Source organism: Chelonoidis abingdonii, chromosome 24, assembly GCF_003597395.2.
Source record: "Chelonoidis abingdonii isolate Lonesome George chromosome 24, CheloAbing_2.0, whole genome shotgun sequence".
NCBI classification, from domain to species: Eukaryota; Metazoa; Chordata; order Testudines; family Testudinidae; genus Chelonoidis; species Chelonoidis abingdonii.
Window position 1 is genome coordinate 20,583,541 of NC_133792.1, and position 120,454 is coordinate 20,703,994.

The window sequence follows — 120,454 nt, forward strand, 5'->3', positions numbered from 1 at the left end:
CAGCTTTGTGGAATGTTTTATAGCCAATGAAGCCATGGGCTCCAGAGAGGCCAAGCATGGAGAGGGCGATTGCAAGCAGGAAAAGATAAACTTCTGGAGCAGCATTCATGTGGCTCCAGAAACCCAAAACCTTCCCATAAGGGGCACAAAGAGGCCATAGCTACTAACTACTGCCCAAAGCGTAGAATATCAGCCACAGAACTTGCAGGGAGGGAGAGTGAGCAGATGAGAGGGAGAAAATATCGGGATACATGGGGAGGGGAGGTCCACCGACGGAGCAAAAAACAAAAACAAAAAATTGCATCCCAACCAAAGATCGGTCGGGATGCGGGACAGATACCTAAATATTGGAACAGTCCCTATTTTATCGGGACATCTGGTCATCCTGCTTGGGGGAGTGGAGGTTCCCGAAGCAAAGCCAGATTACTTAGGTTTAGTGCAAGGATGAGTGGATTTTATCCTTAATAATAAATGAAACTACAAAAACAGCCTTGCATGCATGACTGTTTGATTCATTGTCTTCCACCCACTTCGCAAAATGGTAAACGAGTACACCAGCTGCAAGACCTAGAGAATGTGGCTGAGAGATTGTAAAGGGCTTTGAAAGCTACTGTGTTAAGTGCAGGTCATGGATTTTTTTTTTTTTTTTTGAGCCTCTCTTATTTCAAGAGGAAGTAGGATCTCATTTGCCCCTACTCCCAAAACCAACTCAAGCACCCCACTATCATTGGCTACAAGAACATAGGTTCGGAGAAACTGAATGAGAATGATGGAAGCAAAATGGTGTACTGGTATCAGAGTGGTGCGTGTGAGCGTGACTCATTCCAAGTCATGTAGTGTGCAGGATGACTAAGCAAAATTAATGAGTGTGCTCTCTGAAACTAAGCATTTCACTTCTCAATTGGTACATTTTAAGAATCAGGCTGCTTTAATCGGCGATAATGTGCTATTTGTGTAAGAAAGCAAACTCAGGCCAGATTCTGGTTGAGTTAAACCAGTGGAAATCCACAGTAACTCCACTGAAGGCACTGGAAATATACCAATGGAAGTAAAATTAGTATATGAGCCCTTTGTTAAGTGCATTAGTTGGTGAAAAGCTAATTTCATTGTGCCCCATGTTCTTAGACAAGTCATAACAACTTGTATTTATACAGTATCTACCATCCTAAAGCATTTGACAAAGTTAACTAGTTGATATTCAAACTGTACATGGGGAACCACATCCTCAGCTGGTGTAAATTGGTGTAGCTCAAATGAAATAAGTGCAGCTAAACCAATTTCACCAGTGGAGGATCTAGCCCTGGGATTACTTCAGTCATCTCCTTGCTGTATCCAGCTGCTACATTGTATTAGAAGACAGCTAAAAATACATCAACTATTTTCCTAATGTTATTCATCTATGCAAGCAAGTGCTGTAGTTGCCATAGCTTAGTTACATGATGACAGATGAAAGAGCGAATGTCGTGCCCAGTCATTAATGGCTGGGGATGTGCCAGAGTGGCTTCTATTGAGACATGGTCCACACTGTGAAAAAGTTCTCTGAAGCACCAGGTGTTGGCCGCTTCTGGAGGCAGGACACTGGAGTTGGCAGATCTTGTGTCTGATCTGGTACAGTAAATCCTTTCGTTTCTATTTAGTAGATAGGGCAAGATGTAGTGTGGTGCAAGCCATACAATGGGATAGAGAAAAGGAGGCATTTGATCAACTAATGAGTTTGGAGCCCTGTGGGCGTGCTACATTTAAAAGACTACTTGTGCTTGAAAGCATGTTATCCGTGGCCTTGTGACTCCCAAAGCACTTGAGAGATGCAACCGTCTTAATAACAACCCACTCCTTGTCATGTGGGATTGCTTACGAAAGCCGTGTATATGCTAAGGAAATTCAAACCATTGCAACCATGTTGATGTTAAGTTTACATGTTGCAAGATCAAGCAGCACTTGTGCAAGCCATGCCTTGCAATAGTGTCTATATTACGGATTTGCACTGGGGTAATTACATCAATGTATGAATTTCCTTTTTGTAGACACAGCCCGAGAGCCAGATTTATCTTGTAGGTCAGGGGCTGCATGGACCCATGCCAGTCGAGCAGAAACACTAGGAGATATTGCCACAACTGCTTCTGGAGCTCTTCAGCGTGTGTGTGGGAGGTGGGGTAGTTCCAGGGAAGGAGTCTCCAGTCAGTCCCTGGGGGGAGGGAGGTGTTTCTACTGCACATTCCCTTAGAAAGGTGCAGTGTGGATGGTGCCCTTGGGAGTGCTAACAGGGAACAGTCCCTGTGCTTAGAAGAGCTGTGTTTGGGGCTGACCGCTGTGCCAGGAAATGCAAGGGGAATAAGGTTCCTTGTGCTCTCTCCTACTTGTTCATCCCAAGCAGGGACAGTTTGGCCTGTAGCTCACCTCTGAGCTATCATTCCCAATGCAGTTAACCCGCAGGGAGCAGCAAGGTTTTGGGGTGTTTTTTTCTGGAAGCTGTTAAAAGTAACAAGGTGTGTTTACTCCCAGGAAAGCTTTTAGGGAGGCTCTTGCATACTGAGGCAGCAGTTAGAGTGAAGACACTGCTGGGAAAAATGAAGCCTGGTAATCTTTTAACATCTTTGTTTAGCCAAACAAAGTTTCCATAACTCCTGGACAGCTATGTTGCCATGGGGGAAAAAAAACCCTCTCATCTCATTTCTTCGCCAGCCAACTCACCGTGTTAATTTTCTCTTCCTGCTTCAAAGCAGTCGTCATGCCCAGAAAATGTCAGTTCAAAGCAAAGTTTTTGTCCAGTAATAAGCCAATGAAAATTGCTAAGTACAAGATATTTTTATTCAGCTACTAAAAACTGTGCTTAAGAGAGATCACGGGTTGGGGTTATCAGGGTTTGCTCTGAATTTTTGCTGCTTTGGTGACTCTAAGGCCTGGTCTACACTTGGGGCAGGGAGGGGTATCAATCTAAAGGACGCAACTTCAGCTATGAAAATAGCTTTGCTGAAGTCGACGTATCTTAGACTGACTTACTTTGTGTCCTCACGGCACGGGATTGACAGCCGCCGCTCCCCTGTTGACTCTGCTTCCGCGCCTTGCCCTGGTGGAGTTCCAGAGTGGACGGGGAGCACATTTGGGGATCGATGTATTGCGTCTAGATGAGACATGATACATCGATCCCCGATAGATCAATCACTACCCGCCAATCCAGCGGGTAATGTAGACATACCCTAAATCAAAGTTTAATCCCCAATGCACACTAATTTGGGGCCTATCTCCATGCAAAATTGTACCAATTTAACTATTGGTGTGGTTTTAAAGTAATTTAGATAAACTGGTCCAAACCCCTGTGCGGACTCTTAAATCAGTATAAATCTGATGTGTCAATTTATCTTAAATTGATTAGGAATCAATTTAAAATAAGCCACTTTTAAACCAAAATAAAAACATCCATCCAGGGGTTTGTCAACTAAATTGATTTTAAAAAAAGTTTTAACTTAAACTAGTGCAGCTTTCTTGAGTAGAGAAGGCACAAGTCAAACCAATGCAACTTCTGCATGTAAACAAGGCCTTATCTCAGAGTTTACCTACTGTCTTATACAGTAGGGGTGGCCTCTCAATGGTTTAACTTGTAACCTTCCTTCCATTATAAACAGTCATGGTGCTACTACTCTTAAATCCTTTCAGACAAGACCTTTGTTGGTGAAGGGAACAGGGGAGAAGTGGGGGTGATTCAGAGCCGAGTAAATAGTTGAACTGAACTAGCTTCAATAGATACCACATAAACCACTGGAGACAAATACTGAAGTCTTTGCCCAGTTCTTACTTGGGCAAATCTGCCATTGGCTCCAGTGAGAGTTTTTCCTGAGGAAAGATGTCAAGGTTGTGCATGTTAATGAAATGAACCACTCTGCCCTTCAGATTTCCTGCTCTTTTGGGGAATGTTCCTACTGAGTAAATTGCTCTCAAGGAATGAAGACATTTTTATGAAAATTTTCCAAAAATAAAAAAATTGAAGAAAATCACACTGTGTTTGTGGCCATCTAAAAAAGAGGTGGCAATTATGAAATAAATGATTTGTTACAAATTATTTGCTCAGCAAGAGGGAGAATTTGCAGTTGGGTGGGCAGGGGCCTCCTTGTTATTTGCCAAAAGCAAAAGAACAGAATCAGTGCAAAATGGAATTTCATTTTCAAGCTTCTAAAACTATTTTAAAAAAGCTTAACGCTGCCCCTCAAATATGGGATCACAATCATTTCTTCCAATATCAAAGATACGAGAAACCTCATAGGAGGAGACAGTAGTCACATACTCGGGCCCTTAAAGGATCCATCATTACTTCTATCCTAAGCCTATATTTTGCCCCATTGTACCTCACTATTGCAGTATATATACACCTTCAATCCTGCACCCATTGAAGTTTATGGCAAAACTCCTGCTGATATCAATATAAGCGAGATCAGGTCTATGCTAGTCTTGGACCCGTGCTGTAGGAAAGCACACAGGTACCAACCAATAGCAGAGGTGGAAAATGAGACTTGTAGAGCTTATGGATGAAATCCTAGTTCTGTTGAAGTCAATGGCAAAACTCTCTCTGACTTCAGTGAACCCAGGATTGCATCCTATGTTTCTCTCCAACAAAACTGCTTGTTCTCTGGAAAATGACTAACGCATTTGTAAACTGCTCACAAGGTCAGATTACAGCATGCATATATTCATAGCCATCTCTTTTTGTTGGTATATAGCATAAAAAAGAAATATTGGGCCAAATCTTGGAATTCTTACTCCATTTTTACCCAGGTCAAACTCCCACTGACTTCACCACTGTTATTACTTGCACATTATTTCAGTGCACCCTGGTGATTCTTCATGTGTTTGGGGCAGAAAAGCCTGTGGTGTTGTCCTTTATACACTCTCACAAATGGATGCTGGAAGAGCTGGACAAAAAGATTAGAAAGACTCTTTAATCTGAGATGAAAACTTTATTGGGAGACATCTAGGGGACTGGATAATCTGCTGCACATACACTGGGCCTTCAGTGGGGAAATGGTTTTGCTATTCAAAGTGAAAAATGAACCCACAGGGTTGAATTCAACTCTGATGTACACAAATGCAATTCCACTGTGGAGACCAAAGTCAAGATATAATAAAAGGCAGGAGTGACCCAAACCTTCAAGAAGCAGCCCCAGTGCCCCACCATGGAGAAGTGAAAAGTAAAAGTCCCATATTCCCCCTCCCCCTTTATTATATGGCACAATATAAGGAAGTTACTGAGGAGAGAGAGAGATGGGGAAATTGTAGGGCTTATTCACAATTTGATATTGATGCACTGTGACCTTAAGCATCTTTTGTGTCCCATGTAGCACATGTTCCAGGAAAGTAAGTAGGGGATGGTTCAGTATTCAAATGTTTATCCAGCATTTGCCGCAGAGAGGAAACTTGCTTCAATCTTCAGAGATGCCAATTGATTTTTTTATATATATATTTTGTTTTGGAAGGAAGCCAAATACTGGATGTTATGAAGGCTTTGGTGGCTGCTGCCTGCTTGTTCCATACCAAGCATAACTTTGTATATATTTTTATCATCAAACTCGGTCCCATGCATCTAAATGTGCAAACAAGGGCTCTGGCGACAGTGCTACTCTTCCAAGGGGGAACTTGTTCATTTTCCTTGGCCATTTTGTTTTACAGATTTTCACAAGCTAAGATGTCCTTGCAGTGAGAATGAGACAGCAAGGCATGCAGGCAGCTCATAACAAGAATAACAAGTTGATTTGATGGGAACAGCGAAGTGGAACAAATTCAGGATCCTTTAGTCCCTAATAATGGATCTTAACATAACAGTATTTGCGTATCTTAAAAGGTTAAGATGAATATGGGTTATTAAATTAGTTTTTCTTCTTTTGTAGCCATGGGACACATTGAATATTTGTCAGTGAAAGGGTTAACGCACTTCCTAGCACAATAGAAAACCATTGGGCATGAATGTCTATCACGAGTGTAACTCCATTGACTTTGATGGGTTTGCTCCTGATTTAAGCCCTGCTACAGAAAACTCTATTCAAGAAAGCACTTCAGTGCATGCTGCACTTCCGTTGAAGTCAACTGGAGTTAACCATGTGTTTAAATGATTTCCTGAATAGGGATGCACTTGACTCAGTGCTGTAGTGCTTGTCTGAATTGAGGCCTTATGCTAGTGCAAGTGAGAAGAGAATCAGGCCCATTATCTCTGTTTAACTGCTCCCCTCACAAAGCCAAGGATCAGTGCTAAAGAAAAGGAGGATATCTTAGGAATATCTGACAAATATCTGTAGATTTGGGGACTGCAAGCCTTGAATTCCTAATACAGTGCAATGTCTTGAACATGACAGCGCTCTGTGGAGGATAGAATAGATTAAATACCCTCGCTGAGTCAGGAGATAGGACAAGGATTGAGTGGATGGCAAAGGCCAAACTAGCCTTCCAGGTCAGGAAAGCAGCCCATTGGTGGAGCTATTTGCATGTGTGGGTAGGAGAAACGTGTTCTGCAGCTGTGAGTTCAGTACATTCAAATAGCAATCAATGGACTTTGAAAATGAAAAGAAAAAAAATATAGGCTGAGATTTTCAATGCAAGCTCCTGTCAATTTCATTAGGGGTTGTGTGGCTAAATTCCTTTGCCAGCATTACAAATTTGAACCACAGGATTTAGCTTCATTTAGGTTCAGCCAAACGCATGATATACAGTGGTGGTAATAATTAATAATTCGAAATAGGTATTGTTAGCCTCTTTTTACAGGTGGGGAAGAGAGGCACAAGGAAGAAGGATGATTGTTTGGTTAAGGCTTAGGCCTGGGGCATAAGACACCTGGATGTAATTCCTGATTCTGCCGCAGACAACTTGGATGGATAAGACTATTTCCTGTGCTCCACCCTTAGTCTGCCTTGTCTATTTACATTGTTAGCTCTTCAGAGCAGGGGCTGTCTCTTGCTATGTGGTTGTACAATGCTGAGCACAATGGGCTCCAAATATCAGGTAGGGTCTCTAGGTGCTACTATAACAAAAATAAATAACTAAATGACTTGGCTAAGGTCACACAGGAAGTCCTTGGAAGAGCTGGGATTAAAATTCAGACGTCCTAGTTCCCCAGCCCTGTGCCTTAACCACAAGAGATTCTACTTGTGTAGTGACCGGGAAGGCAAGATCGCCAGTCATTGTGCATGTAGGAGCAGCAAATTCCTGTCTTCTTCAGTTCCAAATTTTGCTCTCTTTCTGCATCCCAGTTTCTTCTTTTCTTTGTTTCTAATAAAAGCATCAAAAGTGATTATGGATGTCTTTTTAAATGTTTATGGTCATGTTATCCATCAGATACATATTTACAATCATTCATTAAATTAGGATGTATGTTTCATTCCTCTTAGAATATTAATGCCTACTCATGGCTGAAATACCATATGAATATTCATTAACAAATCAGTCAATTCCTCTGCCAGGAATGATGTCATCTGAGCAATAACTGGAGCAGTAATTGAGCGCCCTATGAAAAAGCAATGAATGCCATCAGATCTAATGTTTATTGAACTGCTTGTGGGTAAATCACAGTAGGGTTTTTGTCTGCTTTTCTGTGCTTTAACTGGTACTCTAATTCCTAACTATCCACAGCTATGGCATGCACGTTCCATTCTTACTAGGAGCGTGTAACATTGTGGAGCTGCCAGGTGTTAAGGATTTGCTCAGCTGCAATGAACTGATCTGCAATGATTCCAAGGACTACTTGGCTAAAAATCTACCCTACAACAACATGGGCACTAAAGGAGAACTTGTATTGCTATCAAAGCTGTTATATAGTAGGAAAGGGGTAGCATTTTCTTGAAAATAAATGGGCCTACGTGTCCTTACACTGGCATAACTCCATGCATTTCTTTGGACTTGCTTGTGGTTTATAATAAAAAGAGAATCAGGCCCAGCGCCGCCTTAATGTTCTCTTCCCTCTTCTTGAGAGTAAAACTGTTGTGTCAAATACAGAATGTATACAACAAAGTAATGTGCTTTGACTGAACATCATTATTCAAAATTTTATTGTAACAGAGTCATAATCAGGACGCTAGTGTAGATACTCGTAATACCTTTGGCTACAGCCTACAGTGGAGTTATGCCACTAATTGGCTGAGGATATGGCCCTAAATAATTTAAAGCATGCCCCTGCTCATGTTGAAATCAGTGGGAGTTTTTCCTTGACTTTGAAGGCAGCAGGGTTGGAAACTACAATTGTGTGTGTCGGGGATCCCTTTAGAAACCTTTTCTTTTAAGGGTTTTTGAATCAACTTTTAAAAAGAAATGTTATCCTTAATGTCTTCCTCTTGACCAGTGCATTTAAAATCCCTCAGTCCCATAAAACCAAACAGAAAGAGTGAGTCTGATTTTAGCTAAATGTTTTTTTTCTGAAATGACTTTGATATGAAAGTTTTTCATTGAAAAGGGCTATTTTTTTCCTGGACAAAGTACAAAATCACAAGGGGGAAATCAAAATGAATCTTTAGTATTTTGGCTTTTTATTAGTATTATTATTTTTAAGATTTCCTTTTTTATTTTCCTCTTGTTTTCTGCTTATTGAAAGAAACAAATAACCTGACTATAAAAATGAACAAAACTTTGGCTGGTATTACGTGTGCCACATACATCTGGCATTATTGGTTTTCCTGTATTGAGAAAAACGCTTTTAGCCTGTCTGAGAAAGTAGTAATTTTAAAAGACTGCTGTACATTCTGCTCATTCTTTTCTGGGGTGCTCAGATACTGTAGCAATGGGGATTGGGAACAATATATGCATCTAGATTAGCTTCTTTGGAGTTGTATTTGGGTGCTTCTAATTTGCAGACACATTAGCTTGAACCAAGTCTCTACTGCTACCAATACTAAATCTTAGCCTTGTATATCTTTAGAGCACTGTACAAATGTTAACAAATTCTCACAATACTCCTTCTCTAAGAAACTAGGAAAATTGAGGCAGAAAGGCAAATCACTTTCCCAAAACTACATGAAATTTAACAGCCAGAGACCAGATAGGAGTTAGGAATTTCCTGGCTCGCAGACCCAGGTTCATTCCTTTAGAGATCATGCTGTCCTTCTATGTTCAATGCACCTCTAGTGTTGTTTCAATGTGCTTGGTACACCAAAACCTTCCCTTATGATTTCAATGGGACACTGAAACAGGAAGTTAGGCGGAAGGGACATTGTCTCAGCCTAATAGGTGGTCTTGAAGTACAACAGCTGGATAAAAACGCCAGCAATGAAATGACTGGCAGCACTTGTTATTTTCTGAACATTAGAGGGTCTGTGTCAGATCCAAATGTTAATTAAATGTGGCTTTTTGCAAAATACATTGTTTATCAGAGTACAGACAGAACAGGAATGTGAATTGATTGTACTGTTTGTTTTTCTAAACTGAACAATGTAACCTTGTCAGTTCCCTCAGATATCTCCATGCATAAATGCCTCCTTAATGAATATGATTGTCTTTGTTAATGCTTCTGAGCACAGCCGCAAAGAGTTGCAGAAGCGAGAGGCGGCACCTGCGGAAAGCCATCTACCTGTATCATTATACAAATATAGGGAAGGCACTCTTTTTTCCACTGATTGTTTCTTTGCACTGGTTGTCTCTCTGCTAAAATATATCCATTTGGCCTGATCTTGTGAATTGCAGAGCACCCTCAGCCTCCCATAAAGTCAGTGGGAATTGAGGGTGCTTTTGGAGAGACAAGGTGGGTGATATATCTTTTACTGGATCTTTTGTTGGGGAAAGAGACAAACTTTTGTGCTTACACAGAGCTCTTCTTCAGGTCTCTTGGAGGCATTCATTACCTTATGTGATCAGGCTTTCTGTTTCCCTGGCTTTTTGCAGCTATTTATAAACCAGGGAAAGAATGCTTGTTTTTAAACAAATATTTCTTCCCCGTGTACAGACTGGTTAGGCTAGATAGGCCCTGTTGAAATGAATTAACTTGGACAGAAGCTTGTTGTTCTTTGAATTGTGTCCATTGGAGTAAATGGACTTGCACATACTTATATCAGGTCTGAATCTGACCCATTAACTAATTAAGCCTCAAAATAGCAGATATGACTCCCTCTGTTTTACAGAGGCATAAACTGAAAACTAGAGAGGTCAAGAGACTTATTTTCACACAGTGAACCAGTAGCAAAGTTGTGAAAGAAGTCAGGAGTCCTGATCCACTGGCTTTTGCTTTAATCACTAGACATCACTCACTACAACTCTGTGTAAGAATCCCTGGGACTGGAACCCAGGTCTGTGGAGCCTGGGACAGCTGGTATTCCCACATTACTACTTGGAGGGCCCGCAGTGCTATATCCGGGAATGACCGTGGAAATTAGGTACCGCAGGAAGATCTGCCCAAAGGATCCGGAGTGACATTGTGGCCCTCTGATTGGACCATGATCACTAGTTAGCCCTGAAGGATGGCCCAGGAAGTTGTCTGGACAGTAGCATAGACTTGTGGCTCGCTGTGACTTCAGACCACACTTTGGCGTCTGATCTCCAGTCTCTGATCCCATCCAACTCTGACCCTGGCTGTTGCCTCCTGATTCCAGCTTGGAACTAGCTCTGATCTCTGACCCCGCCTTGACTCTGGCTTATTGATCCCTGCTCTAGTGATTCCTCTGATCCCTGCTCACTGATTACTGTCTTTTGGCCATCCTTGATGTGTGGATGCCAGCCCAGCTGGGACCACTAGGCCAAATCTCCTAACCATGGTCCCTTACACTCTGACAGTGTCCCCTTCATTTATTGTAAGAAATAGTCTTGTTCAACACTTCAGGGAATTCAAGATTACCACTTTTCACCTCCAGTACTTACCCTGGAAGTGAAATGATCAAAGCATGTATCGTTCTTCTGACAACAGTGATTTACTGCATCATCAGATGATAAATGTTTTGAACAAACAATGTTCTTTTAATGCAGCTCAATAAAGTTAAAGGGTAACACAGGGCCTGATTATTTCAATCTTTAATTTATGTGGTAAGAGTGGAAAAATTAAGTGTGTGGCTTCCTTTCGGGTATTTTACATTAGCGTTGTTGTCACCAAGACTGGAATATCAAGTAAATTACAACTGAAGTGCACACATGCACACAGAGTCTCACTGACACACACCTCTGCCATGGTTTCTTTTGTCCTTAAGAACAGGAGAGCTTGCTACGTTTGAGAAACCCATTTATATTCTTGTCCAAATTGGAGCTGATGGACAGAATTCACATCTTAGAGCTGAAGACACTCCAGCTATGGAGTTGATAGTATTTGAAGGGCTAGTTTCAAAAGAATACACAGTAGAAGGAGAATCTGAAGGGGGAGAAGGAAAAATATTCTTCAAAAACACTGTGGGTAACTTACAGCTCTCTGGGAAAATCTATAGCTAATTGCCTCTTTAAAGGTGACTTGAGCTGCCTGAAATAAGGCTTTGTAACCATGTTTCCATGTCTCTAAATCACAGGATAGTAAAGGGTTGAAGAGAATCAGCAGGGAGAGACTGACCACTATTTATGAAGTGGTCTCTTTTGAGATACAGGAGAACTATTACCCTGGGTAGGAAAAAGCTTGGAAGAGTGATGGCTTAAGGGGTCCTAGTGTATCAAGATAACTGGGTGTAATAGCAGAAGAACCCTGAGATTTTTTTTTTAAGTTCTGATTTGAGTGACTATGGTAAATATTCTGATCTCAGTCAATGCCTAAACCCCCCCCATAAAAGTCATACCTGAGCTGGTGGGAAACAAAGGTTCAGATAGTCCCCAATTACATGCCTATGTAATGCTACATATCTGAGTTTCAAAATCCCCAAACTCTGTGAAATGTGTGATCTCAATTACAACCTAATGAGGTAGAAGCTGAAATTGATGAGAATCATTGCCTGGTCATTGTAATGTGAATTAACATTATCAAAATGAACATATTTCCTTAGGGATTTTGTTAATTATTTCAAAGTCTGCATCAAATTATGTAATAAACAACTTTTCTAAACTGCCAACATTATTCATTTTGCTGGCTGAGTGAAGCCACCCAGTTTAACACCACATTTCCATTTCGTGGGAGATGTGCAAGGTATTGTTTATTTCCACTGCCTTTCTACAGTAGTTCTCATCCAAGGATCTCAAAGCACTTTACAAACATTAACTAAGGCCTTGTCTAAACACAAATTTGCACGAGTTTAGTTAAACCAGTGCAAACTTCTCTGTGGACACTTACTCCAGTTTAACTGTGGCTTCATTTCAGTTTCAGTCTCATTAATCTGTTCCTAATCAATTTAACGTGAAACAATAAGAACATCTACGACTTTCTTTTCCACCAGTTTAACTAAATGACAATTTAATTTAAACTGCTGAAACTTTGCATGTAGACATGCACTAAGCCTCACACACTTCTACGGTAAGGACTTCAGGACTTGACTCATTCACAATTAATACTTATTCATTAACAATTAGATCAGATTCTATCACCCATACTCACACTGTGTGGTATCTTATTCTGTGAGTAGTTTTATTGAAATCAGTAGGGATTTGCATGGAATAAGGTGTTACTCAGGAAGTAAGGATGGTAGAATTTGACTCTTGATGTTTTTCATTTTCAAATTTAGTACTAATTAGCTGGACCAGGCCGAAGGTTAGTATCGCTGGGGCTTTTGCACCAAAATCTACATATGAGAGAAGATATTTTTTATCTTATTTGCTGTTGTAACTGACATAAAATATTAGAGACTGCAAATAAAAGGCCTCCTTACATAAAAATCTCCATTGCATTCTGTTGGAATTTTGATTGAGTAAATACTTCAGGATTTGTCCAAATATTAGTATCATTTTGACTTTCAGGTCTTCACTGGAGATGATCTGTTTAAAAAAAAAAACAACCAAAAACCCCCACAAACAGTTTATACTCCATTTAGTGTCCTATCATGCCTGATTGCATCTGACAATAGCAATTTACTCATGTTACAAGTCTGTTGAAATAGCGACTATCTCCATAGGAGTCCTCTGTTTGCCAGAAGCTGGGAATGGGTGGCAGGGGATGGATCACTTGATGATTACCTGTTCTGTTCATTCCCTTTGGGACACTTGGCATTGCCCACTGTCAGAAGACAGGATACTGGGCTAGATGGACCATTGGTCTGACCCAGTCTGGCCAGTCTTATGTTCTAAGGTCATGGTCTGGCTCAAAGAACTGAGACACCATCATAATGCCAATTCTGAATCTTGGATCTCCTGGGGGAATTCTGAAAGGCTGACCAAAACCCCCCACAAAAACAAAAACCATTTCTGGACTGGAACTAGACCTTCTGTGACCCAAGACAGGTGAGGGCCCAGCTCTGCAGGCAGCAGTGCAGAAGTAAGGGTGGGAATACCAGACCATGCCATCCTTACTCCTGCACTGCTGCTGGCAGCGGCTCTGTCTTCAGAGCTGGGCTCCCAGCCAGCAGCGGCTGCTGTCCAGCTGCCCAGCTCTGAAGGCAGTGCTGTTGCCAGTACCACAACACCTCCTACCATAACCTTGTGGCCCTCCCCCCCACAACTCCTTTTTGGGTCAGGACCCCAACAATTACAACACTGTGAAATTTCAGTTTTAAATAGCAGAAATCATGACGTTTATGACTTTTAAAATCCTATGACTGTGAAATTTACCAAAATGGACTGTGACTTTGGTAAGACCCATGCCATACGAGAGGTCAGACTAGATGATGTAACAGTCCCATCTACCCTTAAACATGGGAAAAAAGAGAACCAGTTCTAGGGAATCAGGGATAATTATGGGCCATCCATTTGTTGGCTGCCGCTGAAATGGCTTGCCAGGGTGACAGGTATTGCCAATTGTTGGTTTATGAATAATGGCTGATAGAACTGAATAAAGACTATTGCTGCTGAGCTCATCAGGGCATTTAACACCAGCCTCTGAGCAGTCTGATGGAAACAACTGTCATCAAAAATGTGGGCTGGATTTGAATGAATGGTCCCACCACTAAGGCTCTGGATATAACAGTCCCCTGAGGCACCAACTCCTCCCCCTTGGAAGGGATTTTAGTTTTGTAGGAGGACCTTAGAGGCTATTTCTACTCTCTGAAGATGAAAAGTACCATATTGCATTTATAACTCACCAAGAAACTCATTATTCAGGCCAAGGTAGCCCAAATTTTTCCTCATGTAGGACGAAGGAGAAAACAAGTTTGTTTGGGTTTTTTTGTTATGCAAGTATAAGAGGATGAAGACCAGAGGGTTTCTAATAGATACTCTGCTATCTCATTTGCTGCTGATGGGGCACTGATCCTAATTAATTGTACATGGTCATAACACAGATGAGACATCCTCTCCACTTTCATATGAATACCAGTTATTATTATACAGAACTAATTAAATGTTCCATCAACATAAAGGTTTATTTTAGGGGGTAATCTTCTTTCCGTGCCAGATTACATTACAGCTCAATACCAATCTTGGCTATACATTGTAGACTGCAGGCCTGTTTCTCTGACCTAGGAAGGACTGACACTACACTCAAAATCTGGTTCAGGTTCTTTCTCTCAGGACTTCACATCTATTTCTTCCATATAAAACTAGTACAGCACATCAGTTGCCCATCCCCTTAAACTGGGGTCTTCTGCAGGAATTTCTCCATTCCCTACAAGTTTCCACTCTGCAGGCCACTTGCCTTAGAATCACACTCTGTTCCAGGGCTTGCCACAGGAGTCAACTTGCTGCCTATAGCTTTTCCCCAAGGTCTCCTGGAACAACTTTCCTGCTCCCTGCAGCTTTCTCCCCAAGTGACTTACTTGTTGGCTTTGATAATTATCTGATCCCTAGCTAGGAGGTAGCTAATCTGCCACAGATGAGGCTGGGCCCAGCTCCCCTTAAAGGGACAGCAAGCCAGTGACATGTATATCAAGCCAAGGAAGCAATATATTAACTACTTTCAGGGAGAATTTAGATCCCAAGTAAAAAATGTGTCCTAACTTAGCAATTAGTTTGTCTTCCAAATTCCTCTGAAGAATTGCTTATGAAACATTAAATTATTCTGACAGACACCTTGTCTGTCTTATAGCATTCTATTCCCTAGTTACTTTGGTAGCCTGGAGCCATACTGCTATCTTCACATTTCTCACAGTTGAACAGTTTCTATTGAAGAGTAGAGTGCTGATATGCCATGTAACTTGCTAATAGATGAAAGAGATTGTCATGACTGTACCTCCTAAAACATAAGGACTGAGGAGAACTTGTAGGCCTCTTTACTTCACCAATTTGCTAAAAAGACCCATCTTTGTACTGTTAAAACCATGCCTTCAAGTACTTTCTTAACATCATTATTCACTTGGGTCACAGCATATCATTAACAGTTCTGGAATGCTCCTAGTAGAATATTTTCCAGTAGTACAGCAATGTCTACTCCACAGGATACCTGCCAGCTGGAATTTTGGTGTTCATTCCTCGTTAAGACCAGGCAGCAAGGGTAAAAATGTACTGTACATTAAACCTATAAGTCTCCTCTTGAACACTAAGGGATGGTGCTTCAGTTACCTTTATTGGAAAGTCATTCTACTGTAGGGTGACCAGTTGTCCCGATTTTATTGGGACAGTCCTGATATTTGGGGCTTTGTCTTATATAGGTGCCTATTACCCCGCACCTTCTGTCCCGATTTTTCACCCTTGCTATCTGGTCACCCTATTGCACTGTTTGATCAACCTCACAGTTAGGAGTGCTGTTAATGTCTATCAAAGTTTCCCATTAAGTAAGTTAAACCGGTCTCGGGTCATTACTTCTTATATCCCCTTTAATTCATTTAAAACACTTCTTCTATTCCACTCTGGTGTTAATATTCACGAGAATGTAGACAAAAGAACTGAACCAGAACTCCAGATCTGAACCCAGATCTACAGACCCAAAGTTTGGACCCAGAGCTGAACTTCACAGCTGGTCTCTATATAACAGGGTACTTAGATTGTAAGATCCTTGGGACATGGACTGTCGTTTTGCTCTGTTTGGACAGTGCCTTGCACAGTGGGGTCTTGGCCCATGACTAGGTCTCCTAAGTTCTTTGGTAATATAAATAATATATAACAACAAATACATAATGTGCTGAAACAAATCCCAGCTCCAAAATACCCTGGCATTTGAGAACATTCAGATCCACACCCAGACTCTGAGGCAGAGTCCATTTCTTTTGGAATTGAGACTGTAGTTAGTATTGCTTTGAAATGTTACTTGTCTGTAGTCTATGTTCCAAGCTAATCCCTGGTGAAGTTGTATGGTTACAGTAGAGTTACACCGGCAATGAATGTTGCTGGAGAAGCCCATAGAATCCATAAAATATATGTCTGCTATGAGCAGTGACAGGGACTGAGAATTTTAATTTGGTTGTAATTTTTTTAATGTGCTTTCTCGTTGCTTTTTTACAGACTACATAATCTATCTAGACCATTGTCTAAAAACAGTCGTTCTTCCATCAGGCAGCTTTACATTCTCTTTAGAAATAAAAGTAGGAAACAAGATGTAAAACACATCTTAACCATGTTAATGTCTTCAAGACTACTAATACCTTGGGGAAGGAATATAGATCTTCCTAATGTTTTGCAGTGGGTTGCTGACACTGAAGAAGTTGTGCCCACAAAGGGGTTAATAATGGATGGTATAACTGCAAGATTATTTCTTTTGCTTCACTAAACTACTGTTCAGATGAGAAAAGTTCGCTTTTCCACTGCAAGAATATAAATGTTGGATATTTTATCAAATTTCTTCAGCCCTCAAACTGTTGCTCAATTTGAAATGCTAGATTAAAAAACAAACACACACACAAAGGCAACCAAGAAAGAGAAAGAAAGAAAATATTTTTCTTCTGCCCCGGATGACTTTGTGGACATTACAGAAAATGTTGCCTATTTTGTTTTCTCTACTCTCTGAATCAGTCTTTTGCATTAAGTTCAGCGCAGCAGTAAAATAAGCATGTTTTCTCCAGCCCTGAAGCTGTTCTGAAATATCAAACAATACTTAAGGAATGTTTCTTTTTCAGCCATAAAAGATTATTAAAATGTCCACGGTTGAATGGAATGAAGATTTTTTTTGTTGAGGCACAGGACTGGGAGCCAAGAGAGCTGTTTTTTGTTCCCGGACACAGTAGACCTCTGTGAGACCTTGGGCAAGTCACGTAGGAGTAGATGTTCCAGTGCTGAGTACCCACAGCTGGGGCCAGGCTTTCAAAGGTTTCCATTTAAGCACCTAAAAAAGGACTCGATTTTCAAAAGTGCTCAGATCCTAGCAGGTCCCATCATGACACTTGTGGCCAGATTTTCAAAGGAGCTCAACACAGCAGATGCTGAGCTCTGTTGAAAATACAGCCACTTATTCTGGAGCTCTGCTGAAAACCTGGCCCCTAGGGCTCGATTATCAAAGTTGTGAGCACTTACAGCTTTGTTGCAAGTCAAGGTAAGATGCAAGTAGCTCAGCGCCTCTGAAAGTCAGATCCTTAATCTCTCTGGGGGAAAACCTCTTCATAAATTAATAGATTCAGAGGCCATAATCGACCATTGTGATCATCTATTCTGACCTTCTGTGTAACACAGACCACATGGAATTCCTCAAAATAATTCTTAGAGCAGATCTTTTAGAAAAACATCCAACCTTGATTTAAAAATGGTCAGTGATGGAGAATCACCATTGCCCTTAGTAAATTGTTTTAATGGTTAATTACTCTCACTGTGAAAAATGTACTCCTTATTTCCTGTCTGAATTTGTCTAGCTTCAACTTCCAACCACTGGATCACGTTATATCTTTCTCTACTAGATTGAAGAACATATTATTAAATACTTGTTCCCCATGTAGATATTTATAGACTGTAATTAAGTCCTTCTCCTGGTTAAGCTAAATAGATTGAGTTCTTTGGGTATGTCTACACCGCAATTAAAACTTGCAACTGGCACATGCTGGCCGATTCAGGCTTGGGTTGTGGGGCTGTTTAATTGCAATGTAGATTTCTGGTCTCAGATTGCAGTCCTGGCTCTAGGACCCTGTGAGGTGGGAAAGTCCCAGAGCTTGAGCTCAGCCAGAGCCAAAATGTCTGCACTGCAATTAAACAACCCCACAGCCCGCAAGCCTGAGTCAGCTGGCACAGGCCAGCTGCAGGTGTCTAATTGCAGTGTAGACATACCCTTAGAGTCTATCACTAAAAGGCAAGTTTTTAATCCATTAATCATTCTCGTGGCTCTTCGATGAACCTTCTCCAAGTTATCAACATTCTTCTTGAATTGGGGACACCAGCATTGGACACAGTATTCCAGCAGCAGTTGCACCAGTGCCAAATATAGAAGTAGAAGAATTTATCTTTCTTACTTGTGATTCCCCTGTTTATGTATTCCAGGATCACATTAGCTCTTGGCCACAGCATCACACTGAGAGCTCATGTTCACTGATTATCCATCACAACCCCCAAATCTTTTTCAGAGTCACTGCTTCCCAGGGTAGTCTCACATTCTGTAAGTATGGTCTACATTCCTTGTTCCAAGATGTATATATTTACATTTAGCTGTATTTAAATGCATATCGTTGCATTTCCCCACCTCTGCAGCTCAGAGATATGATGCAGCAGACTGATGTAGCTCTATTGCTTGAGGGGAATGGGGTGGTATTTGTGGATCCCCTACAGGTAAACCACACCTCCTTTTTGCCATGGAGCATAGGGATTCCTGTATGACCCCCACAAGTGAGCAGGACTGGTGGATCTGCTGATATGTGGATTCACTTGCAGTGCATCCATCCACCCACCCTCCCACAGCAGAAGTGGTTGAAGCTTCCTCAAGAATTCATTCCCTTGCACCACTGGCCAACCCTCCTTGCATTAAACTCAGCTTCTTTGCCAGGGTAAAAGGCAGAGGAATTAATCATCGGTGCCTCAGTTTTTTCATTAGTAAAATGAGGATAATACTTACCTCACAGGGGTGTTGTACAGCTACATTAATAATAATAATTAATAATTAATAATAAATGTATTCATACACATTGAGATCCTTGGATGGAATGTATTGTGGGAGGACAAAATAGTATTATATTTTGAAGGCAATGCACAGAAGGAACATTCCACTAATTGGCTTATCTTAGAACGAGATTCTGGGGCATACTTCCCATGTACCTTTTAAAAATACGACAACAACAGTTTTATCTTGCATGCCAAAGAAAGTGTGTTTGTCCTTGCCTGGCACTGTTTTTTTAAAGTGTTGAGTGTTAATGAAATTCCTTAGCCCTAAGCCCTTCTGAAACATCAAATGTTGATTTAAAAAATATTTTTTTCTACAGTCCTTAAAGCAGCATCAAAACTGTAAAGGTTTAAAAACAAAAGAGAGAAAAAAATGAAACTTCCAGGTGCAAAAATGCTTTAACATGATCTCATATGCAAAATGGGTGGGAGGAAGGATTATACTTTATTTATGTATGTATTTACATTTGGAACTCATTGTAATCATAATACTTTTGGCCAAAGCCTGTTCACATTATTCACACGAGAAGGCTCATTGATTTTAAAATTCTTTCAGTTTTAATAATATAGGGAAGCGAATCTAAATATTTTAAAATATGGAGTTAAACTCTAGCTCTGCTGAAATCAGTAACAAAACCCCCATTGACTTCAATAGGACCAAGATTTCACCCAGGATTTGTAACCTCTGTCTTTCTTACAACTATTTTATGAGCTATTAATTTTGTTAGAGTTGCTACATAGATGGAAAATAAATGACATATTTTAGGCCTGATCTATGCTACACAGTTATGTTGACATAAGCTGCCTTACATAGACGTAGCTGTGGAAAAGCCTTCACTTAAATTTGGCTCCTGCCGAACACAAGTGCCTTTTTATGCTGATTTAGTCACACCATCTCCCCAAGCTGCCTCATGGTTGGTGTAATTAGGTCAACACAGTGTCATTGTAGATACTGTATTGCTTATGTCCACTGTTGCTGGCTTTCAGGAGCCCTAAACCAACAATGCAATTGAAACAAGTGTTCCTGGTGACAGGGCCACCCAGAGGATTCAGGGGGCCTGGGGTCTTTGGCGGTGGGAGTCCTTCCACTCTGGGTCTTTGGGGCATTTTGGTGGCGGGTCCCGGGGCCAGTGAAGGACCTGCCGCCAAAGACAGAGCAGAAGCAGCCCTTGCCGCCGAATTGCCGCCAAAGATCTGGAGCAGAAGCAGCTCCGGGTCTTTGGCAGTGAGTCCTTCATTTGCTCCAGGTGTATTCGGCGGCACTGAAGGACCTGCCACCAAAGACCCGCCAAAAACTCTCGTGGGGGCCCCTGCAGGGCCTGGGACAAATTGCCCCACTTGCCCTCCCCCCCTCATTGGTGGCCCTGCCTAGTGAAGACGCACACCACTGACACAAAGAGCTTGGCTTAACAGAGAAATCTTCGGTGAGCTTAAACACAAAAAGGAAGCTTACAAGGAGTGGAAATTTGGACAGATGACTAGGGAGGAGTATAAAAATATTGCTCAAGCATGCAAGGGTGTAATCAGAAAGGCCAAAGCACAATTAGAGTTGCAGCTAGCAAGGAATGTGAAGGGTAACAAGAAGGGTTTCTACAGGTATGTTAGCAACAAGAAGGTGGTCAGGGAAAGTCTGGGACCCTTACTGAATGGGGGAGGCAGCCTAATGACATGATGTGGAAAAAGTTGAAGTACTCGATGCTTTTTTTGCCTTGGTCTTCACAGACAAGGGCAGCTCCCACACTGCTGCACTGGGCAGCACAGTATGGGGAGAAGGTGAGCAGCCCTCAGTGGTGAAAGAACAGATTAAGTACTGTTTAGAAAAGCTGAACATGCACAAGTCCCTGGGGTTGGATCTAATGCACTTGAGGGTGCTGAGGGAGTTGGCTGATGTGATTGCAGAGCCACTGGCCACTATCTTTGAAAACTCGTGGCAATTGGAGGAGGTCCCAGACAATTGGAAAAAGGCAAATATAGTGCCCATCTTTAAAAAGGGGAAGAAGGAGAATTTGGGAAACTACAGACTGGTCAACCTCACCTCAGTCCCTAGAAAAATCATGGAGCAGGTCCTCAAGGAATCCATTTTGAAGAACTTGGAGGAGAGGAAGGTGATCAGGAACAGTCAACATTGATTCACCAAGGGCAAGTCATGGCTGACCAACCTGATTGCCTTCTATGATGAGATAACTGGCTCTGTGGAGATGGGGAAAGCGGTGAACAAGATATATCTTGACTTTAGCAAAGCTTTTGATACAGTCTCCCCCAGTATTTTTGCCAGCGAGTTAAAAAAGCATGGATTGGATGAATGGACTATAAGGTGGATAGAAAGCTGGTTAGACTGTGGGACTCAACGGGTAGTGATCAATGGCTCGATGTCTAGTTGGCAGCCAGTATCAAGCGGAGTGCCCCAGGGGTCAGTCCTGGGGCTGGTTTTGTTCAACATCTTCATTAATGATCTGGATGAAGGGATGGATTGCACCTTCAGCAAGTTTGTGGATGACACTAAGATAGAGGGGAGAGGTAGAGATGCTGGAGGGTAGGCATATAGTCCAGAGTGACCTAGATAAATTGCAGGATTGGGCTAAAATAAATCTAATGAGGTTCAACAAGGACAAGTGCAGAGTCCTGCACTTAGGACGGAAGAATCCCATGCACTGCTACAGGCTGGGGACCGACTGGCTAAGCAGCAGTTCTTCAGAAAAGGACCTGGGGATTACAGTGGACAAGAAGCTGGATATGAGTCAACAATGTGCCCTTGTTGCAAAGAAAGCTAACGGCATATTGGGCTGCATTAGTAGGAGCATTGCCAGCAGATCGAGGGAAGTGATTATTCCCCTCTGTTCAGCACTGTGAGGCCACATCTGGAATATGACATCCAGTTTTGGGCCCCTCACTACAGAAAGGATGTGGACAAATTGGAGAGAGTCTAGCGGAGGTCAGCTAAAATGATTAGGGGGCTGGGGCACATGACTTATGAGGAGAGGCTGAGGGAACTGGGCTTATTTAGTCTTCAGAAGAGAAGAGTGAGAGGGGATTTGATAGCAGCCTTCAACTACCTGAAGGTGGGAGGGTCCAAAGAGGATGAAGCTAGGTTGTTTTCAGTGGTGGCAGATGACAGAACAAGGAGCAATGGTCCCAAGTTGCAGTGGGGAAGGTCTAGGTTGGATATTAGGAAACACTATTTCACTAGGAGGGTAGTGAAGCACTGGAATGGGTTATCTAGGGAAGTGCTGGAAGCTCCATCCTTAGAGGTTTTTAAGGCCCAGCTTGACAGAGCCCTGGCTGGGATGCTTTAGTTGGGGTTGGTCCTGGTTTGAGCAAGGGTGTTGGACTAGATGACCTCTTGAGTCTCTTCCAACCTTAATCTTCTATGATTCTAAGTGTGCATGCACACACAAGCAATTTCAGAAGTGCAGTGGCTGTATGCTGATGTAAATTAAGTTGACATAATTTTGTAGTGTAGACATGGCCTTCGCGTGGGCTAGTTTAAAGCAGTTCTATGACCTGGAGAATTTTGCTTATGTATATAAAACTTAAAATACACTTATGTCTGGGAAAATGTTATGGAAAGATAAAGTTACAGCTGACTTGTAAGATTAGCAGAGTCCTACATCTGGTGGCTGTGTTCACTGGGCTAACTGCTATATTGATTTATACCTTGTCCAACCCCACAGACAACAACAACAATTGACTTCCCAATGGGTTTGTACAGATATAACACTGCAGATTTTTGCCTATTTTGTGGAGGACATCCTCCCTTGAGACTGAAACCTAGACCATAAGAATTTGTAGACAGTTTATCTATCAGAGTCTTTGTCAATGGCAAAACTGCAATTCACTTTAATGGGAGCAGGAAGTCTATGAACTCAGAAAGGGTCTTTCCTCTGTACTAAGCTTGTCTCCACTGGAAGGCACTCTTTGCATGTTACAGAGTATGTTATATCATTCATCCCTCCCTCTTTTTTAATTGCTTTAGAGTTATTTCACAATGTGATTTAGGGTTACTTACCAGACTCTAACAGAGAGCAGATCTTGCAAATTCTTACCCCTTCTGATGCAAGTCTACAGAATTAAAAAAGGTCCTGTGTTGGCAAAACACGCATATTCAGAAAATGTTGCCAAATGGGAGCCCAGATGTCACATATCACCTTCATATTGGTGCACATACAAAATTCATTCCGCACAGGGGTGGGAAAAGTTAGAGGGACACTGATCAGGCCCCCACTGTACAAACACAGAACAAAAAAGATTGTGCCTGCCTCAAAGATCTGACAATCTGAGTATAAGAGACAACCAGTAGTTATAGACAGGAGGGTACAAGGAGACAATCTTTTGCTTGGATTACACTAATAGGAACCTCTAACAATCAACATTTTTCTTTTAAAAGATGAGGCTAAGGGATGGTCTACACTAGGGGGGGAATCGATCTAAGATACGCAACTTCAGCTACGTGAATAGCATAGCTGAAGTCGAAGTATCTTAGATCGATTTACCTGTCATCCTCACGGTGCGGGATCGACATCCGCGGCTCCCCCTATCGACTCCGTTACCGCAGTTCACGCTGGTGGAGTTCTGGAGTCAACGGGAGCGCATTCAGGGATCAATATATCGTGTCTAGATGAGACACGATATATCAATCCCCAAGAAATCGATCGCTACCCGCCGATATGCCGGGTAGTCTAGAAGTACCCTAATACAAAGAATTACACAGACAATGTTCTCTTTAGTTCTTGTAAACACAATAGGGTGGGGGGGGGTTGGTTTTTTAGGGTTATTATTATTATTTCAGATTTAGTAATTTTCTTTATCTTAGCCTTCAGATCATAATTGAGTTTTGGCTGAAAGCTTCATTTAGCCAAGATAATAGAGTAAAGGGAATGTTCTTATAATATTAAATATTCCCATCCCTTCAGTGATCCTTGTAGTTCTTCCTTGAAATTAATATTTTGAATGAAATTTCTCTTTTTTGAGAGAGAGATGGGCAATTAAGAATTTGAAAATCTTGTGATGCAACTGTCAGCAGGATTTCACACTTTTAGATAAAAAGATTCAGAAATATTTTAAATTAAGAAAAAATATTAATTAGGCCTTGATATCATAAACATTTATGCATATATATTACTTTATGCATGTGTCAAGGGGGCTACTCAATTAAGCATATCCCTAAGCATTTGCAGAATTGGAGCCTTAGTGAAGGGTTGTTTTAAATCCAGGATAAAAAAACCACTGAGATCATATACAAGTTTTGGTTCAAAATATTATTCTGGATATTTTAAAAAATAAAACAAATCCTGAATCAGCAAATAGCTTCACTTATTATAGGTAACTGTTATGTGCAGTCTAAGGGGTAGATCTAGGAGCAATGACATGAACTTGAGCAAAGGAAAATTCAGGCTTGATACAGGAATGCATTTCCAAACAGAATACTTGTATTAGTCTGTGTCCAATCTTCCAAGAGATGTGGTAGAAGCCTCATGGTCTAGGACATTTAGAGCTGGACTGTAGAGAATACCTAAGAATACACCATTGAACCAATTCTGTACTGGCTAGGGGAATTGACTAGCTGAGCTTTCAGGTATTTTTCCACTTCCAATTTATGAGATTCTGTGAAAATGCTATTGTGGTAGGTGCACTACAAACAGAACAAAAAGACACTCCCTGCCCCCCAAGGAGTTTAAAATCTAAGTAAAAGGCAAGGGACAAGAAATGGATACAGACAGGAGGGCCCAAGGAAACAATGAGACAATATTGGTGATAGGTAATGGTCTCAGCACACCAGTAGCCTAGCTAGTCAAGTTTTTATAGGCATACTGGCAAAGCAGCGTTTTGAGTGAGGATTTGAAGTTGGATTATGAGGTTTCTTTGCAGCTGTTTCTGGGGAGTCCCCAGCAAAACAGGCACCATGGTAGACACAACCCAGGTGTTTTTTAAAAACTTAAGTTTTCATCAACCCCTGTTTTTTTTTAAAATATGATATGACTAAACAACATAATTAATACATGCAATGATAATGAGCACATTGTGCATGCTTAGGGCCCAGTTTGGAGATTGGGAGTGGAAAGCCTGTTGACTTCAGTGGAAGTTCCCGGCCCAAAGGGCTTGCAGAATAGGGTCCAGTACTGTGCAGTGTGTGTTCCTACCCTGAGTAGGCGCAGGGATCCATTGAATACTGGGAAGCCGAGGTGTGCATATTTGAGATCCTCTTTTCCCTCCCCTTTTAATTCCCCTGAAAAATAATAAGCGCTACATTTAAAGATCAAACCCCTCTGATCCCCGCCCGGCATGTCCCCATCTACTGCACAGTCCAGACCCCGAGCGCCCGCTGTCCCCAGCTTGACACTATCTGTGGGCTTCGTAGGGGACACGCGTGACCGGGGGGGAGTCTGGCGGCCCATGGCATGTCACAGCAGAGTGTACGGGCGATGCTAGCCCAAGCCCCAGGGTTAGGGAGCGCCTGGCTCGGGGGAGGCAGCTCCCCGGAGGGGGCTGGGAGCCGGGGAAAGCCTGTGGCGCCTGCAGGGCCAGGGCTCCGCCAGCCGGCTCCAGCCCCACGGCGCTTTGCGCTGAGGGTCCGGCTGGCCGGGCGGGCCAAGGCCCGCGATCGGCCCCGCTCCCCCGCGCGCCCCGTGTCCGCCCGCGGCTGCCTGGCTGCTGGCGCTCGGGTGCGGCGAGGTCAGGAAAGTCCATGTGAGAGCCGCTGAATCACTTCTGCCCGCTGAGCGGCGACCCCCGCTAGGCCGAGGGAGCCGCGCGCGTTTCATGGGCAGCGAGCCCCGCAGGTAACGCCGGCGCTCCCCCTCCCGGGAGCGCTGCCGGGCTCGCTCCCCTGCCGCGCTTCGCTCCCCAACCCCCCGAGTCCCCCGCGCCAACCTACCCCAGCACGCCTCGCCCGCCCCCCGGCTTCGCCCCTGAGACCCCCCGAATCCTCCCCCCAACCTACTGCAGTCCCCCTCGCCCCCCGCGCTTCGCTCGCCTCAATCCCCCCGCGCCAACCTACTCTAGTCACCCCGCCCCTGCCCCAACCTGTCCCCTCGCCCGCTGGCGCTCCCCTCAATCCTCCCCAGTTCCCCCGTGCCAACCTACCTCCCCCAGTCACCCTCGCCCCCGTGCAACCTGTCCCCCTCGCCCCCCGCTTCGCCCCTGAGACCCCCCGAATCCCCCCCGCCCCGCGCCAACCTACTCCAGTCCCCCTCGCCCCCCCCCCCCAACCTATCCCTCGCCCCCGGCTTCGCTCCCCTCAATCCCCGGTCTCCCCTACGCCAACTATCCCAGTCATCCTCTCACCCCACCCCCTGGACTTTGCTTCCTAATCCCCCCCTGCGCCAACTACCCCAGTCCCGCTCGCCCCCCCGGCTCGCTCCTGAGACCCCCCGAATCCCCCCGCGCCAACCTACTCTAGTCACCCACACCCCCTGCCCAACCTGTCCCCCTCGCCCCCTGGGTTTCACTCCCCTCATCCCCCGAATCCCCCCCGCGCGCAACCTCTCCATCCCCTCGCCCCTCGCGCTTCGCTCCCCTCAACCCCGCCCCGAGTCCCCCTGCGCCAACCTACTCTAGTCACCCTGCCCCCCCGCCCAACCTACCCCTCGCCCGGGCTTCACCCCTCAATCCCCCCCCCAGTCTCCCCCACGCCAACCTATCCACCATCACCCTCACCCCCCTTGCCCCGGGCTTCGCTCCCCTCAATCCCCCCCGTGCCAACCTACCCCAGTCACTCCTCGCCCCATGCTATCTCCCTTGCCCCCAGCTTTGCTCCCTCAATCCCTGTACCCCCCACACCCCTACCCCAGTCACCCTTGCCCCTCTATCTTCCTCACCCCCCGGGCTTTGCTCCTCAATCCCCCCGAATCCTCCCGGCGCAACCTACTCCCGTCACTCCTTGCCCCTCTTCCCCCCGGCTTCGCTCCCCGAGACCCCGCTGTGCAACTCTACCCCTCACCCTTGCTCCCCACCCAATTTATCCCTCTCGCCCCTGGGCATCGCTCCCCTCAACCCTCCGAGTCCCGCCCGCCTTGCCAACCTAACCCCAGTCACCTTGCCCCCCCGCAACTATCCCCTGCCCCTCGCTTGGCTCCCGAGACCCCCGCTGTGCAGCCTACCCCCAGTCACCCTTGCTCCCCCGCCCGCCAACTTATCTCCTCGTCCTGGCATCGCCCCCTCAACCTCCAAGTCCCCGCCGCCCGTGCCAACCTACCCCAGTCACCCTTGCCCCCCCGCCCAACCTCCTCCCCTTGCCCCTCGGGCTTGCTCCCGAGACCCCGCTGTGCAACCTCCCCCCAGTCACCCCTTGCTCCCCCCTAGCCCCTACTACCTCCTGTCCTGGCATCGCTCCCCTCAACCCTCCGGTCCCGCCGCCCTGGCCAACCTAACCCAGTCACCCCTTGCCCCCCCGTCCCAACCTATCCCCTTGCCCCCTCAGGCTTACTCCCGAGACCCCCGTGCCAACCTACTCCACACCCCCGCTCCCCCGTCCCAACTTTCTCCTCCTCTCCCCTAGGCATCGCTCCCCTCAACCCTCCAAGTCCCGCCTGCCCTGTGCCACCTACCCCCAGTCACCCCTCGCCCCCCGCCAACCTATCCCCTCGCCCCCCTGGGCTTCGCTTCGCTCCCCCTAACCCCTCGTCACTCCCTTGTCCCGCCTCAACCTACCCCCCTCGCCTCCCCAGGTGTCGCTCTGCTCTACCCCATCACCTCCGCCCAACCTACCTCAGTCACCCCTCGGCCCCCCCCGGCTTCGCTTCTCTCCTCTAACCCCCCCCCGTCATCCACCTCAACCTACCTCCTCCCCACATGGGCTTCACTCGCTCCCCCTAACCGCCCATCACTACCCCCTCTCCTCCCCGGCTTTTGCTTGGCTCCCCCTAACCCCCCCCATCCACCTCAACCTGCTCCCTCTACCCCCAAGTCACCCCTGCGGCCTGAGTCATCCCCTCGCCCTCCTGGGATTTGCTCCCCCTAACCCCCGCATCAACCCCATCGCACACCTACCCTCCTCACCCAACGGGCTTCGCTCCCCCTAGCCTCCATCACCCCCCTGCCCACCCAACTGCCCCCCTGTGTGACGCTCCCTCCCCTGAGTCAACCCTGTCTCCCACCCCAACCTACCCCCAGTTACCCCCTCACTCCTGGGCTTTTCCCCCCCCCTGAGTCATCCCATCCCCTGCCCCACGCTATCCCCAGTCACCCCTTGCCCCCCTGGGTTCACTTCCCTTGCCTCTGATCACCCCCTGTCCCAACCTACTCCCAGTTATCCCCTCGCTCCCTGAGTTTCGCTCCCTGAGTCACCCTTGCCCACCAGGTGTCACCCCTACCCGTTCACCCCCTGTCCCGCCCAACTACACTCCTTGCCCCACGGTGTTGTTCCCCTCCCCCGAGTCCTCCTGTCCCCCGCTCCAACCTACCCAGTACCCTCGCTCCCTGGTTGTCACTTCCCACCCCCGCAGTCACCCTCCCCCACGAGTGTTTGCTCCCCTCTCCCCCAACTCCTCCCTCCCCCCACTGTATCCCCCAGTCACCCCTTTGTCCTATCAATGTTTGCTCCCCTACCCCCTCCCGAGTCACCCTCTCTCCTTCCCCCCAGAGTCATCCTTCCTCCCCAGTGCTTGCCCCAACCTCCCCCCCATCATCCTTCTCCCCAACCTACCACCCTAGTAACCCCGCTCACCCCACTGGCGTTTGCCCCCCACTTCCCCCTGAGTCATCCTTCCCCAGGGCTTGCCCCAGCCTATCCCTCCCTCAGAGTCACCCTCCCTCCTTTAGGCCCATCTCCCCTGGTTCTCGCCCCCCCAAGTCGCCCCCCCAAGTCACCCCCACCCCTAGGGCTAGGCCCACTTCCCACGGGACTCGCCCCAAGCTCCCCCATCGCCCCACCAGTGTTCACCCTTCCTACTCCCCTTCCCTCAGTGCTTGTTCCAACCTACCCCTGAGTCATCCCCTTCCCTTTCTCCCCAACCTACCCCCTTAGTCACCCTGCTTGCCCTCCACTGTTCACTCCATCCTACTCCCCCATGGAGTCATCCTCCCCTGGTGTCCCCCTCCCATAAGTCACTCCCATCCCTAGGGTCCCATCCTCCCCTGTGGCTCTTGCACCCCATCCTGCTTCCCCCCACCAGTGTTTACCCCCCTTCGCCTGGGGCTTGCCCCCCCAGCCACTCCCACCCCTGGGGCTAGGGCCACCTCCCCTGGGGCTTGCACCCCACCCTACACCCTCCCAAGTCACCCCCTTGCCTGGGGTTGCCCTTCATCCTCTCCCCTAAAGAATCAACTCCTTTTTCCTCAAGGGAGACTTGTCCCCTAGCCTATTAGTTGCAGGAACTACCCACCCCTAACTTACACCTGCCCCCAGAGAGTCACCCCCTCAAAGGGTGTGTGTGTCATATTCCTACTGCTGTTAAAGGGAGACTCATCCCTCCCCTGCTCACCCTGTTCAGCAGACATGGTTCCTCTATCCTCCCCGCTAAGAGGGCAGCCATCCACACCTATTCCGTGGTTCTTTTCTCTCTAGAGGGGACTAACCCCCCCAGCCTGGTGCTCTCTTCCTAACCTACATCCAGAGGGGATTCTCCCACCTCCCGCAGAGGCTCAGTCCCCACCTACCCTGCTCCCAATCCACAGCAGACTCATCATGAACCCCTCCCCCAGCCAGTCATCCAGAGGATTTGCCTCTTCCCCCTCTGATGTTCTCTCCCACTGACAGGGGCCTTGCCCTTGCTTGTCCCCCAACATGGGGATCACACCCTCCTCATTCTGCCCCTTCTAACAGAGAGCTTGCCCCCCCCACCCCTCTTTTGCACCAGAGGGTCCCCCCCCCCCACCTCTAATTCTGCCTCCAGGGTGAGAGGAGAACAGCTCCCTCCCAAACGGGACTCAACTCCAACATACTCAGTCCACTCACAGGGGAATTGGCCCCACTGATTGCATGAGAGTGCAGTCCTTTAACAACAGACTAATCCCTACCTGTCCCCACACAGTCACTTCTACCAGTCACCGCCAAGGGATTAAACACCTTGCCCCTTCAGCTGGGACAATAACCCTTCTATTTCCTTACCACTCCCCCCAACATGGGGGTAGCGCTTGCCTAGGCCCTCTTTCCTTCCATCCATGGGGCTCAGTCCCAACCTACTGCTCCCTATGGCTGTCACCCCTTACTCCTCCTCATCCAGTGGAGTCACCTGCCATACACAGCGGAGTCATCCTGATATCCTCATTCCAGGGGACTTGTCCCAATTCTCCTGACACCCTGTCTTATTGGAGTTCCCCCCCACACCATTCCCTCTGATCTCATTGGACTTGCCTTTGTCCTAACCCTAGGAATTTACCCTCCCATAGTCTTTACCCGGAAAATGCCTCTCCTGTCATCTCCCACACCCTACCCCTGAAAAGCCACTCTCCAGTACTATAGCTGAGGCACTCCTGCATGCTCCAGTCCTCTCACTGTTGCAGGGGATTTCTGCCCACCTCTGTCTCCCATCTGTCCTTCCCAGGGGAATAAAGCCAGTCTGGAATCCCCATCTTCTCCCACATCCTCCCTGGGGAATTCCTCCTGCCCAAGAAACAGCACAGAGACTTTTTTTTCTTCATCCTGTCCATTGGGAGTGATTTTTTTTCCCCTTCACACCACATTTCTCTTCTCTAGGGGTATTGTCTTCTTCCTTCCTTCCGCCCTGCCCTCAAAAGAACTTTGGTGCATTTGATAAAAGGATTGTGTCCAGTTGTACATAGTAATTCATTGTTCTGTACAATGCCCAGCACTCTACTAATGTTTAACAAATAGTTACGAGAGATATTTTAATCCACTCTGTAATATGGGGGAAACATATCCTGGACTTTGTTTCTCAACCTCCCCAAAAAATTCCTTTGAGGTTTTACTGCTGTTTCGTGCTGCTGGCAGGTCCTGCTTTTAATACAGTTAGTGTATTGAGTCAATAAAATATAAAACAGTCTTCTTCCCCATGTCGCTAATTCAGTGAGCATTAAGTAAACAGGTTTTTCTTTCTCATTTTTAAAAAAAATATAATAAATACAATAGATTTTAACCCTGATATTGAAGGAACAGGCACAGTAAATATTATAACAAACCCTTAGCCTTTCATGGAGTCAGGGACACAAACATACCTTAATTACTTCAAATATCATGATGAGCTGTGCTGTCTTTTTCTTAATGTCAAATTGCAGTTATTTGGAGATCTAGATAAGGAAGTGTTTTGTGTAACAAGGGGTAAAGCATCCATTAATGTAAGAAGGTGATATTTATTTTTTCTTTTCTTTTGTTTGCTTGGGGGTAGGGGGGGGAGAGTTACTTCCCAAAGCACACCTCCTCTCCTAGTATTGGAGCTTTCTTAGAAAAGATGCTGAATCTTCTGGTAGAATTTGATTAGATCCTATGGTCTTTCCAAATCCTATTCACCTAGCAAAATGGATTTGAGAAATAGGTTATAATTAGAAACACGTTAATGAAGCAGCTGCAGTGCTTAGTTGATTTTAATTTCTAAGTGTTTGTATAGATGTTTGCACTCTTTCTTGGTACTGGAGGATTGTATGGCCTGAATAAAGGGATTTAAAAAAAAAAACAACAAAAAAGCACCCAAATGCATAGTTTATGAATAATGGTATAACATTTTTGCAAAGGATGCTATCATTCAAATGACTGCAGGTGTGGTTTTTTTGGGGGTGTGTGCGGAGCAGACCTATTATAATATTCCAGTATTATTTTATGCTATCTCACGTGGTCAGCAAGACACAGAATGTTAAGCAGCTTGTTGATGTATAAGTGTGGAAAAAAATAGTGGTACTTTATTGGGTTGGGATTTTTTTTGGATAAGTTCCTTTCCGAATGCTGGTGTGTTATGGTAGATATTGCAGTGGGCAGCATGTTGTAGTTAAAGTACATTTGCCCTGTTCAAGGACTCCTCCAAACGTCACCACTGCTATAGAAAATAAAATGATAGCAGTACATTCTATACTTCAGTATGTGAGACTCACCCATATGTATTAGCAGGAAAAGTACAGGAACACTTAAAATGAAGTCTCCATTACACACTGCTTCATTAATTTGAATATTTACTTGTGTATTTCCTCCTTTCAAAAGGCATTTGTGAGATTGTGAGTAGCTTGATGCACTTCATGCTTGCCAAGTGTCTGTCTTGTGTCCTGAGTAATTGATGAGCTGGCATGCTGTTTTACCTTTTCAAACTAAAATATTAAACAGTAGTAGAAGCTGAAATCGGTAAACAAAACTGAATTATTGCTGTCCTCTCGGTTGCATATTGGCTTCTAGAAGTTAATATTCCAGTACATGAAGAGTGAGTTTCAGGAATCATGTATCTAATGTGATTCTTGAAACAATCTAGTCATGCTTCATACAAAGCGTTAGGATCCTGATGCTGTGAGATGCTGAGCACCCTCCAGCCCTATTAGATTTCAGTAAGAGCGAACAATGCTCAGCACTATCCAGAAGCAGTGCTAAAATGTATGTATGAGTATAGTTAAAATGAAACGAAAATTCAAGCCTATTCAACTGCTGAATATCTACTTTTAAATAGCTTTTAACAGACTAAGGCTAAACCTTTTGCCTTTTACTTGAATATATGTTGTTAGCCAGGCCTAAGACAGTCAGCACATATCCTCAAGCTATGAACAGTAGAGGTAGTAATAGCTCAACCTCTAGTGAGAGGCAAATACAAGATAATTAGGGACCTTGCCCTTATTTTCCTGGGAATAAATGTCATTCCATGGTCCACTGAAGATTTCATGCCATTGTGTAAAAACAACAAATAGTCTCAAAATCGAGGTTTCATAGTCTCAAAATCGAGGGGTTATGTGGAAGAGGAGTGGTGGAACTGGAATGCCCAAGGGAAAGTATGAACTTGTGGGAGTTGAAATCTTTCTTCCTTGCAAATTTTAGCAATTTTTTAAAGTAATACATTTTCTGTGATGAAATGTGAATTTTTTTTTAGTTAAAAAATACACAAAAGGGCATAGAACAGTATTAAAGGGACATTCAGGTTAAATATATATTTCAGGTAAACATAATTTTACAAAACAAATTTAATTATCCTAGTTAATAAAACGCTATGGATTCTAAAATCTCACTTAATTTTGCACCATTAATGTTTATGCTTTGAGCTTCTCTTAAATTGGACCATTGCAATAAACAAACAACTGACCCAGTCTATAGGAAGTTTCGTCTTCTGGTTCTCCTGCAGGTGCACAATACTACAGTATTTATTTTGCAGACACTGTAGAGGAGCACTGAAAACCAAACAAAAACATTTCCATTAGAATTTAAAGAAGAAAATGCCAGACATATCAACATTTCTATTAATCGTACCTTTTGAGAAACAGTTTCTGTAAGACTTAAATTGGTGGCATAAATTCACTTGATGGCAGCTTTTTAATGGATCTTGAATTGTGATGTATTAGAATATATAGTATCTGAAATGTAAGATCTTGATTTGGATAAGAGATGGGTGAAAATTTCCAGTACTGGAGTCCAATTTAAAGTTATCTTAATAATTTTGTTCATGGAGTTTAAGCCCAGTTGTTCCAGCTTCCCAAAGTTTAATCTTGGAAGAAGCCTTTCTGTGATTGTGTTGCTTATTATTAGCTACACTAATTCTCTCTCTCTCTGTTTTTAAGGGTATAGAAGACATGTAAGATAAAACCATAGTTAGCATGCTGACAACATGTGTGTATAAAAGTACTCCTGCAAGTAATGGTGACTGTTCACACTTGCATGTTTTTCAGGCTATGACAATGTCTTTCTGCAAAATGAAAGCAACTTCATGCCACTATTTAATAATAAATCTGATCTGTCTGGATTTTCCTTACCCTGGGAATCTTTTAGGTTTCCGACAGATTTCAGTTTATATGAAATGGTGCCATTAGCACCAACTTCATGTCGGGCTCTAATTCTGTAAACTTTGTCAGCCCAAAGATGTGAAGAGCACTGTCTTACTGCATTAATTGGCCTTTCATGTGGACTCTGATCATGGATGTTTAAACTGGTTTGGAGAAGATAAGAATGCTCCTTCCCTCTGAATCTTTGTCCGTTTCTAGGCCTGGACTCAAAACAAACCTCTCTGTAAACTTCAGATTTTAGCCCCAGGTTTCAGTTAGGATCAGGCAGCAAAGTGCCAAGAGACAAGATGCTGTTTTGTGATATATCCAGTTGGTTTTCTGAGAAGTGCCAGAAATAGCACAAGAGCACTTGTTCAACTCAGCATTGTACCCCCGAAGAAATCTGGGTTAGCTTCAGAGAAACTTCCACACTTGTGTATGCTTATTCCAATCAGATTGCAAACCCTCACTGTGTGAAATGGAAGTATTTATTTTAGACCATCTTCTTATACAGTGTGATTTCCCTGCCAGGTCTCCTGGACTGTTTCTGCTCTGCTGTGTAGGTCTGCAGATATGTACTTTATTTGAAAGCTGGCTTTATTGACACAATAGTACTAAAATTGGTACATGGCTCTCTGACACAATAGGCTGGTGTGTTGCTAAGTATTGTTTGGAGTCATTGGATTGTGGATAACCTTAGCAAAGCAATCTTACAAAATGATGATGTGATTTTACCATTGGCTATCTCCCTAGAGTGCTTGTGTTTAAAAATACCCAGGCCTGACAAAATTAGGTTAGAATGGAGATTCAGCCATAATTTTCCCAGATTTTGAATTTAAGCTGAGGCAACCTGTTAGCTGTAGCTTTCTGTGAAAACAGAGGTGGTTTAGTGAGGTAGAAAGGAATAATAGCTTCAGAGAGCTCTAGTGATTGTATAAGTCACAAACCACTTCAAGGGACAGTTAAACTGTTTAACATTTTAGAGTGATTTGACAAAACTCATGCAGAGGTTGAAGAAAATGGAAAGTTAAAGGCATGTCATTTCTTCTACCCAAACACTGATATCTTTATTTATTGTTTCTTTTGATTATTTAAGCTTTCTATAACACCTGATGGCCAGGGAAAGTGCTGTGCATTGCAGTTGTTCAGTTCCTTAGGGCTTGTCTACACTTACGTTTTATAGCACTCTAAGTTGCTGGCTCAGGGGGGTGAAAAATCACTGCCTTGAGCGCAGCAAGTCTGAGCGCTTTAAAGCGCTACTGTAGACAGACTTCCAGCGCTGGGAGCTAATCTCGTGGAAGTGGCTTACCAGGAGCGCTGGGAGAGCTGTCTCCCAGTGCTCACACATGACCACGCTCGCACTTCAAAGCGCTGCCGTGGGAGCATTTCAGTGGCAGTGCTTTGAAGTTTCCATTGTAGACATACCCTAAATCTCGGCTGGTGTCTATGATGCCAGCAGAGCAACTCTTGTGAATTGCAGCCTTACAGTTACTCAGGGGCCATCTCTTCTGCATTGTTTAGGTTAGTTCTGTGAAGTCTTAGCAGTTCAGTTAACCTTTGCTCTTTATCAGAGCCTCACTAACTAGGTTTGATGGAAACACCTAAAGTTTTTTTTTCTCAAGCACATTGAGAAATAGGTTAACCATGCTAAAGAGGGCGAGGCTCTTCATTTTCTTTCTACCTGACTTTATTTGCAAAGTGACAGTAATTTTGACAACCTTGTGTCTTTTTTAGCAAATCAAGTGTCATGCCACATTTGCCTGTGGATGAGATCATTTGCAAAATATGTTTCCCAGCCTGCTTCAGGCATAAATCATTGTCAACTGTAATTGCTCATTTGCTGGGAACTGTGATTCGTTAGCAAGTTTTAAGTTCAACTTGTTTATAAAAAAAAAAAATAAGCAAATGTTTGAAGGAAGAGATTTTTTAAAATATTAAATCGTGCACTGTATTTATCCATACCTGCTGTTTTTAACTTGTTAAATGACATGATCTTACAGAGGGGTAAAGAATCATGCCAAGACTTCAGGAGTGAGGTATTGCACTCATTTTGTCATGTGATTTCTCTTAAATGGGGACAGAGGTAATAAAATTCCTCCTACTCAGCCAGATCATGTGACATAGATCAGTGCACAAAGGGAACTCTCTGAGCTTGAGTCTCCCCCTTCCTTATGGAGGGAGACTGTGGGCATGTCTGCACATACATGCTGCAGCGATGCAGCTGCACTGCATCTGGTGAAGACGCTCTGTGCTGACGGGAAAAAACTCTTCCGTCAGCATAATAAAACCACCTCCACTGATGGTAGTAGGTGTGCTTCTCCCTCCATCATAGCACTGTCCACACTGGCACTTACGTCAGTGTAACTTATGTCACTCAGGGGGTGGTTTATTCACACCCTTGAGCAACATAAATTATGCCTACATAAGCTGTAGTATAGACATAGCCTCAGCCACCTCTGTGATATCATGCCCTTTCTCACCCTCCCCCATCACTGCAGATTGAGTGAAGGTTTTTTCCCAGAATACAGGGTCTCTGTGAAGGGAAGGGTGGAAACTTGAAGGCCTGATGTGAGGAGTGGAGGAAGGGCTGCATGGGAAGTGGGGGAGTGTTCACATTTTCTCCCCCAACCCCTCATAGGCCAGGAGGAGTCATCATAATCATATAGTGTGACCTGCACATTGCAGGTCACAGAACCTCACTCACCCACTCCTGTAATAGATCCATAACCTCTGGCTCAGTTACTGAAGTCCTCAAATCTTGATTTAAAAACGTCAAGTTCCAAAGAATCCACCATTTACTCTTGTTCGGACCAGCAAGTGACCCATGTCCCACGCTTCAGAGGAAGGTGAAAAACCCCAGGGTGTCTACCAATCTGACCTGGGTGAAAATTCTTTCCTGACCACAAATACTAGACCCTGAGCTCTCCAGTTTCATGGAAATTAGGAAAGATAATGCAGCCGAGAACTGTTATCTTTTCCATGTGGCTTACCTATTTGGTGGTTCTAGGGACAGAGCGGGCAGAGCGCAGGCACTGGCAATGTGTCTGCAAAAGAGTTACACTGCTTGGGATGCTTGGGGTAGGATATGGTTTGGAAGTACAGGACCTCTATGTCAAAGGCCCTGGCTTCCCATATATCTCTAGAGATCTGCCGGGGAAATTCCCCCAGTACCACACTGCTGCCTCACATGGTTTTCACCATAGAGGGATATGATTTGAGACAGTGATCGGCTGCCAGTGACTCTGATTCATGGAAGGAAACAAGTTTTTTGGTACACTTACTGAGACTTAAAATATCTTGCAACCTCATTGAAATACTGTCGGTAATAGTTCTTGGCATGTATTTTGTGCTTTCCATGTTCAGAGTACTGTCCAAAGAAATAATCATTTTCTTAATCCTCTAAATGGTCTGGAAATTCTACTTTTTAGAAACTTTCACGCAAAGTAAATTTTTATGTTTCCTTTCCTAACCAGACAAAAATGTTTCTGTGCATTTTTTCCCCAGGTTTGTGGAGATCATTGACACCAGTCCAGGAGTCACAAGCAACCGTATAATAACAAACCAGTATGCAGGCTCGATAAATTAACACACTTTTCAAGATCAAGAGAGGCTGATTTTAAGCTTCCAAGCAATAATTATAAAATCTACATTTAAACAAAAGTAATTTGACACTTTTTTCTTTTATGAAATGACTTCAAAGTATTTTTAAAAAGTTTCTCTTTGTGTATCTTTTCAAAATCTTTCCAGCTTTAAGGGGTGTTTAAAAGCATTAACTGGAAAAGGGGGGAGTTCATGGTAACATTGGGAATCTACTGACTTCTGCTTTAGTGGCACAGTTCCCAAATACTGCCAGTTTGCTTTGGAAGTAAGTGCCAGGAGTTAAGGGCAGCAGAATGTAGGGGGAGGGAGTGACTCCATCAAAGTGACCATATATAGTCATTGGGATGAGATTAAATACTTTACCTCACAGTGACATCCTAACAGCAATAAAGCCAATATGGGGACCTATTAATCATTTGTAAAAACAGCAAAAAATTCACCTCACTTTGTAGCAACTAATTTGTAGCAATCAGAGCTCTTTGAGGATTCTATTGATTTAGGGAGAGGAGCCAGATGTTTTCCATCCTTGGGAGTCTGGAGGCAAAAATTCATCAGCAAACTGAAGAATAGCATGTGCAAAGAATTGTAAGTTAAATATGACAGAGCCTGTGCTATCTCAAGATAGTGGGTTTGAACGCTTGTATGGAAAGGGGTCGTGTCGTCCAGCGCCACCAATGATTTCTTTCCATAAATGCTTTAACACCACAATATTTATTAGAGAGACATGTGGCAGCCTAAAGCTACGTACTTTGTGTGCGGATATGTGTTTTGCATGCCAGTTCCCTATGCCACAGGATACTGTAGTTATGTGATGCACTAGAAAAAACAGAGTTAGGGTGGAAAATATAACCCCTTCTAGAGGTGTCAAGAAGAACATATTGTAGTGTCAATGTAACAATGCCAAAGTTATGGTGGGGATAGCATTTGTCTTCTGAGTTCCTGTCTCTGCAAGGTGCTGAGCCCCATATTCAAATTATGATATGACAGATACAGTACCACCCAGGTGCATTAATACATTATTGGAATTACAGAAATTTCTGTTTGAAAGACAACAGCTGTGTGCTTGAAAGACTTGGTGGGTTACGTTGGTTTGATAATGCTTAACGTCACTTGTTTTTGAAAGCTAGACATAACTAGGTTTGGCAAGCAGTTGGATTAAATACTTCCAAGGGAAAAAGGTCTATGAAGCATTGTGTGCCAGCCTGCTGTTTACAGGGCGCGGCTAGTCATTTTAGGGAGAGAACAAGCAGATTCTCCTTTCTGTCGGATGCAGAGGTTTGTGGTTCAGTTCATTGATGGACTAGAATCCTCACAAATAAGGACAATCCTTCATTAGATGTTTGCTTACTTGGAAACTTTTCTGTATTTTACATTGAGCACATCAAACTTTGCAACCTATATTTATTCCTGTGTAACGAACTTATGCATACCTGTTTTCATTATAGTTATGGTTGAGAGGGCACTTTTATTGAAAACCTGTATTTTCATAGCTTATACACAATTATAGTTTGTGCTGAAATTTCTCATGCTGATTTTCATCCTAGATGATTTTTGTTCTGAGGGCTGGACATTCAGGTAAAGATGCATCTCTGCAAGTTTTACGCCATTTCTGATGCTCCAGTGTAGCTCCATTTGCACTTATCAAACATTGGTATAAATACCTATTCCTGCTCTACTCTACTTTATCATCCAACCTTGGTTGTACAATGGAAAAAAGACCTAAGTGTGTGTGACCTTTTATCTTTGCATACTTATATGCTCATACAACAGGGAGAAATACTAAATTTACTGAAAAGCATAATGTAATAGACAACAGGAAGAAGAAGAATAGAACTCTCCTCCTAAGATGCTGCTCTGTAAATAAATTAAACTGTACAGTGCAATGTTTTAACTATCCCTTTTTTAAACTTTAGATGTACATGTTCTATTGTCTTATAATGAACAATCTTATTGTAGTGTGTCTGTGAAAGGGACAGACTTAAAGTTGCAACCTTAACTTTGTTTTCATGGAACAGTCAAGAAATTCAATTTCTACTTTAATGCAACATTAACACAGTTTTCAACATCTAATTCATTTCCCATTACAGCACTAAGTTCCTTCTGTTAAATTTTGCATGCTGATTTTTTGTTGTCAGCAGTTTTTTTATTCTTTGTTTCTTTTCTTTTCTCATATAAAACCATTAGGGTGAAAGAAGATTAAAAAGATGTACATTACAATTAAAATGTTAATGAAATCTGCATTGAACTACTTTTGAAACCATGTAGACATTAATCTTTGTTGGTCTTGTGTATGTTAACTTTGGTGATTTTTATTCTATACTGACCCCTGCTGAGAAAGTTGTTCTATAATTGGATTTTGTTTAAAAAGAGCAAAGCTCGTAAGAAAGTAGTTGGGTGTATTACTTTGGCTTTCTATATTGCTTTCCATAGAAGGTAAACAAAGAGAAAACAGCATAGCCAGTTATGTTGCTAAAAAAAAATATTTTAGAGGGCTGTCTTCTATTTCTGTCCCTTAACTCTTCCTCAGCTCAGTGTTTTTCATTCTCTCCTTATGAATATAAGCTGTACCCACTGCTTCACCAAGTTTGCTTTTGATGAATGGGGCTATTATGACTTCTTCCCTAACTTCTGATTAAGAGACAAAGCTTTGACTTTTGTTTTAATTCAGATTTTAAAAAAGAACAGAATAATCATGTTTTGAAATGTAGCAGAGGGAACGAAAAACCTTGAAAATGTTGTATAGCTTGAGATAATACGTTAAATTTTGTTTACTAATTTCTTGAGCCTGATAGGCACTGCTCACCAGCAACTCCTGTTAATCGCAATTAGAGATGCAGATGCCAGTGCTTCTTGGGCAAGGCCTGCGTATCTCACCAGTAAGTGTACAGCTCTTTCGGGGAGAGAGTGGTGTTCAGGGGCTAGAACAGAGGACTTGAAGTCAGAATCCTGGAGTTCTGTTCTTGTCTCTGTTGTTGACTCTCTGACAGGACATGGATCACTCCTTCTGTTCTTCGGTTTACCCAAGTGTAAAATGAGAATAGTAATATGGGGTATTGCAGATTGTCTGTAAACTGTTTTAAGATCTATGTGGGACGGTTATAATAGAATGGCAAAGAATTATTTGCAGTAATTACCTCATCTTTTCCTCCAAAATAGTGAAGAGTTTCAGTGTTTCTTGAGGTTTTACAAGAGCCGTGTTAAGTGATTATTAGGGTTTCCTCAGAGTACACAATATTTGGAATGGAGCCATCATTTTTCCTGTTCTCCAGAATAGACTAAGGAGTACGATTGACTAATGTACAGGCTGCATGATGAATCGAACCACAGAACTTCTTGACTTACCAGACAGTTCCTAGGAATCTTGCCATGTCCTCTTCAGTATAGCAGACTGTACTTGTTCAGTTTAACATTATCAAGCCTCTCGATCATCCAGAACACTCTATTGTTTAGTCCCAAATTTAAACATATTAAATTCTTAAAAGTTCTTTTGTGATGTTTTGTTTTGTATAATTAAGTCTTGAGTCATCTAAACCTACTATAGGATATTAGAGAAGTAGTAAATACAGATCCTTTGCTAAAGAACTGAACTGTCATTCTCAGCATCTGGATAGAGTATTGAATTGATAGGATGGGTGTGCGGGTGAATAAACTACAGAGTCAAAGGATGAATATATCCTGATGAGAGAGCTGGATTATTGCAGAGTAAAATGGAACACTCCACCCTGTTACCATTTATGCTGCAAACATGAGTAAAACATCCTAAGCTGAAATCTGTAAACTACAAAAGAGGAGAACTGGTTATCTCCCATCTGCTTTGGGTGAAGCAGCAGAATCACAAACTTGTTTTGCCATGGAAATATATCTGCATTGAAGACTTTAAGGTTGTGTATGTTACTGTGTAATCCTCCAAATTAGGTGAGCAGCCATCTTGGACTTGCATGAGGCCTGTGACATCTTCAGGCCTTCTGAAGAAAACTTCAGTGATTTCTTGGAGGACCAATCATGTCTTACTCATGTGTTGTAATGCAATGACCACGTTGTTGGCATTTAATCCCCAGTGCATTTCATTTGTTCGGTGTGAGGTATTGGCAAGTTTAGGCAATCAGGTCTCTTTGCTGGAGTCCAAAACCAGCTCTTCAGATATAATACTTATACATTTTTTAATCTGAAAAAGGGAGTAGAGAATTCATTCATGTTAACTGGTCTCAAGTGCCAAATAGAAAGCGTGGGGAATTTGCCTAGCAATCTGTGATTTAAGGATTATGGGTATAAAAGAGAGTTTGGGGTATGGATAGGGTGACCGGATGTTCTGATTTTATAGAGGCAGTGCGAATATTTGGGGCTTTTTCTTAAATAGGCTCCTATTACCCCCCACCCCCTATCCTGATTTTTCACACTTGCTGTCTGGTCACCCTAGATGTGGATCTTGAGGCTGCTTGTAGTTCTTGAATGTTTGAGACCTTAATGGAATAAGGGAAGTTGTTCACTTCATACCCACTAACAACAAGGGTGCAAAAAGGGGTAAAGAACAGGTACAGTTATTTGTTACAACTTCTGCATCGAGTGCAAAATCTAATATGAAAAGCAACAGGAATTGCAAGCAGAGTTTTAATACTAGAAAATCTCAGTTTGCATTGTGCCCAGGCTATGTAGCTCAGCTGTTTAATTTTAGTTTTGCCTTTGTGAGTGGCCAAAAATGTTTATCAGGGTTTGAAATTGGCTTATGCCTGTAGTACCCGCTAAGGTTCTGGGGGAATGGTTGATGGTCAAGTGAATTTATTTCCCTGACTGATTCTGAAGATGATACAGGCAGGCTCTGAGGACATTTGATTTCAAGAGTATTTATTGGAATTGTATCAATTTAAATTCTGCAGAATACAGCCTTTGTAGTAAATTGAGTCTGAGGTCATTATATTGTACATACAGTTAGAAATATATTTGTCCTGCTTTGCTAATAGAAGTATGTGATTTTATGTGTGGGTTAGTCTGAGGTAAGATTTAGCTCTTGATATCTTTCTGAGTGTGTATTTAGGTTTTTACTCTTGACCAGAGAAGGTTAGTTCATTTTTAAACGATAGGTTATGGGTATTAAATCTTAGTCTCACATTATGCATTGAACATGAGAATGTATTAGATTCCTGTTGGTGTGGGTTAACAGATATACTTGGTCTATACCCACATCTGAATGGAATGTTATCCTGTATATTTGGTTAAAGAGTATCTTTAAGTTCCTAGCCTAAGGAGATACATAACCATGATGTTGGTAAGAAGTGTTGAGGTCTTTTTTGCCTGGATAAGATACACCTAACCCTTATAAAGAGGTTTGTGAAGCTGTTTGTGGTCAGAGAGGATATCTTTTTTTTCGTGCACACGTTGTTTGTAGTATGCATTTGCACATGAGAACAGGTTCATTCAGTCGGAGGAAAGTGGTGGTGGTTGTGCAGTTTTAATTTCTTGTGCTCTGGAGATGGTTTTATGATCAATTATTGGTGTCTGGTCACATTGTCCACTTTTACTAAAATGGTTTATTACACACGGAGAAATTTAAGGGACAGTGGTGAGCTAAAACAACCTGGCAGATAACAAGTAAAGTGGGTCTAGATTCTGCCTCGCTTATTCTGGCTGGGGAGTAGCATGATTTAGGAGCAGTCCCATTTAGATCAGTGGCAAAGTTCTACTCAACATGAGCAGGGATGGAAAAATCTGGGCCTTAGTTGGTATAGCCTTGTATTAGAACTTAAGTTCTTGATCTTCCTTTAATTTATACAGTGCATCAGAAGCTCTTGTGAAATCTAATGTGCAGTAGCATCAACACAGGAAAAAGCTCTGCCTTCTGTGAAGCCAGACTGTTGCAGTATAATTTGTTTTGTAAGATTTTGAAAGCCAGTGTTGCAATATGTAACAGTAGAATAGTGGGAAGATGGTCAGGTGGTTCTTAAGGCTTCAACAGACAGATTTCATGTCTGTGTGTTTTTGCAACACCTTTCTATAAAGGGAAACATAATTTAAAATATGATTACTTAGTGTTGTAACAGTCTTCTCAAACGTTTTTGCATTATGCAGAGATCATTATCAGCGGCTGATATTAACTTGCAAAGAATATTATGCAAATCATTCTCCTGTTCTTCTAAAAAGAAATTTCCTTCATAATGCAAAGCGTGACACAAAAAATGTGCAGAAGCTTTTGGCAAAATTTCATTTAGAAGATGTAACAGTTTTTCTGCTTACTAGCACAATCCGTTTGTGCCTTTCTACTGGATTTTTTCAACCCCAGATGATAAAGTATGAATTTTAAAATAGAGGAGGTTGGGATATCGCATCTCTTGGAGCTGGTAATGGACAGGAATTTTTCCTTTCTAAGTGGTTGTTCTGTATCCAGCCCAAGTAGGTTCTGACCAAAAGTTGTTGCCATTTAATGCAGTGGTGGGCAGGCCGCATGCAGCCCGTCAGGGTGATCCACTGCTGTGCTGCGAGACAGTTTGTTTACATTGACCATCCACAGGTACGGCCGCCCGCAGCTCCCAGTGGCCACGGTTCACCGTTCCCAGCCCCTGGGAGCTGCAGGAAGTGGCACGGGCCGCAGGAACATGCTGGCCACTGCTTCCTGCAGCTCCCATTGGCTAGGAACAGCAAACTGCAGCCACTAGGGGCTGCGGGCGGCCATGCCTACGGACAGTCAATGTAAACAAACATTGGCCTGCCAGTGGATTACCCTGACGGGCTGCAGGTTGCCCACCACTGATTTAATGGCTGTTCATTGCTCTCTGAAATGATTTGATGGTTTCAGTCCCGTTCCTAATGGACAGGTGCCACTGCCACTACCACTACCAATAGAGCATGTAGCTTTTTTTGTTAATGGTAAAATGTACTAATACTGTAAAATCAACACATTATTAGTAGCCAATATTATTGTTATAGATGTAGCCAGTTTAAACTACTCTAAAGGCTGAGGGGTTGGTACAGTTTTAGTAGATCGCGCACTGAAGCCCTAATACTGCCTTGAGCTTTGCACAGTCACAAGGGGGTTCATGCACAGAACTTGTTCCAGGATTGGGATCTTGGGTTGCTTATGCTCATTTCTCAGCATCAGCACATTTTGGATGAAATCCTGGCCTCATTGAAGTCAATGGCAGTTTTTCTATTGATTTTAGTGGAGTCAGGTTTTCACACCGTATATTTTACTATAAATTAGCATTGTTCAAAGTTACTCCCTTTCATGGTATATGAACAAGAGTCTTTACTAAAATGAAAGCAGAGGATCATTTTAGGAACCAGACGCAGAGTTTGCCCAGACAATAGATTAATGGCTGATTAAAACAGACTCTCTTTCACAAAGGCTATGAACTACTTAAATAGCTAAAATCTCTATAGGCTCATGATTTACAGTGAGATTAAGAAGATATTTTCACTGTAAGACCCAATTTTTCAGGCACTTAAAACTGTAGCTTTTGGACTGAAATTTCACAGGCTATATCTCAACACATAAGTGACTGAGAAAGATCAGTAAAATTCTGATTGGTCATTGAAGTACCACGTCATGAAAAAAATGTGTTTTTTTCACCTGCCAAGAAACTTTTCACATGATTTTTGTGTGTATGGCTAGATAACTTGATGTTTTAAAATCAAACTAACTTAAATAAGTAGCCTGGAAATAACAACATTCATCAAGCAACTTCAGCTGAATGTTCGGACATTGACGGCGCTAGGTCTAGCTGCAGAGTTTTTCTTGTTAATGGATGAATACTAAACCTAGTTTATTTTCTGCTTTAATATACAAAGAAATAGGCAGATACATCTGCATTTGTATGTTTAAAAGAAGCTCTCATTGAGAGAGAATCTAGATTGTCTGAGGGACATTCTGTATGAACCACAGAGCTTGGCTGGATATGTGCACTTATGCCTTTTGCCCACATGAAATACATATTTTGGTAGCACAGAAGAGAACTTTAATATCCTAAAAGTGGCCCCAGGGTGTGGATATGATGTGATAATTATACTAGTGAGTGATTACAACAATTGGCTCTAACAACTGGCTCTGCCTCATGCTTCCTATGGCCTGCCTTGGGCATCTCGTGAAAACAAATGCACCCCTTGTAATGCATCACTGATTGAATATTTAGATATACAGTGGGACCTACATAATTAATTACTGTGAAAGAAATAAATCCAGTTTAAAAAAAACTTTGTGTCGCAGAATGAATTAAGGTAGTAAGATGTTTTAACCTAAATACGGTGGCAGAGAGGAATTTTTTATCTTCTGGGTTTGTGTGTTTCATAAATGTTTCCTTTTATAGACTTTAAAGGAACACCGTTAAGCATATTTTAAGAGTTGAACGTTAATTCTCTCATGGCACGCTCATTGAAATGTTACATATACATTCCATTTTCAATATGACAAACTATAAATCTCCCCTCTTTCTCTGCTTCCAGTCAGACATTCGACTCTGCATTTGTTTACTTCTGTAACACTGATAAACAATCATGGATATGACTGGCAGTCATACCGTCAACTGCTTTTACCTTTCCAGATCATAACTTAAGTGAGGAAGTGGTGTTCATGAATCTTTAGATGGTGCGCTTTCCTCTGAATCAGTACTGAACCAGTGCAAAATCACTGTGTAAGGATGTGTGGTATGGTTGGAATTGCTATCTCTCAGCTAATACATACAAACCAAGGACCTGATTGTTACATATCCCTTTGCATTTCGTTTTAAAGTATTTGGTGTTAACCTTGCTTTCCTGGCTAACGTCTCACTTAGGCAGATGATCTCTGTCTTCCTAAATTTCCTGTGCATTTTCAGTTGGATACAAAAGTCCCCTTTAGTTTTCATAAACTGTTGCTGTACTTTTGCAGTGTGCCATTAAACAGCTGCTTGTGCTGCACCCCAGAGGTAATTACATTTCTATACTGGGTACTATAATCTCTGCATGTCCTTTAAATTTTGTTCCTTCTAACTGTGCTGAAGCACCAGATCACAAAATGCTGTTCCTGCATACAGTAGCTGTATTTCTAATTTTCAAATGACATTCATTTAAAATAAAAGTTATTCAGAATACTAGATTATAACAGATTCTGACATTCAATTTTGACCTAAAATACTGAACTTTTTTCACTTTTAGGACAATCTGAAAACGTGCCACGGTCCTTGACCTGTATGAAGAAAAAGTGACTGCTCAGTTGGTTGCATAGTGAGACATCACATTCTTTTTAGTCTAAGTAATGTCATCATATTATCAAATGGGGATGAGGGAGAAGCAAAACGCTCACCAAACCAACCTTGGTAGCCAAGGAATATGTTTCAAAATTCTTTAAAAATACAGGTGGTATTTCCTAGACTCCAAATTACAGTTTTTATAGGTGAGGCAAATATCTGTACCCAAGTCTGCAACATATAGAAATAAAGTTTAATTTACAGTATTTCTGAGAAGGGCACTTGCAATATTAATCATCAAACTCTCTCCCTTTGTTTTTCCCTATTTATGCTCCTCCATTACCCAGTTTGCCAACATGCAGGGTAATAATGAGCTTAGTAGCCACACATACTTTGCTGCAGGGAAAATCGTCCCACACCTGAGAAAACACGCTTCCAAGGAGGTGGTGTTACCATGCATCTGAAGGTCAAGCGATCCACAACAAAATATTTTGTTTGTGGATGCAAGGTCCTTTAACGGTTAATATCTCTACTTAACCCACAACACAACTGAAGTGTAGACAAGCCTTGGCTGCTCTACTGTTGATTATAAAGCCCTACCACACCTGCATTACAACTGCACATTTTAGATGCAGTGCTATGTATCATACAGCTAAAAAACTAAGGTTAAAATGAGAAAAACAAATTCCTTTTGTGCGGGGAGGCAGGAAAAGTATTTTCCTGACTAACAGAGTCCAAATCTCAATTGTTCATGCAGATTCTGAGCAGGATAAATAATTATTCCAGGCCAGTTTAATTTGTGAGTATGTGTAATAAAAGGTGTCTTGGAAATGAATTATAATAATGTTTAGCACAGGTTATTCTATAATGAATTACAGTACGATGCTTCTAGAAGAATGTAATTACTTTAGTAATTTTGGAGTACTTTTTCCTGTGCCTTTTGGAGTTCTCCTTTTTGGTCAGATAAATCAAGAAAAAAATATATATTTCACCATTGAAGTCAATGTGTTATTTGTAGTTGTATGAAAATTGCAGTTAAATTAACAGGACGACTGCCATAGGTTCCACTATGCATGACTGTGACATGGAAAAATGGGTCTTTGCACAAATTCAGTGAAATTCTGCAGTGATACCCCAACCCCACCCTGTGAGCTGTTCTCCAACTGGTCTTCTAATGGGAGTCAGACATTCTACTCCCTTGCTCTGAATCTAATGGACAGTATATACCACTTTGTTTCTAAACAGCACAGAAAAGTAGTTAGGAGTTCATAAATCTTTACTTAAGAAATTAACCTCCGAATGGACAATTAAATTCAGCCCAAAGAAGGTATTAAAACCTCGAAGAATTTCCTACAACTTATAGAAAATAAAGTTTCAAGAAAAAAATGATCTCATGTCTGGCATAGTGGGGATATTTTGTTTAGTATAAAATGTCTTCATTTCTTTTGCAAAGAATTAGATGAAACTCGTGGTTGTGGGTTTTTTATATTTATTCTTGAAGTTATTCTTGAAGTATTAGAAAATAATTGAGTAAATAAAATCTACAAGGTTTAAAATTACTTCTAGCTTAATGTTTTATTTAAAAGCTTTTCTAACTGATGACGTGTTTTATGAATTAGGTCACACAGCTCTGAAGAGTGTTGGGGTTTTTTTTCCTCTCTTTACATTTAAATCTGGGACTGCTTTCCTCAGCCTTTGAAATTCAGACGTTGCTTTCGTGAATCGTTGTACAGCATTACCATCTCCATTTGCTTTGTCACTCCTTGTCTCCCGAGCTCAGAGAATCTCACTCTAATTATTCTAAATCACACTAGTGCAAATGAATATCCATGTTTGGAGGATTGAGACTGTGTTGTCATGGCAATCGCTGTAAGGTCATGAGAAACTCATTGATATTGTTCACTGCCTCTCTTGGGAGACTTCTGATACACTTGCAAAACTATAAATTTTCGTGTTTTGTGTAACTTTCAAGTAGTTTTGAGATAATTCTGCTCCAATGATTCTTTGATGAATAACATGCTTATCTCTTGAAATAATTTGTGTCAAAATCACTTCTAGTATCTGGGAATGCTCTTACAGCAGTGTCCCCGAAACAATTGCCATGTTTCAACAATCAGATGTCCAGTTGTGTCTACTCAAGATTATGCAGATTGTGCTCTTCTTGGTAACTGAAGGGTCTACAAGTTCAAGTGAAATTAATTTTTGGCTGGCTATCGTATGTCATGTGCTGACTTGTGATCTTTGTTTGAAAAGTAGAACTGGCCAGAGGTTGATACAAGACAATGTTTTAGACTTTGTATATTAGATGACCTTTTTATTCCAAAGATGTGCTGTTTATACATCACAAATACTACTGATTGTAACAGTTTGGTAAGTGTTCGTATATTGTTGGCCTATAGGCCAGCTCTGTTTACTGTGGATTGTAAAAAGAATACACTGTGCTTTGGTTTGGTTGGGAGAGGCCTTGTGTAGGCACTTTGTTTTTTTAATACAACTATTTAATGACACCAATCTATATATACCACTTTTTCATTAACTGCTTTTTGCCCAATTTAAAAGAGCTTTAAAGGTGCTCCATGAACAGTAAGCTTTAAAATGACCTTTTAAAAAAGATTAGGTAGATAATGTGAGTGGGTGTTTGTAATGGACTTTACTGGACTAGAGGTCCAATCCTGAATGTACTATGATTATCAGACCACCATTGTTTTTAAATTACTTATAATTAAGCTGCTGGCAAATGCAAGGAAACCAAAGGCTAAAACTCCATGAGTTCACTCCCTTGACCCGAAGTTTACAATATTCCTAGATACCATTTTGAAACTCTAGAATTCCCAAACACAATAAGGTGAATTAAGGTTAAAGTTTCAGCCTTGAATCCCAATTTCCTTATTTTTGTGCCTTTAAGACACCTTCAAAGTTTGTTTGTGTAAGAAATGACACTGTTGAATAATGCTGCCATTATAGACTAATGCAAACAAGATTTTAGACAACGTTAAATACATTTTATTATACTGGACTCCAGTCATGCAGGTGCTTCATACAGTTTTAACATGATGCCTTAGTGTAATAGTGGAGCTATTTAAACTTTTTTAATTGTGAAAGCTCAAAGTACAGAAATAAGTGGCAAGACAATTCAAAAATCCTTCACAAACAGTGGTTAGAGATAGTCCTTCTCATTGAAATCAGAGGGTAGTGAAGCCACAAAATGTTTGATATTGAATCATGTCCCAATAAGAGAGCTAAAAGAGAAGAAAAATAGATGGAAGCAAAGAACAAGCAGGAATGCTGAACTAGGGTAAAAAGGAGGTTCTGGAGAAGTGTGTACCACTTCCAAATGTGGGTGGACTTTATTAGTATAGTAAGAGGCTAGAGTTCAAAATTTCCCCCATTTCAAAATTCATTTTAAAATATTTTTTTAAAAATTGGTTGAGTCCAAGAAGGTATTCAAAACAGGTTTACATTTTTATATACTCCACTAGTTATAAATCTATCCAAACTTTTCTGTAAGATTTCAAAATGCTAAGAGCAGTAATGACTTTTCAAATTGTCCTTATAGTTATAAGACCGGAAGAAGATACTATCTTAAACATACAAAATGAATCGCAGCAGGTTCTTACACTTTGTGAGCCATTCACCTAGCTCTGGCAGAAAAATGAGGATGCTGAAGAGGAGAAAGTTCTAGTAATACAGATTGCTGACTCTGTCTGCAGGTTAATGGACAAGAGTACCAGGATCCAAAGCTAAAAGTACCACTTCAGCATTTATTCTGTCAAGCTTGAAAGAGTGGAGGAAAGGTCAAGTTGAAAACTAAGCTTCCTTTCTCAACTGAACTTTTGACCTAAAAGGCTCTCTAATTTACTGCTGACCTTTGATCCTGATACTAGACACAAACTCTGTGTTTTAAGGAGACCGTGTCTGAAATAGCACAGGTGGGAGTTCTAATGGCTGAAAGATGACTTCTCAGAGGGGAGGATTCTTCATCCTGGAGCATGATTTAGTTTTTCACTTCCGATGGCTACTCCCCTCCCCCCCTCTTTGTTTGTGTGGGAGGTTTTTTAAATTGTAGATCGAAGTCCTCCTCCAAACCTTGGGAATAAGCTGCCTCTGACGTTGTTTTCCCGTGCAAAAAATGACTTTTATGCAGGCAGCTGATTCAGAGCTGCAGAATCTATTGGGATGACAGTGGCAGCCTAATCCTACAATACTGAAGAACTAGTTAACTGACCATGTTCCGCATAGGAACCTGTCTGTGTCAGGACCTCTGGAAAGTGTGAGATCAGTCCCCAAGCTTGAGCCCTCCATAACTTCACATCCATATGTCCACCTATACTTCTAGGTCACTCAGCAAAAGTGCAGCATTGGCTCTTGAGGAGAGCTCCTAGCAGGAATGAATTCTGTGTCATAAACTTTATCCCCTTCACCATTTGATCTTAGTCTCCTTCTGATAGTGAAGTACTTTTATTTTTAAATGCAGAGGATGAGTTACTATATTTTATAAGGAGATCATTGCCTCTTTCTAGGTAAGAGGAATAATGGAGCCCTTGATCCTGGAAAAATAATTAATTGCATCTTCTGTAATGTCTGCATTTCTTTGTAAACCTCAACTTATTCCTTGCATTGTCTTTTGTTGATCATTTGATTGACTAATATGTTCCTTTCTGCTTTAGTGAAAATAACATGTGAGTAAGCAGAATGCCCAAATTTCTGAGCTATGTCTTATGGTGATTTCCTAATTTCCTGAGTTGTGTGCAAGGTCCTTGGGGTTTTCAGTCCTGTGCCAGAAAGACTATTTGCTCATACAAAGTTCTTCATTGTAATGGGGAAAAATCAGTTTGATTACTTTCATGTCAGCATGCATGTCTAATGGCTAAGTTATTGCACCCATAAAATATACAGTATTGTTTCTCTCGCTCTCTGAAATTTGACAGGATTAATATAGTCAGCATGAAATCTTAGTCATAAAGTTGACCATAAGTGATAGTAAAATTAGCTGCTGAAATCCTCTGCTTATGGAAAGCATCTTCTGTTTTTCCTTCTGGGAAAAAATATCAAGAGAATGGCATGAGAATTAGAATGGTAGTTTTCTGCATTTCAAACTCTAATATAAATATGTCTGTTTCATCTCCCTCTAGAAATGAGAAAGATAGCAAATGTTTTTAAGCTCTGTGATGTATAGAATAGCCTGGAGTACAATGGGTTTCTACAATAGTTCGGTTTGTGTAGATTTATCCAATGAAATGAACAGTGGTGATGGTGCTGGTCTAATTCCATTTTCATTGGCAGGCTGGAGTCTGTAATGTCTAGTGCAGTGATACTGTTAAGATCTTGATTGTCTTCTTCCCCCCGTGTAGATCATTCTAATGCTTCTCTATAATAGCATAAGAGAGGTTGTCAGGCTAAATTGGAATGTATAAAAATATATCCCCCTTCAAAGGTAAACTGCATTTGGTATTAGAAAACGGGAGTCTACTGGCTGAAGCTCTGAAAAAATTCAGTGTACAGTAGCAATGATATTTTGCTGTATGGAGATCCTCTCCTGGAGTGAATGATTCTCCAATTTACCTCCTGGCATGCTGGTTCTTGTTTCTCAAAAGCAGTCTCTTTCCAAGCACCAGAGGGTATGGTGATGAGGTTGCAAGGAGTTGAGATCCAAGTGAGTTGAGATGTGAAAAAACCCTCTTGAAAGGTAACTTAATTGCCATTTTCATGATGGTTTGTAGAAGTGTTGTTTTTCCTACTGTAAAGGGAAGCCTTCTGCTTTTGATTCAGCAGCTTGTTCTACCGTTCACTTCCACCTTTTCAGGACACCTAATGACCAGATTTATCAGGCATGAAGATACAGCAGAAAATTGGAGTAGAAAACAGTGTTCCTCCTAGCTGAGATGCAGAAATTCTCCGAAGCTGAATTTCCTTCTCAGTGGGTGCACTTAGCGCACTTACAAAAAGGTCACAGTGCCATGCTAAGTAGCTGGCCTTACAGGACAGTCCAGCTTCCTTTTGGTCCCCTTTCCATCAGACTCGTTCTGGGAAGCTAAGGTACGTTGCCCAGTTTGAACAGTTCTGAATCTGATTATACAAAGAGATGTGATCTTTTACCGTCTCAACTTTAAAACTCCTCACCAATGTTTTTGTTTAATAGTTTCTTATGTAATACCGAACATTTTCTATCAATTGTAACTAGTTTTTCCTCTGCATAGGTCTATTTCTGTAAATAATATAAATGTTTCTTGGAAACCACTAAGAAACTAGGGTCTTTAACATCTCTGTTATAAATCATAAAGTTAAAAGCAGCAAAGAGAGAGACTCTAGGTGACCTAGTCTGTCCCCCTTCCCTGTAGTAAATTTTCCAATGCTCTGTCCTGTCTGTTAAATGCTGTAAGGTTTTCATCACTGTTGGAGACTATTCCACGATCAAATAGATCTTAACCTAAGGATGTTTTTCCTGAAATCCTTCTATTTCAGTGAATTAATGTACCCATATTACTCCTGTTCTGGACTGAACTTTGGCATAAGAACATTATCTTTTAAACGAAATTTCAAAATTCTATTACTTACAACAGGAATCGGCAACCTTTGGTACGCAACTCTCCAGGGTAAGCACCCTGGCAGGCTGGGACAGTTTGTTTACCTGACGCGTCTGCAGATTCAGCCGATCGCGGCTTCCACTGGCCATGGTTTGCTGTCCCAGGCCAATGGGGGCGGCGGGAAGCAGCGCGGGCTGAGGGATGTGCTGGCCGCCGCTTCCTGCCATCCCTGCTGGCCTGGTACAGCAAACCATGGCCACTGGGAACCGTGATTGGCCAAAGCTGCAGATGCGGCAGGTTAACAAACCAGCTCAGCCTGCCAGGGTGCTTATCCTGGCGAGACACATGCCAAAGGATGCCGATCCCTGACTTACAAGAATTGCCTTTTTAAATAGATTTGCATTGCCTCCAAGCTGGTTGAGTGTTCTATTTTCCTGAAAGAAACATGTAGAGAAGTTAATCCATAATGTGCTCAGTTAGTGCTTTGTGTGTGAGGATGGAGCCTTTAGCAGATTAAATGTGTAGCCTTATAACATTGCTATGGGTCCTTTAAGCAGTTCCTGATATTCACTGACGCAACTAAATTTTTTTTACATGTTTGTAAGGTATGAATTTTTAATACACCCTCCAGAGGCTCCTTTTGATTTGTAACAAAAGATGAATACAAGGGAAAAATAAGCCAAACAGTATGTCCATGTTGTTTATTTCTATTACAGTGGCACCAAAGGACTCCAATTTGTAATGGTTGCCAGGAAAGGTCCCAGGATATCTTCCAATCTGGTAATTTCCAGGACTAGCCACCTAGTCAATCCAGAACCATCTTTCTGTTTGCAAGAAGATTTGACCATGGGAGAAAAACATGTGTTCAAATCTGAATCTTTTAAAAATCTTTTAAAAACAGGTTCTGCTAGCATCAATACCTTGGTTTCTTGTCCTCTTGTTCAGAGATTTTCCACTCTTCTGACCCCAGCCCTGCATGCAAAACTTGATTGAACTGGTTTCCCACCACAGGCAGAACTCCTTAGCATACCCATTGTTCAGTGGTCATAGTTCAGTCATTAACCTTGATGACTCTATTTTTCCTGGTCTGGGGAATGCAAGGCACAACCTTGACAGCACATAGCTGATTTCACATATACCGAGGTATTCTGGGATACTTCAGTTACATCAACCAGAATTTATAAGTTATGCATAGAGTGAGACAAGGTAGGTGAGGTAATATATTAGACCAGCTTCTGTTGCTAGAAGGTACAAGCCTTTGAGTTACTCAGAGCCCTTCTTCAGATCTGGGGAAAGAAGCAGAGTGTACCTTCCATCAACAGAAGTTGTTCCGATAAAAGATATTACCTCACCTACCTAGTCTTTTTCATAGTCTGGGACCAACACGGCTACAACAATACTGCAAATAAGTTGGACATAAGAATGACTATACTGGGAACTCCGACCAATTGTCCTTCTAGCCCAGTATCCTATCTTCTGACAATGGCCAGTGCCAGAGGCTTCAAAGGGAGTGAACATACCAGTCATCAAGTGATTCATCCCCTGTCATCCAGTCCCAGCTTCTGGCTTTTGGCCTTCACAGCATCCCCTGGGAGCGAGTTCCATAGGTTGACTGTGCTTTGTGTGAGACATACTTTCTTATGTTTTAAACCTGCTGCCTGTTAATTTCATTGTGTGACCCCTGGTTTTTGTGTTATGTGAATAGATAAATAACTCTTCGCTGTTCACTTTCTCCACCTCATTCATGAGTTTATAGACCTCTATCATATCCTCCCTTAGTTATTTCTTTTCTAAGCTGAATGGTCCAAGTCTTTTTAATTTCTCCCCATACGGAAACTGTTTCATACCCTAAACATTTTTGTTGCCCTTCTCTATAGTTTTTCTAATTCTATATATCTCTTTGAGATGGGATGACCAGAACTTTATGCAGTATTGATGGGTATACCATGGGTTTACAGAGTGGCATTATGATATTTTCTGTCTTTATTATCTATCCCTTTCCTAATGGTTCCTAACATTCTGTTCGCTCTTTTGACTGCCTCTGCACCTTGAGCAGATGTTTTCAGAGAAATGTCCACAGTGACTCCAAGATCTTTCTTGGTGATAGCTAATTTAGACTCCATCATTTTGTATGTACAGTTGTGATTGTTTTCCAATAGACATAGACAGATTCCCAAGATCACGACACTATTATAAAATTTATCAATGTGATATTTCTGTATCTTTCAGATAATGTACTTGAATGCTATTTTATATATCTGACATAGAAATTTGGTACTACTTCTCCTATAACCTTTGAAGTGAACCCCTCTTCTATAGTTCTTTGACACCTGAAGTCTATTTCCCCAGATTTGTAAGTATACTAACATACATCAGTGGACACCAGAGGCACGTAAGAGAGAGAGAGTGGTAGACATTTCTGTGGCTTCATCTATACAGTAAGCAATGATGAACATATCAATATAAAAAAGATGCCACTTGAACTGAGAAGTACTGCAGAGAAGCATAACAAAATGGATTGAGGGTCTGGAAACCACTGACTTACAAGAAAAGATTAAAGAACTGAATATATATAACTTGGTGTCACATTGTGGGGGTGACATAACAATCTGTTAATATTGGAAAGGTTCTTATACCAAGTAGGGCAAGAAATTCCTTGGGATGGTCCAAGGCAAATAAAGGAAGGCGTAACATGATAATGTTTTCCAGCCTACATTTTTGATTTTGTTAAATAGGAAGAATTTCCAAATAATGAGGTCTGTTAGACTATGGAATGGTGCTTCCACTGCTACCTGTGGCAGACTGTCGCTCAAGTTACTGAGTATTTATATAATGTCTTATTTTGGAGGTTGTTGGTGGTTGAGTTTTTTAAGTGGTGTCAGGCACCTAGTACTAGGGTGACCAGATGTCCCGATTTTATACGGACAGTCCCGATTTTGGGGGCTTTTTCTTAAATAGGCACCTATTACCCCCCACTCCCATCTCAGTTTTTTACATTTGCTACCTGGTACCAGCATACCATGTTATTCTCTGAACTGGAAAAAGCACTAAAGAGCATGCTGTAGAGAGCAATCGCATTGGCCAGGATGCACACAAATATGCGATGTTACTTCCTTTTCTGATTTCTGTCCTCCTTTCAACTTAGTTGAGATACCAAAAAAGTGAGTATCTTCACTGAAAGAATTCAAGGGTCTGATAGTTCTTAAAACAATGTGAGAAATACAAATGTGTAGCACTGTTGATTTTTCTGCTTCCTAATCTGTGTTGGGAAATACATTTCCTTGAAATATCAGTCTGTGAAATGTATTGTGGCTACGAACTTCAGTTGAAACCAAGGCAATTTCTCTGTCCGGGTACTATGTAATAAACAGGTGGACATGACTCCTCACTGTAGCTATCATAGAAATGGTGGTGTAATTGGGAAGAGATAATTACAGAATTGTCAAAGAATAAGGTTTTCCAGAAGAATGTGTAGGATAGCTTTAGTAAATGGTTACTGTCTATAGAATGTATAAAACCAGTGATACCTCAGACTTCAGTCCTACAAATGTTCCCTTTGCTCTTAAAAGAAGAAAAATTGCTGTAGGACTCTTTTTGAAATGTGGCTGCTATAATTTTTAAATTTTAATAATACATTACCATTAGTATGAGGTTTATATAATACACGCCTCATTATTGCTTACTCAGAATAATTTCACAGTCTTGTTGGAACTTTATTTGCTGAGTATAAAATATGCAGAAATGCATGAATAGTTTTAAGACTTGGTACCCTAAACTAATACAGTGTGCTTTTTTTCCTAAACCATGATTGAAGTCAAATTAACATATTTACCTTCAGTGCTCCCAGGAGTAGCATTAAAAAATTCAAGAGGTGATTCAGAATAGTCTCCCATTTACTATATTTAAAGCTGGATTCATTTCTCAATTAACACCATGCAAACACTTGACTCCCTTTCAACTTAGCACTCTGTTTTCTTCTTTTGTAATTCTTTGGATACTTGCAGCATTATTGGTAGCCGTATTATTATCCCCCAACTTCCCAAAAGGTGATGTGTGTGGGTGAGGGGAGTGATTTAATGGAAATATTATTTGAAACCTTTATTACTAATGTATGTATTTACTTATTAACTTAGAACAAGGGAATGAGAGTCAGGGCCATCTGGGTTTCAATCGTGACTCTGATTCAGAGTGTGACCTTGGATAAATTACTTAGCCACTCTCTCCCTCAATTTTATCCTTAGGTGGATACCTAGTTCCCAGAGGGTTAGTGAGGCTTAATTATTGTTTCTAAACCACTTTGACATCCTCAAAAGAAAGGTGCTACGTAAATGAAACATAAGAGGATGTAAGTTTATAACATTAAAACAAGTTTTACTTGTTTTACAACTAAATATGGAATCTAACAGTTCCATTATCCTTCCTAAACATTGCCCAGAAGACACTAGTTGTCGTCTTGTTTTTGCTGTGACTTATTTAGAAAGCTACAGAGTCAAGTGCTACAAGAGTCAAGTTTAGTGGTGGAAGTTGACACATCTAAGGCAGAGTTTCCACGAAGAAGCCTTTAAGAAAGATGTTGGGGGAACGAGAGATGAAAAGGTCGCCTGCACCAGCAAGACAATTCAACGTCCATGTCCAAGAGTATAATAATGCAGATGGGACCAGGGAAATCATCAATGTCTCTTACCATTGCTGGAGAAGATTGTGAGGAGCTGATCTACATTTCAGACATATCCTTAGCTGATGTAAATTAATGGAGCTAGGCTGAAAGAAGCTATTGTGATGTACACCAGCTGAGAATCTCACCATATGCTAGAAATGCGGCTATTTCTTTTTTCCATTCCTTCTGCCAGGCTGATATGTCTCAGCTTTGGAACCTATTTCAGCAGACTTTTTTAAGAAGTGGGTTAATAATAAGTGGTAAGAATTGTGTGGCAAAAAAACTTATTTTTGTGGGTTTTTTTTTTTTTTTTGGCTAATTGCCTTGTAAGTATTACACAGTGTTGCAGCAAACTTTCCTGGATTTCACAATTGCAATGGGTCTTGTTTAACTGGCCAGGAAGATTTTAAAAACTAAATAAAAGAGACAAATCACTCCTACTTCTGTTTTTTTGCAGTGATAATGGTTTCTTTTGTGGTGAAAGGCTCCTTGCATCCAGGCTTTACCCTTCCTTCATTAACCCAATTAAAATTCTTTGCCTCTTGATCTAAGGATCTCAAAATGTGTCATCACCTTTAATAAATTAAAGCCAAGCAGCCCTCTGAGGTAGGTCATTATTTTAGAAATGGGCAAATTGAGGCCCAGTGAAGTGATTTGGTTAAGGTCACACAGGGTGCACTCCGATGCTTGTTGAAGTCAGAGAGTCAGTGTCAGCAGGGGGTTGAACACAGACTCCTAGTCTCTGCTACAACCACTAGACTCGACTCCCTGGTACGTTTATGAAATGATCAATGTTAAAATAGGCTGCCCTTGCATAAATGAAAGTGCCCATAAGAAAATCCCTGTACAGGAGTAATTGCATACTATTAGGAATACATACTCTTTTTTCTGACAGTTAAGAGGAAATGAGAATATCTTCATAAAGAAAAGCCCTGGCCATGTCACAGGAGAAGTTAAGATTAAAATGGATGTCATCTCATCCCTGGTTTAGAAGTTGTGCTCTTTCTAGGGATGCAAAATAATTTAGGCCATGTGTCCTGAGCTTATGTTTTTCTCATGAAGTGAATATTCCGAATCCATCTGAGCTTGTGCTAATTGTATTGAATTTTGTGCTGAGGACCATTTTGTACTAAAGAGTTAGAAGCAGCTTCAAGTCTGATTCTAATCAGTCAGTCCAATGACATGACATATTCCAGATCAAAAGTACATTTGTCATTGTTCAGTCTCCCCCTTTCAGACTGTCCCATAATAAAAGACCAAAATTTACTCTAGGTTAATGGTCAGTAAATAAAAATCAAATTAAAGGAAATAAATCTTTTCATGCACAGGTAGTGTATCTGTGGAACTCACTGATGCAGGTAATCAGAGTCAGTGGTTGAACTGAGAGAGGGATAGGAGAATTTTATGATCAATAATATTTGTATAGCTATTCTTCCGACTATAGAATAGGATAGTAAAATTGCATGCCTTATAGCATACTCTGATCTCACAGATTGCAAAAGTACCTATGCCTACTTCCAGTATACTACATCCTAACAACTAGCCATAGCCATTAGGATTGCTTTTTCACCTTCTCTGGAAGCTTCAATTATTGATTGCTGTGAACGTAGGATTACTGGGCTTGGACAACCATTGGTCTGCTCCAGTAGGAAAATAGGATTTGTCGTGTGCGCCTGCAGTTCGACGAGCAAGGCATACATTCCAGCAAATAGGAAACAAGGCCTTTTTTGGTGTTAATAATATGGGCATGGTAAGATGTTACGGTGCTGAAATACAATAATTTGAGTATTGGCTCCTAAAAGCTGTTGATTGGATGACGAACTGAAAGATGTTTCAGTTTTTACTGAATACCTTTATACTCTCTGGCTTTGAAATGAGATGTCAGTTTCATGGTTCTATCAAATTTAAGGCCATTGTGGGGAGAAGAATGAGTTCAAGGAGCTGATGTTTGGCTTTTGGGTTTTGTTCTTAGCAATCCCATTTGTCCAACACATAGTTCAGAAAGCACTTAGTTCTGAGGAACCCCACACACCATTCCCTCTTACTTTTGAGGCTGGTTGTCCTATTGGCCTGAGGACCTAAAAATGTATGTTTGAGAGAGGGCAAGGAGTAGAGGGCTACCACTGTCTTGTGTTATCCGCTTGGATAATCTGTATTCCAAATAAACAGGATAATGGCTGGAAGATCAGCAAGCTAGAACAAAATTGCTTGTTTGTTCACTTGAGACACATGTTGGTCTAGCTAAAATTTGGTGGGCTGTGTCACTGACCGGCACTGAATTCTTACTCCACTGTTTAAATTGCTCATTAGATTCCATCTGAGAAGCAACATAAAATAGGAGTAAACGGACTTGGCTTCACAAGTTTAGTGGTTTAAATATTTTCCCAGGCAGGAAAAAACATTTGCTGTTCAAGCAAAACCTGTAAATCTTGGAAAGGGTCCCAGAGTGATGTGTTTACCTGTTTGGATTGGTGCGTTTTGTAGAGTAGAAAAACTCGTTAATCCTCTGCATAATTATTTTACTTTTTTAAAGGGAAGTTTAAACGAATGTAAGGGAGACCTAGTAAGTGATGGTTGGGGATGAACCACAGTGGATCCATGTGTAACGATGATTGCTTCATTTTTGTATCATATTCATTTGAAAAACAGCCCCTTTCCTTATCCTTATAGTCCAGGGGAGCTAACCACAATTATAGCTTTTGCTGACACATGTAGCTGGTTGCTAATCTCTCCTTAAAACTTGCCAAAACTTACTGTAGGTATTGCTCGGTTGATATAGTAGGATCTTTGAATATTTTAAAACTATGGCCATTGTGTTAAATATATTTCTAAAGTCCCTAGTGCAAATGTTTATTGTAATTTACTTATCAGGAATTTGCAGCCATCTTTATTTTCTGAGAAACAGTAAGAAAGGATAACTCTATACTGAAGATTCCTTGAGGTGGATGTGGTTAAAGCTTTGAAATAGTGTCCTTGGAACTGCCACTCTGCTATAATGCGTCACGAGCTGAAGGACTAGAGCTCAGTTTACTTCCTGGGAGGTAGTCTTGTAAAATCCAGTCAGATTTTAAGAGTGGTTGGGGACTCTGCCTTAAACAGAGGGAATGAGGGACTGGGATGGAGGAGGTCCTGGAGGAATTCCTTAGGAGCAGCCAAGCATTAGGAAAAGACTTAGTCTGGGGTTTGTTTTGTTTGGTTAAAAACAAGTAAAGCCAAACCCAGTAGGTGATAAGTTTGGACTTTGAAACAGGATCAGAACTCACCTGACTTGCACATGTGCATTGCAAACTGAAGCAACCATGTGACCTTACTACTATTACCCTCCTCTTTTGTCAAGATATGTCTTAAATTAGAGCAGAATCCTGGTCACTTGCTCAACTAGTCAGTGGGTGTGTCTACACCGCAATGTAAGCCCAGCCTTGAGCTCGGGCTCAGGACTAACCCACCTTACTTCTACACTGCAATTGTGCTAACCCAGGGCTTGGGCCCAGAGTCCCAGGACTCTGCAGAGATGTAGGGTCTGAGCTTGAGTTCAGCTGGGACACAGGCTCCAAGCCCTATTGCTTTGCAGCATAGATGCAGCTTCACTAGACTCAGGTCCCAGGGGTCAGCAGGAAGTATCCTACAATTCCTTGGGACAGCTTCCTTAATCCTGTTTATTCCAGTAATCTGCAATCTACTCTATTGAAAATGGAAGTCATGCCCACCCTTTGCAAATGGCAGCAGCTTAGGTCAGCGTTAACTCATTCTCTCCTAATCATCAATCTGCAAATGCACTGTTAGAGAGCCTCTTGAGTTTGCAATGGACAGCAAACCGATCGAGCCTTTTGCAAAGCAAGCTGCTTTCTGGTAATGTGCAGGGTGGGCAGCAAAGTTTTCCCACAGTGCACCATGGTCCTAGGGCTAGAGAGGCCCTTTTTAGGGGGAACTTTGGGATATGGTTACTTTGACTCAGGTCTGCACACTGCAGGGTGGACACCAGGTTCAAGCATGGGTTAGGAAAAGTCTTAACATAGGGTTAAAATACAATGTAGATGCTCAAGCCCAGAGTTCCATAACACGGTCAACTGACTCGAGTCAAACTAATCCTGGCCTTATGTTGCAGAGTAGACATTCCCAGTGAGACTGTTCACATGAATAAGGCAAGAAGAGTGTGGCAAAAGCGAGACACGTAGGAGCCCTGCCCTTTGGCCAGGCTGGAAGCCGGAGTTGGGCCATGATAAGAGCTACTCAGGGAGCCCAGGCCACTCCACCTGCCCTGTGCAGCCCCTGGCCCACTCGCTGGGCAGCTCTTACTAGTGCCTGGCTCCGGCTTCTGGCCTGGCCAGGAGGTGGGATATTGGAGGATGGGGGGTCTTGTGGAAAGGTGGGGCTAAGGCCCACCTCAGCCCCCCCCCCCCACACACACACGCCGGGAAGAGACTTGTCACTGCTCCTGAGCCTCGGGCAGGTGCGGCCTGATACCGCAGGGAGTCCGGGACAAATGCTGTCCTGGAGTCATTCAGCCTGGGACCGGGATGTGAACTCTGCATTTTGGGACTGCCCCACCCAGTTCGGGATGGGTGGGTCACCCTAGGCCTATAAGTTAGTCTGAAAATCCTTTGGGGCAGAGACCATGTTTGAACACACATGGAGCTCTACATAGATATCATTAAACTGTTTTGCAGCTTTTCCAAATGTTTCTGTGCCTCTTTGTATATGTTTATATCCTACTAGAGTCACAAGGTTCAGTAGAACTATTTTATTATACATATGGATATGATTTTGTCACAGTAAAATTAGGCAAAATTCACAGGACAGTCATGGTAAAAAAGTACAAAATCAGGGTATGGTCATGGCAAGGCTGAAGCCAGCCATGGAGATCTGTTAAAGTCATGGAATCTGTGACCTCCATGACCAAATCATATCCTTAATTAAACATATGCCAGCCCTGACCAATTCTTGCTTAGAATGTAGTATAATGGTATTTAGACTGGTGTTCGTTTCTTATCAGTGAAGTGTCGTGCTAGAGATTCAAAAGGTGTTTTTTTAATAGAACTAATAGAATTATTTTTCTTAATGCAGTATCAGATTTATGTTAGTGACTAATAAAGTTTTATCTTTTACATAAAGATGTGAAGAACAGCTGTGTGTAAGCTCGGAAGCTTGTCTCTCTCACCGACAGACGTTAGTCCAATAAAAGATATTACCTCACCCACTTTGTATCTCTCATACCTTAGGACCAACACAGCTACAACAACACTGCGTAAATCCAAATGAGGGCATTTTTTAGAAATTGGGGTGGGGAGCACCAGGAAGTAGCCTCTCTTGTGGATAAGTTCTTCAGATCATTTTTTTTCTCCACATTCTTTTTCCTGCATCCAGTCACAGCATGATGATGCAATGACACATCACTGTATGACATCTAGACTTGTCATAATAGCCACCATTGTGCGCAGTTCTCCTTTTATATTTTACTATAACTACTGCTTGTGGATTAGTGTCTTCAGCTGACTGCAAGGCAAGTAGTGGCAGTGAACCAAGCCCCAACACTATGACTTAGACCCAGTAAGGAGGTGGCAGGTATTATGGTGTAGCTACTGGGAAGAAACAAAAGAGGTCATTGGTACAACCCAGTATTCACTTAATGAACTGGTTAATGCAAGAAGCTCCATCAGAGATGTGCCTGACTTAAAATCCTGGTTTTATGTACAAGCGAAATGAATTTAGCGGTCTCATTATTTGCCATGTGGGTAGAAAGTCAAAACAGAAGAATATCTGGTACAATTTTTTCATGTTTTCTCAGCACTGGAATAGCAAGGAATGCGGGAGCGGACTGTGCTGAGCAGTATGAGGGAAGCGGGTACAGAATGTTGTTGTGCCATTGCAGACTTTAACTAGTGCTTGTTGGGCTTTTATGAACAATTTTAACTTACGTTTTGAAAGAAACTAGAAAATAAAAATACGTGGCGGTCTCCTGTGTGGAGGAAAATACTGCAATAACTATTTTAAAGCTTTTCTGTATGAGCCCATTCTGCGTGTCTCACTGTCATTAACAATAACCATTCATGAGTTATAGATATTTAGCTTATTTGTGTTCTCTTAACACCTTTCTGTTTCATAACAGTAATTACCTTTTACAGTTTTAGCTTAAAGGCGTATTGAACTAAGCGGTGGTGTCTGCCATTATTCCTTGTAATCCTGTAGTGAATCAAAGCAACTTTTTACAAAACAAGATTCTCTCACTGTTGCAAAAGAGCTTTGGGGAAATCTGGTTTTTGTGGTTAAGGATCTTACTCTGATGCACAAGGAAAATTATGTGTAGCTTTTATTTGGCCCAAAGGATTCTTACAACATTATCCGTATTTCCTTTAATTTGTGGGATTTCTAGTAAATGGGCTTAAAAATAGGTCTGGGCAAAATGCCAGGGTACATATGAACAGCAAAAAAGCTTTGTACACTCTGAGCAGCTTGCTTTCACTTCTCTCTACATGCAGCAGATTGTATTAACTGTGAAAAAAGGGGTAAATGGTCACCTTTTGGAGTGACTTGTGATTTCTCTTCTGCAACTCCCTTAAGGTAGAAACTACAAAAAAGATGTTCTGACTCTGATAAAATCTGTACCATTTTTGACTATACTTCAGTTGAAATGGAAACAGAAGCTCCAAAAGGAGGCAGGAGGAGGTTACTAGTAATAATCATAACACAAGAACTTTGGGGGACTCAGTGGGATCAAAATCTAACACCCCCACTATTGATGGGGTTTCTTTCCCCTGGAAACAACATAAAATTAAGAAAATAGATGAAAAATGTAATGTTTTTTTTTCATCTGTTCATCCTCAGCAGTGTGTTCTGTCTTTTTCTCTAAGGGTTTGTCTACACAAGCATTTAGTTCATGGCAAGCTGGGGTGGTATGAATCTAGTCTGCCATGCATTAACTGTTGGTGTGAAGCCTGGTCACACGCACTAACTGTGGTGTGCTTTTATCTACTCCCGGTTCAAAGCAGGTAACACATTGACAAACTATTGTTGTGCATTGGTAGGGTCCACTTGTACAGATAGCATTTGGCAGGCTGATGCAGAGTAGTTTTATACTCCAGATTGCTGAGAACTAAATGTTTGTGTAGACAAGCCTTAAGACAGGGAAACATAGTTATGGTGATTATATTGCATAGATTCAATAGTAGTCTGACTTGAAAATCCAATTACCTTTCTCCCTTTGGTGATATTTAGCTTACTCTTTGCTTAGAATCAGTTAGTTGAGTTCAGATGATTGAAAAATGCTTTCTTTCTTGAGGACAGCCACACACAAAGCCTAAAATAATGGCATGGTGCACCAGTGAGTGTCCCAGTGGTAAAATAAAGAAAAGTGAAAAAGCTACAAAGAATGTAGATAACAGTAAACCACCTTTCCTTCACCTTGATCTGTCATGTAGTTCACGCGTTCTGCTGTTTCCTAAAATTTGTCTTGCAGGAAGTTATTTTTGTCCTAGTTACTGAGATTTGGTTGATTTGATTTTTAACTGGAGCTTTGAACATAGTTCTGTAAAAACATATTTTACTGTGTGCGCCCTGGATGCTTTCCTCGCCTATAGCTACTTACTTTTGTGGACATTGAGGAGGAAGGTTTTGAGCTTCCTCAGGGCAGAAATGTGCTATTAGAGTGGCTCCCTCAGAGGAGCATTATGTGCCCCTGCATAGCAGCAAAGATAAAAATGTCACTGTGGGGTCAGGTCTGTGGAGATAGGATTATGTCTTTGTTTTATGGGTCTCAGTTGCCAAGGAACTCTGCTTCTGGTGCTTTACATGGAGAAGAGTGGGCAAAAAGCATAGATACTGGGTCCCTGAGGTCACTGTTGTGCTAAAATCCATGCTTTTCTTGGTGATGGTCTTGGCCTTCCATAAAATCAAGACCCACTTGTGCCTGATAAAGGAGCAAGCTTTTAAACAGGAATTATTTATGCCATTGACAGTAATGTAGTAATAATGCTTTTATCCAAGGATCTTGAATTGCTTTACGGATATTAAGCCTCACAGCATGCCTGTGAGGTAGGAGAGTATTGTTGGTTCTGTTTTACAGACAGGCAAATCACTTCACCTCTCTTAGGCTACGTCTGCGCTACAAAGTTAAGTCAACTTAAGTTATGTCGATGTACAGCCACCGCTGTAATTAAACCACTATCGCATGTCCACACTGTGCTCCTTGTAGCAGCTCTTGCATCTACACAGAGAGCAGTGCACCCACTGTGCAACTGGCCGCAGGGTGTTTTGGGAAGAGTTTGCAATGCCTTCTGTGGGAAAGGGTCAGCATCACATGATGCAGGTTTCTCAATCCCATCATTCCATAGGCATCCCTACTAGGTTTTAGCTGCTTTTCAACTGCCCTGGTAACCTGTGAGCCAGCCATCTCTGTCAGAAAGACACCTGGATCCTGCACTGCTCTTCAGTATTGTGCTGTGTGTTATGAACACGAGACTGTTAGAGGAGTTCAATGCGGGGGTTATTCGGCTGAGGGAGGCCTTGAAGGAACATTTTAACACAGAGCCACAGTAATGCGTGTTGCTGTAGTGTGCTGAGCCTGGCATTGTTTGTTTGTACCATGTTCTGAACCTTGTAATGATTGCTATGTGTGTCCAACTATAACAACGCACAGGCACATATTACTGTTGTCTTGATTGTTAGCAGCAGCCACCGTGTGATGGAGATTAATAAAGATAAATTCAGTTTCCATAAGTAGATTTTTATTCCTCTTCCATGCAAACATACCTATGTAATGCTGAGGTAAACGTCATACATGCAGAGGAAAGTATCTTTGAAGGGGACGGAAGAGGGAATTCAAAAGCACATACACTAACGATGCTCTCGCAGCTGGGTGTATGTGCGGCTGTCGTGTTTAATCACCCATGGGATAGAGTTAGGGTTGCCAGGTGTCCAGTTTTCAACCGGAACGCCTGGTCGAAAAGAGACCCTGGAGGATCCAATCAGCACTGCCAACCAGGCCGTTAAAAGTCTACTCGATGGCGCAGCGTGGGCCCAGAGCTAAGGCAGGCTCCCTGACTGCCCTAACTACATGTAGCTCCCTAAAATGGCTGCCAGGTCCTTGCAGCCCCTAGATACATGGGCAGCCAAGGAGGCTCTGCGTGCTGCCCCCACCCCAGTGCTGGCTCCGCAGCTCCCATTGGCTGTGAACCGCAACCAATAGGAGCTGTGGGGACCGACCCTTTCCATTAAACAGCATAGTTACTCAGTTAGATACTCATATTTAACTTGTCTTAAAAGACTTTGCCATGTCTTTTACCATTGGTGGGCACCTGCAACATCCATTTGTGTTAACTGAGCTCTGCAGCTTCAGAACTCCATACAGGAGCACTGGATTGACCTGATCCCACATGAGTGAGAGCCTAGAGCACTAGTTGTATCCAGATCCCATCATCTCTATCCTGAATTCTCAGTCTCTCTTCCTGGCTCTGGACTGAATCACAGGAGCACATTCCTCCTGCTCAGTCGCAAGAGGAAAAAATTGAAATTAAATGTTTTGTGTAAAATACAGGAAAAAACAGATATGAAAAATGGAGTATTGTATCTGCAGAGTCTCAGTAACTTAGTGGAAGCAGTGTTTTCCCTCTCACTCTTGCAGAGCTGAGAACCATAGAATCTAGCAATCTACTATACCTGTTTTTCCCTGAATCTCTTGCCTCTTTTGGTTTCAGTGAACGTGACTTAGCAGCTTCAGAGATCTTGGAGGTAGAAAATTCTTCCATTTCCAGGACTAACTTTTCAGTCAGGTGATTTCTTTTCACACATTCCTGTAGTGCCAGACTGGCATCCTTCAAAGCTCTAAAGCTTTAGTTGAATCCCAAATTCTAGCTGGTCTTCAAATTTACCTCCCTCACTTAAGATATAATTCCCAGCTATCCTGAAGAAAAAGGCTCCTGTTGTTTCATCCTAGCCCAAGGTTAAATTAGCAACGGCAGCTCACTGTAGTAGTGATAATCAGCTCAATTTTTTTAATAGTTAGCATGATGATCTGCTTGCCCTGGTGTTGGCTGCTGGTAGATGAAGGAAATCCTTAACTCTTTTAACACCACTGAGCATGAACTGTTATAGCAGTGAAGGACCATCCTAGGTGCATCTGGGGCTACTCTGCATTGGTTGAGCTCTGTCTTGGAAGAAGGTACCACAGAGATGCTAGTTTGAAGCGAAACCCAGGCTCAAATGTTGTGGCATGCCCAGACGCCATTGTTCTCCCCCTCTCATCCCACCCCACCCCGACCCCCAGAGTTGAGTGTGGACACGAACCCTCTTAGTAAAATCACAGAAAATCCTGGGTTGAAATATCAGTGTTGTAGCTGGTTCTTGGCTGTATGTTTCCTGTCCTTTGGGCCCTGCTCTGTTGGACGCAATCTGGAAGCTGGCTAGATGCGTGAGTGGCTACTGTCAATTTACTCTGCTTCCCTAAATTTGCTCTTCTCAGCAAGCTACATCTTAGTTATCATCTTCTCACCTTAGTTGTCAGCAGGTGAGCACGTGAGTTAGCAGTCTGTCTTTACTGGAGATGAGGAAGAGGTTGCACAGATACCTTTTGGAACTGAGAAGAGAAATTTATGGTTCTTCTATAATTAAACATACGGAGTTTTACTTTCCAGCTAGCAGTGTCAGTGCAGTAAACCAGTGGTTTTCAAACTGCAGGTCGCGACCTGTACTGAGTGATGGGATGTAAGGCACTGGGTCGCGGTGGCTTTTGTCAGCACTGCTGACCGAGCTGTTAAAAGTCCCTTCGGCGGTGCTGCCTGGCTAAGGCAGGCTAGTTCCTACCTCTTCTGACATCGCACTGCGCCCTGTAAGCCGCCAGCAGCAGGTCTGGCTCCTAGGCAGTGGGGTCACAGGGCTCCGCAAGCTCCCTCCCCCCTCCAGCACTGGCTCCGCACTGGGGGGGGGGGGGGGACTGTGCCTGTGGGCGAAAGCTGCATATAGCTGCTTGCATGCCTCCGCCTAGGAGCCAGACCTGCTGCTGGCTACTTCTGCAGTGCCAGAACAGGCAGGAAGCCTGCCTTAGCCACCCCTTCTGCGCTGCTGATCGGGAGCCACCTGAGGTAAGCCCGTGCCCCAATCCCCAGCCCTGAGCGCCAAACTCAGAGCCCCCTTCCTGCACCCAAACTCCTCATCCTTGGGCCCACCCCAGAGCCTGCACCTCCAGCCCAGAGCCCTGCCCCACTTCCACACCCCTGCCTCAGCCCAGAGCGCCTCTCTCACATCATGAACCTCTCATTCACAGCCGCAGCCCGCACCCCAAACCTCATCCCCAGCTCCGTTAGGTCACAGGCATCAACAGTTTTTTTCAACTGGGTCACCAGAAAAAAAGTTTGAAAACCACTACGGTAAACGGATAAGGCCACGTTGGGTGATGGGATAAGATGCAAGTAGCTAACACAGTGATTCTCAAACTTTACTGGTGACCCCTTTCACATAGCAAGCCTCTTAGTGGACCCCTTTTATAATTTAAAAAACTTTTTTATATTTTTAACACCGTTATAAATGTTCGAGGCAAAGCAGGGTTTGGGGTGACCCCCCATGTAATAACCTCGCGACCCCCTGAGGGGTCCCGACCCCCAGTTTGAGAATCCCTGAGCTAACAAATGGCACCAACAGTCTCCACGTTCCAATTCTCCTGTTTTTGGCAGACGGTACAAATCATTGGATCTTTCTCCTGCTTTGGTGACTATTGATGTGGAACATTATGAGATAACCAGAGAAAATATCTAAAAAACAGAAAAGGGGAAACATCTTTTGTTTTTCCAAGTGTACTGATGAAATTTGGCAAGGACACAGCAATATTGTTTACAGAAAAAGTTCTGCAGTAGTACCTTAAATATGAACATAACTTCCTTTATTCTCCTCTTGCAAACAAACAGCCGATTAGCAGCAAGCGTTATAAATGGCAATAGCAAAGCTTCCTTGACAATGGAAGGTTTGGCACCTTGGTAATCTTCAGCCTGAAGAATTGACAGTAACTACTAGGTAATTGAGTCCAACTATGTAGTTGCACATCTTTTTCCTCTTCCTCCCAAGGTTATAGCGTGAACATGTTAACTGGCAACGTAAGGCAATACAATCCCTCGTACACATACATAGAACCCTCTTTGAGTCTTCCTTTTACAGAGAATTGTTTTTAAAAAAAAAAAAAGACTTTAACTGCAAGACAGCAAATTTAATATTTTCCGTATCTTGGATGTGTTATGATTTACATTTGATTTTAGGCATAATTAGAAATGCAAGTAGAGCACTTTGTGTTTTACCTCTGCTTCAACTATTTATGGCATGATATGCAAATTAACCAAGCTATGAATATTAAAGATTAGAGTATGTTACAAAGTATTGCTATCTTTAATGAGTTCAGTAATGGGCACAGGGCTCTGCACACATTTTAATATGGGCATATTTTATCTTTGTACTGTATTCTCTGCTCTGCAGCTATTCCTTCCATGTTTGGTTACATCCCAAGAGACCATGACCATTATTTAAAACATATCAAGCCCTGTATCAGCTGCAGTAGGTAGGTACTATTTTCAAATGTGTCCGTGACAAACACTGCTTCAGGTATAAAAGAGTTTAGATAGATTATTTCATAGAGGCTGTTTCAGTTCTTGTATAGGTCAATCCGTTTCATCTATTGCAGTGTTGTAGATGGATCTCTGAGAATATAAAAGTGCTTGCTGACCTTTCAAGGTGCTTTGCAGTACTGAAAGGGAATCTTAAACATGTTTCAGCAAAAATGGACTGCTTCATACAAAAATCACACTTACCAGAAAAAAAAAATTAGCTGTTTTTCTCCAATCTGTCTCATCTACATAAAATTCTTATGATCTTATACACACACTATAATCATTTGAGAGAAAGTCCTGGTCTAGTGGTTAGTGTGGGACTGGGAGCCAGGGCTCATGGGGTTTAACTCTTGGTTTAACCATTTACTCGCTGAATGGCCTTGGACAACTCAGTTAACATCTTTTTGTCTTGAAAATGGGTATCATAGTTACACCAAAGGAGTTCTGTGAGGCTTCATTAATATCTAAGGGCTTTGAGATCCTCAGATGTACTGTGTTATGTAGATGAAAATTATTAACTGCAAACACAGGAAGTGCCCTTTGGAGAACAAATTTAGAAACATTTAAAGTCTAAACATTTTGGCCCTGATTCTGCAAGCTCTTTTGCTTGGACAGTCTGCTATGTGATGTGGTGTATCATTGATCCATGTGGGACAAAGGTCCAGCCAAAAATCACACAGCAGTTTGCAGGATTGGGTCCTTAATAAGGCAGGGCTGGGAAAATACTGAGATACTCAGAAAAGCTTAATTTTTCATGAAGAATGGGAAGGGGGGAGTTAAGTATGCCACAGGGAGAGTGCTTTTCAAATTTAAGGTATTTAAATTACAAATTTGGGTGAGGAAGATTGTCAGCAGTATTCAAAACAGCACTTATATTCTTTTGAAATATTGTTGAGCAGTACTGTAGTAGTTAAGAAGTTTGGCACACAAGGATTTGGCCCACATGCAATTTACATTTAAAAAAAATCAATTTGTCTGTATTTGAATAATTGCACGTATTTTGGGGGGAAAAACCCACTAGGATTATACTGTTTTAAGATACTTCTATGTTTAGGTAAAATTGGACCATAACATTTTTTCTTTTTTTGGTTATTGACATTCAATTAATAGCTACTTAGCTTTTCCTACAAAAGTGTAATAGGAATTTATAGTGCTTTAACTTGCACTTGCTCTTGAAACAATAAAAACCTTATTTAGAACATTATTATGATCCATTGGATTATTAATCCATGTTCAATCATCTGTAAAACAAACATGATTTTTTTTAACAGGAGGTGAAATTAGTGTGTGAAGGTAATCTACTTATAATGTGAAATTGAAAGCCCAGAGATTTCCTTACCATTCTCGCTCCAATCTCCAGGTTTTTCTCTACTACTTAGGGATAAAAAAATAAAAAGTATACAAATCTGATTTTAAAAAAAGTAGGAAAATATATCTTGTGCTTTAAGTAAATCTGGGCAGTTGTAGGGCTTGCTCTGTCATTATCTGTGCAGATTTTCTCCTTCTCCCTTTATAATATTCACTGGCACTTTTCATGGTGACAGGGCTTGTGATCTTGGCACCTGTGGCACAGCACGAAAAGTTCTCAGACTCTAGGATTACCGCCAAAATCCTGTAATTTCCCTGTGCCTCTTGGTAGTTACTCTGTGGACTGTAATTGTTGTTTCAGGGCTGCCTATGGGATGCATTGCAGGTATGTGTCTTGAAAATTAGTGCATTGAAATTTTGAAGGAGCCATTATGTTGTGGTGGGTCAGTAGAATGTGGATAACAAGAGCAATGCATATTCCAAACCTGTAATTGTTGTATACTCAAAACACAGAGTGTTGTAACATGAACAGAAAAGTCAGAAATTGAAAGTTAAAAGTGACTCTCCCACCCTAGTCGTTGCTACTTTTACCTTGATCTTGCAGCTCACGTGAGTCAAAACCACACTGTGGTGATCCTTACTGTAACTAGACACAGTAAATGGGAATATTAACCTTACTTCTCCTAGGTTTTGTGTGTGGCATATATACATATGTACCTCTCTACCCGTCTTTAACAGAGGCAACATTTGTTTATTACCAGAGTATCAGGGCTCGTGGGTTCTGTTACTCATGTAACTGGCAAATGACCCATCTTCTCTTCACCTGTTTTGCCATCTAGAGGATATAGATCATGTGAATGGTGCAATAATGTACAAAGGCTTTTTAAAACTCTTTGAGATCATCTGGCTAAATGCAGTACATGATCTGTGGGGTTTTTGCTTGGATCTCCTCTCCCAAAAATCAGTACGCAGGGATCCAGGAGAGCTGAACTCCTGTACTGTAGCACCAATATTTCATCCCACATTCAGTTAAAAATACAATCCTTGGAGGCAAACATTTGGATGTGTATAAAAAAGGTGTTGTAATTAACACTGTTCTAATAAGCTTTTCATGTGGTGGTTTGCCAACTTTGTTGTAATTTTGTACACAAGGTGTATCCTAAAAAAGCTTTCATAACCTGGGTGGAAAGCACTGTATGTTCATCAGGTGCTTAGTTCCTCACATAAAATCTGGTACAGGTTTCACCATGTTTGCTATCAATTTAAATGCCTTTGATCAGCAACCAGATGCACAAACAGTCTTTGAAATAGCTCTCATATGACCATGGATGCTAGATATGCAGTTAAATGCCTGTAGAATTTAACTTCATGTCAACCTTTAAAGGCAAGCTTATATTTCCATTAATGATCAAGCTCATATGCAGTTGTAGCTTCACTTTATAGAGCATATTAAAAGTTTAATGTATAAATGCCTTCATTGGCCAAAACTTTTTGGCAGTGTTGTCTGCTTACACTGGAAATGGTACAGAAAGAGACAGTCTTAATAGCTTCAAAGAGATTTTTGTCCTTGAAGGGTTAATTTATATTATGCATATTGTTTTTTTTAAAGCACAAGAAAATAAACTGTAGCCAGATGTAAGAAGTGATTAATTTCAGACACACATGTAAGCAAAGTTCCCTTCTTTTATGTAGTTTGGTAACAGTAGACTATGCAGTAATTGAAAAGTAAAAGCAATTGAATTACAGGCTCCAGTCCAACACGGGGTGCGCTTTTTTTTTTTAATACAACCTCCATTGCATCAGAACTAGGCAGTATTCCTGATGTTCTCATGTGTGTTAATGCTGACTCACAGACTAACTTGCACAAGAAAAAAAAACACACAGGCAGCTCCACCATACTAGGTAATGAGCTCAAGCAAGAAGCAGCGTCTGATGTTTTGTAAGCTCTCTTAATTGACCTTTTAAGACATGTACTTATTTTAAGGTTTTTTGTTCCGTATTGCCATGATGGTAGAACTGAGTCATGCAGGATATATACTGCTAGCAAATGCTGTCGTGTAGAAGGAGTGAGGGTAATAAAATTCAGCATGACACTTGTCTTTGCTGTGTTATGGATATGAATTAATGTCTGTAATGGAATGCAGGAAAGGCACACTTTTGCAGAAAGCATGATAATAGTAGACAGTGTTCTCTCTGGAGATGCTTATGTTTGTGAGTTAGCCTGGACTTCAGAAGCTTTTATTAGATTGTTAAAATTAATTTTTTGCAAAATAATTTTATTTATTTTATATCTATGCCTCACCCTCTCCCTTGTAGCAACCTGCAAAAATTAAATGTTTTGTTCTCCAGATTTCCTTGTCCTTGATTTGATAAGCTCTTAAAATCTGCGGTGAATAAGAAAAAAAATAATGACAAAATAATTGAAATAGCATGCTTTGCCTTGATGAAATTACTGTACTTTTTGAGACAGAATCCAGTGTGACTGTATGACCTCAAGCGCTAGTGTTTCATTGAGGCTGTGTAAGTGACTCACCTTGCAGTATGACAGATCTCTTCGTAAATCTAATGCATGGGTGTCAGAGGCTGCTGCTGGAGTGCTTTGTAATTTCAGGAGGAAAGCTCCAAGTAACTGTTATGTTGGGCTCCTTTAATAAAGGATTTGTGCTCACTTTGTTAGGCTAGATTACCAGCATTAATTTAATTAACTTCATCTTTTCCCCTCTTCCCTGGAGGTATGTGAACATCTAATACATTCCTTTCTGTGTTCATTTTTTAAAATCATAAACCAAATATATCTGTCCTGTGTGTTGCATATCTGTTCTGCATGCGCTGTTTTCATGCTACTTGTTAATATTTGCAAAATTAGTTTCCACTATCTTAATAAACCGGAATTAATCCTATTCACCAATTGTCACTTGCTGCTACACTAAAAATAGGGTGGATTAGTATTGGTTACTGCTTCCAACTCAGCATTTCCAAATAAATCATTACTTTTTTTTAATGCTTTGAAGCTACAGAAACAAATGCAGCCAAAAAAAAAAAAAAAAAAGATTCTCAGTATTACTGTCAGTTGATTACTGAAGATAACCTTGTTTTCCTTCTCCTGACAGGGGCTTGCATTAAATTATACTGGCATTTGCACAATTTCATGTTTGTGATTGAGTTCCTCGCACCCTCTTTGCTGAAAAGACAGTGACTTGTAATTCATGTTCTTTGGGGGAGACAAACAAAAACATGCAATGCTGTTTTATTTCCTTATTGTGGAGAGTGGTATTGCTGACCCTCTTTGGTATCCCTATAGCCCCCATCTGCACAATCTTTTCGATATTGGTATTCCCTTTTTGGTGGAGTTACAATGAGTAGGCACTTAGAGACTATAATTCAGCCACCAAGTGTTGTAGTGAACTGTTGCATATTTTTCCTTAGTCCTGTATGGAAGGTGCATTTCTTCAGAAACGGTGGGGAGAAGGGTCTATGCTTCTGTTAACCATAAGTACCCCTCCAGTTTCCGTGTGGATTTCCTAAGGAATTTAGGAGTAAGGGAACCTTACACAGTTAATTGGTTGAGGATGAGCCAAAGGAGAAACATTTATTTTGGTGACCAAGTTTTAAACGGGAATTAGGCATCCTGCTTCACTCCTGCACCATTATGTTTTCAGCAGAGAAAATTCTGTTCATTTTTTCCTTCTGAAGCTGGTTCTATTGTTCCTTTCAAATGTGCCTCTTCCATGCTAGAAATCCCGTAGCAGCCTTAAATTGAAGGGTGTGATTTTCTTTCTCTCTCCTCATTTACAGAAGAAAGGGAAGTTTCTTTTGACCCATTGGGGCTTTCAAGGGCAGGACTTTTCAGCTATTTTCTTTTAATGAGAGTTTTGGCTGGGGATAGCTGTGAAAGCTTTTCTGTAGAGTTTTGTTTACAGCCCTCAGAGGGTCACTGAATCTTTTATTTTTCTGACGTCCAGCTGCTTTTCAGTACACCTTACTTTTAAGAAAGCAATGATGACAGGGATCTTTCTTTTAAAATAAATAAGTTGTGCTTTGGTTGTCTCTGAGCTTTATATGTTGTCTAAGGAAAAGACCATTTAAATACATTATTTCATTACTTCTGCTTCCTAAAGGAGCTGTGATGGTAGCATCTTGTTCTAGGTAGATAACTTTTTCCCTCAGGGAAAGTTAGTGTGGTCCAGACCACTCAGGCATTTCAACAAACAAGTCATTTAGAAGAAACAAACCTCCAGCATCCAAAGTGCGTGTGTAGCTGCAACAGAGCAGTATAGGGATATTCACAAAACAGTAACGTGCCTTATGTCAAATAATGCCTAAACTTTTTAGGAATGTGTTAAGACTAGGGCTATGGCTTTCCTAAAAATATGTTTTAATGTAAACTTGTTTTGCTGGATGCCTAAAAGTTCCAAACAAGAGGTTTTCAGCAAGAAAAGAAAATTATCTTTCAGTTGACTTTCAATGCATCTTAATTCTTTATTTTTTAAAAAAACATCAAATTTAGTTACATTTTTTCCCATTTGAGCTAAAGTGTTGTGCATAGGAGGTGGGGGCACTTTCTTGGTCTGATTAAAAATTCTTAAAATAAAAGACAATTTAAAAGAGCTCAGACTGACCACGTGAAGAAGAACCTGTATTGCCCTATACAGTGACTAGGACTTGATTACAAAGAAGTAGCTCCATTTGGTGCAGTATTGTGAACCAGTAATTTACACCTTTAACTTCTAAAGGCATTTTCCTTCTATTTCAGAACAGGGAACTTGCAAGGTTAATATAGTGAAAACCAAATTTTAAACAATTCAGTGGAGTTATTGGTCCTCTTTTTCTGAACAAAGAGTTTGGAGAAAGACTAGCATTACTTTGGAAGGTCAAGACCTGTCAGGTATAGGACAATGTTACCACTATCAGAAACTCTCAGCAAGTTCTTCAGGTGTGTACAGTGACAAATAGCATTTGTGGTTTTTATTCAGTCTTCCAAGATTACTTTATGTTAGCTCTCTCTCCACCAGTTGGATTCACCATGGTAGAACATGGGCCCTAAAAGGATAGAAGAAAGATAGCCACGGACCAGAAAACATTTTTCTGAACACTGGGCCAGGACTAGTGCTTTGAAAAGCTTACTGGTCCTAGGGTGACCAGATAACAAGGGTGAGAAATTGGGACGGGGGTAACTGGCACCTATATAAGACAAAGCCCCAAATATCGGGACTGTCCCTATAAAATCGGGACATCTGGTCACCCTAACTAGTCCTGACAGCGTTTGCTTTAATTTTCTCCTAGTGTTTCTAGACCTGGCAGGTTGTGAAATATCAGAAATTAAAATTGTCATTTTAATTTGATTGAGGCAAGATGGTAATCAGAATGGTGCGATTTTTAAATTTGCATCCTTCGTGAAACATCATAGCAACAAATGAATACTATATATGGAATGCCGCTGGAAGTCCAGGTTCTTGTCTATATTGCCCCACAGTTTGGACAATGGAGGTGTGAATGTCTGTGCTCATCAAAGTGCTGCGCTGCAGTTCCCTCTCGTGGGCACTGTAGGTGCAAACGAAAACCGCCCACAGCATGTGCACGAGAAAATTACAGCACAGCACTTCAGTATGTACTGATTTCACAACCCCATAGTCTGAACTGCTGGGCAGTGTAGACGTGCCTTAAAAACCGTTTCAGGCTCTGGCAGTTCATGGTGGTTTAAGGTGAAGTCTTTTGTCTAGTGTTATTTTGGTGCTTCTTAAGGAGTGTATCCTGGACCATTGTGACCCTAATTTCTGGGGATAACAATGTGGTGGTATCTTCTTGGCACAACTTCTTTATTTTAAAGGAAAATACAAACAAAATCCTACTCCATCATAGCTAAACCCACCCAGCATTTCTGAGAGGTAACAAATATATTTTGTATTAAAATGGGGAGCAGACAGTAGGCTGAAATCTTTAACAGGCTTGTCATAGAAGATGATATTCTAGAATTTCATTGGAAGAGTGCTGATTTTAACTTGGTCTATTTTGCACCACTAAAAGAAGTTACTTCTAGCTGATGTTATGGTAGATACAAAAGATGGGTAAGCAATGGATGAGGTGGCAGATGAGGAAAGCTGCATGTAAATGTGAAGCTTTCAGTGCTATACTCCAAATCTGACTTGCTTATTGTTTTTTTTAAGGAAACTCTGCTGTAAATTTCCCCATAAGATGTTTTGGTGTGTTCATTCCATTTTCCATGCAAAATAATCCATTTGTCTGATATCCCCATTGACTCCACTAATTGATTCATCTGTAGTGTTAAAGGAAAACCATGCTTATCTACTCTATAGTACCTTTTCTTGGCTACTTCTGTTTGTGGTGATCAGCCGTCTTTAGCTCTTTCCATTCCTGTTGCATTGTCTAATTTTCAGAAGCAGGGGGATTGATTGAGTACCAAAAAAAAAAGGTACCATCTGGTACTTCCCTAATCTCTCATATATCTTTAAGGGAGCTCTTACCATAAGAAAAGAGAGATCATTCTTGACCCAGGATTGGCTTGCCATATAGCCGTGGCTTCCTTCATAGAAGGTTGAGTGGTAAACTTTTTTGCTGTTTGTTTTCCATTGCACGAGGACCCTGGGTTTGATACCATCCACTGGGATGCAGTTCTGCTGAGGTTTCTTCTAGCAAGTGGGAAACAACATCAAGAGCAGCTGTTTTGCTTCCCTGGGTTAAGGTTGCTGTATAGTAATGAAATCTCTTATGAGACCATGATCCCAAACATTTCCTTTTCTCCTTGAGTCCAGCAGAGGTGACGACAAGAGAGACCCTGAAATACAGTCAGAAATTTGGAGAGAATGACTTGTGTGGGGAAAATCTCCATTTTTTTCAAATAGTATTGTTTTATTTTTAAAGCGATGGACAATTCTTGGAAGGGGAGGTGGAGACAGTGTGGTTAGCGCATGAGACTAGGAGCCAGGAGATGTGGTGTCTGTTCCCAGCTGTGCACAGAATTGTTGTGTGGCCTTGGGCACCACTCTGTGACTTAGTTTCCTCATCCGCAAAATAGGGAAAACTTGGCTCATGGTGTGTTCGGATTAAATTGTTAATGTCTTCTCAATGCGCTCTGAGATCCTTGGCTGGAAGGATTAGAGGACTGCCAAGTATTGTTATGGGGTTGATAGTCCTGTAAATGTGTTAGTGTCTTTTGCTGGAATGAAAAGAAAAGCCAGGCTTGCTTCCAACCTCTGTAATCTCAAAAGTGGCAGTGTTTTGCTTTGATTCTGCAGAGTTGAATTTAATGCACCAAGTATACATATGAACAGTAAAAACCAGGCATGCACACACTAAATAAAAAGTGACTGGGGAGAGCCCCACATATCTGCATTATCTGTACCTACTTTCTACTAAAGGTGGCCTGATTTAATCTTTATTTTTTTTAAGTTTTGAATTTTATCTGTGACACCATATGAGCAGAGGAATTGGAACCAACCACAGAGCATTAACTGAAATAAAAAACGTTCTGTGCAGGAAACAAGTAAGAAACGTAAGACCCCAACCCCTTTCCCAGAAAAAGCACCGGCATGCTCAATAAATGTTAAGGTAATTTAAAATTTGAATCTGGGAGACAATGTGACTAGGATTTCATTACTTAAGCAAATGGATTTGCTTTTAGTGGATGCAGTCACAGACTGAGAAGCTTTCCCAAGGGGTAAACGTTTTCCTGTGTTTGAAAAGCTTTCTTGTGTGTTAAGGAAGGGGGAGGGGGGCCATGAATGTTGCTCCATATGCACTTAGGACTCTGGAGCATCTTTATTTAGTACTGATTTGGGCACCCCCAGACATACATTTTTAGATGCTTGTTGTAGGGAGATTCTTGCAGAGGTTTTAAACCTTTCATCTGTTGTCATGGGGCAAAGAGATCTGAACCAGAGTGAAGGAATGAGAAGCCCCCTTACTGGGATGGGTAGTGTTTTCTGGAGCAGATGTGCTTCCTTTGACTAATTTCTTCCTCACGCTGGAGGAGTTAAACAGCAGCAGTGCCAGCTCTGCAGACTGTTTGGAATAGTTTAAATGCTTTGACACTCTGGATGTACTAGATGGCAGAGGAGGCAGTTTACAGCGTAATTCATATGCAAAACTGCACTATAAATTTAAAACCTGTCTCAGTTGCCGTGGCACCACTAAGCATTTCATCAGCATACAGTACAGTATTTCTGCCATCTTTGTTTGCATTGCAGTGACTCATCAAAAGTCTGTCTTGTACCAACACTGAGAGCATTCCTCTGGCACTGATATTTCTCTGTTTTTAAAGCTTCGCTTTGAAACTGGCATTTACTTCAGGTCCCTAATCAAAGGGCTCTTTTCATTGCAGAGAGCAGCCTGAATGTTAATCTGCATCCGGCCTATTCATTTAGATGCTATGCACTGCCGTCGAGATTTGACTTGGTAAAAGCTTAAGCTACAGCAGATACAAACGGAGGTTTTGATACTATTTTTTTCCCCCCTGAACGATCTTCGTTGCTGCAGTTAGTGTAGCAGACGGAGGCGATAAAAAGGGACTTAAGAGATCCTTCACTGAGCAGCAGTATCTTGGATCATTTGTTGTTTAAGGTATGTTCGCATGGTATCAGATGAGGGGGCATAGAAGCTCCTTGCTTTGAAGAAATCTCTTTTAAACCATGTAGATACAATTAAATTGGCTTTGAGCATGTTCTCTTTTCTTCCTGTTCCTCAGCGGCTTTCCAGATAGTACTTTTTTCCAGCAGTGTGAACAGAGAAGTTCTTTGTAGGTTATTTTTCTTTTCAGAGGAGATTTAAAAAAAAAAAAAAATTATGAGGTAAACTACTTCTTATGCCATCGTCATGAGGATTTGGTGCTAGTTAAACACAGTTTACTCAGTACCATCAAGTGCAAACATAATTTGAGATCTTCTATTCTCTTAAGGGGGTGGACGACGGTGATGGTGGGCAGGGGATTCTTGGAGTGTAGCCTTTATTTGGGTTAATAAGCACTGATCAGCTTTTCTGGAATTTTATGCACTAAAATTACCTAATTTAATCTTACTGTCCTATAGAGCTTGTTTCAGAGCTTTCCTCTTTCTGTACTGAAAAGGAGAAATTATTCTCATCCCCAAAAGGTGCTGATACCCTAAACCAGCGCACACTGTGCTGTTATTTGATGCAAAGTCAAAAGTCGGATAGGCTGAAGATATATTTTTTTTTACCTGAGTTCGTTCAGAGGCATTCTTGAGAGTCCTGTTACTGATTTCAGAAGATGGAGTTGTTCCTATTACGGAGTGCGTGTCTCGTCTTGGATTAGACTTGCACTATGTCTCCTGCAGAATCCCTTTTTAATATGACCAGGAACAGAACATAGGGCACTGGCCGGAGGGGGACGTATGTGGAGACTCTCTTGCCCTCGTCTGTATTTAAAAGAAAAAACAAATGACTTGATGTTATGTTACTGCAGTACCTTGGTTTTGTTTGTTTGGGCTCAATTACCTGGCTTAATTTTGATATCCTTTCAATGAAATGGCGTTTATAATTTCACTTAGAAGTAGTTTAACTCTGAATATTTTCTTTTTTAAAACAAGTGTAGGGGAATCGTCTAGGATCGTGAAAATATGTTTTCATTGCAGTAACTGCTTAGACAGAATGCTATATTTATTTCAGACAAAATGGGACATTGTTTTGTAACTATTTCATCTTGAGTTTCAGCAGGTATTTTTATCCATTTCCAAAGGTCTGTTGAATATTAATAGGGCTACCTTGCTGTTCATTCTGACTCTGTTACCATCCATATTATCCTGTTTACTTTAAACTCCAGGGGAAAGAACCAATGATAAATTAAAAAAAAACTGAGAATATTTGAATATTTAAATACATTGTTTTAAAAAGTTTGTTTAAAAACAGCAATAAGTAATTTTATAAACAGTTGGTGTTGTACATCAGCCCTTAGGTTTAGTTTTGAGTCTTCAGTTGTGTTAGGTTGTTTGTTTTTGTTTTTATTTGTTTGTTGCAGAGAACTGTCTAAAAATGCTGGGTTTTTTTCTCCCTGCCTTCTTCATTTTTCAGATGTGCACTACTTTGGATACTTCTGCATTGCATGTCTAAGGAGCTCCAACTAATCCTGAGCCATGTCACAGATGCTGCACATAGAAATTCCCAACTTTGGGAACACCGTCTTGGGCTGCCTGAATGAGCAGAGGCTGTTGGGGCTTTACTGTGATGTCTCCATAGTTGTCAAAGGCCAAGCCTTCAAGGCACATCGTGCAGTGTTAGCAGCCAGCAGCCTGTACTTCAGAGACTTGTTTAGCGGGAACAGCAAAAGTGCATTTGAGCTCCCAGGTACGGTGCCGCCAGCCTGCTTCCAGCAAATCCTTTCATTTTGTTACACTGGGAAACTCACAATGGCTGCAAGTGAACAGCTGGTAGTGATGTATACTGCAGGTTTCCTACAGATCCAACATATCGTAGAAAAAGGGACAGACTTGATGTTCAAAGTGAGTTCTCCCCACTGTGACTCTCAAACCACCATGATAGAAGATCCTAGTTCGGAACCTCAGAGCCCTTGTAACCAATTGCAGTCTGCTTCTGTGCCCTACGTCATGTCCCCTTCCATGCCCATCCCGCTCCTCACCCGGGTGAAACACGAAAATCTCGAGCTGCAACCCACAGCAGTGTCAGGCCTTCCTGCCAAGCGACCCTTGGAAGCCAGCACTCGGGATAGTACAGGAGGGAGCGTTTCTAATGCTGCTCCACTGAAGTTGTCTCGTGTTTCATACTATGGAATGCCCAGTTTAGCTACTCTCATCCCAAACATACAGCAAGTGCAGTACTCCCAAGGGGAGCGGACAAGCCCAGGAGCCAGCAGCATTCCAACTACTGATAGTCCCACTTCCTACCACAATGAAGAGGATGAAGAAGATGATGAGGCTTATGATACTATGGTCGAAGAACAGTATGGTCAGATGTACATCAAATCCTCAGGAGGATATTCAGGTAATAAACCAAAATGTTCCCTTTCCCTAACCCCTTTGTTTTTTTCTTCCTCTTTAAGTTGCTACTTGGTCCTTTTCTCCTTTGTCCAGAATATATTTTTTGGACTGTTCATCAGGTTTTTTAATATCCTGCTTGTTTACACATGAAGATTTGTGTTTGTGAATTTAATGCTGTTGAAAACTGCTGGTCTGACAGCCCAGGAAACTTGAATTCTCTATCCACAGAACATGTACAGCATGGGCAGAGGACAATACAAACTTCACCACCATCACTCCACTAATGTGCCTCTTCTCAGAACTGGAGAGACCGTATGTAGGGGTGAGAGTGTGGTGCAGTGACCATAGTTTATTTAATCCTTAGCCGCCTCCTGTTGGCAGTCTCAGCCAGGGACTCCATTTGTTTTGTGCTTTTGTAACATGGACACCTATCCATTAACTGCTGACCTGAGAGTGCCAACTAATTTCACATACAGTAGGTCATCCAAGAGCTACCTTAACCACTACCCATCCTGGTTTGGATTAGGACCGGCAATCTGAAGGTGAAAGGCTTTATATCCAATTGCAAATCACCTCATCCATTTATTTCCCCATTACTCCCTCCTTTTTTTTTTTTACAAAAATCAATTACAATGTATGTCTTGCTCTCTCCATCCCAATACTTCAAATAAATCAGATTTCTGGTATACCAGAAAGAATTTAAACAAACCTTTCTCCCCGTATCCCTAACACATATATCCTAGCCAAGATTTTTATCTCGTATGCTGTCAGTTAAGTTCCCTTTTTCCCTTCAGAAATAATTGATCGGACTAGTTAAAAGTCTTCATTAACCTAACTCATCACCTGGTAGTATTGCACTGTGAAAGCATTAGCTAAAGGAGAACATTTTCTCAGCAATGAATTGCTAGACAAGGAACTACTGGGTTCTGCCACCAAGGACACACAGATGTTTTGATTTTGCAGTATGAGTGTATGAGGGGACATTCTCTTTTCTGCTTCCCTCACAAGCGATAAACTTTTCTGAAAAACAACTGTATTGGCCTTGTTCATCTTCAGGATCTTGAACTGACATTTGGAAATGTCTCTGGTTCCTGTTTTGTTTTGGCTTTTTTGGAGGGTTAGAGAGGAGGATAGAGGCAGTGTGGTAGCAAACATGTGGGGAATCTAATCTCAACAGCTAGCATTTCTCTCTGAGGCATTTCAAAAGAACATATTGGGAGATGTATGTTCTTCCTGCATTCCAAAAAGAGGCTCCTGGATAAACACAGTTGACTCTTAATTGGTGCTGCAGGTGTTTGAGAATGCAGCTTGATTTGTATTCAGTTCCTGGGTGGAAACATATTTCATGTTTTTTTTTGAGATTTCTCAAGCTGGCAATGCAGAATTTTCTTTAGTCTGTGCTTAGTTTTCACTATTACTATTTCCCGTTGTAATTCCTGGATCAAAAATGACTAATTTGAAAATATTAGCTCTCTCACATATGCTGAAAAGTTGGCTTCCTTTCCTTGGAACCATTTTATTTTTAGAGATGGGTAGAAAATGTTGCGTTAACAACCTCTGTTTGATCCAGTTATGTAATTCATGATGGTGGTAATTCTCAGCACCAAGATGCTCCCAAGTGTGGCTTTCCAACCCTCTCCATAAAAACAGAACCCCAAACTTCTGTTTGAACAGTAACATCCTTGCTGGACAAATCTGTAAGTGGATAGATGAGAAGAAATCATTGCCATGTGTTTTACTGGAGGTGAAGGGGAAACTGTAACTTGTTTAAACTGGCCTTTCCACTCTCACAGCAAATACTGCTACTGGCAAATTTTGAGGTGTTTTTTTTTTTAAAAATATTGAAACGGTTTCTAAAAAACCAGTCTGCTTTTTCAGTTGCCGTTTCTGAGGAAAGAGGCCAAATTCCTTGTACTGACAGTAAACTTTCAGAAAGGAATAGACTAAGGTATTCTTGGGAATGATGTGTGCTCTGTATATTTACTGTAAAGTCCTCGGCTGGCTAGCTAGTTGGTGGGATGGAGGATGTTGGTGATGCGTAGGACGCGTTTCAAAATTTCCATCTAACTGGACAGAGCTGAGGCTGTTTGCATGGATGTTTGTCCTGTCCCCCCCATCCCCCCCACTGCAGAGCATTATGACTGAGTAGTGTTTGTCTTCATAATGTTGGGCATTTCTAACATGGTTCTTTAGAGAAACAGGATTATACCCTTGTATACAATATTTTGTTTCTCAGCCATGGGGCCTATTTATATAATAGCAGAACAGAACAAATTCAGTAAAAACACAGAAGACTATAGGATGGTACAGTGTGCGACTACTAAGCCAGCAGGCTATTGCATATAACTCTTATTACTGTGTAACATTAAAACAGAGCTGCTCCACTCAGAAAATAGAAAACTTAAACAGCTGACTTGCCGGCTTTGATAATTTTTCACTTGTCCAGCCTTTAGGTTGGATCTGATGATCCAGGAGAGGAGTAATATTTTCTTTCTCCCTATGCAGATTGTGAGTAGGCTTTTGAATTGCTGGACAAGGCATCGCCATGGGTAGTTTGTCTAGGGAGGTACGGTGGAATGACAGAGGAGCTCACACCAAGTAGGAGCTCGCATTGTCACCATTCTGTCCAACTTGAAGGGCCAGCCAATGACCCCTCCCCCAGGGTTATAATCAGTAAAATTTTAGCTAGAACATGTCTCTCCTGCACAAGCACATTGAAAAAGGGTTTTCTCTTTTAACTACAGCCATAGTCCCAGGCTGCCCTGAATTCTGGGGATGAGAGAAGGAAAGATTTAAAAAAGGAAATGAAAATTCAGGCTATTCCATCCGATTATGGACTTGTGTAACTCTCACTGTGTGTTAATGACTCTGAATAAAACCTTCCTTCAAAAGACACAGAACGAAAAACCCTACAACATGGAAGAGCGAGAAAAAGCTAATCCTGCTCCCGGCACATAGATCTTGACAATCTCACAAAAGACGGGGGGGAAACAGTGTAAAATAGTGATTGCCAAAGTTTCCAAGAGCCTTTTGAGTCTAAATAAAAACAAAGCCAAAAAAGGAGCACAGAGACCTCCCCACCCCCCTTTTTTTTTCTCTCTCTCTCCTTGCACAGCTTAGTGTCATTCAGAATGGTGCCAGGTATCCATTGTTAGAGACATTTGTCTGCTTCATTGTAAGGGGACATTTCAAGCTGAAACTCAAGTTTTTGTTCAGTGTCCTCTGTTGTCTTTCATCTCCATGTCAGGGCCTGGTTCTGCAAGGTGCTGAATGCCAGTGAAGAACGCTCATAGGATGGTCCTGGCCATTGTTCATTAGGTCTTTTCTGAAAGCAGTTGGGTATTGTAGATTCTTGTTTATTTTCTCCTATGTAAAAACCTTTCTGAAAAAACAGACTGACTCTCTGAAATTCGGCACAAACGAAAGAAACAACATGCAAATTCATGACCTTGGCAAAGGGCTTTGATGGTAGAAAGTCAGAGTAAAGCTTAAGCATCATTAAGTAGCTGACTTAGAAACAATGGCACAGTGTGGTGAACCATAAGGAATGCTGAAGTGCAAAAGAAACTGAAAATAAATCCAGGGGAAGGCTGACTCCCCTTCTAAAAAACATTGCAGATGTAAGAATTAAAGCTTAGCTGTCATGAAAGAAGTCCCTAATTTTCAGAGGGAAATATGGGAATTGCCATTCTGGATCATACCAGACTTCAGAAACTGGCCATTCCTCACATCACATTCCAGTATAGAGTCAGAGGATGTTAGAATTGTGTGTGTGTGTTTGGCTTTGGATATTATTATTATCATCATCATCATCATCAGGATTTGCATAACTTGTGGGTGTGCATTTGTAGCATTTCCATATGATGGTTCTTTATTCTGTAAATAGGTCCAGACTTGGAGAACATTTAGGCCTTAACAAAACTAATTAGTCTTCATATGGAATGTACCATTTGATTTGAGATGTATGAAGCTAGATAGGAGATTAAACAAAAGCAAAGTACTTATCGCTTTAACTCTAGCACCATGGGCCTGATCCTGAAAGGATTTCAATGGAACTTCAGCTGCTCATCATCTTTCAATATCAAACCATATTCTTTTCAGTCACTTTACTGTTTAGCAGGTGTATTTGATTTTATTCAGTTTCAACAGGCACAAGTGAAATTGCACCAAGTGTCTTTAAATCCTCATGCAACGAATTTCTAGAGTATAAAGGATGGACCTGAAAGTTATGAAATACCAAACTGGCACATGCATGTTTCATTGAAAATTCATCTAAAGTAGCTGTTATAGGATAAAATTGCAGTAATTAGCTAAGAAAATAGTTTTCTCTCCTGGCCCTCTGATTTCTTGACAGTAAGGAAAAAGGGCAAGAAACAATCCAAAATCTTTAGTGAGAGGATACATAGCATAGTGTATGAAGATGATCCCAGACCAAGCTTAGAAAATAAATGTTACAGTTTAAACCACAGCCAGTAGCAATGATCCCGTGAACATCTTGAAACCAAATAATTGCAATCTTTATAAAACTGCTTGTTTTAACTGCAGTCATCTTTCTTTGATTCAGTTGCCTCCGATACAGATCAATGAGTAGTCTGACCCTTAGGATCAGGCAGGAGGCAGTCAATAGAAGCCAAGAATTAATATATTTTCCAGGAAATATAAAAGAACAGCAAACTAGGTACAAACATAGAGAAAAATGGGTCTCTGAAATGAACAGGGCATCACACTCATCAGACAGAGCTGGTCTTATCTGCTTCTTATTGTAAAAGTGGGAATAGTCTAATGGCTGTGAGGGAAAAAGGGGGAAGGTGTAATGCCGACTAGAGGGTGTGGAAAATCTTTGACTTCATTGGCAGCCGCCTGTCTAATCAATGTGAATTGTTCTGAACTTGTATCAACCAAATCACAGAAAACAACCTGGAGGCAAGAAATTCTCCCTCTTATTAAGGACTCGGCAGCCTGAGAAAACTTAAGATCCACATGGGTGTCATTCTGCATCAGACCTCTTTTGGCATTAAACATCTAGTCCCTGTTTCTTCACAGTAAAACACAGATGTTTAATTTTAGACTGGCAGATGTTTTACTCCTGTCTGAGATCTGAAACAAAGGCAAAATATGGGCATTTATAAGCCAATAATATTGTTCCTGTTCTTCCAGATTAACTCTGTGTATAAATAGGACACACACCATATCTCTACACTTGAGTATACTGCTGCAAAAGGCACCATTAGTAAACTGTGTATAGGTCTATGGTGGACTATATTGTCATTTTTTCTTCTTGTGTGCATGCACACGTGCATGTATTTATCTCGAATCATACATGCTGCTTGCCAGTAAATCTTCTAAGAATCTGTGAAAATAGGTGCAGATGTTGGCTACTGTTTTCATGTCCACTACCTAGCAAGTCTGATTTAGGGATTCTTGTAAACTCTTTGTTTGAAAGGAAACTTCTGACTCTGTGGGGAAGGGAGGGCAGCTAGGTGTGTGCTTCAAAATTCCAGTCACCCATGATAGGTGAGAAGAGGATGATTTTGTGGACGCAGCAGTGGACTAGGAGCCAAGACTTCTGGGTTCACATTTCCTGTGTGACCAGGCTCGAGTAACTTCAGCTGCTCTCTCTGTTCTCTGTCTGTAAAATAGGAACAATAATACTTCCCTACCCTGGAGAAAAGTGAATGAGAAAAATAAGAGAATCCATATGAAACCCTCTGGAATTGTGAACCTCCAAGGGGGAACTGGTATTGCTGCTCCTTGAGTTGGGAAGAGCCAAGACGATATTAAAGTAACTGGTCTTTAGGGAGTGCAGTCAACAGTTTCAGATTTGGATGCCTGAAATTAGACATCAAAATCTCGGCACTTGCAATGCTCATTAAAGTCAATCAGAGACATAGGTGCTGAGCACCTCTGAAATGAGGTCACCTATTTAGGTACCTAAGTAGGCGCCTAACGACATGATTTGGGCATCCCAGTGTGAAAATGTTGGACACTGACATATTACTGTCATTCTTTCTGAACTGATGCATTTAACAGCCTATCAAGAGAAATTTGAGGCCATGGTACATTGTTTGCTGGGGCTGCAGCCCCTCCCATTTCACCCAGTTACAGATATAGGGAAGGGGCTGAGATCGGAGTTCAGGTACAATTGTCCCCCTTTTACCTTTCTTGTCAGCCCTGCCAGTTAACCTATTCTTCATTGTCTAGGTCATCAGAATTTCATTTTTTTTTTATAACTTCTACTTTTTAAAAAGTTTTTATATGTACAGTAATTAATTGTATTAGTTTTTTTAACATCATATGAATAATATTTACAAATGTATAGCCAGTTGGATTATTGCTTCTTAGGACTGTGTAATAAAAGGTAATAATAAAATACTTCTAAAGATCTAATGGTTTGTAACAGCCCATTGTCAACTAAAACAGTGATGCTTAGAAATGGAAGACCTTACGTAACAGACCTCTGCGAAGCAGAGTGCGTCTTAAGGGCCTGTGGAACAAAGGCACTCAGCACCACCAAGGAGGTGCTGGAAGGGACCAGTGCCACAAGTTGTTCAATGCCAGTAATTCCTATTAATTTCAGCACTTCCCGGCATTTGGCACAAAGTTTTCACCCAACCACGGAGCTTTGAGGTAATTTTCTACACTGAAATCCTGGCTGTGTCCTCTTGTAGTTCAGTTGCCGCATGTTATGAAACCCTTCCAAGTTTCAGACTCAAATATATATTTGTGTAAATAAAATATATTGGTGCTACTTCATAGCTTCCACTGCCTTTTAAATTATTTCTTGTTTTCTTCTGCATTAGCTGGTAAGCTGCTTTCTTGGTCTAGTACAAAACTATATTAGACAATACTTCACATTGTTTGCCATTTCATTCAGAGGAAGAGGAGCAGCTGCCCTCCGAAGGTACAAATTAATTAGACACGAATACTATCCTGTTCTATAGAGCATAAAGGCCAAACAGACTTGCTTTCTTTGAAAACATGGGGCCAAAGTGTTTTGTACCCTGCTTTTTTATGCTCCAGTACTGTGTGCTGTGATTAATATACATTGAATTGAAGTACAGTAGCATTAAAAAAGACCTAAATCTTTATAAAGTTTGTTTAATCTTGTTTGAGTTGTACTAATTCTTTAACCAAAACAAAATCAACAAATGAGGTAAGTGTCCATATATAAACGAGATTTTTTTTATAGACAGAGGTAATAAGCAAGAGAAACAGTATTGGATTATATTAGAATGGATTAATCTGGATTGTGCTGTGTGGGGTTTTTTTCTGGCACAAATTTTGGCTGAAATCTCATGTGACGTTTAGCTTCAGAAGAGAGAATGTTAAGTCACCTATGGCCTTGTTGTAGGTTCTTATGTTTAAACACACAGGGCACTTATAAATAAATCAGAAGAATATTTTTTTCGGCCAAAATGTCTCTGACATTTCCCAATATTGTGTTTGTGCGTGTATCTCCAGAAACACAATATGGGCAGGTCAGTGTTGTCTGTACTGTTAGTTAAAGTTGTTTTTCAGACCAAGTAGCTGGATTTCAGGAAATGGGACTGACACCAGCTTCAGCTGGAATTAGTTACTCTAGGAAGTTAACAAATACCGGGGCAGTACAGTCTCTTGACATTGTCCTATTGCTTTCTTTGCATTATTTATTATTGCAGTATCAAGACTGGCCGGCCCAAAAATTGATGTACCTTCAGAGTCACTCTGTGTGACATGCCCAGAAACTTACAATCCACTGTCTGTCATCTGGTGCAGCTTGTTTGCTGGTCTGAATGTTATGTATGTATGTTTAACTTCCTGCGATTACAACAGTTAGTTTGAAAAAGAAATGCATAAAGAGTTGGAGAAAGAGGGCCTGGTTCTATTCCAGGACTGCTTGTATGACTTTAGGAAAGTCACTTAACCATCATGTGCCTCAGTTTTCCATGTTACCAGCCTTTGTAAAGTACTTTGAAATATATGTATGAAAAGCATTCTATACATGCAAATAATTATTGATTGTTTGTTAATTCATTGGGGGGGGATCATGTTTTAGCTTTGCTTACTTTTAAAGCTGTTAACAGACTTTATCTAGCAAGATAAATTAAAATCACATCTGTGTGGTTATGGAAAATAGTAACTAACCACAATCTCAGTCTAAATGTTTTTGTTTAAAATGTATAAGTATGATGGTTACAAACCACAGGGTCTGCCTTCTGTTGTGAAATGTTTGGATTTTTGCTCCGTTGGTTGCAACTGTTCAAGGATACTTTCTCTACAATTACTGCAGCTCTTTAACTTGACTTTAATTTTATTTTTTATAAAGACATTAACATGGAGCCATTTTAACAATCCTTGTGAAAATTAATGTCACTATGTTCTTATCCTTTTAACAGCTTATGTTCTGCCAGTTTTTAAAGTGGCGATAAATAGTTTTTGCATTTTTTCACCCAAAGCCATTAATTAAAATAATAATTGCAGCTTTAAACAAATAGTGCAGGGAGTTTTGTTTTTGTGTGTGTGGTACTTTATGCCTTTGCTCAGCAGTATAAACCATGGCTGTGTAGAAAGAAATGACAAGCTGCTGGAACTCTTTCTCTGGCAAGCTTGCCCACAATTAACACAAGCAATATGAAATAATATGGCCTAATCTTTATCCCTTGCTGTGGCTCTTGCATTTAAAAAACATTGTGGCGTCACTAAAAAAAAACTGCTGCCCAATTTTGATATCTGTTGACTCCTAAACATACACTATCCTTTTCCTGAACAGCATCTATTAAGCACATCAGACATCTAACCTAAATGACCCCCGTATCCCCTAATGTTGTGTATGGTATTTGTGCTATAGCTGAATACTTCCCTGTCATAGGGAGTCATGCAAAGGTGTACAGTATATAGTGTTCGTTCATTGGTTCTAAAAGGGAGAGAAGAACTGGACCCTTCTGCAAGCAGTGTCCCCGAACCTGTCCCCAGGATATATTTTTGCAGTGGCGGTTGTGCTATTGATGTGTGCTTATATGAGCAGTTTTGGCAAAACCAAAGGGACTGTAAGGAGACTAAAGTAGCTTTTGTCTGAATATTAGTGCTGGATAAAATGCTCTCCAATTCTTGATTTATTTAAATTAAATACTTCTAATATTTTTCAGTTCATATCCTTCCTTTCTCAATGTCCAAAAGCACCAGCAAGATACCCGCTCCTTTAGATACTTCCACCACAAGAACCAGCACTTTCATTCTAAAGTAGTGCGTCGGAATATTTGGAAATTCTCCTTATAAGAGCTTTGAAACAGAAAATTATTTCTGTTGGTGCAAATTTCTTATGTAAGTGAGCTGCACATCAGCATTACAAAGTACTTTGCATAGATAATCAGGCCATAGTGGTAGGAGAAATTATGCTTTAAAATATCATCTGGATTGTTCTTCCACTTAGGGTGACCAGATGTCCTGATTTTATAGGGACAGTCCCGATTTTTGGGTCTTTTTCTTATATAAGTACCTATTACCCACCACCCCTGTCCCGATTTTTCACATTTGCTTTCTAATCACCCTACTTCCACTATTAGTTCCTCATCCATTCATGGTAATACCAGGCTGTTGTTCTGGGTGTGCTGGTAGATTGAGATGATCTTTTTTAGGAGATACATGCTGATGCCATAATTCTTAAAACAAAACCACACATCTCATACAAACAAAAACTTTCCATTTTAAACGGCTTCTCACCTAAGAATAATATTGCATTACACTGGTACTCAATAATAACCTTACATTTTGTTGGCTTTTTCAATTTTTTGTCCTATAATATGCTGGCACATAATAATAGAACACTGCAGGATATGTCCTAGTTAGAACACTAACTTCTTTGTAAAAGAGACCTTTCTGTTGTGGGAACCGTAGCAACAACTACACAAAAGTCCCCAGATTTGCTATTCTACCTGAAGAATGGGAAGCATCAAAATAATGAGAGTAAGATACATTTAAGAGGCTGAGTGATGGCATGTTTGATCCCATGCTTTTGTCTAACAATTTTTTTTTAAAGAATCATAAATCTATACTCAATTGTATTAAGGGTGTATTGTCCTTTTCAAGGAGCAGTCATGATCATATGTATAGCGTTTGACATATGTTATCAAAACTTGTTGTTCAAGGTGTAGACCATTATACAGTTGGATGTATTTTTATAATTTATAAATGCTTAAAATATATTGTAGATGATGCAGGTAGCACCTATGCACATCTGTACGAATCCTGTTTTGCTCTGATAGGTAATTTTAAGCATGATAATGGACTTCCAGTATAAACACATTTTGGGAAGCTAATCCTCTGTATGTTCACAAAACCTAGCATTGTGCAGAGTTTGTTCGTAGTAACTCATTTGTTTTATCTTTTTAGTATTAGCATCTGCTAAAAGGCAGTGGCAGGCCCCATCAATTGTATGTAACTAAATGCTTTAAGGGAAGTCACAGCAATATCCTAGTATGTCAGTGTAATTTTTTTTTTAAAGCCAAAGCTTAATAAAACTTTGGTTTTTTTGGTGGTGATGAGATAAAATTTTAGACACTTGGAAGTGGGAATGCGAGTGGAAAGGAAACGTAGGAATCACGTTTTGCTTTAGGAAAGTGAGTGCTGACAGATAATATTGAGATGCTAAGATTAACTTTTGTTGGTTCAGCGTGTATATAACGTTTTTCAGCAGCAGAAAATTAAAGAAAAGTAGTTATTATAGGGAAGTAGCTACCAACCTGATTGGACAATTTATGGCCCTTTTGGGAAACCTCTAATATATTTGCATAACATTTTATTTTTGGTTAGTTGCATACAATAGTTTGTGTCTTCTCTTTAGAAAGCTGATTCTGTATACTTGTCCACATTTAGAGAGTGATCTCAGATGTTCAGAAATAGCAATTTTTCTAAATGATTAAAAAAAATAAAGCACAGTTAGGTTACACTAATCCCTCTCAGAATCCATTCAAGACAAGGCTCCTACAGGAGCTATTCTTTCAGAAAGGGATCAGGAAAAAAGGAAGACCTTGGGTTTAAATGTAAGGACAAGAGAAGCTTCATTCTGAAGATCACAGATATTAGCTCTGGCTCCAGCATAACGGTGCCCATTGCCTCCACGTATAAAATGATCATTCTTGTTGAGTAGATAACTGTTTTCAAGAACAATGTTGTGAAAAAGATCTTGAATCATCAAAATCGAGCTGTGTTTATTTGGATCCTGCACCTTAAAAGCATTTAATGGTTCTCCCTGTTAATTCTTTTTCAAGTAGCTCAAGAGAAGCCAGAGCAGATCCCACTAGAGAGTCGTTCATGTGTCCTCATTCGACGTGATTTAGTTGCTCTCCCAGCAAGTCTTATCAGTCAAATTGGATATCGGTGCCACCCAAAACTCTACTCAGAGGGAGATCCCGGAGAAAAACTTGAACTTGTTGCAGGTAATAGCTTTTTTTTTTTTTTTTAACATTAGAATAATTGAAGATTAGACATCTTTCCTTTTAGAATTTACCCCTTATCTCCCTTGAACCTTAGTTGCAATCAGACATATTGTATGCAAATTTTCCTTTTTTGTGTATTACTATGAACAAATGTACCCATCACTAATCAGTGGGAAAAAAAACAGAGAACATCTTAAATTTCCTTTAATTCATTCTTAGAAGAATATGTCATTAGCAGAAATTATTCAATTGAATTAATTTAGCATTTAATTGAATTCCCTAAGCTTGTATTCTTCCTGATTGGTATGGGCTGCATCACAACTGTATTTTAATTTTGCTTCACAGATGAAAAAAAAATAGTCTTTTTTTTAACCTATCAAATGTTAAGATTTACAGAGAGTGGAAGTGGGATTTATAGAAATGAACACACATTTAGACATTTTGGATTTTAATTAAAACAACAAAAACTTTAATAGTGGGTAAAAGATTACAGTGTTGGGCTTGTGGGTTTCTCCCTAGATATGAATTGCAAGAATCGATCCCTAGGGACACATTTGGTGTATCTGTGGCAAGGATGAGGCTGTAATCTTCTGGCTAGTCACAGATGGAACTGGTCAGTTTTGGCAACCAATTACCAGTAAGGCAATAGGACCCGAAGGCTGGAAACCAATTTAACATTCTAAGGACAGATACCCTAGGTAGTGTGGGATGTTCGAGAGGAGGCAAAGGTTTTTGAAGCATTTCCCTCTGTCCACCAGATTCTTCTCAGTCTTCTCTAGGTTCAGCCAAATCCAGCTACTATTGACCTGGATGCATATTTTGGCTAGGCATTCAGAAAGCTGAGACGTGGTACTGTTTAGGTTAGATATCCTGGAGTTGTAGAGCTGGATGCAGATGTAAAATATGCAAGACTTAAAACTGTAGTCCTATCCTTTGGTGGCCATTAAACATCCTATGGCACTGTTATGTAAGAGGGATGTGTTGACCTTGATGTCCAGACTAAATTCCAATTTGGGTAATTACACTCTACCTCACTAAATGCCCATTGCCGTTTCAGTTGGATATGGTATTCTTTTCCACTTCCTGCCTCCACTGTTGTATAGTGTTATGAACTGCTGTCTTCTACCCCAGAAGTGACTCTATTCAGGTGGTGTAATTCCTATGTAATAGCCTTTACTAACTTCACAGGTAGTTGTGAGGATTAATTAATACCTGTCAAGTGTTTTGAGTTCCTCTGACGGAAAACGTCACAGACGGGAAAACTGAGTTAGTGCTATCGAGCCAAACCAGTTGTCCTTTCTTTCTGACCATTTTATAGCATGGATACAATACTGTGAGTAGCACACATTTATTTTCAGCCTGTTTTAGGAATGTTAATTAAAAAAATTAGCTAGACAGGTTTCTCTCTGATCAAGGACATATATTTTCTTCAGTGGAAGGCAGAAATAAAATGCACCCACTGTACAATAGCATAAAACACCGAGTATTTATTTTGTAGCTGGAATATTCAGTTTGTATCTGCTTGCATTTTATGTAAGAGTTAAAGACATCAAGTGATGCAGGTTATTTTCACAGTTAGAACTGCAAATTGGCTCGGGGCATCTTTGCTTGATTTACATTTTTCAATCTGGAAAAGAGTAGATTCATATCTCGGATAGTGCCTGCCTGGGTTATTTTTTATTTATTAAAGTGAAGTACCCTCGGTAGCATCTGGCTTTCTCTCCGATGGCTTCTCTCTCAAAATACTGTAACAAATAAAGGCTCAGTGGCTAATTACAGTGTCAAACTTAGCAAAAACAGATGGGGGTGGCTCTGCCCAAAGTACACAAGAAAAATCTTTCATTGAAAGTTTAGTAACCTCCATATACTAAATACTTTCTTCCATCTCAGATTTTTTTGCCATAATTGATTCTGAAAACTTTGCCGGATTTCTCTAGAAATGATCATAGTAAAACTGATTGATAGACAGAGCGTGCACTGAGCATGGTGAGAAGCTGCAAGGTTCAGAAATCCCACCGTGCCACTTGTTTGTCTCCCCTCCTTACCCTTGTATTCCAAAAACCGTGTGTAAGAGGAAAGGAGCTAACCATCACCTGGTAAGAGATCAAGCAGTCATCTTACCGCCTGCCCCAGGACAGCTCAGATGTTGTTTAGTCCTCCATTTCACACAGAGGAAAAGGGGCAAACGCTGATCTTCTACATTGTAAATCGGGAGTTACTCTGTTCAGCTCAATGCAGTTGCTCCAGGTTTACTCAGAGTCTGTCCCACTAGTTTTTTTAAATATTCTTTTATTCTTAATTTTAAAGGTAAATACAGAACTAATCGTGCATAGGCTTCCTTGGAAACACAAGAAGCAATTTTATGTCTCCTGTATATCTCGGCATCTGCAAGAACTTAGTCTGTTCCAGCTCTAGATGTGATCTACTATTTAAGCTTTATTTAAAAAAATAACTTTTATATTGTAACTGGGTGCATGAAAAGAAAATATGCACTTCCCCATCTTTGCGTAAGCAGGCAGATTTTGAGGCATACAGTAGGTTTGCTTTTGCAAGCTATGTGCTGTATACAAGTGTTCGATAATGAAAGGGTAAGAGACCTACAATAAAACACTGACAGTCTGTTTCCAAACCTCTGGACATGTAAAGCTTCCTTAGCAAGGTTGATTTCTCACCTACAAACATACTTTAAGCCAATATATTTGACACCCAGCAATTCCTAGGCACTAGAAACTATAATTCCCAGATCACCAAAATTACCAGCGAGGGTTGTGCTGTGTTTCTTGGAAATAAATGGATTTGTAAAATAAATATATCTCTCTTCCATGCCAGCCTCCTTTTTTAGTTTAAATGTGTATTCTACAGCTCTTTCCTTGACAGAAGGAAAGGCCGAATGGATGGTTGCTCTGGAAGAATGGTAGTAGTCTGCTATGGATCATTTTTAAAATGAAATAAATCATAGCACTGTGTGTCTTTTATGTAACTAGATCCTTTCACCAGACTACAGTGGATCTTCTTTCTGTTCGGATAAAATCAGGGGATTATTATTATGGTCTGTGATTCTCACTAGACCCCGAGGGAGTGAGTGCCCAGATCCCATAGACCCCTGACTCATTGTTACTGTTATTTATATGCCTTACAGCAGTCCCTTGAGAATGCAGCTGAAATCATGGCCTTGTTGTGCTAGGCGCTGTATAAGAACAGCCCTACTGGGTCAGACCAAAGGCCCATCTAGCCCAGTATCCTGTCTGCTGAAAGTGGCCAGTGCCAGGTGCTCCAGAGGGAATGAACAGAACAGGGAATCATCAAGTGATCCATCCCCTGTTGTCCATTCCCAGCTTCTGGCAAACAGGCTAGGGACACCCAGGGCTGGCTCCAGGTTTTCTGCTGCCTCAAGAGGCAAAAAAGAAAAAGAAAAAGAAAAAATAAAAAGCTGATCAGCAGCAGCTCAATTGCGCCACTCTGTTCTTCAGCAGCAGTTCGGCGGCAGGTCCTTCACTCTCTTTCTTCCTCCTCAGCTGCACTTTGGCAGCAGCTCTCAAAGAGGAAGAGAGGGACTCAGGGACCCGCCTCCGAATTCCCGCCGAAGACCTGGCCATGCCACCCCAGTAGCAGACAGAGTGCCGCCCCTTTCTATTGGCCGCCCCAAGCACCTGCTTCCTTAGCTGGTGCCTGGAGCCGGCCCTGGGGACTCCATCCCTACCCATCCTGGCTAATAGCCATTGATGGACCTATCCTCCATGAATTTATCTAGTTCTTTTTTGAACCCTCTGATGGTCTTGGCCTTCACAACATCCTCTGGCAAGGAGTTCCATAGTTGACTGTGCATTGTGTTAAAAAATACTTTCTCTTGTTTGTTTTAAACCTGCTGCCTATTAATTTCATTTGGTGCCCCCTAATTCTTGTATTATGAGAAGGAGTAAATAGCACTCCCTTATTTTCTTTCTCCACACCAGTCATAACTTTATAGACCTCAATCATATCCCCCCTGAGTCATCTCTTTTCCAAGCTGAAAAGTCCCAGTTTTATTAATCTCTCCTCATACAGAAGCTGTTCCATACTCCTAATAATTTTTGTTGGCCTTTTCTGAACCTTTTCCAATTCCAAAATATCTTTTTTGAGATGGAGTGACTATATCTGCACACAGTATTCAAGTTGTGGGCGTACCATGGATTTATATACAGGCAATATGGTATTTTCTGTCTTATTATTTATCCCTTTCTTAATGATGCCCAACGTTCTGTTAGCTTTTTGGACTGCTGCTGCACATTGAGTGGATGTTTTCAGAGAACTACTCACAATGACTCCAAGATCTCTTTCCTGAGTGGTAACAGCTAATTTAGACCCCATCATTGTATATGTATAACTGAGATTATATTTTCCACTGTGCATTACTTTGCATTTATCAACATTGAATTTCATCTGCCATTTTGTTGCCCAGTCAAGTAGTTTTGTGAGATCCTTTTGTAGCTCTTCGCAGTCTGCCTGGGTCTTAACTATCTGGAGTTGGTTTGTATCATCTGCAGATTTTGCTACCTCTCTGTTTACCCCTTTTTCCAGATCATTTATAAACACATAATAGGAGACCACCCCTCCCCTGAAGAGTTTGCAGTCCAAATAGGAAAACAGAAATATTTTGTGTTGTATTCTGTAGTGGGATTTAAACCTTTAGGGAAAATAAGGGTGTGGGTTTTAAACTCTGTACACTTTAACTCTTGCAGGCTCAGGTGTTTATATCACCCGGGGACAGCTCATGAACTGTCATCTGTGTGCAGGTGTCAAACATAAGGTTCTTCTGAGACGTCTTCTAGCCACTTTCTTTGACCGGTATGTTCCTTTTTGACAAAAAAAAAAAAAAATTAATTTGAGCCTTTTTTCCCCATACTTGTTCTTGCTTTTCTTCTTTTCAGTGGGTTAATCTGGAGCACGAGCGCTGACTTTTGTTTTTGCCAGTGGGTGCTTTTGAAGAGGTGTATGTGTGTTTGGGGGATGGGGGAGGACTCTGCTAGTTTTGGGGGTAGGTTATTTTCAGCATATTTATACACTTCTTTCATATTCCAGTTATTGAATATGTGTGTATCATTGGTATCTTACCAATGTAATCATTATTAAAATAGTAATGAACTACTTAATTACATTATCATGAATTACAGTATATTAAAATCATTGCACTCACCTACAAAATGTCCTCACTAACATCCCAGTTTAAAGACATTACGTCTCACTGTAGCTTTTTGGATGGGAAAGTGTCAACAATACTGTGACTCATGGGTGCTCAGTACCGGGTTTACAATGGCGTTGTGGCACCAGACCCACACGGAGAAGGGGCCCCGGGGCCCGGATTGTGTGCCCCTCACCTGTGTTCCCCCCAAGACCCCATACGCTGCTTACTCCTCCCCACTCCCACTTTCCCCTTGCATGCAGGGGCCTCAGGGAGAAGAGGCAGAGCAGGAGTTGGGCGGAGCCGGGAGTGGTGCCAACAAAACATTAATCTGGCCCTGCGCATGCTAAGCACCCCCTGGTTTTTTGGTGGGTGCTTGAGTCTCAGAGCAACCAAGGTGTCAGCACCTATGGTCTGAAGTGCCAGCTCTTCTGATTCCTCAACTGAAAAACATACTGTTTGGTTGCTACCTGAAAGAGAATAAACTCAGTAAGACAGTATCTCTCTGCATCACTTTAAGCTTTCACTCTTACCTGAAATCCTGGGTATAAGATCTGCATTTCTCTCTCTTTCTTGCAGGAACACACTTGCCAATAGCTGTGGAACTGGAATTCGGTCCTCCACGAGTGATCCGAGCAGGAAGCCCCTGGACAGCAGGGTTCTTAATGCAGTGAAATGTAAGGGGGGGGGAGATTTACTGCTGCCATGTTAGAACAGTCTGGCAAAAACAAAAGCTTAGGAAAGAGCTACAATTTAAACCGAGGAAGGCCCTTAAGAGTGTATAATAATTGTGACCTTATACATTGAAATTGGTTATGTAAAAATTCAAATCTTTTCACTGTTCTTAAAAAATACTTTAAATTATTTGTCCAAAGTTAGTATTTTGTGTTGACAATATGACAGTTTGAAACTGAACATTATTGTTCACATTATCTTGAATTTTGTTTGGTATTTTTTTAAATCGCTAATTTTGCAGTACAATACTTTTATTAATAGATGAGATTTTTTTAAAATGGGGATTATTTTTTCATGGGCTTACATGCTTGATAACTGAAACAGTCCATTTCACAAAGTGTGAAATAACTTTACTAAACTAGGGCTCTGAGTCTGCAGCCAGATCCATGTAGGTGCAGGGATCTACCCATGCAGATGAGAGCCAAAGTCCCAAACCATATATGAAGGAGAGATTTTCCATATGGGCCCTCGGTGCTTCTCTGTCTGCTCCTCCTTGATCCTGACTATAGCTGTATCTGAAAGTTGCAGTGCTTTATGGCAGTGATTCTCAACCTTTCCAGACAACTGTACCCGTTTCAGGAGTCTGATTTGTCTTGAGTACCCCCAGTTCCACCTCACTTAAAAACTACTTGTTTACAAAATCAGACATAAAAATACAAAAGTGTCACAGCTCACTATTACTGACAAATGGCTGTTTTCTCATTTTTACCATATAATTATAAAATAAATCCATTGGATAGACGCATTGTACTTAACGTTTCAGTGCGATACTGAGGCTGTTTTTCACTTGTGAGCCTTGTTTGAAGCCCAGGACCTGCTGCCAGGACTGAAGCATGTAACTTAGTTTTGCAGGGGCCCCCTATAGTGTGGGGCCTGGGGCAGTTTCCCTACTTGGCACCTCTTAATGTCAGCCCTGCATTTGTGACCCCCACTAAACCCGTCCCAGAGGACTTGAGTACTCCCGGGGGTACACATACCCCTGGTTCAGAACCTCTGTTTTATGGCACAGGTTTTTGTTCTTAATGAGTAATCTGGCCACTGAGAATTAGAAATTCTGCAGTCTGCATCAGAATTTGTTAGTGTGGATTAATCTATTTCATCATCTGAGTATAAGCATTTGTATTTCACGGCCTATTTCCCTGAAAATGCTTGTTTATAAATCTTTTTTTTATTTTGTAAGTAAAAAAGGAAGTCTACAAATAATTACCTTTTAAAAGGGATATATGTAAACAATAATAGCTTTTTTAAAAAAAATCATTTTTTAAACTTGGAAACTGACCGTGGTTCTGTATAATATCAAGCAGTTTATCCAGTCTGTACATAGAGGAACTAAAATCCATTTTAGAGCTGATAATGTAATAGGATTTGACTGTTTTAAAACCTGAAACTGTCCCAAAAGGCCATAAGATAAGACTCTATACATTTTAACTGATAAATAATGCTCTTTAACTTCAGTGATTCAATGTCTGAGATCCTAAGAACTAATTCCTGTATTTGTGATATCTAAATGTGTAGCGCCAGCCTGTGGAACTATGCTGATTTATACTAGCTGAGGATCTGGCCCATTTTCTGTGCTCTGAATAGGGGAAAACTAATGATCACAATACAGAAATCCTAAGAGAGTTGTCATCCTAAAAAAAAGAATGTTTATACTTCAAAATATGTGGTACAAGTGGTTAAAAATTTGCCTATTACAGTAATTCTTTTGAATACAAGAAGCACATTAGTAGAGCAAATGGTGCTTGGGGTTGACTGCAAGTGAGGAACTCTGTGGTTTAGAAAAAGCTGGTCTTTTAGTACATTGAAGCCCATTTAATGTATGCTTGGTATGCAGTGCAAGCCAGTGTCCTCTCATGCTTTCCCTTCAGTGGAGTCTGTCTGGATAGTAAATCTTTATGTAAATATCTCACTACAAAATGAAAGTGTAGTGAATTTTTTTTTAGATTTGTTAAATAAATCTTTCCTCGCCCTAACTGTTGTTCTGCTGCAGAACTCTGAGAGCCTTCTAGCCCCAGCTGCAGATCTGTAGGCTGTGGAGGGAGGCGAAGAGGTAGCAAAAGACATTGATTGATATGTAAAAGTCAGAAATATTGGACTACATTAATTATTACCTGAGCCACAGATGGTTCGTGGTGCTTTACAAAGCAAAGCCCAAGTCCCTGAGAAGGAAGAGCTTTCCTACTAATGGCTCAGTCTTGCAAGGTGCTGAGCACCCGCCAAGTAGCACTGGGCATCCTCCACCACTGCTGTAGGAGATGACAGCACTTTCCACGGGAATTTTGATAGCCATGGATGCCCTGAAATGATAGTACAGGGCCAAATGGATTGCGGACAATAGGGCAAGACCCTATGTCCAGAAAAATCCTGGGGTTTTAAATCTGTATGTTACCCATTTAATTACTGATGATTAAATGAAGGAATGAGTTGAATACTCCAAATATATAGTGAGATCTCAATGAGATGACCACCAAGAACTACAGGAGTACTTGTGGCACCTTAGGCCTGGTGTACACTGGGGGGAATCGATCTAAGATACGCAACTTCAGCTATGAGAATAGCATAGCTGAAGTCAACGTATCTTACATCGAATTAAAATTACTTACTTCGCTCCCTCGCAGCGCTCAGTCAATGGCCACGGCTCCCCCATCGACTTTGCTTCCGCCTCTTGCCAAGCTGGAGTTCAGCAGTCGACAGGACAGCAATCAGGGATCGATTTATCACGTCTACACTAAACGCGATAGATGGATTCCCGATAGATCGAGTAGTGTAGATGTACCCTTAGAGACTAACAAATTTATTTGAGCATAAGCTTTCGTGGGCTACAGCCCACTTCATCAGATGCATAGAATGAAACATACAGTAAGATGATATATATACAGACAGAGAACATGAAAAGGTGGAAGTTGCCATACCAACTCTAAGAGGCTAATTAATTAAGATGAGCAATGATCAGCAGGAGAAAAAAACATTTTGTAGTGATAATCAAGATGGCCCATTTCAGACAGTTGACAAAAAGGTGTGAGGATAATTAGCATGGGGAAATAGATTCAATTTGTGTAAAGACCCAGCCACTCCCAGTCCTGATGCAGACACTGATGGTGTACCTTTACTATCCTGATAACATCCCATTCAGCACTGCTGCAGAACTCGCTCCTTCTCCCCGCAACAGGTTTAGTGATGATTTACCTCTAAATAAATGTCTAGTAAAATCCTACTAGAAAATTTGGGAGCAATTTAAGGCAAGGACTTGCCTATTGGATAGTAGTGATACCATCTGGGATACAAACTCACGTGTTTCAGTGTAAGCCAGCTGATAACTGCCTGGGTTTTAGCAATAAACTTCCCCTATGGATAAGTTGTCCCATAATTGTCCATAAAGGGATTTCTTGTACCTTCCTCTATAGCATCTGGTACAACTACTGGAAACAGGATATTGGATTAGATGAACCAGTGGTCTCATCTAGTATAACAATTATGTTCTTGTGATAAAACTGTATGTTTTCTGTCAGAGATAACCATAGCTGCATGTTACTGATGTCTTGTGGTACAGTGCTGAGAGGGGACAAAGGCTCTGATCACACAAACTTCTTTGTGTTGCTTATGTAGCAGTTTTCAGTGAAATGTATCCCTGTCTTTGCAGTGTATTGTCAGAATTTTGCCCCAAGCTTTAAGGAAAGCGAGATGAATGTTATTGCAGCCGATATGTGCACCAACGCCCGACGAGTCCGCAAGCGCTGGCTTCCGAAGATTAAGTCCATGTTGCCGGAAGGGATGGAGATGTACCGCACAGTCATGGGCTCCACAACAAACAGTGTCCCCCTGGATCCGGAATTCCAGCCCAGCACCGCTCAAGTCTTTGAGCAGCGAATCTATGCAGAAAGGAGGAGTGATTCGGGAACTATAGTAGCTTTGAGAACTAACACAGTAAATGTCGACTTAAGCAATGGATCCAACCAATCATTTGAACAGAGTGAGGATGTCGAAGGGGCTGGCTCTGTTATACAGGAGGCAGCTGGAACAGATGCCATGGCATCAGATACCCAAAGCACTCCACAACCTTTCGAACAAGGTGCCGGCTCCACGAGCCGGCCAGAAACTCCAGTGAGAAGACAAGATGGTACTTATGGAGGGACTTTATAAAAGAGAGAGAACATTTTGTGACCTATAAGGGATCCGTAATACTAAAGCTGCTTGCATGCATTACTAATACAAAAAAATGTGATCAAGCCACTTACCTACTGAACTGCTACTGTTGCCTGAAAAAAATGTGATTTTTATTCTGCTTGTATTTAAAATTTATGAAGGAAATAATTGCATTCGTTACACTGTAAATGACTAGGTCTATGATGACCTACTGAAAACAAATATTGGGCTCCTTTTTTGATATTCCTGAGATTAGCCTATAAGATTGTAGCTTTTTTTTTTTTTTTTAAAGAAAGAAGGGGAGGAAAAAAGCTTGACACTCCCCGCTGCTGCACCGCATCATCACCACCCCATGCATTATTCAGCTCCGAAGTAAAGCCATCATTAACTTCTTCCTCTAGAGAAAGTTTTACCGTCACTTAACAGGAAAGAAAGATGTGTTAAGGTAGAAGTCATCTGACTTAGTCAGTTTTGTCTGTACAAGTGGCTCTAACAAGGCAGGGTGGGGTGGGGAATTGCTTGAAAAAAAAAAATCTCTTGTTAAATGATCAGAGAACAGATCCTTAACATTAGTGTTACTAAGTGTGAAGCTGTAACCAAGGTCGGAGGGCTCTTCGGAGTCTGTCTGCTGATTTGTTGTTGGTTTTAGTTGCTATAGGATAGGGGTGGCCACACCTTTCATTTTATATTTGTATGAGTCAGGAGGACTGCGTGGTAATTGCAGATTGAGACCCTGGCTGTGATATTCTCCTGCAATATGACTGCTGTGTCTCTCTCCCGGAGCTGCTCCTCCTTTCCCTGCCTTGCCAGGACGTGGTGTAGCTTTATATCACTGACCTTCTTGATTGAATCAGCTTCTACAACCTCACCTCCTCCTGCCACCTCTTCCACCGTGTGGCAGTGATGAGAGCAAACAGTCACTCGGCTGGCCCACTTGCCGGGCAACCCCTTGGCCACCTCTTTACTAGGCTAATACTCCTAAATATTTAATTTCAGTCCAATTGCTGAGACAGATTGTAACAGTTTCAGAGAGAAAGTGAACTGCAGAAATAGGAAAACAGATCTAATATAGATAGATACATTGTTGTTTTTCCTTAAAAAAGGTATAGGCAAAGGTTGTGGGGGAATGATACTTGGAAGTAAGTGTAGCAGGCAGATGGAGTGAGCCTCAGTGAGAATTCAGCTGTACCTGGTAATGGTTTGAATGAACTTAGTTTCCAGTGGTGTGCTTGTTACATGACTTGGCGTGAGGGAGTGATCTGATTTAACTTGTTGGCATGCACTAGTAACAGCTCTCCACTGGTTAGAATGCACCATTGAGCACACCTTCCCTCACACTGAGGTGCACATGATAGGGTAAAAGAAAATTAAGATTCCCCCAGCACCCACCCACCCATCACCCCTTTTAAAATGTAACTGAGCCCTGCGGGAGACAAAAGTCCTAGCTCTCAGGAAACTAGTTTTCTCCAAGCCACACACCAGAATGTAGTTGTCAGCTTGTGCGGATGCGTTCAGCCCCTCCAAAAGCAGTATTACTGGCAACTGGAACAGAAAGCCACCTCACTCTTTTTACTCTAAACAACAGAAAACTTTGCTCCAAAGAGACCAGACTTGCTTGAAATAGCAACTCTTCCTCCAAAGATGTCTGGCAAAATCAAACTGGCCTAGGTTGAAACACTTGGTTTCCTTGACAGCTGCGACAGTCTGTAAGCTCCTATAGAGAGGCCTGTCACCTGCTCTGTGTTTCTAACTTATAAAGTACCTTAAATACAAAGGGAAAAATCAGATTTGTTTTCATAATTTTTGGTTCTGTCCTTCCATGAAGTACTTTTTCCTTCTACCTTCTCACTCCAAATACCTCTTCATGGAAGGAGACTCCAGGGGAAATATTTGATCACTTATAAAAGAAATCCTTTCGATGACCTTCTGGGTACATTTTGTGGCACTTTGCCTTCTTGGCTCTGTGTCTAACAAGACACTTAGGCATGCATTATTATGCAATAACACACACTGTGTTACAGCTGACTGTTAGAGGCGTGTGCAAAGTGAAAGGGCATCTGATATGTATACAGGTATATGCGCAAGTCGTAATGCAAGTTTGTCCTCCAGAGCTGTGGGTGGACGTGTGCTCTCTCTCTGTTGACTTCTTTTCAGTGCTTTCATTTTTGAAACCGAAGGTCAGACTAGATGAGAAAATCCCCAAAGTGACAGTAAACTTTTCTGGAAAGTAACGACATCCCCAGAACTTCTGAAAACATACAGAGTGCAAAGCATGGCACGCAGTTCCCAGATTGTGCTTCTCATTACCGAGCTGCTTACGTGAGTTCCATTATTAAGTTTGTACTACTTGCAGAGGTGAGAGAGGATTGCAAGGTTACTTGGATGGGAGTCAGGGAGACTGGGAGTATGTGCTGAGAGCCAGCATGGAGACAGTGGTGTATGTAGAAAAGGGAAATACCAGGTGCTGGTCGGCATGAAGCTGGTGCTTGATAATGCTGAGTTTGGAATGCTTTTAAGATTCGGGGGGAGGGGGAGTGATATGAAAGCCAAATATGGCTTGTTTTTGTTTGTTTTCATTTGTTTTTACTGTGACTAAAATGCCTGCTTTAAAGTTATTTACAATTCCTTGTAAAAACAAAGTTTGAAACTATGAACAAGTGCAAAGTGCACAAATAGTCGTCTACAAAGGCTATCAGTTGTTTATGATAACTGAATTTACAGACAGCGCTTTGCTCAGGGGTTTACTCCTCTCGCTATGTAAAAGTGGGGAAAGGGGGTGACCCAGCCTTTGGCCATTTTTTTCTTCATTACTTGAAGCTGTGTTTGCATCTTACTAGCAGAGTTCTCCAACACGTAAGGTGTTCCAACCTTCTTCTCGATTTGCCCTGAATAAAATACACAGCCGGGTCTATTCTACCTTACATCTTGTGTAGCTCTCAGTTTTGTATGATTTGAATCTGGCTCTCTTGAGATGTAACTGAACTGGTATTCTGTCCTCCCCAGTCACATGGATTGGTGTCCTTAAGACCTATGCAAAGTTGTGTGGCTGAGTGGGTATTGTTTGGGTGTATTAAAGAGTAGGGCATTTGTGGGCCATATTTTCACTTTGCCCACCTCTGCAAATGAAAATTTTCCTCTTGCTATGTTTGAAATGCCCGTTCTCTCCTACATGCGGTGCCCAGAGCTCACCCTGTGCCCTGTTTGCATGGTTTATCCAAGTGGCTGGCAGAATATCACATAGAGTATGCACCTTCTGAGCTGCATAGTAGACTGGTGCTTATGTGCCACTTGTCAAGATATGGCCCTAGGAACAAATCTTATTAGGGACCATAGAACTAGACTTGCCCAGGGCTGCTTTTTTCAGGGAATTGACTGGTCCAGTTCTTTAGCCATTTCACTGTCACCCCAGATAAATGCTGGGAATCTGTCTCGAATAGACCGACCCAAACCTCATGGTAGCGCATCCCATATGAAATGAGGCTTGGTGGGTCAGCAGTGTTTGCAGTGAGCCTCCATTCTCACTGCAAATCCTTCAGCTACTTGGCAAAGTTCATTGCAAGTCAGCAACTTTCCTAAGTCTGAGATTCAATGAGCTGGGAAATAGAGATACAAGATTTAAGTCTCTGCTTTACATACCTGCCCCTGGGGAGGTCAGTCCTATAATCAGAGTGACAGTTTAAGTACTGACTATCCCCTTATGTATTTTTTCAAAATGATACTAAAAATCCCGCCTTCTTTTGTGTGGCACTTTTAGTGTTTAGTAAATTTACTGAACCCTCAACTGAGATTCACAGTTGGCTAAAGCTTTTCTGGACCAACCTAACTGCAAAATAAATGCACCTAATGCCCTGAACTGGGAGACCCTAGATTGAGTTAGCAGCAGAAGTGCTTGAATGATATCGAATGGCTTAGGACAGAGAATCTGAAGAGAGTCAAGTTGCACAGTGAAAAAATATATATTTTTATATCTAACACAACTTCCTGTAATTTCTTTTATTTTTTATTTTTATTTTTTTTTTAATTAGAAAGGCAAACTTTTAAAATGTGAAGGGTGGAGGTTTTTTTCCTTGTCTGGTAGATGAGGGCAAGCATTTTGCACTAATGTTTCCTGTGTGTGGAGGATTAATGATATGTTTGAAAACGTATATGGATGATGATTGTATTCTTTGGGGGGGGAAATAATCCCTTTAAAATACTGAATGTAAAGTGATAACAGAGCAGTCCATTGATTGTATGGGGCTTTCCTGAGTGCCTTAGAATTTTTTGATCATTTTTTCCCAGGAAAACAGATTAAGAAAATCCGATCATAACCAAATCCTCCCTCTTCTTTGTTTACGACACCCTTTTAAATCATAGAATTTGGGGCTGCTTTATAATGTGAATATGAAACTGCATTCATTTAGATCTGGTAGTACAAATCGAAGCATCAGTATTTATGGTATGTCTGCACCTTTATTCGTATGCTTGACTATTAGCAATATTACATGTATATTATATAACTAAAGTTATATCAAGCACCTTTTGAAAAAACTGAATGGCATTTAAGCTTACAAGTTATATGCAGTTGCCATATGGTGTAGAACCCGGACTCTCTCCTCCTCGCTAGCTCAAATTAAAGAACAATGTCTTGATTACAGTTGCTGTGTAGAAGGTTAGCATGACCTTCTACTGTATCTCTGTCCATCCTGTGTTAATACTGTGCGATTCCAGTTTTAGCTGAGATTTGTAACAAAAATGTTACCAACATAGGATGGGGTTTCACAAACTGATAGGCATCTTCTTACTGCAGGGTTGAATCAAAGCCAAGCCTTCCATTTATTGGGGGTTGCCTAGTCTTTCTGGACCTGATCTCCTCATATATGCTGGTGTAAATCAGTAGTAACTCCACTAAGGTCAGTGGAGTTGCACTGGTGGAAGTCCAATGAAAGTGAGAAGAAGATCAGGCCCACTGTGTTTTCCTAAGAATGTTCCTCTTTACTTCCTGGAGGAGAGGGGGAAAAACTCATGAAGAAATTCACCTTAGATTCTCAAAAAGTGAAAAGTGGGTCCATTTTGCCATGTGTTGTGGACTGTTTGCTTTGACACTTCCTTAGCGAGTGTAACCTTTTTTCAGTCTGTTCATACTGAAGACTCTCGTAAGGGGGCTAGAATTATTGCTTTCTAAATTCCCAGTGGATTCACGCTCAGTTGCATACACTTTAATCTTTCTCTTTCCTCTTATTCATTCTCTTGCATAGTGCAGTGCTTTAATATGGAAAGAGAAACAAAGGGTTAAGCTCATCTTATTACAGTCTTTTCTTAACAGCAACACAAAACTGGAATTGTTCCCTATTTAACACATGTTTAAAGGATCATAGCATTCTAGACATGGTATTCTGCAAAGGACTGATGCATTTTCTCAGTCATTTTACTGCTAAGGTTTTGTTCAGATTGCTTATTTTTATGGAAATATCTTGCTGCAAGTGGAGAAGGGTGTATGGCCCATTAACCAACTGAAAACTTATAGACAACCCCTGTTTGCTTCTATTGGCAGTAAATTCTAAACAGAAAATTGAGAGTTCATAGCTGTCTTGGGCTTCAACTACTGTTTCAAAGTGTTTCTGCTGTATAAATTCGTCATTATGTCAACAAGCAAGCTCCAGACATGATTATTACCATGCCCAAGATATCCAGGGCTTGCTACGAGATGGTTATAAAAATGAGGGTTTAAAAAAAAGTAAATATAAAAAAAACGTTGACATCTAAAGCACTCACATTGGAAAACCTTCAAGTGTTCTGATCAGTTTCTTCCATTCTAAGCATTTTGCACAGGATTGTGATTTTTATGTCAAAATAAAAGCCAAAACTTGCAATACTATTTTTAGCAGACAAAAAAAACAAAACAAAAAAAACCCTAAGTATAAATGTATAAATATTTTTTACTTGAACATTTGGATGGCACTTGATTCAAATAGAACATTAATCCTTTGGACAGACTGTTTGGAAAGAAGACAAAGTACAAGGTTGTTTTTAAAGAGTCTGTATAGGGTATTAAGTAGTACTGTAATTCATGACTGTTAAAAAAAACACACACACACAAAAAGACCTTTCTGTGCTGTAAGAAAAATTTCACAGTACCACTGAGTTATGTTTCTCAGCTCTCAGCCACGAAAGACGCTAGCTTTTTTAAATTGTGCATTATTCACTAGTATTTATGTGCTGTTACTCCGTAGAGTTAAGACTGTTATTTTGTAGCCATGGCTGACACAATATATCAGTAACTTAAAAATTAATAAACCCCAAGAGTTCGGAGTGTGCTCATAGCTGTTTTCATATGATGAGAAATCCATTAAAAAAAAAGAACCAGATGTGATCATTAATTGTAAAATTCACATTTACAAAATAATAAAGTAAATTAAATTAAAAGCTCTTGTGTGCCTTATTTTCCCCGCCCCTTTTGGAATGTGGACCCTGAGGACGGTTCGTAATCATGAGTGGGCGGCTTGGCGGTAGAGAGATGAGAAATCTCTGGTGAGTGGATGAGGCGGCACGATGGTCTTTTATGAATTTTGGCTTTGAAAAAAATGACAGATCTTGCACTGAGAAGCAGGAAGGGGCGTTAGAGCGACTCAAGTACAGACATAGTGGAAGAGCAGCAAATTGACTGCTGGTTTTCTATGCCTGGGTATAAGTGTCTGATGCAAATCCATTGAAGTCAATGGAAAGATTCCCATTGACTTTGTATCCATCCCATAAAACCTGCAGTGAGAAAAACAGTTCTACAGTCTAATCTCTGCCCGGTTCTTGTAATATGCCAAATACTCGTCTAAATGGTCCATTTTTAGAATTAAAAAAACACAAAACTGTATGTCGCCTTCACAAAGGCAATGACGGCTAATGGCATGAAGTTACAACAATCCCAAATGTCTACAATCTAGCACTGCTGTGGTCCCATGGGAATTTTACAGAGTTGGACATTTGAATGAGTGTCTGAGACCTGCTTTGCATTATGCAGGCCTATGTGGATGGGTGATATAGGCTTGTTTAACTGTTTGTTTGCCAAGAGGCAACTGGCCAGCAAGAAGAGTGTCAGAAGGTTTGAGTAGAGATGACTAACATTGCTCCGTAAAGGCCTGCAACAGCGGTGTATATAGTGTTGGCTGTGTGTTTTATTTTCTAAAATGGACATTACGGTATCAAATTCAGCACAGCTGGTAGGTAAATAGGTTCTATTGGTATAGAACTAATAGAAAAAAAAAAGTGCAAAAAAGTTCCATGGAGTATTACATGAATACTCTGAAATCCTCGCTAGGACATTGCCAAAAGTAGCATGGTGTGAATCACATTTCTGGATACACTCCCATGTTGTTAGCATTTATTATTTGTATTGTACAGTCTGGGAGCCCCAGTCTTGTAGCAGGACCCCACTGTGCTCAGCGCTGTACACGCTCCGTTAAAAAGGACAGTTCGTGCCCCCAAAGAGATTACAAAGTCTAGGACCAGATACAACAAATGGACACATCCAGGTGGGGGTGGGGGGAGGGAGTACAAGAAAACAATGAGAAAATATTGGTCAGCACAATCGAGCGTGCATGCAAGCAGTCTACATGTCACGTGTGAAGTAGGCAACACAGCAAAGGGGAGTTTTAAGGCGCGATTTGAAGGTGAATGTAGAGGTAGCCTTCCTGATGTTTACGAGGAGCTCCTCCCAAACATGAGGGGCAGCGTGGGAGAAAGCACAAGGGTGCTTGTTTGTAACAAATGTGCGATGGAGGCTAGGCTCGTGAGCTGATCTGCATTCCCAGTCAGTTTATATGGAGAGATTATCAATAAAGGGTCAGTCTTTGCTTGCATATGCACAAAGGAGTCAGACAATTCAGGTGCTTTTGCTTCATAGAGCCTCTGAGGCTTGTTTTTGTACTGCACAGACAGGTAAATGGATAACTAGCTGACCGCAAACCATGCCCAGATCTTTCGCCACTTCAACAGTAGCTGAAGCTTCCATTGCCTCACGGGGTACAGGGCTCACATGACGTACGGAGCAGTGTACACACAACCTGCTTCATCGAACCAGTAAATTGAACTCCATTGCACTTGTCCGACGTGTTGCTGGCTCTATCACGGATTTGTCTCCTCTCTTGTTCCAATAGCAAATTCAGATGAATATGCACATTGCATACCATATCTGCCATTCCTTGTCTCGTAATGCGAATGAGTTATTAGAATAACGTATTAATGGTACCATCCATCTTCATTTGCCAAAGAATGAGCCAAAAGACATCCCCAGCCTACACAGAACTGAAAGTGTGCACAATGAAGTCCCCCAACCACCCCAAATGAATAAATTAAATTAAGAAAATTAATATAATCTAAAAAATCAAAAAGAGAAGTGTTCCAGGCTTTGGTATTGCCATTGGCTTTCCACGGAAGGTACCCAAATACCATGGTGATGGGCAGTAGGATAAAACTAAGATAAATGGATAGGAGACAGCAATATGGGAAAGCTGAACAAAACAAATTAAAGCTTTTCCCCCCATACAGCTGAGCTTACATTGAAAGCTAAAAAGGTTTCATTCATTAAAGTACTGAGCAGGTAGTGGCACTCCAGGAGCGTCTCTTATCCATAAGGACCCAAGATTTGGCATTTTATATGAGTAACAGAGACTGGCAAATTTAGAAGGGGGCGTGTCTACCCCCTCTCCACGTGGCTGGGCTTATGGAGAGATTCAAAGATAGAAAATAACCAGCTGGGACTGTGGTCATAGGAGTCAATAATGCTGGAGAAATAGTGCTGTTTGGCAAGGAGGGTGGCGGAACTTGAGGAGAGAACAAATTGGTCTTGGAGGAAGTCTGCATGGTCATGGGGCTTTTAGGCATTGAATGCCGTGCCCTCTGCCTCCAGCTGTTTGAGAAGACGGTAAATCACATCTCAGGAGCTGCATTCTGCAGGGGCATGTGAGATCTGCCTCCTCGAACACACACTTTCATCTGGTTCCTTTCGGGACAGTGTGTAGCTTGGTAAGATCATCTTTACTCCCGCCTGCTTTCAAAACCTGTTAGGGAAGAGGGGGCAGAGCCTTCCATGCACCTCACATTCTGGATGAAACTCAGTTTTGCACAGAGCACCAATATAAGGTGTATGCACCACATCAGCCCTCAAAATAGGGCTTACATGGGTGAATTTCACCCACAGAGCACAAAACAAGAACACAGGAGAGATCGTTTTCCTAGTCTGTCACTTTGACCATGTCACCCCCTCTTTGAATCCCGCCACTGGCTCCCCCTTCTATGGCTCATGATCAAGCTATTGATACTCTCCTCTGGTCTCTTCTGAAAGTGGATGGGTTCCACCTTCAGTCCCCATAGAAGAGGGTATTTTCCAGTGAATCAGATGTGCTAGTGAGATGTTCCATTCAGCCTCTGAAAGTGAAGCATTAATGCTGTGTAACCTGGCAGCTGTCTCCCTTTGCCCACCATAGCAAACTCAAATTCTGCTACCTCTTACCCAACCAGCATCCAGCACAGACATGCTGATGGGCAGTTTACTACCCCACGCACATTGGAGTAAATCTTATGGGTCCTGATATGGCAGAGCTTTTGCAGGGTGCATCTCGCATCATCCCGCCAGCCTGTTTGGGAGTGATGTACCGTCCAGTGGGAGGTGCCTGAAAGGGTTGCCATAGAAATGCATAGCTGTGAGAGGGGCTTGGAAGGAGACAGAGAGCCATATCATTGGGCATTCGAACAGCTTAGACCAATATCAGGGAGGGCAGCTGAGGAATTCTGTCTCCTGGGGAAGAGTTTTCAGAACATTCTGGGGTCTCGCTAACTTCATTTTTCTTTCATGTTGCTCCCTGTGTCCTGCTCTCTGCTGCTTTCCCTAGATTTCTTCCCAGCGCTACTGGAGAAAAAGTTGGTATTTTTCCTTATAGCTGCTCTCTGCCTCCCTCCCGAATCTGCCACTGATTCAGTGTGTGCCTGTTAACCTCTGTGTGCCTCAGTTTACTCATCTGTGATTCTTCCTTTCAAACAGGGTGTTTGAGGTTTGTTTCTAAAGTATCTCTGATGGAAAGGGGTAGAAATGCAATATTGCTGTAACTCACAACAGAAAGAGTGGCTTCTAGGTAACACATCCTTCCCAAATTTGGTCAGTCTCTTTGCTATCTGCTTCTGGAGTTGTTTGCCATGATTATCTGCACCACACATGCCTTCTCTGTGGCACCACAATGCAGCGGTGATTACAATATTGAACTTTAAATTGTACCACTGCTAGCAACTGCTGAGATTTTGTATTTTCCAGGGGGGACTTTTAGGATCCAGTATGTACATGTTCCCGCCTCCGGGAAATAGGTTTATAGATTCATTTACAGGAGTTCCAGAGGTGAGTGTACTACATGGTGGGAACCAATAAATGTGTCGTGTTTGGTGGTTTTATATAGATTCCAGCCGTGAGAAACATCACCACAAAAATTAGCATTTGTCAGGTCAGTGTTCCTCCAGACTTGGCTTTACTGAAGATTATCTCGAGCTGCCTTCCTCGTCACCATCCCTTTTTTTATTTGCTGCAGCAGTTTCTATGGAAATAACTTAAGCGTCAGAATATTTTCTTGTTTAAAAAACATTGAAGTCACAACCCGCCAAACCCGCTCTCTGGTTCTTTGTCAGATTCAAGTGCTGAGGTCAAAAAAGCTGCAGAAACAGCCAAAAAATGTGGCTTCTTTGCTTCACTGAGCACTTCATGCAGATTCATAAAGGAAAATGGGAAACATTTTACCTCAATTACTTATGTTGGGGCAGGAACAGTTTTTGGAGTCCCCTTAACGCCTCCATTGTCTCGGACACTGGATATATGTGCAGGGGAGGCACTTACAGGATCAGCTACACGGGGTGGAGAACACAACAGAGCCAAATTCAGAAAATCTGGCCCAGGCTGGTAGTGTCAGAAAGCTTTTACTGGACGATAGCTCAGTTTGCCCTGTGTGAAATGAATTTGCTGAGTCTCAGTCCAGTTGCCTAGTCCATGCACCCCTGCGGGTACACAGGGGTCTTCCAGGGGGTACATCAACTCATCTAGAGATCTGCCTAGTTTTACAACAGGCTACATAGAAAGCGCTAGCAAAGTCAGTACAAACTAAAATTACACACAATGACTTGTTTATACAGCTCTAGACACTGAAATGTTAGTGCAATATTTATATTCCAATCGATTTATTTTATAATTATATGGTAAAAATGAGAGTCAGCCATTTGTCAGTAACAGTGCACTGTGACACTTTTGTATTTTTATGTCTGGGTTTGTAAGCAAGTTGCTTTTAAGTGTGGTGAAACTTGGGGGTACGCAAGACAAATCAGACTTCTGAAAGGGGTACAGTTGTCTGGACAAGTTGAGAACCACTGGCCTAGTGCATAGGTAGTACACAATCACCCATTCATATCATGCCAGATTAAAATGCAGCAGGCTGTAGCAATTGTTATTAGCAATGGGTGGCACAATGGAAATTCCTACTATTGACGGCACCTGTGAATGCAACTCAGGCCCCCTCGTACTGCCTTGGGCATGGGAACCAGAGGGCTGGGTATCCGATGCTGACACGAAGGATGTTCTTGCTGTGAAAGATTAGGAGTTAGGAGATCTAGGATATGTCCCCAGCTTTGCCATGGCCCATGTGTTTTCCTTAGGGTTTTCTACAGCACCTAGCTCCATGCCTCAGTTTCCCCATCTGTAAAATGGGAATAATAATAATCTGCTTCATGGATGTGGGTGCAGCTTAACTCTTTAATCATAGAGTCAGAGACTTTAAGGCCAGAAGGGCCACTAGATCATCTAGTCTGACCTCCTGTATGTCACTGGCCACCGTTGTTAGTTGAATGTTCTTTTGATTGGTCACTCAATTTGAATAGTCCCTCCAAGATGTGTTGGTTAGCTACCTTGTGGGTGTTATCCCAGGAGCAAACATTTGAAATCCAAGTCTAGAGCCAATACTTATAACTTCAAATACAAAAATGATACATGCATACAGATAGCATAACCATAACCAGCAAATCATAACCTTTTCATAGACACCTCACTTGACAACCTTTGTACAAGATTTGCTGCAAATATATCACAGTGGTTGCAACAATGATCTATGTGGTCATGTTTTAATCAGATAATGTCACCCCTTGTATGGAATTTTTTGGAGTGGAACTGGCTGGCTGAGAGGATTGATGGGAGCTGAGACCATCATCTCGTGCTCATAGCTTTCAGGCTGGTGCTGCTCAGCAATTGGCATCTATCAGGTGGCCTATGTGCAATGTGTTGGCTCTCAGTCCTCTTCCTAACGGATATCTGCCCACACTGCTCATCCTACGTTGAAATTTCAGGCAGCCTCAGTAAAGAAGCAGAGACTAGAGATGGGTCACATGGAACAAACTCCTACAGGAACTGAGGGCCTCAAAACCTCACTGCTTCCACTCCAAGTGCAAGAAGCACATTCTCTGATCTGCCTTCTTTGCTACAGACACAGAGCAGCATCCCCATTGAACAAAATTACCAGACTTAACAAAAACCCTGCACTGCACACACAATTCTCCGCCTGGGGAGAGGATGAGAGAAAGAACAAACCACATGTGTCAAATGTTAGTCACATTGCTTAATGCACTGCTGGAATGTGCTCGGACTTTACAGCGATCATGGTGGTGGGAGAAAGAATAGAATAGAATGGAGACTGAACCAACCGAAAATCTTAATCATTGCATTAGCTTTCATGGTTTCATTTGTTTGTTTACTTTTTGCATTTCTCTCAGCTATGACAATGAAAATTGAGGAAGTCAGTGTCACTTTTGTTTATAGTCAGTTGCATTTTCTGGTTCTGACTGTTGCAGACAATGCAGGAGGAAATATTCATTTGTTTACAAAAACATTTGTTGATGCTGGAATTGTGAAAAGCCATTCCAAAGTTTCCATTGATCTTAGGGTTTTGTACAAGTCTTTTTAAAAACAAAATATAAATTGAGAGCTAAATTTAGCAGTCTTTTTATGGGTGGAGTTCTTATCAGACTAATACTTTGGTAGCCTCCTGGAAGGTTATTTTAATTCTGCTTTAATTAAATTTGCCGTAGCAATGAAGCTCACAGCTACAGCAGTGCATGCAGTGCCTGGGTGATGTTTTACCTTAAAGGTCATGCTTTAAATATGTATGAATTATGACAATCAGACTGTATCACAAGTGTCTACAGAAATATTTTGGCCGCTACTTTTGGTCTAAGCCCCTAATTCTGCAAATGTTCTAAGGCCTGAGAGCTGGAGAGACAGAGGCTAAGCTGGCCCTGATTACAGGACCAGCCACACCTGGGTGAATCGGGTGATTTTCCCCATATAAAAGAGCAGGAAATTGCCATTAAAGGGGCAAAGCCCAGGAGACTGAGCTATGCTTGGAGACACTGCAGGGAGTAAGACACCTCCTGCAGGGCCGTGAGACAACGGGGGTGTAGTGGTGTCTCCTCCCAGCCCCTCCACAAATGCAGTCAGAGACCAACTGAGGTGCAGCACCCGTGTCCTTTTATTGTTTGTGTCCATTCCCACCACCCATTATTTACAGAGACCAACACTCTGGGACACTGCTAACTTCCCAGCCAGCAGGGATCTAGAGCCCACACTCCCCTTGCTTCCTGTCTCTTAGGCCACGTCTACACTACGGGATAATATTGAATTAGCTAAAATTGGTTTTATAAAACTGATATTATAAATTCGATTTTATGCGGCCACACTAGGCACAGTAATTCGGCTCGCAGGATAACAGGAAAAGCCCGCGAACCTTTTGATTACATTTGCCTGTGTGTCCGTCCAGCACGGGGGCGATGGCAGTCTCAAATCCAAAAAGAGCTCCAGCATGGACCATATGGCGATACTAGATCTGATCGCTTTATGGGGAGACAAATCTGTTCTATCAGTTGACAGAAGACGAAATGCCAAAGCGTTTGAAAAAATCTCCAGGCTACACAGTGCTGCATGACAAGTGTAATGGAAAGCCTAAAGAATCAATGGCGCTGCGAGGCGTAGGTACAGCCTATCCCACAGTCCACAGCAGTCTCTGAAAAGTATTTGCTTCTTGGCTGAGCTCCAATGTCTGTAGGTTCAAACACAGTGTCTGGCGTGGTTCAGGAATAGCTCCTCAGTTTCTCCCCCCCCACACACACGTGAAAGAAAAGGGAAAGAAAGTCAGTTCTGACTTCTTTCAGTGTCACCTATGTGTACTGATGCTGCTGGTAGACGCGATGCTGCAGCAGTGAAGAGCAGTATCTGCTCCTCTCCCTCCCCGGTGGGTGGCAATATACTGATATCACTTGCCGCCATTCAGCCCGTAGGCTCCTGCTGGCCTAGGTGAGGCTGGCCGGGGGCGCCTGGGTAAATGGGAATGACTCCCAGTTATATCCCAGTAGTGGTACAGAACGGTGGTAACCGTCATCATCATAGCAAATCTGGGTGGCTGAGTGTCAATCAGCCCCTCCCTTTCCTTGTGTAAAGAAAAGATTTCTGTCTGCCTGGGACTGCCATAGCAGCAGCCATGCTGTGCCCTCTCCCACACCGCTTAATGTCCTGCCTGACTATCACGCCCGGAGCTGCTCCTCTCATTTATGTATATCGGTTTCTTATTCTGCATTCTTTTACTTTCATGACACAAAAATGTGCAGGAACTGAACGACCAGGAGGTTGGGGAGAAGGGAAGCACGGGGGGTTGTGCAGGGCACCCCCTGTGGAAACTCGACACGAGCAGCTGTGCTGTTGATACAGTGGTTCTCTAATACACTTGCATCTAGGTAGACGGCTCGGATTTTTAGAACCATAAGGGGGATTGATGGGGAGTAATCCCAAATTTGCTTTTTGCGTTGCGCCCCGGCGATTTCGCCAGGGGCACTCATGATATGCAGCGGACAGTACAGAGGGGATGCGAGCGTAGGGATGGAGGGAGGAGAAGATTACCATATTTCATTGTCAGTTTACTCCGGCAGTAGTATGTAAGAACGACTGGGTAACATTCTGCTATCAGCAAAAGCAAGTGATGCTGCTGTTGTAGCCGCTGGAGTATCGCCCTCTCTGTCCGTGGGCTCCAGCTACACATTCGCAGGATAACAGGAAAAGCCCGCGAACCCTTTTGATTACATTTGCCTGTGTGTCCGAGCACGGGGGCGATGGCAGTCTCAAATCCAAAAAGAGCTCCAGCATGGACCATATGGCGATACTAGATCTGATCGCTTTATGGGGAGACAAATCTGTTCTATCCGTTGACAGAAGACGAAATGCCAAAGCGTTTGAAAAAATCTCCAGGCTACACAGTGCTGCATGACAAGTGTAATGGAAAGCCTAAAGAATCAATGGCGCTGCGAGGCGTGAGGTCAGCCTATCCCACAGTCCACAGCAGTCTCTGAAAAGTATTTGCTTCTTGGCTGAGCTCCAATGTCTGTAGGTTCAAACACAGTGTCTGGCGTGGTTCAGGAATAGCTCCTCAGTTTCTCCCCCCCCACACACACGTGAAAGAAAAGGGAAAGAAAGTCAGTTCTGACTTCTTTCAGTGTCACCTATGTGTACTGATGCTGCTGGTAGACGCGATGCTGCAGCAGTGAAGAGCAGTATCTGCTCCTCTCCCTCCCCGGTGGGTGGCAATATGACGATATCACTGCCGCATCAGCCCGTAGTGCTCCTGCTGGCCTAAGGTGAGCTGGCCGGGGGCGCCTGGGTAAATGGGAAGACTCCCATTATTCATACCCAGTAGATGGTACAGAACGGTGGTAACGTCAATCATCATAGCAAATTGGGTGGCTGAGGTCAATCAGCCCCTCCCTTTCCTGTGTAAAGAAAGATTTCTGTACTGCCTGGGACTGCCATAGCAGCAGCCATGGCTGTGCTGCCTCTCCCACACCGCTTAATGTCCTTGCCTGACTTCTCGCGCCAGGAGCTGCTTCCCTCTCATTTATGTACTATCGAGGTTTCTTATTCCTCCATTCTTTTATACTTTCATGACACAAAATGTGCAGGCACTGTCAACGCCAGGAAGGTTGGGGGGAAGGGAAGACACGGGGGGTTGTGCAGGGCACCCCCTGTGAAACTCACACGGAGCAGCTGTGCTGTTGATACAGTGGTTCTCTAATACACTTGCTTTCTGGTAGGACTGGACGTCGGATTTTTAGAAACCATAAGGACGGATTGATGGGGAGATAATCCCAATTTTGCTTTTGCGTTGCGCCCCGGCGATTTCGCCAGGGGCACTCATGATATGCAGCGGACAGTACAGAGGGGATGCGAGCGTAGGGATGGAGGGAGGAGAAGATTACCATATTTCATTGTCAGTTTACTCCGGCAGTAGTATGTAAGAACGACTGGGTAACATTCTGCTATCAGCAAAAGCAAGTGATGCTGCTGTTGTAGCCGCTGGAGTATCGCCCTCTCTGTCCGTGGGCTCCAGCTACACAT

At 41.6% G+C, this 120,454-nt stretch overlaps 1 protein-coding gene and 1 long non-coding RNA gene across 6 annotated transcripts; both read left to right on the forward strand.

The window, feature by feature from the left end:
• The first annotated feature begins 1,502 nt into the window (after positions 1 to 1,502).
• On the forward strand, positions 1,503 to 9,452 carry LOC142045910 (uncharacterized). Its single transcript, XR_012654837.1, has 2 exons — positions 1,503 to 2,153; positions 2,196 to 9,452. It is a non-coding gene; the product is annotated as an uncharacterized LOC142045910 (long non-coding RNA).
• A 16,175-nt stretch (positions 9,453 to 25,627) lies between these two features.
• Positions 25,628 to 110,430, forward strand: NACC2 (NACC family member 2). 5 transcript variants are annotated; one of them, XM_032767703.2, is made up of 7 exons: positions 79,048 to 79,177; positions 79,950 to 80,188; positions 81,653 to 82,579; positions 93,822 to 93,989; positions 98,708 to 98,813; positions 99,727 to 99,824; positions 103,523 to 110,430. In XM_032767703.2, exons 3-7 carry the CDS (start codon positions 81,715 to 81,717, stop codon positions 104,020 to 104,022), a joined length of 1,737 nt encoding a protein of 578 aa, XP_032623594.1. In that variant the 5' UTR covers positions 79,048 to 79,177; positions 79,950 to 80,188; positions 81,653 to 81,714; the 3' UTR covers positions 104,023 to 110,430. The 5 variants fall into 5 exon arrangements, with proteins under 5 accessions (XP_074916807.1, XP_032623596.1, XP_032623594.1 ...); XM_032767704.2 differs by having other exon boundaries at positions 80,105 to 80,188; XM_075060706.1 differs by lacking the exons at positions 79,048 to 79,177; positions 79,950 to 80,188 and adding an exon at positions 25,628 to 25,730.
• The last annotated feature ends 10,024 nt before the right edge of the window (positions 110,431 to 120,454 follow it).

Excerpts from the sequence above, each read along its gene's own strand:
- NACC2 (XM_075060706.1), top strand. The coding sequence starts at position 81,715 with ATGTCACAGATGCTGCACATAGAAATTCCCAACTTTGGGAACACCGTC. Across the intron at positions 93,990-98,707 it reads AAAACTTGAACTTGTTGCAG|GCTCAGGTGTTTATATCACC; the intron begins GTAATAGCTTTT and ends TAACTCTTGCAG. Across the intron at positions 99,825-103,522 it reads GGTTCTTAATGCAGTGAAAT|TGTATTGTCAGAATTTTGCC; the intron begins GTAAGGGGGGGG and ends CTGTCTTTGCAG.